At 46.4% G+C, this 133,623-nt stretch overlaps 4 protein-coding genes across 7 annotated transcripts; 1 reads left to right on the top strand and 3 right to left on the bottom strand.

Moving 5' to 3' along the window:
* Window positions 1-12,944: 12,944 nt before the first annotated feature.
* On the bottom strand, window positions 12,945-55,317 carry LOC129387729 (phospholipid scramblase 2-like). The gene is made up of 8 exons (XM_055077218.2): window positions 55,193-55,317; window positions 48,615-48,689; window positions 47,746-47,850; window positions 37,024-37,098; window positions 32,648-32,787; window positions 23,080-23,250; window positions 22,238-22,390; window positions 12,945-13,284 (listed from the first exon to the last, which is right to left on the bottom strand). The coding sequence occupies exons 1-8, from the start codon at window positions 55,206-55,208 to the stop codon at window positions 13,240-13,242; spliced, it is 780 nt and encodes a 259-aa protein (XP_054933193.1). The 5' UTR covers window positions 55,209-55,317; the 3' UTR covers window positions 12,945-13,239.
* Window positions 55,318-58,703: 3,386 nt separating this feature from the next.
* LOC126542392 (phospholipid scramblase 2-like) lies at window positions 58,704-91,136 on the bottom strand. The gene is made up of 8 exons (XM_055077367.1): window positions 91,014-91,136; window positions 81,985-82,029; window positions 76,390-76,494; window positions 70,542-70,619; window positions 67,660-67,799; window positions 64,154-64,324; window positions 63,174-63,332; window positions 58,704-59,266 (listed from the first exon to the last, which is right to left on the bottom strand). Exons 1-8 carry the CDS (start codon window positions 91,024-91,026, stop codon window positions 59,234-59,236), a joined length of 744 nt encoding a protein of 247 aa, XP_054933342.1. The 5' UTR covers window positions 91,027-91,136; the 3' UTR covers window positions 58,704-59,233.
* A 5,627-nt stretch (window positions 91,137-96,763) lies between these two features.
* On the top strand, window positions 96,764-116,153 carry LOC126542631 (phospholipid scramblase 2-like). 4 transcript variants are annotated; one of them, XM_055077368.2, is made up of 7 exons: window positions 96,764-97,440; window positions 99,681-99,791; window positions 100,025-100,102; window positions 103,400-103,539; window positions 106,532-106,702; window positions 109,928-110,086; window positions 116,064-116,153. In XM_055077368.2, the coding sequence occupies exons 2-7, from the start codon at window positions 99,785-99,787 to the stop codon at window positions 116,127-116,129; spliced, it is 621 nt and encodes a 206-aa protein (XP_054933343.1). In that variant the 5' UTR covers window positions 96,764-97,440; window positions 99,681-99,784; the 3' UTR covers window positions 116,130-116,153. The 4 variants fall into 4 exon arrangements, 3 of the variants coding, with proteins under 3 accessions (XP_054933343.1, XP_054933344.1, XP_054933345.1); XM_055077369.2 differs by lacking the exon at window positions 100,025-100,102; XM_055077370.2 differs by lacking the exon at window positions 106,532-106,702.
* A 6,806-nt stretch (window positions 116,154-122,959) lies between these two features.
* Window positions 122,960-130,261, bottom strand: LOC126542389 (phospholipid scramblase 1-like). Its single transcript, XM_050189441.2, has 7 exons — window positions 130,078-130,261; window positions 128,368-128,475; window positions 128,193-128,270; window positions 126,768-126,907; window positions 124,293-124,463; window positions 123,540-123,695; window positions 122,960-123,117 (listed from the first exon to the last, which is right to left on the bottom strand). The coding sequence occupies exons 1-7, from the start codon at window positions 130,091-130,093 to the stop codon at window positions 123,088-123,090; spliced, it is 699 nt and encodes a 232-aa protein (XP_050045398.2). The 5' UTR covers window positions 130,094-130,261; the 3' UTR covers window positions 122,960-123,087.
* Window positions 130,262-133,623: the final 3,362 nt, after the last annotated feature.

Genomic DNA, 133,623 nt, shown 5'->3' with positions numbered 1-133,623 from the left:
CAGTTAGAGTCATTCAACGAAAATAAAGTTTCTGGTCAATATTATATATTCGTGACGAGTTAAGAAAGCACAAGTTTATCTAATTTAATTATTATAATAAATACATTTCTTTTCAGCGCCCAACGTTACAGGGGGAGTTGACGCCGCTATCACTCGCAATGCAATGCAGCTCTTGAAAGGTGCAAGAAAGGGGCGCTCGTAAAGATCACTTGTTGAAATACGCCCTCCTCACATGTTGTGCTTTCTTGCTTGTCAACGTTTGTCTGAATTTGGTGACGCGGGTAGCTTCATCGCTTATTAACCTGTTCAGTCAAAAGCAGTGAGTTACGACCGCCAGATAATTGTTTAGTTGTTTTCGTGCGACTGCGCTGGCCCACGGGCTTGGCGTTCGACGAGAGGACCAGCACTCTACACCTAAAGCTTTCGTCGGCCTCCAAAGAAAGTATGTTCTGTGCAGGGATGCGATATCGACACCCATACGGCTGGCCTTTTCCTGCATCGCTTTCCACGTTGAAAGCTCGAAACGCCCATCAAGTCGGGGGCATTCGAATATATAGCTGTAAAGGGAAGCCAACAAAACAAATTTCGCGCCTTCGAAAACAAAATGACGTCACTTCTGTTTTTAACGGATAAGGCGTCATATTATTTTTTCTTCCGCCGGAAGTGTTCCCTCCACATACAGATGGCGCTAAGCCCCACGAACCGCCTGAGGCAAGGGACTGAGGCAAGGGTGCCCTTTATCCCCGCTGCTGTTTATGATGTACATGGTGAGGATGGAGAGGGCGCTGGAAGGAAGTAATATCGGGTTTAACCTCTCATACAAACAGGCAGGTACAGTAATAGAGCAGCAACTCCCAGGTTTATTTTATGCGGACGACATTGTGTTGCTCGCTAACAAGAAAAGCGATTTGCAACGTCTGGCTAATATCTGTGGACAGGAAGGCAACAATTTAGGTTTGAAATGTAGTGTTAGAAAATCAGGTGTTATGGTATTCAATGAAAACAGTGAACAGACAGTGGAGATACAGGGCCAAGAAATACCTCGGGTAACAGAATATAAATACCTTGGTATATGGATAAACGAAGGCAATGGATATATGGAAACACAGGAAAAAACCATAACAGTCAAGGGGAAGAGAAATGCAGCCATAATGAAGCACAGAGCGCTATGGGGATACAATAGGTACGAGGTCCTCCGAGGTATGTGGAAAGGGGTAATGGTTCCAGGACTTACTTTTGGAAATGCGGTTGTTTGCTTTAAATCAGGGGCACAATCAGGACTCGACGGGAACCAAAGGTCAGTGGGTCGCCTCGCATTGGGCGCTCACGGGAAGACTACAAATGAAGCTGTGCAGGGGGATATGGGCTGGACTAGTTTTGAAGTGAGGGAAGCTCGCAGTAAAATTGAGTATGAAGAACGGCTGAGGAATATGGAAGAAAGTATATGGGCCGGGAGAGTGTTCAGGTATCTGTACAGGCAAAACATTGATTCACAGTGGAGGCAAAAAACTACGAAGCTTACCAGCAAGTATGCGGCCTGTGGGGTGGGCAACACAGCAACAAGGAAGGTCAAGCGGAAAGTCAGAGAGGCTGAATTAATCTGATGGGTGGCGGCAATGGAAAAGAAACCTGCCATGAGTAACTACTTAAGAGGAAAAAACGAAATCAGGTAAGAAACCATTTATGATAACTCAAAGGGAAGCTCATTACTTTTCGAAGCGAGATCGGGATGCCTTAGAACACGCACCTATAAAGCGAGATATAAGAAGGAAGAAGAAGCATGTGCTTGCTGCGGCAAAGCTAGGGAAACGACGGAGCATATTTTATTAGAATGTGAAGACGTCTACCCAGCGGTCGATTTAGGCACCGCTGGCCTCCTTGAAGCCCTTGGGTTCAGCGGGAGCAGTGGTAAAGCAAACAGGTCCGTAATAGACATTAGTAAGAGGCGATTGGAGGATTGGTGGAAGAAAAGTAGGGAAACGACAAAAGACGGAGACGTACAAAAGCACAATTCGCAATAGGGGATCAGAAAGTTTGGACGTGGTAGTTCATAGTGTGTTTTTTTTTCTTTTTTCATTGGTTAACCTAGGTAGGATATTAGGCAGCATAGTAGCAAGAGCTTGGTGGCGCAACCCACCGCCCCGTTCCAAAGGGGACGCTCATACCATCCATCCATCCATCCATCCATCCGCCGATGAACCACCATGCTTAGAACGTGCGGACTCCTATGGAAGCTACGCTACCAGTTATCTTTACCTTGATGCCGCAACTTTACTTCACTGCTAATTGCATTAACCTCAACGTCCATCGGGAGACGGGTTCAGCCACAAACGTTTGACGCGATTAGCGCACATTTTATTGAGGCTCATATTTTCATATTTAATTTGCAATATAAGCGACCCTCACAGTCACAGAATGACAGTTTCTTTATTTTCTAAACAACTGCACCATTTCAACTTGGTTTTACCGCCTAAAACAAGACTCAGTCGGGGAAAAGTGTCGCCTGTTTGAACCTTGCAGGTGCAAGCCTGCACTCGCTCCGCCTGTGCTCCTCTTTTTAACGTGTATGGGGCTATAACGAGTGTAAAATTTTAAATGTGGGGTCAACCGTAAAGGATTATTAATGCCGTCAAGTTAGATAACCAAGGTGACTAGACCAAACAGGGGTAGGAGCCTCCGCTACACCCAAGTCCACCTCAACCTCACTGCGCAGCCCTACTGCAAAAAGTGATTAGCAACGTTAAGAAAGCAATGTGAAGCATAACGACTTGCTTAACAGTTAACCCGCCGTGGTTTCTCAGTGGCTGTGGTGTTAGGCTGCTGAGCACGAGGTCGCTGGATCGAATCCCGGCCACGGCGGCTGCATTTCGATGGGAGCGAAATGCGAAAACGCCCGTGTACTTAGCTTTAGGTGCACGTTAAAGAACCCCAGGTGGTCGAAATTTCCGGTGTCCTCCTCTACGGCGTACCTCATAATCAGAAAGTGGTTTTGGCACGTAAAACCCCATAATTTAATTAACAGTTCGAGGGTACTCTCATTGCCGTCCTGCCCAAGTACAACTGAGAGTCGAACGTGCACACTCTCTCACCAAAGCAATCGAGCACTCTAAATGTGATGGCTGGATTCTGCACAAACAGAGCATGCCATGCTATTTTCCTTCACCAATTTGCGCATAGTAAACCCGCATACCTCTTTGTTGAGCCATGGCGTTCACCTTGAGTCCCTGGTTCACGGCGCGACTGGTGAATTTGGTTTGCTTTTCCTCTGCTGGTAAATCCGTGACATAAGCGCGATGTTTTCAGCTGATCCCAGCGACGCCTGGATTCTAATGATAGCGCACGTATAAAAAAAAAAGTTAGCTTATTAATAAAAAATTCAATTTCGCTAATATTCATATTTTAAATTTAAGAGGAATAGTCGACCTTTGAATTGTTTATGTTTGCTAGAAAGTTTGAATTCAATCGAAAGCGCAATGAAGCTTGCAAAGCGCCAGTATAGCGGGTGGCGTTCCGCACGAGAGGGGTTCTTTGAAGCACATTACAGAAAAGCAATCAACATCAACATCAGTGACAACATCAATCACAGGGCGCGCCTTTTCCTCTTCCCTACACATCCCTTTTCTTTCTTCCGCGTTTCATTCACTGAGAAGGAGTTTACGTTTACTGTGTGACTCGGTTTTATGGGATCATTTAGCATGTGAAAATAAAGATAATACGGGCAATAGCAGACTACAAGAGCACACCTGAGATTACACGGGTTGTTTTATTTTTGTAGTCTCTACCATTCTTTCTTTAATTCGCTGCGCCAGATGGCATAATTCTAGTACTAGAGCTGGATTACCCGAGGAGGCGGGCATTGCCTGCACTAGAAATCCATATGCATAAGTGAGTAATAGCAAAAGCTACTGACTAAATTGTTAACTAATTTCTTTATGGCACGTACTGTAATTTACGCATTGTAGCTCGAGATTTTGCAGGGCATTTCCTCTTGGAACAAATTCTGAGCGTGGCACCCGGTTTCTAGATATGCGCCATCAAACTTGCCATGGTACATATGCCTTGTTATTCCATTAACTCTTTAATGCGGTTTGCATTCACAGGATACTTCGCGCACTTTCCGGCGTCTATCTGCCTGGCGGTCTGTCTGTCTAACCATTTTCCCGCCAAGTTGGGTCTCCGGGTAGCCCACGCTTTAATGAATGGACATTTGGCTGACGTGCTGAGAGATCCTAATTAGAAACCAACTGTGGGGCCAACTTGGGTAACTAGGCAAGTGAAATTGGGTATCTGCCGCTTTTCAATGAACCTATTTCACGACAACTTAGGCTTCTGTGTATGTGCCATTTGGTATGTGCCGCTCTTTAGTGAACCTCTTTGAAGCCAACTTGGGTCACTGGGTATGAGCGACTGGGTACGTGGCAATCTTCAATGAAACTATTTTGCGTTTACTCGGGTCATTGGTTATGTGCCACCGTCTGCGGGCCAATTTTTATTGAACCTCTTTGACGCCGTATTGACGCGCTGTGTATGTGGCACTGTGTATGAGCAGATCTTCCGTGAAGGAAAAAATTCAATGTCTCCGGTGCTGGGCGGAATCAAACCCGCGTCGTATATATTTAGACAATCTTGTCAGAGTATATATTCAGACGCCCGCCGAGCGCGCACTTCGGGGCGGCGCCAGTAGATGGCGCAGCGTGTCCAGAGAGAAACACGAGAGAGGAACCCGGCAGCATAGACGCCTCGTGCATGACGCGTCTCTTCGGCGTAATAACGGTGTGATGATACATAGCTTCAATACTAATCGCAATAACATCGACCTTCACAGTCAGATGAGTTCTGCCTAAATTTGCTTTTTTTTTCATTGCCGGGACAGATGGCGCCACTATTTCATTTCCGTGACATCTCGAACAGCGCATGTGTGTTACCATAACGCTAGACCTTCATTCATCAATGTCGAGTAACAATCTCAATACGATCACCATGACACCGCTCGAACTTTGCTCACGAGGTGAGGCAAACCACAACGAAATTCCATAACACCAATTCACTTACCGTGAAAGAAAGAAAACGGGTTAGGAACCGCTACCCGTACAGCCGAAACGGGCCAGGAGCTGTCTCATCAGGCGATGTCAGAATTTTGATTCCATCCAGAAGCTTGTGGCAAATAGCTAAGAAAACACTGCTGCTGGGATAAAGTGAGCTCATATGTCCCGAATAGCTTTTTTCTAGACATTGCAAGCCATCATCATCATCATCATCATCATCATCATCATGCATCATCATCATCATGCATGCTCTGTCATCCAAAGTCGTCGAACCAACGCGTCCATCATTCCGTGCCGTTCCAGCGGACAATAAGGACAAGCCGGAAGACCAGCAGGTGAACGTTCTTCTGAAACAACTTTTACATTCTATGCGCACGCTGCTTTCAGGGCTCAATACGCCAACAGCAAGGGTTGTTGTTCACTTTTTGGATGCAATAGCTAAGAAAACACTGCTGCTGGGATAAAGTGAGCTCATATGTCCCGAATACCTTTTTTCTAGACATTGCAAGCCATCATCATCATCAGATTCATCATCATCATCATCATCGTGCATGCTCTGTCATCCAAAGTCGTCGAACCAACGCGTCCATCATTCCGTGCCGTTCCAGCGGACAATAAGGACAAGCCGAAAGACCAGCAGGCGAACGTTCTTCTGAAACAACTTTTACATTCCATGCGCACGCTGCTTTCAGGGCTCAATACGCCAACAGCAAGGGTTGTTGTTCACTTTTTGGATGCAATAGCTAAGAAAACACTGCTGCTGGGATAAAGTGAGCTCATATGTCCCGAATAGCTTTTTTCTAGACATTGCAAGCCATCATCATCAGCATCATCAGCATCATCATCATGCATGCATGCTCTGTCATCCAAAGTCGTCGAACCAACGCGTCCATCATTCCGTGCCGTTCCAGCGGACAATAAGGACAAGCCGGAAGACCAGCAGGTGAACGTTCTTCTGAAACAACTTTTACATTCCATGCGCACGCTGCTTTCAGGGCTCAATACGCCAACAGCAAGGGTTGTTGTTCACTTTTTGGATGCAATTGAGCCGCTCTTGACGGCACTGCAGTAATTCATTATGGCGCTACCACACAACCCCTCCTCTGTGTCGATGCACATACGTCGCAGTGTAGTGATGCAGTGGAATGCCCGAGGCCTGCGTGGTCGCCTAAGTGACTTCCGGCAGCGCGTCCAGAAATACCGCTTCCCCGTGATTGTTATATGTGAGCCCAACATGCCTTCTGCTTTCCGCCTTTCTGGATATGTATTGCTGTGGTCTCGAGAAGCTGATGAAACCAGCAAGGTATTAGTGTGCATACGCCGAGATATTCAACACTACCGCTGTGCCCTCCAGCCCCATAACACGAACCACTACATTTGCTTGACGTTAACGCTTAAAGGACGGGTCTTCTCGATACTCGGCGGCTACATTCCACCCAGAGATCACATTGATTTCTCGTACCTGTCCTCAGCAATCCAGAATTGCACAGCTCCCCATATTATTGTGGGCGACTTCAATGCTCATCACCCCCAATGGGGAAGTACAGTAATGAACAACCGAGGCAAAGCATTGTCCGACTTTATGCACTCACAAGATTTCGTCAATATTAACGATGGCTCTCCTACGTTTCTGCGTGGCACGTCCTATAGTAGCTGCTTGGACCTGACGTTTGTTTCCTCACGACTACAGTCTTCTATTAGCTGGTTCAGTGATGTGGAAACACATGGTAGTGATCACATACCAACGTATATCTGCGCAAAGTGGTTCGCACCTACCACTTCGTCTCATGTACGGTGCACAGACTGGCCCACTTTTAAGACATTCGTGGAGAATTCCTGTGCGATTCTCGAGTCACCAACCCAAATAGAAGACTTGATCACGTCCGCCCTCGGTGAGGCCACGCGGAACATATGTACACCTACACCGGGGTCTCCTATCGACGTGGAATTCGAGAGGTTGCGCGCAGTCCGACGGTGCGCTGAAAGGAAATATAGAAGGACGAAATCCACGTACGATCTCGCCCTTTGTCGCCGATCTCAACGGCAAATAAAGCGCCATCTCGAGAAATTAGGAAGGAAGCGCTGGAGAAAGTTCTGCTCATCACTGGATCCTCGCAAGCCGCTGTCACGTATTTGGCATGTAGTCAGGAGCCCACGTTTTCCCCCACAAGAAAGGTACCCTTTCAGTGCTCTGGCCCTTTACCAACGCCGCAATGATGTAGAGTTAGCGGACGACTTCTGCAAAATGGTTGTGGGCACAACTCAACCAGCCTCAATCCAATTCGAAGTTTTTGCGCCACCTTCCTCAAGTGACGACTACGACTTGCTCTTTATGATGCCCGAATTAGAGGCTGCTCTCGCGTCGTGTCGGCATTCATCTGCTCCTGGCCCTGACGGGATCTCGTACTCGTCTCTATCTCACCTTCGCAGGGCTGGTCGCACTGCGCTGCTCAATTATTACAACGACACATGGGTCTCCGGTATTGTTCCGCAGCAGTGGAAGATCAGCCGCCTGGTTGCTCTCTTGAAGCCTGGAAAGACTCCTTATGAGCTTACCTCATACCGCCCAGTTGCATTAGCCAGCTGTGTTGGAAACGTTATGGAACGAATGGTCCTGGCGAGGCTCGAATGGTTTCTGGAAAGAAATGATCTTTATCCGAACATGATGACCGGTTTTCGGCGGAGTCGTTCTACAATTGACAGCGTCATTGACCTCGTTACGACAGTGCAACATGAAAAACGCCAACGCCGACTCGTCGCCGCTGTTTTCTTAGATATCAAAGGGGCCTACGACAACATCCTTCATGAAGCCATTCTCGATGCCCTAGATGACTTGGGTATTGGCGGCCGGCTCTACCTGTGGATTGTGAGCTACCTCAGCGGCCGTTTCGTTTACATGTCCACGCCTGACGGAGAGACTAACCGTCATCAGGTATGCCGTGGAGTTCCTCGGGGAGGAGTTCTCAACCCAACATTATTTAATGTGGCACTGATTGGCTTGGTGAGCGAACTTCCACCTCACATCCACATCAGTGCATATGCAGATGACATCTGCATCTGGGCTTCTGGTACAACACGCCCACAACTACGTGCGAAATTACAACGGGCTGTGTCATCTACTTCACGATATATACGGCGTCAGGGTTTGCGCTTAGCTGCCGAAAAATGTGCTGTGGTTGCCTTCACGCACAAATCCGTCTGCCGCTACCCGATCTCCATTAACGGTGTCATAATACCTTATGTCTCCCACCACAGATTCTTGGGCATTATCATCGACCGCGATTTGTCATGGACGAGGCATGTTAATATGTTGAAGCAAAAACTTAATCTGTTTTGCCATGTTCTTCGCTTCGTAACAGGCATGAAATGGGGCCCCACGGAAGGCTCATTACTAAGACTATCAGTCTCTTTTCGTAGGCTACATTCGATACAGCCTTCCGATACTCTCAAACTTGAGCATTTCCTGCTTACGGACATTAGAGAGCGTCCAAGCGCAGGCACTCAAAATATGCCTCGGGTTGCCACGGCGTGCCTCCAACAAACGCACAATTGAGGAAGCCCACGTATGCCCATTATCGATATACCTGTCCCACGAACCACTTCGGGTGTATTTACACTTACTGACACGACATCATTGCCATCCATTGACGTCGGTTCTACATGAGCGGCCGGACAGCAGTTTCACAAGTGCACTCCGCTGCCATCTACCCCACATAACATCAGGCTATGCCCTTCCATATCACCCCGTCAAACCACCATGGGTGATGGTTCAACCTTCCGTATGCGTACATGTTCCCGGCATACTAAAGAAATCAATAGTTCCCGTCATTGGACTACAACTTGCTCTCGCGTACATCTGGTCAGAATACCAGACATATGTTCATGTTTACACAGACGGCTCCGCGTCACCAAAGGCATCGACAGCAGCTGTGGTGATACCAGCCCAACAGATGACTCGAGGCTTCATACTAGACCATAATTCTACATCAACCGCTGAAGAGCTTGTGGCTATTCGGGAAGCGATTCGCCACATCTGCGGGGAAAGACCTCAAGAGTGGTGCATTTTCACGGACTCAAAACCCGCGCTGCAAATTTTGAGATGCTTCCTGCGCCACACCGCATATCAGGTTCTGGCACTGCAGATCACCGAGCTTCTTTCATGCGCTCAAGAAAAACACCACCGCATAGTGTTCCAATGGATCCCGGGACACTGTGGGCTCAACGGTAATGAGATGGCCGATGCTGCAGCTAGACGCACCCTCAGCAATGGCCTGCGAACTATAGTGCCATTCCCCAGACCGGACATCACATGCCTCCTGTAGGAATTAATGAGGAGTGCGACGAGAAGATACTGGGCCCAGCCAGACGCTCGACACGTCCGCTTTAAAAGGCTGGATCCCGATATGAAATTCCCTATTCTGCGTGGAATTCCACGCCCTCGTACATGCCTGATACACAGACTGCGATTAGGCGTCGCCTTCACGCGCAATTATTTGCACATTTATTGGACGGACAGACTCCCCGGACTGTTCAGTGTGTAGTGCTGCAGAGACTATAGATCATGTGCTCGTGGTGTGCCCTGAGTGTGCGCGCGAAAGATTGACAATGGCTGATACATTAAGACATTTACAAAATGGACCACTGTCGGAGGACCTCTTGCTAGGCGCATGGCCACAGAGTTGGCAGATGACAGAGACAATGCGTGCACTTTCACGTTTCCTAGGTGACACGGGCCTGGACTCACGCCTGTGATACCAGTTGTGTAATGTATCCTTCACTTCGTTCCTCCCATTATCATCCCCCATTGTGACCCTTTCTCTTCCCCTCTTCCCCTTCCCTTACGTAGAGTAGCAGGCCAGATGCTCCATTATCCGGCCGACCTCTCTACATTTTCCAATCATTAAAATACTTCTTCTTCTTCATTGCAAGCCATGCAAAGGTTCTGTAAATGAGCGCAACGTACTACGAGCCCGAAAACTGAACTTAATATAGATCTTACTTAGTAATTCCAGTTTCTTCGTGGTCCACACATTTATTTGTTTGTTTCTTTATTCATTTATTTATTTTTCGACAATAAAGGCTACACAAGCACGAGCGTGGCAGTTGAGCAATGCAGTAAACCAGTTCCTATGGTTTTTTCGACAACAAAATTGTTAATAAAATTGCCTGTGATAGATAGCATAATTCCTGTCCTTGAATTTTATTGCTCGAAGAGGCTGACAGTAATTGTACATTTGGAATGCCTAATTAATAGTAATCAAAACTTCACTAATTATGTCTTAAAGTAATGTCATGGCAAATATTCCAATTGAGTAATGGTCGCCGGTGAGTTGCCAAGGCATATCCTCCTGGAACAAATTTTTATAGCGATAGCAATTATATGGACACTCCAGGCGCATATCTGCTGTCGCCATCGCCGTGAGTTTCTGTATCAGCAAAAGCGTGTGAAGGTGAGCCGGCGAACGTGGTTCAATCTCCCGTGAACGAGCGAGGAACGCGGCTAGTGGTATTCGAGGCAGGGGGGTGAGGCGAGGGTAGAGGGGCGTTCTCCTCCAGCGGCTGCTACGGTGCCTCGATGTCCTCCTCGTCCGCCGCTCCGTACAGTGTGGAGACAACCGCGGCGTCTCCTGCGGCGTTGGCCACGGGAATCGCAGACGCCGTAGTAGACGCCTTTGGTGGACGCCGTAGGGACGCGTTGCCGGCGCTCGTGTGTCTTGGAAGCGGTCTGTGACGTGGCTGAAGTGCGCGCCCGCGCGGGCGTCATCTTCAAAGCGATCTACGATGTTTGCAGAGTGCGCGTAGCGCCAGTAGTTTCGTATGCGATTCGCTATCGACGTTTCGTTCACGCTGAAGCGTGACATGCATGAAGGTCAATTTGCTTGCTGCTGCCGTTGATTCCTCGCTCCAGAATTTTCTCAGCGAGTTTCCGCGTTCATCGAGCGGGATGAGTTCATGTTTACCCGTGCGCGCGTGACTCCATGCTGGTTGATTTAGTTAAAACATATTGACAGGCTAGTTTTTAGATGTCACCACTTGCGAAATATGCGCCATCAAACTTGCGGTGAAAAGGCAGTGTTTCACTTGCTTTAAAAGAACGCCGTTTCAAGCACTGAAGGGTAACGAGACCGTCAATGTAACTTACTTTGGGAAAATGCATACTTGTGGAAATATCTCTAAACTGCTGTCATCCTGAGAATTTGTTCTAAGTGTATACGCCTGGTGAATTCACCGGCTACAGTTCCTAAATTGCAGTATGTCTCGTACAGTCCTTATGAAAGAGCCCATTAGAATTTTGTTGTTTAGTCGAATATGCATTTCGCTTTCTGGTGCAAATATAATGTCGGCCTCTTCAATGCTATCAGCGAATTCCAAGTGCACAGTTCCAAGCCCCTCGAATCTCCTTACTCTTTTCTTCTATGGAGTAGTTGATGACTTAATATAGCCTTAGATATTTTTTTCTAATATTCTTTCCGCTTACGACTGTTCGTTGATCTGGCAAAACTTCCAGGCCAGTGCAGGCGGTCCAGAGTAACCGCGCTCCCTTCAATACGTCGAACGTAGAAGCTCTTGGTGGGTTTCACACGGTATTGATACTCACGCGAAACACACGCATAAACTAAAATAATACACAGGCTGTGACATATCTTCTTACTTCGGCACAGCGGTACAAATAAATTCATTTTAACTAGTTGCTATTGCTTTCTCCAAATGCGCGTTTTCCTGCCGTAACGCAGCGTTGATTCACGAAGCGTCTGGGACGTTCGCTTGTGTGCTGCTCTGTGTGCAAACTATTTGACCTGTTGCATTACTGCAACATTGCTGTAGTAAACCTCCGACCCCTTGCTACAATATCGTCATGTGATCATCGACAGAAAAAGATAACCGCAATGAGAAAGAAGAAAATAAAGGCTATGAGGGAGCGTGACCTCGGGCAGGTAGCCTCGGCAAGCCAGCGCAGTCTGACGCCGCCCGTCTTTCTCCACGAGGCCTGTCTGCGAATTGACTGTTGGGGAGTAGGCACTCCATGGTTGCTGGATATATTGAAGACATTGTTCGGTTTTGTGGTAGCCCTTAGCGGCGCATTCGTCGCGATCGACACCCGCCAGCCGTTCTACTCTCTCTCGCACTCTCCGCTCGCTCGGCAAATACTAATCACCGTTTGTCTAATGTGGTCAGTGCCTAGGTCCCAGGAGCCTTTTCTTTATACTTTATATGGCTAGGATTCGAAATTATTACGTGTCGCTCGCTCGCCTTCTCTCTTTTTCCTTCTACCGTGGACAACAGTCGCGTATACTGCAGAGCGATGTCCGCTTCATGCAATGGCTACACATGCCCAACTTGCTGTGTATATCACGCTTCTTTTTATGGCCATGGCCGCGTTTCTTTATCCCCGTCTAAAGTGTGATAAAAGTGGGAGAAGCTCAGAACCTATTCCTCATCTGTTAAATGACTTAACACATGACCATTTTAGACAATTTTCTCGATATCGAAGGAGAGGTCACAACCGCGGCTGCTAGCGCGTTGCTTTTGATTGTGTGTACCTACGAGCGAGGGCTTGAGCGTCCGCCTTCAGCTACAGAGTACACGACTCAACCTGCCCCATGCCAAAAACGAAGAATTCCAAGGCTTGACGAGCCGAAATCACGACCTCATTGTGAGCTACGCCCGTAGTGGGGGGCTCTGAAATAATTTTCACCCCCTGGAATTACTTAGCGCGCACCCGACTTTTGCATTCCACCCCCATTGGAATGCGACCACCGCCGTTAGTGTGGAACCCACGACTTTGAGCACAAGGGCGGGACCTGATAGAACATTTTGCGTGTCTTATGCGTGCTCGTCGCCGCTACCTGACTAAACGCGAGACTCATTGCAGTGAGTCGGAACCAACACAGTGACCTCTTCGAGGGGATTTAGAACTTTATGAACGTGACATAACCGCGCTCCTAGAAGCGCTCATTGTACTTTAAAGTGTTGTTGCGATATTCGCAATTTAAAACAACCAACGTTTCTCACGTTCTGCTGCTTTCCGAAAAAAGGCAGTAGCTTCACTCGTAAGCGAATGCAAAAGTAAAAAGTGCTACTCCGAATGCGTGTCGCCACTTGCTGCCTTAAACCAGCTTAACCAGCAAGTTAAGCCAGCCATTTTTGTTCAGGACACAGACTGCGGTGTCATCCCAGACTCGCAGGTACTGAGTCAACAACAGCATGCAGGCTTGCAGTCCTCGTAGTACATGTAATCCTGAAATAAAATCGAGCAACAATGAATCAACGCGCGCGAAAATGACGCAACATAGTACAGTACAAGATCTGCGGCTGCCACCACAACCGCACGTTCCACGTCTGCTGTTTTAAATCTAATCGCCCTGTTTTCTGTCAACAGCGTAGAGAGTTAGAAAATAATTTGAGCTAAATACTTCCAAGATGCGGCAGAATGCACCTTCCGTGAAGGTAGTGATAATGTGACAGACTTCGTGTTAGGTTTTCAGATAACAGCATCAACTAATGCCACACCACACCAAAAATACACGATAGCTTAGTTGTGTCGTCCATTTGTGGACCAAGATATAGCCATTGCAGTTTATCATGAACTCTGCGATCAGTTTTTCAAGTGAGGCATTTACGCGTCACATAAGAGAGGGCTGGCATTCACAAGAGGAAGCTCTGGGGATAAATTCTATCAAAGCTTTTCTTGAGTAAGGGTGCTTTATATTTGGCTAACGCGCTTCGCTAATGCTATGCATAGCATGAGGATTTGCTGAAATGTTATTTTACGAACAACTCTAGAGTAAGACGTTTCTGTGAATACGCCCTTAAGTTAGAACTGTTCGTGAGGGAAAATGCCAGCATATCGTGATGAAGGCGTAGCGATAACGAAGGTGGTCTGCCACTGTCAAACTGAACCTAGGAACGAAAGGTTTTGTGGATTGGGCATGACTTTAGTAGCAGAAGTAAGTCAGGAACTGGAAGCCATGAAATTATCTGCATTTAACACATCTTGATGTTCGATATTTCGCAAGCTTTTTTGTTATGCATAAATGCCGCTGAAGAAATATTTTGCCCAATTGGTAAAACGCCACGTCATACGTTTCAGTGAAAACCTCAAATGTTTCCTAATTATGAGTGCTGTCGATATAAAGGAGTTATTTTTTGCGTAACTCGTCATTCGGCCCGCCCTATATTCGAAAGTGAGCGGTAATCAGGGATTAACTCATTATCTAAGTGAATGTAACTTTTAAGTTATTATTTAAACTATCACGTTGAAATTACGACATTGAATTCAGAGCTCTCACTTCCGATATATGACTGCAGACTGGCTGTGAAATCTTGTTAGTTGTTGTATTGATAATTTCCCAAGGTAATTTTTTTTTCAAACATTGGGAGGCAAGATTACCAGTTACCAACGTATCTCGTGGCACACTTTGGAGAACGGCACACTCAACCGCAAGATGGTAGCCTCAGGTTAGGTACTCTAAATACTCGTACATTTACTCGCACTGGACAGCTTCAATTCCACAGCTGTACTTCAAGCTCATACCTAAAAATGTAGTCAGTGAACATGACTAAAAAGTTTATCTGTGATTAGTGAAGGACAGACGCCGATAAACCATGATCGCCAGCTTAGTATCTGTGAGTTCTGCTGACTCTTGACAGTCTCTTGTGACTCAGTTTTGACGAACCAATGCCTTTGTGAATTCGTCACCAGGGTCCGTATTCACAAAAAAGTTCCTACGCCAGAACGATTCGTAAGAATATATACTGGCCAGTTGTTATGTCGCACGTATTATTACCTAAGGCAAACTGCCGATTTCAAGCAGCTCTTACTAACGAAAAGTTTCGTGAACTAGGCCCCGTGGGTGTGTATGCACAAAACGTATCGTTAGCCCTTACGGGCCCTTACCAAAGAAAGTTTTGTGAATTAGGCATCAGGGGCAGAATTCATTAAGCTACGTTGCTCGAACGCAATTTCTTAGTTTAAAAAGTTCTTAGCCGAGATAAGGGTGCAGCCGAAGTGGCAGCGCATTTAACTTGCGGCGTCGTATGAGAGCCAGGAGGAAGCAAAGCTCGGATTAAACAAGAAGAAAAAATGAAAGGAGGGCGGTCAGCTGATAGCATGATTGCACACCACGCATATGTCGTTGAGTCTATATTCTTCGAGCAAATCAGTGCACACACCCATTGGACAGCTTCCTTTTCCGGGCGTCTGCTACAGCGCCGACAAGTTCAGCCACCCTCGCGTGCTCCCCGCACTGCCGTGAAAAGAATTGCAGTGGACGTGTTACGCATTCTTATCACACATCTGCGAGAGACAGGGCTGATGGTCACGTGATGACATATCTGGTGCATAAAAAGACGCTCAGTCGGGGCAATTGCCGGCCAGGTCTGCCAGGCTAACCCCGCCTGTATACATCACCACCACCATGTATCGTATTACAGAGCGACTAAATGTCAATATTTCGATACTAATTACGGAAATGAAAAAAAGCTCCATAATATACAGTTCTTCGACCTCAAAGAAGGGAACCCAGCACCCGTACGTTCGTCGGTATGGTATGTGATTGCGCTGCACGCGGTTTCAAGTGCGGTTCTGATGCCACGCCTAGGCTCAAAATAAGCTCGCGCGGCAGCCGGCACCGTCTAAGGTGCTGGTCCGCGATGTAATTTACCACCAATCGACGACGAAACGCGCGCTCCCTCCGCATAGGATCACTGTCGAGTGCACGAAGAACTACTAAAGCCGCCCTAAAAGAGAAACGCAGAAAGAAACCGTGGCTACCAACACCCCCAAATTATGACAGCAAACACCACTACATAATACCCACACCTGCAAGTTTCGCTACGTAGCACACTTTCACATCGTATTAGCGTTCATCGCTACTTCTTGGCTTCTCCTCAGCTGATGAACCACGATGATGTCTCGCACAAGGTCAAGAGTTTGTTTTGCAGTTTCTGGCGGCCGGCATTCCGACACAGGCGACATGCACAAAGGCACGACCACATCAATTTTGGAGACCGGTAATAAATAATAGGTTGGGGACTTCAGGGCCTGGAGCCTAGTGGCAGCCTAGTGGCACCTTGTAAAGTCAAGGCTAATCAGTGAACGTCATCCCAATGGTCAAGTACTCGTCAGAATACTAAACACGGTACACGAAGCAAATAGGGGTTCAAAATTCTAGCTAGTTTCGGATCAAATCGGTTCCAGTTGTCGATCGTTCGACACTGGCGCTCTTTGCTCAGAGCAGTCACCGCACATATAGTGCGGTGCCAAGGTGGGGGTGGCGGTATCCGAACGGCGCCCGACATCGTTCTGTAAACATGCGAATGTGGCGTCGCAGTACGAAGTAAACTGCGGCTCCAGAATGAAAGCCCGTTAATATTCCGGACGAGTTTTGGATGTTGTAAAACATTAATAACGTTCTTTTATTTTCACTACAGGACGAAGGCCTCGGCCAGTGATACCCCTGACATGCGTGATTCTAAGTTGTGCCCGCAGATTTCCTTATTTCATTACCCCACTTAATTTTCGGCCGTCCTCCACAGCGCTTTTTTCCCCTAGCGCCTACTCTGTATGTCTAACGGACCACTGATTATCCACCCTACGAATTACCTCGCCTGCCCAGCTCCAAGATTTCCTGTTAATTTCCACTACCACTACCCCAGCTTGCTCTCTGATCCACACCGCTCAATTCCTGTTTCTTAACGTTAGCCATAGCATTCTTGGTTTCATGGCTTGTCTGAGCGGTCCTCTATTCGTTTTCAAGTTTCAATGTTAATCTCCAAGTTCCTGCTCCATATGATGGTGCTGTAAGAATGGAACGATTGTAGACTCTTCTTCAGAGGTCGCAGTGAGCTCTCAGTATTGTTTGGGTAATGCCAGCCGTAGGCGCTCCGACCAATTTTTCTTATTATATAAATTTTCTTCTGATGATCAAGGCTCTCTGCGAGTAATTAACCTAGATAAACTTGCTCCAGCACACACTTGTTGACTGCCGATGAGTAATTCTTTTTCGCTGGACAGATTATTCAACATTAGCTTTGTATTCTGCATATTAATCTTTAACCTATTCTTACATTTTCTCGGTTAAGGCCCTCAATAAATTATTGCAGTGTGTCCCCAGCGTTTCTGAACAGGACAATGCCATCGGCAAGCTGAAGGTTATTGAGACATTCGCCGTTGATCGTCGCTCCTAATCCTTCCCAGTGTAACAGCTTGAATATTTCTTCTAAGCATACAATGAATATCATTGTACAGATTGTGTCTCCTTGCCTGACCACTTTCTCAATTAGTATTTTTCCGCTTTTCTTGCAGGTAATTGAAACATGTGAAGCCGGAACTATCACTGAGGAAGATTCAAAGCCTGAGGACTTGCGGATACATGAGCTGTGGCATTAGGTAATTACACGGCCTTTACACTTACACGGCAATTACCACGGCCTTGATGTAAAGTTTGTTCAGTCCTTCAGTGTGATCCACATGATATGCACCTGCACTGCTAGTTACACGCAACTGTCGTAGCTTCGTCCAAGAGCACTGAATAAAGACCTCAAACTGTGGGCCGCTGGGAGAGCAGACAAGGCAGTATAATTCGAGTGACGCAAAGGCTGATCTTGCTGATACGAAGTGTTTTAGGGCCCGCGCTTACTGTCGTGCATGATTCACATTGTTCATTTCACGATAACAGGCCACTGTGGCCGTCATTGTCATCCGTTATGTTGACCTGACTAATGCGCAGTAAGCGCGGAGCACCGTAAGACCGCCACCGGATGGACGAAAATGCTTGCGCTGAATTCACAAACGCTTATGAAAGCATTCTTAGGTGAGAAAAGCAAACGATAGAACATCGCACGAAGCGATTGAAAGAAGTGAGTGACCTCACTTCGCGCAAGACAGATCGTAGTCTGGGTTTTAGAATATAACCATTTCCGTTCAATCATAAGACGACGATGGCTATCGTCGGCTGTCACTTAAGCTTTGTCGTCTGCTTTTCCTATGCTCTGTTGTCTCTTAGTGGCTTTGCACATCCAAAACAAGAAGGTAGAGGCCTCTTTATGCGCGTTATTTATGCGTGCCTCTAATAACACGCGTCAGAGAGGTTATATATATAAATGTGTGGGCGCGTGTATTTATTTCACAGCATCACTCCTGTTCGAGCAGTCCAAATGATTTTCGCATCAATGGCGGTACGTGATTTTATTCGCTATGTAATTTTTTATATGTCTGCGCATTTGATGTTCCGCTTCACATCATGGAAAATTTCGCAGCTTCTTACATCACTAATTGCGATCAGCGCTGTGTTAAAGAAAACTTCTGCATTTTCAAAAATAAGTTATTGTCACTCATCGAACGTTTCGTACCGCAAAGAACGGTCGTTTGCAAACCACGATCCCCTTGGTTCAACCCCTTTTTGAAGCGGCTTCGTAACAAAAAAAAAAAAAGCGGTTGTGTCGTCACGCAAAAGCTTCACGCAGTCACGTTACTTGGTTCGCTTACTACCGCACTGAAAGTGACTACAACGGAGCCGCTGCAAGTGCGAAAAAGCATTTTTATTCTGTGAGCCTTCCGTCTATCTTGCAAACTAATCCTCGTAAATTCTGGGCCATAGTTAACAGTACTCCAAGCAAAATAATCCAATTAACATACCCCAATGATGTACCTGTTGCTCCTGATGAATGTTGTAATGCATTTAATGATGTGTTTTCTTCCCATGTTATCGCCATGCCACATCGATTACCGCTTGTATCCAATTCTGGTTCTTCGCCCATAGATTCAATTGCTGTTGTCTGGGTTGGTGTTTGCTGCCTAATTAACAATCCAAAATCTTCCTCCTCTGCCGGCCCAGACTGCCTGAATTAAAAAATTTTGAAGTGTACTAATGTATTTTCTGCTGTTATTTTCTCGCACATTTTCACTCAGTCACTGCAGCAGTCTGTTCTTCCACACGACTTGTGCGTGGGAAAGGCGATTCCAGTTCACAAATCAGGTAACACACACTTACCCAGGAATTACAGGCCTATCTCACTAACAACCATTTCATGTAAAATTCTCGAGCATATGGTATATTCAGGTTTGGCTGAGTTTTTAGAATCAAACTCTTTTTTTCAACCACTGTCAACATGGTTTCAGTAAGTTCCTTTCCTGTGAAACACAGCTCTTATCATTTACGAACGATCTTTTTGCAATTTCTGGTCTAGGTGCTGACATTTACTGCGTATTTCTTGATTTTGCCAAAGCCTTTGACTCTGTGACCCATGATTCACTTCTGCTTAAGCTGACTGAACTTAACTTGGACATAAGTGTACTCGAGTGGGATAAAAAATTATTTTTCTAACCGGACGTAGTTTGTAAACGCTAATACTATGATTCTCGGTTTTCTAATGTACCAGCAGGTGTTCCTCAAGGCACAGTCCTGGGTCCACTTCTCTTTCTAATCTATACTAATGATTTTCCGAACTGCGTTCTTTCTTCTTCCGTAAAGCTTTTCGCAGATGACTGTGTTTTTTACCGTAAAATTACTGATCCTTCCGATTCCCAACAGCTGCAGGACGACCTCAACCACGTAACTGAGTGGTACCTAATTGGTGCATGCAACTAAATTCAAATGAATGCAAGACCATGCGAATATCTCGTAACACTTCCACGCACACGAACTTAATAATGGTGCACCTGTGACGTCAGTTAACTCTCACAAGTATCTCGGCCTTCACATATCAAATAACCTTTCTTGGCACTGGCATATTGACTATGTTACTAATAACGCTAACCGCATGCTTGGTTACTTGCGCCATAATTTTAGCTCTGCCCCTTCTTCCCTGAAGCTAACTCTTTACAAATTTTAGTTCGCTCCAAATTGGAGTATGCTTCAGCCATTCAGGATCCGACTCAGTCTTCATTAATTTCTACTCTAGAAAGTATCCAAAACCGCGGTGCACGCTTTCTCATATCTAATTATTCTCCCTATGCAAGTATCTCTTCAATGAAACGACCTCTTAACCTACCTGATCTTTCGTCACGCTGCAAATGTTCCCGTCTCCCTTTTTCACAAAGTTTTTCATTTGAACCCCCTTTTAAAAGAAACCCTTCTTGCCCCTCCGTCTTATATTTTGGCCCGCATTGACCACAGCCTTAAAGTCGAGGTGCCATTGTGCCGTGCAAACCGGTACAGTGATTCATTCATCCCTAGGACAAGCACGAACTGGAATCGCCTTCACGCATCAATCGCACTCATCACCGACTTTACCATCTTCAAGACTGCTGTTCAGAATGCCTTTTGTTAATATTTTTGTTAATACCTTTTGTTTGTATTTTTACTGTATGACTTTTGTTTTGGGCTCCACTCTTTTCTATAGCGCCTTCGGGCCTTGAAAGTACGTGAAATAAATAAATAAATGAATAGACAGGACTGCCGTCCGTCGTACGCATACGTTCGCTTACGCCATAGGCCACAGGGTGAGCAAAACCGCGAGCATAGACACTACGTCGATTCGACTTAGTGCCGAATTGAAACTATGAGTAATATAATAGAAGACTGGAGGCTAGCAGCACAGAAGACGACAGCGAATTGCACAACAGCAACACGTTTCGATATTTAGAAACGTTTAGGCGTTTGTTTCGTTGTTTCATCTCTCATGCATATGTGTAGGCCGCAAAAGCGTCGGGAAATATAATCATCTGCAGCCCCATGAGTGGGCGAAAGCTCAAACTAGAACAAAAAGATAGAAGTACTCAAAAGTTATGAATGACAAACTTGATGGTTTTCAGGAGCGGACACCAAGCTTCTATTTACTACTATCCAATGGAGTGTCATGAAGATACGAAAAATCCGGCTTATGCGCGCATAAATATAAAGAAACGCAGCGCACAGAGATTCAGCAGAAGCTCGCAGCATGGCAGTAGTTTTACTGCCTACCACAGTAGCGCACGCCCAATACAATTATGCACTAAAGCTGGTCAATTTGTTTGAGATGACAAATCTGAGCGCGCCACAAAATTCTAAGCACGCGCCACCCTCGGCTATCAGTTGTGGCCTCTGGCCAATCGGCCGCTACAACATGCTCCTACGCTTACCCGCGTCAGCTCGAGCAGCGCAGACAGACATAATCAGGTTCGTAAGGCTGCTATCCGCCTGTCGTAGAAATTACTTCTTAAGTCGCCAGCTGCGACTGCTTTTTTTTAGGTTTTGTTAATGGACTTCCGCTTGCTACGGGCGCAAGTATTGAAGTTCGCACCTGTGCTACCATTACCTACGTACGTGCCTTTTTTCGACTACAGCATTCGTCGTTGCAGAGGCGGATATCGCAAGCGTGCTGCTCTTACGAACATATTTAGCTTTGTGAACAGGTTTCTTTCGTAACACATTTCTTACGCCAAAATTTGTTCGTAAACTTGTTCAGTGAATTCCACCTTAGGGTCCGTGCTCCCCAAATGCACTCAAGCTAGAATTGTTCCTAAGAGCAAATTCCTGCCTATCTGGGCACTGGGACATGTATATTAGCCTGGGCTGCCAGCCAATGGCAAAGAACACTTGCGAACAGAAAGCTTTGTTAAGTCGCCCTCCCGCTTTTGTAGTTATTGTTATTTTAAGTTATTCACGCTCATTCCCAAATATTCAAAACAGACTGGCTTGCGTTTACAGGAGCCACACAACCCTTTCCTTCAAGCTTTCCTTTCAAGAAAAAAAAAAGAAAAGGCGACGCAAGCTCTAAATTATGTCATCTTTCCTATGCCCGAGGGCTAACCTACCATAGCTGCATTCGTCTTTAGTTAAGGCGCAGTACGCTTCAGTGAATGCGAGAAACTTCATTATCGTCATCATCATTATCATCATACGTCTTTACGAACAAATCTGGCCCTCGGCAAGTAAAAAAAGAGCCTATCCTTTCAGAGAAGTCAAACTCTTATGGAATGTTAGCTTTGCTTACTGGTTTTATATGTCTGAACAAAAAAAATAACTTGTGATATTCAGCGCGCTGAAACTGCGCATTGGATTGTCGTGCCCGAATATTCGATGGAACTGCTTTAATTATGGTCACTTGAGGTTCTTTAACATGAGTTCGAATTTCAGTACAAAGGCGTATATGCATTTTGCCCCCATCGAAATGGGGTGGTCGTTTACAGGGAATGGAACCCACAACCTTGCTTTCTCGTGAAACTGCGGGAACGATTAGTACGGTGAACAGTGTAAGCCGGTGCTTACGATGAGCAACGTGACCGCCATGAGTGCACCCTTCGTGCGGACGTCCAAGTCCATCGGGAACTTGACGCCAAATGTGTCCGCGTCCGTGAAGGAAAACAGGCCGCCCCACTTCCTGGTGACCTTTCCTACGACGGCGCCGTTTGTCGATCGAACCTTGTAGAGAAACATGTGGCAGAATTACAGCAGCGGTCCGGGTGATCGTGAAAAGGCGTCATCAAGTTAAACAACACAAGTGTGATTGGCACCGCGAAAGCAAAGAAGCTGCAGAAAATTTGACCTTTTATTTATTTTTATTTTTTTGCTCTTTCCAGGTGATTCGTTCTCGAACACTTCGTAGTCACATAATCTTTACAGGCTGGTTGAGCCGTTGCATACGTAGTAGAATATTCCGCAAAAGTTTCCAAGCCATTGCCACGAGTGACGAGGATAGACAATATACGGCGCGACGCTTGTATAGAATAACCGGTACAGTATATAATAGGAGAATGAACGGTATTGTCTCTCTCAGTTTTTCAGGCTGCTTCGTAACAGTGAAGTTCTTACAGGGGCGCCAGAACGCTGAACAAAGATGCGTATTGTAACGTCGACAATGGCCAGAAAACTATTGACAAACCTTATCTCACCGTCTCGACTGATGTGTCCTAATGAACGCCCACGCTTCTAATATTATTATTATTATTATTATTATTATTATTATTATTATTATTATTATTATTATTATTATTATTATTATTATTATTATTATTGAAGGTTCGAGTTTTTTTATCGCAAGTCGTGTCACGCTTCGTGCGCTTGCGCTAAAGTCATGCTCGAAGGTAAAGGCAACGCCTATAGCTACTCACTTCGAAGTCGACGTCGCACTTGCAAGGCAAGCTGGAAGTGCAGAGACCGCCCACAACTTCCAGCTGCTTCGTCCCATCCGGGTCATAAACCGCAAACGTAGGATACCATATGGACCACCGCTGACGTACATCACCGATGACATTTCCTGGTGGAGCTTGAACTTGCATTACCTGGCGAAATGGCAAAGGCAAATAAAATTTCGAGGACGCTTAAGCTTCGCCTTTGAGAGTGGAACGCGATAGCATTCGAAGATCCCTGCCTGCTTTTCACGCTTTCCGGCAGCTGCAGGTTAAGTGGACCTAATGTTTACCGGGAAACGCTGACGGCGAACGCTATCTATGCACGTCCCACAATTCCGATGAATAACTTTGACACGAATTTAAGACGATGTATGAGCAAGCTTGGTGGCAGAAAGGAGTAGCAATATAGCCTGTGTATATCACATGTCATATAGCAAGGTGTGGCGCATATTTACACACACACATATATATATACCGAAATTATCACTCGCTGATAACGCCGGTGCCGCCACCGACACCTGATTTTTGCAACACGGGGCCCTTAACGCTATCGCGTTAATATCGTGTTAAAGGCTGTCGGAAACTGACCGACACCCACTTTTTTTTCTTTTGTTTAAAGACAAGTGAAAACAGTTATCTGGATCCAAGTCACTGTGGAAATCAGTGTAACTAAGCTTTCGGTGTTGTTTTCTTTGATTTACAATAATTAGCGGCGATGCTGACGGCAGATGTTTAACTTGTTCAACGTTTAGTCCAACACGACAGTGGTGAGTTAATGTTAAACGTTACCTTGCGTGCACCACTGCAGTTTGTCTGCCAAGTACACAGAACACACAAGGAGAGAGTGCTTGCTTGAGGCGTTGTGCGCCACACTTCATATAGCCGCTGAGAGGGTTGAGCATATTCATTGCCTCACAGGGCGCATCGCATCAAGGCAGAAGTATTAAATTTTAAGTTAATTATGGGACTGTACGTGCGATGACCACCATCAGGTTATGAGGCACGCCAACAGTGGTGTACTCCGGGTGAATTTTACACCCTGGTGTTCATTAAGGTGTCCCTAAGTGTAAGCGCAAGAGCGTTTTTCATTTCGCCACCATCGAAATGCGGCTTCCGCGATCGGGATCAAGCGTGCGACCTCGAGCAATGCCGTAACCGCAAAGCTGCCGCAGCGGACACAGAAGTGTTGACGTGGCCTGTGACCGCTTCCATAGCGTCACCTAAACCCTACGGCGCGCTTTAATGTGGCTCTGCTTCTGCACGCCTTTCGTAAGTTTTCCGCTTGACAAAATTGCATGGTGGTTATTTTTCAGCAATGGCCGAAACGTACCGTACCTTGAGCTTAAATTTATCCCGTTTGCCTGCCACCGCTGTTTTGTCTGTGGTCGCATATCATTGCTTTGTCACATCACCTTCTCCCTACCCACCCCCTCCCCCTTGTATGACAACTGCGAGCGATGAGTGGCAAGGCTGTGATTCACTTGTTTTGCGACTGCTCGTCGGATCTACCCATTCTCTTTCACCTCTCCACGCTCCTCTCAACTGTTCTGTCTAGCCTCCCTCTGGATTTGTATGTTAATAGAAAAGTAGGCGCTGCAATTTCTGTAATGCTTTTGCGGGCCGTTGCTATTGCGCGTGACCTTTGAAATGATGCGATAGTGGAGCGCTCGGCCAGGAAAACGTCCGTTCTTTAGTTCGCTCGCTCAGTCACTCGCTCGTTCGTTCGCTTGTTCCTTCGGGCTATATATTGATACGGAACAGCCGCCACAGTGTGGCTGCACTGAGGAGGAGAAAGACAGCGTGTGTGCCCGTTTGATATAGCGTCGCCATTCTGGCCTCCGTTAGCTCCCCTGTAAATGAATTGTAAATAGCATTGGGCATCAGCTACACGTAACAATATCGATGGTTTCTGCGCGATCTCTCGGCGGCTTACGGAAACTACGTAATCGCCCTGCATGGCTCAATACGTGACAGCACACATATATCGAGTATATATATCTGTACTGCCCCTGCCATTGTGTCTGTTTCAGACACTGTTCCCTACGAAACTGCAACTAAACAACAAGCAAGACCTAAATGTCCTCACTAGAACGGATAAACGCCTTCAAGTGTGTATATTTGTTCTGGTACTTTCAAGTGAATAGCTCTATTTGGTTCTTTCGCCTGTACTAGTACTGAAATGTGCGCGTTCTCGCCGCTGACCAACTGCCGTAGCTTCTTGAGACGCACGCGCTGTCATCCGAGAGCGTTATGGGGCATTATGGTTTAGTTCCTGTTTTCTCAGTGGGGGCGCTCTGTCGCGTTGCTTCGCCCCTCAATATTTTCGCCCCTTCTGGCCCACGCTCTCGAAGTGTACTCTTCTTGTATAGTTAACACATCTCAATGTCATATACTGACAAACATTTTAATGCGTTTGCAATCTTTGGACACTTCACGCACTTCCCAGGGGCCATCTATCTATCTATCTATCTATCTATCTATCTATCTATCTATCTATCTATCTATCTATCTATCTATCTATCTATCTATCTATCTATCTATCTATCTATCTATCTATCTATCTATCTATCTATCTATCTATCTATCTATCTATCTATCTATCTATCTATCTATCTATCTATCTATGTTTAATGTATGTATGTACGTTTCTATCTAACCATTTTCTGGCTACCTGGGTCACTGAGTAGTCAGTGGTCAAATGGGTAGCGCATCAGGCTGCTATGCTGATGTAACAAGGTTCGCAACCAACCATCGGACCAACTGTTCTCACTGAGCATGTGACAATGTCTACATGCGTCCCCCCGTGCGTTTTGCGCGACGGAAGACGGCGAGCTTTCTCCCGTCTTGGTGCATTTTAGTGTGTTTAATCAGTGTTCGAATTATAAGGCTTCAGTCGGGAAACGTGTACGATGTCAGTCACTGGTGGATCGGAGGATGACTTCGTTGTCAACGGTGAGATCTCGTATGTTAGTTCGATCACTTGATGCAGGACCCGGTAACGCCCGAAGTAGCGCGCAGCAGTTTCTGGCACAAACCAACGCGACGCGAAGGCCGCTAGAATAGGACAAGAACCAAAGGATAACGTAACAACCCGATGGAGACGGTCATAAAGGAGCTTTTGGGCCGTAGGATACGCCTCAAATTGATCATATGCAATGCGACGTTCCAGGGCCGCATGAACAATGGCATCGTGACTGTAGAAAGTCGTGGAGTTGGCATTGGTAGGGAGCAAAGAGTCGAGAGGCAGGAGTGGGTCGCGGGCATACAGCAGATAAAAGGGAGTGTAGCCAGTAACATCGTGGCGGGACGAATTGTAGGCAAATGTTACAAACGCCAAAGTGCAGCCCCGATCCCTGTAGTCGTCGGAGACGTAAATGGAGATCGTGTCTTTGAGTGTGCGGTTGAGGCGCTCAGGAAGTCCATTTTTCTGAGCATGGTAAACCGCGGTGAATTTGTGAAACGTAGAGCAAGAACGAAGAAGGTCGTCTACAAGTTTTGAAAGAAAGCAAGGGCCCCAATGAGTGAGTAGCTGACGAAGAGCGCCATGGTGCAGGATCACTTCATGGAGGAGGAAATCGGCGGCATCAGTTGCACAGCTAGTTGGAAGCGCCCGTGCAAAATCATAACGCGTGGCATAGTCCGACGCGACGGCCACCCACTTGTTGTCTGGGGATGACGTTGAAAAAGGGTCAAGGAGGTCCAAGCCGACGCGGAATAAAGCTTCGCTTGGGATGTCTATCGGCTGAAGGTACCCAGCGGGAAGCAAAGGACTCTTCTTGCGGCGTTTACAGAGCTCGCAAACCGCACGACGTATCGTTGAACTGAGCTTTATATCCCAGGCCAGAAGAAGCGTCTGTGAACGTGATCGTAAGTGCGGGAGACACCCAAATGGCGAGCGGTGGGTGCATCGTGCAACTGCGGGATAACAGTAGATCGTAGACGCTGGGAAACAACAAGGAGCAGTTCAGCACCATCGGGTTGCATGTGGCACCGGTATACTGTGTCATCTTGTAGTAGGAACAGGCGCAGGGAACGGCCGTGCTTTTCCGATGTGAGGCGCTCGATAAGAGATCGTAAAGACGGGTCACGACGCTGTTCAACGGCGACGTTGAGGAAGTCGGTAATCGACAAAACACACTCATCGGCTTCAAGGACTTTGGCGCCAGGTGAATCGGCTGGATAGCAGGAGAGGCACTCGGTTTCCAGATCCAGCTGTCCAGATTTATAAGACATGGAGAACGTGTATTCTTGTAAACGCAAAGCCGAGCGTTCGCAACGGCTTGTGGGGTAAGTGAGGACAGCCAACATAAAGTGTGGTGGTACGTGACGAGAGAATAAAGTATGCCGAAAAGGGAAGAGCGGAACTCAGCTGTGGCACTAACAAGAGCAAGGAACTCGCGTTCGGTTATTGAATAATTCCGTCCTAAAGCTGAGAGAAGGCGACTAGCGTAAGCAATTGCGTGATTTGCACCCCGTTCGTGTTGAGACAAGATATCGCCAGTGCCGTGGCCACTTGCGTCAGTGCAAACTTCAGTGTAGGCAGGTGGATGAAAATGACTCAGAATAGGTGGATTTATGAGGCGAGCAGTAAGCGCTGAAAATGCCTCAGCTTGTTCACTTCCCCAGCAGAAACTAATCTTCTTTTGAGAATATCAGTGACGGGATGAGCGATGTCATCAAAGTTCCTAATGAAGCGTCGAAAGTACGAAATTTTGGACATCAGCGAACGAGCCAGCAGTTGTAAATTTTCTGACAGCACGTATTTTCTCAAGCTGAGGCTGTGTACCGGTAGCGTCGACAAGTGTCCGAGTACTCGTATTTGACGACAGTGGGAATGGCATTTGGCGGAATTGAGCTGTAGGCCGGCCCATCGAAAGACGTCAAGAATAGCCGAGAGCCGATGGAGATGGGTCTCAGATGTTGAGGAAAAAGAATTACGTCATCTAGGTAACAGAGAAATGTGGACCGTTTAAAACCACGTCGAACCACGTAGAAACATAGCAGGGCATTATATGGTCCCAAAGGCATGATATTAAATTAGTAGAGGCCACCTGGGATGACAAATGCAGTCTTTTCTCGATCCTTTTCATCGACAGCGATTCGCCGGTAGCCTGAACGTAAATCGATCGAAGAGAAATAACTGACACCGTGTAAGCAATCCTGCAGCGCGTCATCGATACGTGGCAGAGAATACACATCCTTTTTCGTAATCCTGTTCAGATGGTGAAAATCGACGCAGAACCTCCACGTTTTTTTTTTTTCTTTTTGTCCAGGAAGACGGATGATGCCCATCGACTGCAGGAGGGCTCGGAGATGTCGTTGGAGAGCATTTTATCCACATCTGTTTGTGTAACCTGGCGTTCAGCTGTTGACATGCGGTAAAGCCGTCTGTGGAGAGGAGGAGCGTCGCCGGTGTGGATAGAATGGGTGACAACGTTGGTTCGACATAGCGGATGATTACCTAAATCAAACAGATCGTGGTAGGACATCAAGACGTGGTGGAGCGCGGCGGCGAAAGCAGGACGCAGGTAGGAAACTATCATTTTGGCGAACTGGTCTTGACCAGAACTTGGTGGCGCCAAAGATTCAGCAGAGTCAGATGGTAGATAAGGTGTTAATGCAGAGACCGCGAAATCATTCTGTGGTGACAGCACAGCGAATGTGGCACCTCGAGCAAGAACCTGCGGAGACGTTCCAAAGTTGAGGAGCAGGAGCCACGCACGATGGCAAGTAACTGTGACAACAGCGCTGGGAAGGACTATGTGTCGTGTCAGGAAAACGTTATGGAGCGGTAATACCACGTGTTGGCCATCGCGAAGAGGGGGAAAAGGAGACACGGGGAGGTAGGTCGCAGCATCGGGTTGTAGCCGGACAAATTAAATGCATCGAAGTCGGGACTGGTCTGCGGCCGTCTGCGGCCGCTCGAGCCGCAGAGCACCGTTTGAACAATCAATTAGTGCCGAACGAACTGTCAAGAAGTACATTACAAGAATAAGTTGTTAAGGCACACGGTGATCACAGTGAAGAGAACGGATGTTGAGCGGCCGGCAATTGTTACGCGTGCTGTACACATTCCCATCACGGCTGTGGCGCTGCCGTTGGCTACTCGAATGGCAGGCGACTCGACAGGTGCCAAACTTTCTGGAGACGACGACGAAGATCTGAGCGCATTACTGACACTTGAGCTCCCGTATTAATGAGAGCTCTAACAGGCACACCATCAACAAAGACTTTGATTAGGTTCGGTCTGGGAGAAACGGTAAACAGAGGTTTTGCAGTTCGGGTCGCCAATGCAGCCTCACCTCCGGTAGCTGCAATGTTTAGTTTCCGGAGAAGCGGCCAGAGTAAGGTGGGGATGGGGACCGTCGAGATGGAGGCGAACGGGACTGGCGGCATTGTGGTGAGGGCAAATGGCTGGTAGTGTTCCTCCATCTGGTAAGGCTGACATTGTAGGGCTCAGCGAGAGGGGACAGCGGACGAGGTTCACATTCGAAACGGTGGTCAGCCTATGGTCGAGGTGGTGAAGAGGACCAGCGGCTGCGGCAGAGGCTGAAGATGTGACCGACCCGAGAGCACACGAAACAAGTATGTATGTTGTCTGGTGTTCGCCTTTCCGCTGGGTTCCTGTAATGTTGGTTTGAATTTATACTGGGTGCAGCAGTATCAGCAATGACAGGAGTGGTATATCCGTAATCTCTTGCATGGTGGACAATGGCATGAATGAGCGAGATAAACCGTCGTGCGCCTGTGGGCGGTGAGTGCTTGGAGCCATGGCCTCTACCTCGCAACGGATGGCTTGCGTCAAACTCGGTGATCCTGGCTGTTGATGTAGCGTTGGTAGGTCGTAGCAGGAGGAGGTGGCAGCTGCATTAAAAAGCCGATCGAAGCGCTGTGCAATACGTTTGATCTTAGCTTCCTCGAAGTGCCTGCACTCCGTTGGGATGGACTCAACCGTTGCACAGCTACTGCAAAGAAGCAGGTTGAATGCATCAGTGCATCGTCTGCGATGCCCTTTAAAATGAGGCCGACTTCATGTGCCTGCGGCATGTCCTGATCTGCTGTTCGACAAAGAGCCAGAGCGTCATGAATGTACGAGAAGTACGATTCCGTGAACGTCTGGGCACGAGAGGCGAGCTCTTTCTTGGCTGCTAACTGAGGTCCAACAAGCTTTGCTAAAAGATCGCGCTCCTTCTTTTTGCATGTGTCCCAGGTCATAAGGTCGAATTCTTGCGTCCCAGACCATACCTTCGCGGTTCCACCAAGAAAAATATAGCATTAGCCAGCGTAAGTGGGGCATATCCCACCTGCTGTAGTTGCTGACGCGCTCGTACCACGCCGACCATTCTTTGACGTCGACGTCGTCGATGCCGGTCAAGGTACCCGGGTCAAGTGGGTATGAGACGACAACTTGCGATCCTGTCTGAGTGGGCGGGGCAGCGACGTTAGCCATGGGTGTCGTCCGATGCGGAGATCCAATCCGGATTGTGGCGAGTTTACCCCGTACCTCCACCAAATATTACGGGGAAGAATATTTACAAGGGATATATATACAGGGGGAATGCGCAGCTCGAAACCACAGGACAGCGCGATACCCCTAATCGATGTCAGTGTTATATCACGTTCCTCTTCTTCTCACAACATAGTTCGATAGAGGCGCAAACTACGAGGTAACAATATCATCCTGATAATTTAAGATTCATCATTTCTTAGAAGTCGTACCATCGTCATCATAACACCTTTGTCATTCCATCAGTGTCATCCCTCCTCACCGGGTCTGCGTCATACAGTCATCGTCAAGCCGCTATGCTGACTGATGACCTTGGCAAGCGAGAGCCATAGCAAAGTGCGACGAAGCCGGAGTATGTCGCATATAGTGAGGCAGCGGAAGTCTTAGAATGACCACTACAAATAAGTAAATGCGACTTCAGGAATACGGTCTGTCCCTACATTGCTCGAATGCTAATCACATTACCGTCGACAGTCATCGTGAAGCTGAGGTGAGTTCTGCCATAATTTTTTTAACCTTTAGACTTCGCTCACGCTCCTCTGCATACCGACTTAGACTCTTCCACCATTGGGTTAAAAGGGACATATGTTACACATCTAAGGAAAGCAACTGTTATCCTGTAGAAAGCGAGTTGCCTTGCAGAAATATTGGCTGTAGCCTGACACATCTATTGCCTGGTCATTGATGATTACATCAAGTCCTCATCTTCCTGAGAAAGGCTTGTCGTGTTCAGACGAGTAATTGATGCGTCCCGATTTTCTCTCAGCCTGATTCACTCAGCATCATACGTTACAAACAATCTTCGCTAGCTTTCCTAAGGCCCATAGGATGTTCTCATTTTATTTTCTTATTTGAATACCCCATTGAAGGGGTATTGCATAAAGGGTGGTACATACATGAAAAATTGAAAGACATATTGTTATTACAGTGCAAGGTAATTTGTCACGGCGTTCAAAAATGTTGAAGGACTGGTTATGGCTGATTTCGTTAGAAAGGCCATTTCAGTCTGTTGCTGCACGCAAAAAAGAATGAAGACGAAACAGTGACGGGTACGCGTACGCGGGCGCGCGACTTGTTGCGGGTGACCGGTGCAATTAGAGATTCGTGCAGGGGGGAGAATGTATGGTGGCTTGCTGAGTGAGCTGTAAAAGAATTTGTAAAGAGACAAAGACTAGCAATGCGGCGACCAGATGCAAGCAATGATAAGCCGGATTCTGTTTTCAGTGTGATATGCTGACGTCGTAAGAGTACTTAGAATGAATAAATCCACTTCGAGTTATTTTACGAGATATATACTTGATGCGGATTCCAAATGGGAGATGCGTATTCTAATTTCGTCCTGATGAGAGATCCATAGGCTAGTAATTCTACATTACTGGGGGCGCGGCGCAAATGGCGTTTTAAAAACCCGAGTGTTTTGTTCGCAGATGAAATGATGTTGTTAATGTGCGTTGCCCAGGTTAAGTCACTCCGAGATATGAGTGGGAACGGACTAGTTCAAGGTTGGCGTAAGCGATTTAGTTCAAGAAAACAAGCGGATTTCTACGGCGGTGAAAGGAGACAGTCTTACATCTGTTTGCATCGCGTTTGCGCTGTATCCTGAGGCTTATAGTGCATGAAAAGACAAGGACGAAAGGAAGACGTGACACATACAGGCGCGAACGATGTCGCTCCAACAAGCCCAAGTCACTGCGTTATTGTATCCTGCCCTTCCTGCTTTTGACGCTCACTCCGATGTACGCTATTAATTAATGCAATTGTACGTCCATATCGCATGGCAACTTCGTGTCCGCTCATGCAGTCTTCTAGATTCACTTCTCGGCGAATAAAGTCTGCCTTTACGACAAACGTTCCAGCCGCTATAAAAAAACGCTATCAGCATACATCACCGCCAGTGCTGGCATCGTTTGTTCACACTTTACATTCACTATAAAGCCGTGCCAATGCGCTAGAAGCGAAATGGAAAGGTTCTAACGCAATGTACTGGAGCCGTTTCTTTGCGCACGTGTGCTAATCCCAGTCAAGAAAGGTAAGCATCACCTGCCGGCAACAACAAATATAGCTGCACGGCAGTCTGAGGTACCGCACGAAGCGCATCACGACGTCGTTTTTCTGGTCCATAACGTTCATCACGAAACATCGAAATGGCCCGCAGGAGTTCCTCGTGCAACAGGTCGAATCTGTTATAAGTAAAAAAAAAAAGGAGTTATTACGAAAACAGCCACTGTCATCCTAGTGGATTTCTGCGGACTTGCTCTCTGCGGAGACCATTCTTTGACTGCACATATACCAGTTTGGAATTTCTACAACTTTTTCCTGCCAAATAACGTTTCATACTTCGATGTATAGTAAGCGCTTATATCCTGTACTTACAGCAAAACTGCCATTGCTCGAGAACGTCCACTCTAAAGATTTTAATATATTCAGGTACTATGGGCGCTCCCTCGAAAATTATGAAATTTGTACGAACTGCTGTCATTCTCGATGCTTGCCGGGGAACTTAAAAGCCATTGCCGTTTTCGAATCACTTGGTGTATCAAAATGAAACGTCGAAACAATAAAACGTTATTTGGCAGGAATAAGCTATAGAAATCCAAAACTCGTAAGGTGCTGTTAGAAATGGACTAAGCGCGGGACAGCACTGGAAACTGTAGAAGTCCAGTAAAAACTAGCATGATCAGCTGGCCGTTGCCGAGCAAAGACGTTGCCAAGCCACGAGCCCTCGTTTATTATAGGTGCACTGAGGGCGCCACAGCAAAGGTTTAAGTGCAGTTGGAAGCCTTTATGATGGCGCTCTATAGTAATCAATAAATTTTTAGAATTGTTGCTGTTAATTTTACTGAATGGTCAACAAGGCGGCATATATCTGCTTTTGTTAACATTTAGTGCTATAGTGTTCTGCAGTTTGGACATGTCGGTGAAAATCAGGTATACACTAAATTAAATATGTTCGTTCTGTACGCAATGTACTATCACGCGCGTGACCTTGCTTGCCACGAATGTGGATAAATCATTAAGCATATTGTCACGTAGTAGTGACGGTAAAAAAACACCAGCGAAACTGTGAATACTAATTTTTTCTTGGGAGAACCCGTGCCCACAAAAGCAAGTTTCACTCAACGCACAACGATAGCGGGGAATGCAGTCGGCGATCGTCGAAAACCTGATCAGCGAATCAAGCGCGTCGGCTTATATACGTGAGTCATCGAAGGTTCCAGAGTAATCGTTGGTGCCCGCGTACATTCCAGAAAGTAGCATACAATTCGCGTCGCACATACATACAATCATATTACCCAAGGTTCGGCGACAACATGCAGTGGATACCCTCACCCCGCCCCATCCCAGCTATCGATAACATTCAATTAACTTCCGATACATTCAGGCGCATCCTGCGCTGAGCGATAACATTTGTTAGACGGTGAAACTCGCTCACCCGATAACGATAAACAAGCGCTAACTATATTGTTTCGCTCTCTTTGCGCAGACGGCGTGCAATTTAGTGGTCCATCGCTGTGAACGCGCGAAATTAGTATACATGGAATGAAAGCGCATAAGACCGGACGAACGTAATGAACGGAAGAAGCACTGGCTTTCCGCGGTAGTACTGAATCCTTCAGTTCGTACGAGTGTGCAGGCGCATCTTTCATTACTCAGTCGCTAGAAGAGCGAAACAACCAAGCAAAGAAGGAAGCAGAGAGAGGTATAAAACGGTGGCCGATGTAACAGTAATGGACTGCAAAAGTGGGCTAATTTCAGCTGGCTGGTACGTTTGTCCTGTCTTATGCACCTTTACTCCGTTTAACTGTACCATGCAACAACCAATTGAAATTAGCAGTCCTGTACACAAATACAGACATGGTGAGTCAGTATAAGGACGTTTTTATAAAGAACAACATGAACAAAAAAGGTTCAAAGAAATTTTAGAAATAAGGTTCACGCGTGGCCAAAAAGGACTAGGAGTAAGGCGACTCCATAAAATATCGTGCTTCTCATAAAACAAAAAGAAGCTCGAACGCTTCCAAGGATCTGTGCGAAAATCAAGGTAAAGGCCTCAAATGAAGGCCCACAGTTATTTAGCAGGGCCACTGTAGCACGTCACGCGAACAAAATTTCGTTGAGTAAACAATTAAATTATGGGGCTTTACGTGCCAAAACCATGACCTTATTATGGGGCACGCCATAGTGGAGGACTCCGAAAATTTGGACCACCTGGGATTGTTTAACGTGCATCTAAATTTAAGTACATGGGTGTTCCTTTTCCTTTCTTTCTTTTAGCAAGAACATCCATGCAAAAAAGTTCACCGACAATTACGATACTCCCTAATGCGAAATATTGGCGCAGCTTTATGCATGTTTCCATTTCACGAGTCAATATATTGCATTGTGATTATGTAGGTACACGATCTAAATTTGGAAAAGAACGCTGTGAGTAGTGTAGTTGGCGCGGACAGTCTGTGTCGTGCGGCATATTGTAAACGGAGCAAAGTGTGGTGCGACTGCCGCCTCGCTAATCGGGAGAACGCGAGAGGCAGCGCGTGACGCGTGGGCGCGATCCAAAGCAGCCGCCGCAGACACACCTCCGCTCATGCAGCGCTTTGTTTCCATACAGACGACGCGCGCTACTCTGGCGTCACATCGTAGCCATCGTCGCCGCGCACTCCGCGGCTCGCGCGGCACTGCGCTTTTCCCCTCTCGCTTTCGTTCCACCAAGGACGAGACCGGCCCTTCGTCGCGGGGAAATCGTGCCGCCAATGTCAGCGGCGCTAACACCCAAAGGAGCGTCACATCGAGCCTTACTCGGAGTCGCTGGCCAGCACCCCTTGCAGTGATCCCCGCCGCATACTGCAAGATCGATCCAAATTGGTCGCGAAGCTTCGGGCGAAAAGCGGTTCAGTGCACATTGTCACCGACATCAGCAAGGGTGGTTATGGGAGCAGCGATTGAAGCGTGACCATATTTGGAGGGAACAAACACTGGGAAAGAAAAAAGTTTTTTTTTGTTTTAATTCAAGTGAGACACAGTTAGATCCATTCAACAAAAATAAAATTTCTGGTCAATGTTATATACTTGTGACTAGTTAAGGAAACACAAGTTTAATTTTATTATAATTAATAAATACACTTCATTTCAGCGCCCATCGTTACAGGGGGCGTTGACGCCGCTATCACTCGCAATGCAATGCAGCTCTTGAAATGTGCTGAGAGGCGCGCTCGTAAAGTTCACCTGTTGAGATACGCCCCCCTCACACGTTGTGCTATTTTGCTTGTCGAAGTTTGTCTGAATTTGGTGGCCCGGGTAACTTCATCGCTTCTTAACCTGCTCAGTCAAAAGTAGCGAGTTATGACCGCCAGATAATTGTTTAGTTGTTTTCGTGCGTCTGCGCTGGCCGACGGTCTTGGCATCCGACGGTAGGATCAGCACTCTATGCTTAAAGCTTTCATCGGCCTCCAAAGAAAGTATGTTTTGTGCAGGGGTGCGATTTCGACAACCGTATGGCTGGCCTTTTCCTGCATCGCTTTCCGCGCTCAAAAGCTCAAAACGCCCAGCAAGTTGAATAGCTGGACATCTGAATATATAGCTCTAAAGGCAGGCCAACAAAAATTTCGCACCTTCGAAAACAAAATGACATTACTTCTGTTTTCAACGAATATGTCGTCACATTATTTTTTCTTCCGCTGCAAGTGTTCCCTTCACATACAGATGGCGCTAAGCCCCACGAACCATCGATGAACCGCTATGTTTTGAACGTATGGGCTCCTATGGAAGCTTCGCTACCAGGTATATTTACCTTGCACATTGCATGGTACCGCGGACTGACCTCAACAGATGACGCCGCGGACGTGCGTAGCCCTCCCCACCTCACGCCACATTGCCCCCCCCCCCCCCCTAGGAAGCGCAGATAAGACCGTCCACGCCGCTCCGGATGTCGTAGCCGCCGGCAATTCAGCGCATGCGCAGGCCGTCTGCCTCCCGCTCCTCCTCCGCTTTCCGCTTCATTCTTTCACTCTAGCCTCCTACTCCAGTTTTCTCCTCGCGCTCTCTTCTTTCATCTCCCGCTGCGCTGCGCGTTCGCTTTCATCTTGCGCTGTGTTCGTTCACTCGCTTTCGATTACGCCGCCGACGCACGCCGACGCTCAACGCAGAAACGGGCACTTAAGAGCTGCGCTTTAAATGTGTGTCTACTGCGTTGAAGTTAGACAAAGCGTCACAAGAGGACGCTACCAGCGCTGTCGCGGTCCTCGGTAACCGGTAACGTCTCCAGTAACCTGCTGTTACGTGTAAGATAACACCTTTACAAGCAAGCTGAAACACACCAATTACATGTTTTGGGGCACGCACGGTCGTAGCTCTCTTTGCCCCATAGCACGTTCATGCGCTAGTTATTACACAGATGAAGTGTATGATGGTCCACTTACCTTCCTTTAAACAGTATATTAACTGGCCCGCTGAGTTCCTAACAACATATGAGTTGGCGATCTCGATACCAATAGCTGAAAAAGTAAGCACAAATGATGCTCGGATGATGACACTTTTAACTATTTTTCTTTTCATCACCTTTTCATCACCTTTGGGGTTAATTAAGTTGAAGTAAATAATCCACAGTTAACTAAGAAGTAAACATTAATTAAGAAGTAAACAATCAGAAATAAACAGGCCTGGAGTGCGTCCTGATCTCGGTGACCAGAACAGGTAATGCACTCCACCAGAGCTGGATTGGCCACCCTGGCGCAGTACTTCGGCACAACGTCCTATACGAATACGACAATCAAACCCCGGCCCTCACTCCCCAGCAGCTGCGAAGCAAATGACCAAGGCGGCGGTCAGACCTGTGACGCAGCAGAGGGTGCTGAGAATCCCTGGTACCGGACAGGCCGCCATTCTAATTTCAACCTGGCAACGTTTAACGCTACGACGTTATCTAGTGAGGCGAGCCTAGCAGTGCTATTGAAGGAATTAGCGGGCAGTAAATGGGATATAATAGGGCTCAGTGAGGGCAGGAGGACAAAAGAAGCATATACAGTGCTAAAAAGCCGGCACGTCCTCTGCTACCGGGGCTTAGCGGAGAGACGAGAACTAGGAGTCGGATTCCTGATTAATAAGGATATAGCTGGTAATTCTATAGCATTAACAAGAGGGTGGCAGGTCTTGTTGTGAAACTTAATAAAAGGTACAAAATGAAGGTTATATAGGTCTACGCCCCTACATCCAGTCATGATGAGCAGGAAGTCGAAAGCTTCTATGAAGACGTGGAATCGGCGATGGGTAAAGTCAAAACAAAATACAGCATACTGATGGGCGACTTCAATGCCAAGGTAGGCAAGAAGCAGGCTGGAGACAAGGCAGTGGGGGAATATGGCATAGACACTAGGAATAGCAGGGGAGAGTTATTAGTAGAGTTTGCAGAACAGAATAATATGCGGATAATGAATACCTTCTTCCGCAAGCGGGATAGCCGAAAGTAGACGTGGAGGAGCCCGAAAGGCGAGACAAGAAATGAAATAGACTTCATACTCTGCGCTAGCCCTGGCAACATAAAAGATGTGGACGTGCTCGGCAAGGTGCGCTGCAGTGACCATAGGATGGTAAGAACTCGAAGTAGCCTAGGCTTGAGGAGGGAACGGAAGAAACTCGTACATAAGAAGCCGGTTAATGAGTTAGCAGTAAGAGGGAAAATAGAGGAATTCCGGATCAAGCTACAGAACAGATATGCGGCTTTAATTCAGGAAGAGGACCTTAGTGTTGAAGCAATGAACGACAATCTTATGGGCATCATTAAGGAGTGTGCAATAGAAGTCGCTGGTAAATTCGTTAGACGGGATACCAGTAAGCTATCGCAGGAGACGAAAGATCTGATTAAGAAACGCCAATGTTCGAAAGCTTCTAACCCTACAGCTATATAGAATAGAACTGGCAAAACTTTCAAAGTTAATCAACAAACGTAAGACAGCTGACAAAAGGACGTATAATATGGATAGAATTGAACATGCAATCAGGAACGGAGGAAGCCTAAATACAGTCAAGAAGAAAATAGTAATAGGCAAAAATCAGATGTATGCGTTAAGAGACAAAGCCGGCAATATAATTACTAATATGCATGAGATAGTTCAAGTAGCTGAGGAGTTCTATAGAGATTTATACAGTACCAGTGGCACCCACGACGATAAGGGACGAAAGAATAGTCTAGAGGAATTTGACATCCCACAAGTAACGCCGGAAGAAGTAAAGAAAGCCTTGGGAGCTATGCAAAGGGCGAAAGCAGCTGGGGAGGATCAGGTTATAGCAGATTTGTTGAAGGATGGTGGGCAGATTGTTCTAGAAAAACTGGCCACCCTGTATACTCAATGCCTCATGACCTCGAGCGCACCGGAATCTTGGAAGAACGCCAACATCATCCTAATCCATAAGAAAGGGGACGCCAAAGACATGAAAAATTATAGACCGATCAGCCTACTGTCCGTTGCCTACAAAGTATTTACTAAGGTAATCGCAAATAGAATCAGGAACACCTTAGACTTCTGTCAACCAAAGGATCAGGCAGGATTCCGTAAAGGCTACTCAACAATACACCATATTCACACTATCAATCAGGTGATAGAGAAATGTGCGAAATATAACCAACCCTTATATATAGCTTTCATTGATTACGAGAAAGCCTTCGATTCAGTCGAAACATCAGCAGTCATGCAGGCATTGCGGAATCAGGGTGTAGACGAGCCGTATGTAAAAACACTGAAATATATCTATAGCGGCTGCACAGCCACCGTAGTCCTCCATAAAGAAAGCAACAAAACCACAATAAAAAAAGGTGTCAGGAAGGGAGATACGATCTCTCCGATGCTATTCACAGCGTGTTTACAGGAGGCCTTCAGAGCCCTGAATTGAGAACAATTGGGGATAAGAGTTAATGGTGAATACCTTTGTAACTTGCCATTCGCTGATGATATTGCCGTGCTTAGTAACTCAGGGGACCAATTGCAATGCATGCTCACTGACCTGGAGAGGCAAAACAGAAGGGTGGGTCTAAAAATTATTGTGCAGAAAACTGAAGTAATGTTTAACGGTCTCGGAAGAGAACAGCAGTTTACGATAGGTAGCGAGGCACTGGAAGTGATAAGGGAATACATCTACTTAGAGCAGGCAGTGACCGTGGATCCTGATCATGAGACTGAAATAATTAGAAGAATAAGAATGGGCTGGGGTGCGTTGGGCCGGCATTCTCAGATCTTGAACAGCAGGTTGCCATTATCCCTCAAGAGAAAAGTCTATAACAGCTGTGTCTTACCAGTACTCACGTACGGGGCAGAAATTTGGAGGCTTACGAAAAGGATTCTACTCAAATTGAGGACGACGCAACGAGCTATGGAAAGAAGAATAATGGGTGTAACGTTAAGGGGTAAGAAAAGAGCAGAGTCGGTGAGGGAACAAACGCGAGTTAATGACATCTTAGTTGAAATCAAGAAAAAGAAATGGGCATGGGCAGGACATGTAATGAGGAGGGAAGATAACCGATGGTCATTAAGGGTTACGGACTGGATTCCAAGGGAAGGGAAGCGTAGCAGGGGGCGGCAGAAAGTTAGGTGGGCGGATGAGGTTAGGAAGTTTGCAGGAACAAAATGGCCACCAATTAGCACATGAATTAGCACTACGTGAGGACACCACGAGCCACCTAGACAACGTCAGGAACGTGGCTGAAATTTTTCCCTGCCGAGACGGGCTTTAGAAAAGGATATCTGGCAGCGCCAGCTTTACTCGCCTTGTCGCTGCACCCCCTCATCAAAAAGGACCGATCGAGGTGCGCGTGCAGCCAACGCTAGATGACAGTGAAAAGTACGTAGCTTGGCCTCCTGCTTAAGAGGAAGCTTTAGCTCGGGTGCTCCTAACTAAATACAATGTAGAAGGTGAATTCGTTTTTCTCGGCAACCACTACACCAAATTTGATGAAATTTATTGAATTTAAAAAAAACTTGAATTCTACTGACTTCTGGTTTCGAATTTTTCATTTAGGTTGTCAATTCTTTATTAAAAGTTGGCAAAAATAGCACATTCTTAGAAAACGAAACTATCATGTTTAAAACTCTAACTCAACAATAAAAAATAATATCACAATGCTGTGAATCGCATATAATAGTACATCTACAGCGGACAAATTTGATATGTTACACATGAATCTGAAAAAAAATTGTATTATGGAAATACGGTTTTTTTCAGAACCCTTGTACACCACGAAACCAATTCACGTAAGATACAAATTGACATACCAAATTTGTCCGCTTCGACTCTTATAATAGATGCCGTTTACAGAACCATGATATCTGTTCTTGATGCAGAACTATTAGTTTGTAAACGTCGTGCTTCTATTTTTTTCACACTTCCGAATTTTTCAATATATTTTAAACAAAATTCAGGCCATAAATTGAAATTCCGCTTCCAACAGATGCTAGAATTTAACTTTCGCTCTCAAATGCAACACATTTCATTAAAAGTGATCCAGGGGTTATCTCAGAAAAGCGTTTCTGCGTTTTACATGTATTTGAATAGGTCGCGTCGGAGTTGTGCCCGAGCTAAAGCTTCCTCTTAAACAATTTGTCGAGGGATCAAATACATGAATAATAACAGCATTGCCATTGCCAAAGATGCTGAAAACGAATTCTTGAACGCTACGCACTGTCGAAACAAGTAAAATTTGTATTTTTCATAAAGAAATATACTGCTATGTGCCAACGTTGTGCCAAAAATAACTGATATCAATGCTTCCATGTTTTTGTCTATTTGATAAGTAAATAAAACATCAAACGAACTTTAGAACTACATCAGTTCGAAAACAGTAAAGCAATGCATGCCACTGATATGAAAAATGTAATGGCCATGAAATGAACAAGTTGAGAATAAATATGTTAATGAGACTTTGTCATTCAAGAACCTTGTTTACATTTTTGTACATATGCAACGGCCAGTGAAAAATCTCAATGAAGCTGTCATTTATTCCAATCTATTACGCATGAGCAGCTGTCACTGGTCGTGTATGATCTATCGCGCGCGGCGAAAGGCGGCGCCCTTTCTCCCCGCTCTTCTCCTTGGCGCACACAAGACTGAGCCACAATTGTCGGCTCAGAAATAACTGATATCAATGCTTCCATGTTTTTGTATATTTGATAAGTAAATAAAACATCACACGAACTTTAGAACTATATCAGTTCGAAAACAGTAAAGCAATGCATGCCACTGATATGAAAAATGTAAAGGCCATGAAATGAACAAGTTGAGAATAAATATGTTAATGAGACTTTGTCATTCAAGCACCTTGTTTACATTTTTGTACATATGCAACGGCCAGTGAAAAATCTCAATGAAGCTGTCATTTATTCCAATCTATTACGCATGAGACGCTGTCACCGGTCGTGTATGATGTATCGCGCGCGACGAAAGGTGGCGCGCTTTCTCCCCGCTCTTCTCCTTTGCGCACACAAGACTGAGCCACCATTGTCGGCTCACCCATTCCACCCCACACCCCCCTACGCTTTCACTCGCGCATACAGCATGCGGCGCGCGGTCACGATGTTATCGCCCTTGGACTTCATACGAAACATGAGGGCTACGGCGACAGCAGGAATGCGCCTGAAGTGTCCATATAATTGCTATCACAATAATGTAATAAGAGTATCCGGCAAATGAAGCGTCTCGTGGCCGATTACTTTTCGCAAAACGAAAGTCACAAAATAACGTTCACCATGTGACAAGTCGCTGCGCCGCAACAATGCTTCTTTTTTCCTTTTGTGGGGCGGGAGCACCGAAATGAAAAAAGAAACGCAAAGGAGAGTAAGTTGGCCACAAACCAATGCCTACTTTGGGCACCTAATGTGGCTACCGAATGAATATCGAAGAAAACGTGAGACGCTTGGTCCACCGAGAACCATACGCATAGTGCTCGGTATTCTACACCGGCGAGACAAGACTTTCCGGAGAGGTTGCGCTCAAGCGAACGCGCTGCAAATCCGTCGAGTCCTCACAGTAATGGTGGTGAGCAACCATTGTTTCTTTTACTCGTCTGCTAGCGAGAAGGCGTCCAAAACTCTGCCAGGCGAAAATCCACTCGGCCAGAGAAAACCAAACCCGAAGTGCGCCGCACGGTGGTCGGGGCAACACCAAAAAAACGCATGCCCTCTGGCTGGTTCTGGCAGCCCGCGGGTAGGGTAGCAAGAACAAAAAAATTGAAGAGGCTCAATGTGTCCTCGCGAATAAAAGTCAAAGTAGAAAAAACAAATAACAACGTAGTTACCCTGGTTAGCTTTAGTGTCTTGACACGGATGCTTTGGCGCAGGTGAAAAGAATGTTATTTTTTTCTGTGACATGACGGCACAAATGAACCATCACAAAGCTTCGTCTCATCAGACCAAGCTGCGTGCTTTGTCAACTTGTCTAATAGTGTGTTGATTTTGCTTGTCTCGTTGTGTGTTCCGATGTACGACTTTAGGAAAGTCAATGCATCTTTGGCGTCAAATGTTTCTAACAACATTAAACCCACAAAGTTGCTCAATTTAAAATCTAAAGCACAACTTTGATAATGTCAATGCACCTTTCACATCAAACTTTTATGAGAACTTTATAACCATAAAGTTTCGGAATTAATATCCATGCACTCCGTAGATTCCGCGGCCTCCGCGCGATTCCGTGGCGAGCCCGTTCGCCATCCAAAGGACCTTGAAACTTTTTGCTCGGATGAGGCTGCTTGCGTTATGTGACTCCAGGTACATGGGCGTTGCCGCGAAATCCAGCCCGAGTTAGCAATTTTCGCGGTGAAATGTCTTTACGAGCGTGAAGAAGATATTGTAGACATAATCTAGAATGATTTCTGGCGCCGGGGGTTGCTTTGGTCGACAGTGCATCGACAACGCGAAAAAATTTCGGGGGGGGGGGGGGCTGAAGCCCCATAAGCCCTCCCCCCCCCCCCCCCCCTGGCTACGCCACTACACGTAGGGATAACTAAATGCCCCTTTATATTTTTTTTTGCCTGGCATATTTTTTTATCAATATTGATATTATTTGCGCTTAGTATAATTCCCGGATTATTTATTTGCTGCTTTTTGCTAACACCTCGCGCTTGCCAAATACAGGACGGCAAACGCACTACTTACGATGCACACCCAGACGGCTGCTCACTACTTTTGTCACGCTGTAATTGTGTCTTCGTGTATACCCACGAATTGCCTAGCGGCAATTTTATCAAGCTTCTTCTTATTTATTTATGTTGGGAACGGAACGCAGAGCCCGTGTGTTGGTACTTTGAACCTAGCGGTGAGGCAACACTCGTATATTTTCACACCGCCCATTCTAATCTAGTAAATATAGAGATTTCTATGTTACGCATGTTTTACGATCTCAAGACGTCTTTCAATCATTGCAAGAGTGAGGGCTTTAAAGCTCAGGTCTCCACGTCGGTCAGCGCTGGATTTCCACGTCACGCAATTGCCTCAGTTACACAGGAGTTGAAGGGAAACAGAAGCAGAAAATCTACCGAGCCAGGATGCGGAAGAGTGCGTAGCAAGAAGCAAGGACATTAGGTAAAATTCAATAGCTTACTTTCACACATTCTCACACAATCTGAAGTGAGTAAGCCAGAGTTTCAATCTTTTCTAACCGCGCTGAACAAGTTGTCAAGATTAAGCAATAAAATTAACAACGTACCTAAATACATATTTACACGCACTAGGATACACCAGTCTCAGTTTGTTCCTTGTGTCGCGAATGTGGTGCATTCGATTTCACTGATACGTGCAAAAGCTTCTGTCGGAAAACAGGCCGATCTATAAATGAGAAGCTTCGTGAACACCGTTACAAAGGGAATTAAGCCGTGAGTGATGATCTGGGTGTGCATTGTAATCAGTGTGGTTGCCGGCCTCTTTTGGACAAGTGCGAAGAGTTACCAAAAACAAATAAGCAGGGAAGTAATCGTAGACCACAAAATATCAATACTGAAAGGGAAATGCCTCACTGTCCCACTTATTCTCTTATCTGATAATGATCTTGCATATTTGTATGCCAACCTATGACCAGTAGCATTTACCGGCCGCGTGCGCCATTTTGTATAAACGTATGACCGACCCATGTTTCTCCTTTTATGTTATTCATGTGGTTATGGCTTTGACGGTGCCTTCCAGCGCCTTTAAATGTTTGCCGCAATGCTAAAGTAGTCGGTCAGTGCAACGCGTCATCTTGTATGTGCCTTCAACTTCGACCATTTTCTTAGCGCTGTTCTCGCCTAAAAAGGAAATCGACAATGTCCACCGAACAGAGCACACAGTGCATTAACTAGGTCCTCTTGCGTTATAATTATATATAAGAACAGTGCTAACCAAAAGGCCACAAATACTTGGCAATAACTAGGAATTGAAAGCGACCACTACGTAAAAAGCCGGTCTGTAATAACAAGTACACGAATACGTGCTTCTATATTAACTTCTAGGAAAATAATTACGGTAGCAGGTTAAAAGAGGGAATGAAGCTCATCGGCATAACCCACTCCACGTACCGTCATTTAAAAATATGTATGCAACGGCACCTTGGTGTTTAATAAATAAGAGATGCCACATTTGTATAGAACTTGCAGCGAAGACGAACTAACAATATAGACTTGCGTGAATGGAAGCACAAAGAAAGTTGTTTCCCAAGATTTAACATGTCTAGCGATCGCATTTAGAACGGAGACTCGACATAACAATGTAATGCATTAGTACCCCGATCGATCACTCGCCGTGGTGTCTTAGCGGCTATGGTGTTGCGCTGCTAAGGACGGCTTCGCGGGATGAAATCCCGGCCGCGGCGGACGCATTTTGATTGAGTTGAAATACAAGAATGACCCATGTCCCGTGCATTGGGGGCACGTTAAAGATCCGCTGTTGGTCAAAATCATTCCAGAGTCCCTCACCACGGCGTGTATCATAAAAAAAAAATCGTAATTTTGGCACGTAAAACCCCAGAATTCAATTTGTTTCACATCAATGTCTTCTTATTCTTGCCACTTCAGGGATATTACGGCACCGGTACCTCAAACCCGCACGCAAAGACAAGTAGATGAGAAGTCGTCCACGTCCCTCGTTCACCCTACTATAGTCGTAGTTTCGCCCGGAAGGCGAAGTATCGATTGCGATAGCAAATTATTAGACAGCTGTACGAAGTAAGGATGGCGCAGCTTTATCGGTCATATAAACTCGTAAACATTGGCTTACTAACTAAATTAACAATCACGGTGGCCCGCGCGAACAGGCAAACAAACACATGTCGTTCGATAAACGCGGACGCTCGCTCTTAAAACGCTGGCGTGCAGAAGCGCGGCACCGAGCGAATCGGCCTTCGTGCTAAATCTCGCTTCAGAGTGAACTGAGCGGCGAGAACACAGCTCACAGGAAGCTATCAGCCCTGGACGTATCTAGACTCTGTACTAATTGCAGATCGCATTGAAGATGAAGCCGCGCCATGCACAGTCGCTGCCAGAGTAGAACCGGCGTCACCAGAGTCGATACCAGAGTAGATTCCCGCCCCCACCGTGTTTTGCATGCGATGGAAGACGGCACGCTTCCTTCCAGTTTTCCTCCCTTGCGCGCACGTGATCGAGCCACCATCCTATTTTGTACCACGGAGTGTTTTTACTTCAGTTACATTCGGTAATAATAAACTGAAATGAAAATGTGTAAACCTTTGCCTTATATGTCTGAGCATTCAAAGGTCACCGAGAGGAAATCTGATGTATTGACGCGCGTACTTGTTTATCTTTATCGGGTGACCGCTTTTCACCGTCTAACAAATGTTATCGCTCAGCGCGGGTCGCGCCCGTATTTATCGGAAGCTTCTCGCATGTTATCGATGGTTTTATGTGCTGTCTGTTGTCACCGAAGCTTGTGTAATCCGATTGTATGTGCGACGCGAATTGTCTGGAACTTTCTGGAAGACACGCGGGCACCAGCGATTACTCTGGAACCTCAGATGACTCATGTATAAAAGCCGACGCGCTTGGCCAACAGATGAGATTTTCGCCGATCGCTGACTGTGTTCGCCGCTACACATAGATGGCCGCTATCACCGTACTTTGAGTATCCCGTTTGTGTTCATGAACTGCAATTTAAGGTATTCTTCGGCCTTTGTCATGACATGCTTGATCCGGCATGCTGTACACTATGTGTTTAAAACCAACAAATAAATAAATTATGGCGTTTTACGCGCCAAAGCAGCGATCTGATTATGGGGCACGCCGTAGCGAGGGACTCTGGAATAATTTGGAACACCTGGGGTTATTTAAAGTGCACCTAAATTTAAGTACACGAATGTTTTCGCATTTCGTCCCCATCGAAATGCGGCCAGGATTTGACTCCACATCCTCGTGCTTGGCATCCCAACACCATAGCCACTAAGGAACCACGGCTTATCTCTTCTTATTGAGTAAGCAACCACGGCGGGTTAACATCTACAGCTGCAATAAAATCTTTCAGGTGCGTTCAACACGCGCGACACCGTGTGTGTGTGTTTTCACGCGCTTTAGAAAGGTCATCTTGTCACGGAGCAGTGAGCACCCCCTCAACTGCAATGATTTTCCAATTGACTTCCAGGTATCTTCTTTTTTCCGCCCGATGCATTAATTCTTTGCTTCATACGAGGTACTTTGAGGTAGATAGGTAGGTTCTCCTCTCGCCTCGTTCTGGGCCTCTTATCATCATCATTATCACCAGTAATGATGATAATAGCGATAACTTTATCATCAATAACGACGATGACAAAAAAATATTAAGATATTTCTCGAAGGGCTCTTATGTGGAATAGGAAGGGGAGGGGCGGAGGCATATTCAGAACCGCCCTAGGAGCTGTGCGTCCTTGGCAAAACCAAATATTTATGCATATTCCACGCTCTGATGCAATCAGTGTATGCGAAGCATCTTGCAGGTAGTCGGGTACCTCACGTCCTTTAGTGTTCTCCAAAACGCTACTAGATAAGCCAACGGATTTGCGTAAGGCGACAATTGTGTGTGACGCGAGCGTGCACGTCACGATAGCAGCACTGAAACAACGGGAAAAAGAAGCATCGTGTCTAAATATTGTAACAGTTTGCAAAATACTAGAAAGTATACACATAACCGCAACCTCCCTCTCACCTTCGACTAACTTGCCTTGCTGGTCTATTATAATTTGATCTAGCACTGTCAGGTACTCAAGGCCCGGAGGACAAACGACGGAGGTGGCTGGTTTCGGCATTTGTCCTATGGATGAAAACAGGGTCGAGCCAGAAGATTAACAAAGGTTGAGAGCACACTCGACTGCAACAGCTGCACATCTAGATGCATGTGTCCATCAAGCGTTTGTGCTGGTTCCAATTAAATCACATTAATTTGCGTATGTATCCCGCTTGACACAATTTGGGCAACTACGCGTCAGAGCAAGGGGCCATGCGAAGATGCTGACGGGCTCACAGAAAGATGAAACAAGCTGAAGCACTTCAGTCATGCTTTGTGTGCGACGAATAGTATATTGAGGGCAAATGCGTGAGGAATGTACGCTTTCTCCAATATCTCTGATCAAATGCTCTAAACAAGATGTGAATAGCATGCATGACCGAAGAATCAGAGGCACGCAAATTTTGAGATAACAGGGTATACCCTCTCGCGTCCATACTCACTGTCATTCGCATTTACCTGCACCCGCTCGCACTGATATACCCGTCCAATGACACTCACCGGCACGCACTAACGTTCATTTGCAATCGCCCACAGTCACACACGTTCCTACATGGGTCCACTGAAAATCACCGTCCCTGAATTTCGTTAATAGTCACGTTAACCGACCATCACTCATATTCATATTCACGTCCACTCAAGCTCGCGAGCACTCACTCTCGTTTATATTCACGTCCATTCACACCATTTTTGGGACACCAAGTTCGCAGAAAGAACAAGCACTTCTCTATTGGCATGTGCCACGAAAAAAAAAAAGGTATAACGTTCTTCGTAGCACATAGGTCACTGACCTAAAAGGAGAGGATGCTCAGAACCACCTGGCGGCGCTGACTGTGGGCTTTGTGGCGACCGGCTTGCGGATGCGGCTGCGAAGTGTCATTTATTTATTTATTTATTTATTTCAACATACTGTCAACCCTTTGACAGGGTTAATACAGGAGTGGGGTACAGAAAGAAACAGTAATAATAGTAATTGTCATCGTAGGTATGCTAAACAAGCACAGATAAGAAGGAGAAATATACATACAACAGTAATTGTGAATACGAGTATTGACAAACATGCTAATAGAAAAAACAACTTATCATATTGAGAGTAAAAATAAATGACATCAGGTTGATGAGTACGTATTAAGCGAGTTTTGTAACATCTCAAGGAAATCTTCAATTCTTTGTTGTTCGACTATAAGTCGGTCAATGGTATTCCATTCCCGAATGGATCTAGGGAGAAAAGAATAATAGAATGTATTGTTGTTGCACGCATATTCTTGTAGTGTGAGATCATGTGTGTGACGTAGTTGCCTTGTTTGTTTAGTTTCAATGTAAGTTGTGTGGTCTATCTTAAAATAGTTGTGCAGTAGCATATATAAGAACTTCAGGCGGTGGATTTTAGCACGACTTTGGAGTGAGGGCAAACCTGCGCTGCGTAGCAATTCGGTCGGGGAATCAAGGCGCCGATAGCAGTTAGAAATAAATCTAATCGCTTTGCGCTGCACATTTTCAAGCATGCCGATACCGCTACTTGTGAAAGGGAACCAGATTATATTGGCGTATTCTAGAATTGGGCGGACAAGTGTGGTGTATGCTAAAAGCTTAGTGTCACGGTCGGCGTGCCGCAGCGTCCGCTTAAGGAAAAACAATTTTTTCATTGCTTTCGCGGTTATAGCTTCCGTGTGAGCTGCCCAGCTGAGATCAGAAGTTATTATTACACCAAGATATTTGTACTGGGTTACATTTCGGAGTACGATATTATTAAAACTATAAGAGAATGCTAAGCTTGTTTTCTTTTTTGTTATTGTCATTGCAACTGTTTTGTCTGTATTAATCACCATTTGCCAGTTAGAGCACCATCTTACTACTTCATTCAGGGCAATGTTCAGCTCATTTTGGTCACTGTAGCTTTTGACCTCTTTATACAGTACGCAGTCGTCTGCGAATAGCCTAATATTTGCGTTAATGTTGGTTGCCAGGTCATTTATAAACAGCAAAAATAATAATGGTGCCAAGACAGATCCCTGGGGCACACCGGATGTGACAGCTAATGTGTCAGAAACGTGCTCATTGCATTGCACAAATTGTTGACGCCCTGACAAATAGCTTGACATCCATCGAGTCATTGGCCCATCCCCAAGTTTGCGGACCAGCTGGATAACTAGCTTTTCATGGGAAACCCGGTCAAACGCCTTTGAGAAATCCATAAAAATTATGTCTATTTGGGAGTGTTCGTTAATGCCTTGGGCCAAGTCGTGCATTATTTCGACGAGTTGAGTAACGGTCGATAGGCCTCTCTGGAATCCGTGCTGGTTGGGGTGTAGCAGATCATTGTCTTCGACAAATTTTGTGATGAACTTAAGGATAATATGCTCGAGTATTTTACAGCTGGTACACGTCAAGGAAATGGGCCTGTAGTTTGATGGGATCGTTTTGTCGCCGGATTTATGCACTGGGATTATTTTTGCGACTTTCCATTCAGAAGGAATCTGTGAATCCTGGATAGATTTTGTGAATATTAGGCGTAGATACTTACTAACTGGTTCTGCATACTGTTTGAGAAAAGCGTTCGGTATCCCGTCTGGGCCACAGCTCTTTTTGTCATCAAGGTTTAATAGCAGACATCCGTGCATAATAAACAAATTTAGTGGTTGTCTTAGGAAAGAGGATATCTCAGTAAAAATACCTGACGAATAAACGTTTTCAATGCTCACACGAAATAGCGCAGTTAGGAAATGGTCAGGCATAGGGAGGTTCGAGAAGCAGAACAGGAGCAAATGGAGATATCTTGACGAGGACAAATAGCGCTACAGGGCACTTAAAATTGTTTGACAATCATTACGGTTTTCAGTACTTCCATTCAAGTACAGAATATGCACTTTTCGTGATTAAAGCAAAATAAAATTGAATTGTGAGGTTTGCACACTCCTTTCTATGGTGGTTTATGGGGGCCCCGTATAGTCAAGATCTCGGGGTTAATTTTGTGCGCCTTGGGCTTTTTAACGTAGACCTAAATGTCAGTACTGAGCATTTTTTTTATTTCTACACCATACAGCGTTTTACTGCAACTGCAGTGAAAGCTAGGGCGTGTTCACGAAAACTAGCACGAAAACTACGCACTGGACGAATCCTGATAAGCATGGAAATTTGGCCTTCTTGGTGTGACACACTGCGAGTGAAGCGCAAAAGAACAGGAACAGACGGACGGTATAGAACACATCTGCTGCAAGATAGCGCATGTGTTGCGCCCTGCGTCTGTTCCTGTGTTTGCGTTTCACTTTAAGTATGGGCGCACCCTGTCACACTTGGGAGCTGACGAATATTTCTGAGCCGAGTTCTCAACAAACGCCCGCTAGGCCTACTTTATTTTTCATCAACAAGGGGGCAACACACTGACACACCACAAAACATGTTGGAAAATACTTTCGGACGCTCCTCCATGTCCCATTTGGCACATTTCCTATCATAAATTGTCACTGCTCTAGTTGAAAATTAGGCAATTATGGGGCAGTCACAAATATCTAGCGTCGGCACAGCAGGATTTCTGGACATATGCAAAGGGGTCGATTGCAGTGTGATTTGGCAGGTAACCATATTATAAGTAGCGTATGTTATTTCACACAGCACGTGGAAAGTAGCAAAGTGAAAAAACTTAAGGTTCTTGCCCCAAAAATCATGGCAAAGAAAACCAGCACTAAATAGTCTTAGTGATCGAGGCTTAATAGCGAGCACCGTTAGGTACGTGGCATATAGATACCCCAAGAAAGTAACTCGGCTGCACGTGTTTGCAAATGCTTTCGCTCGTTTTTGTTGCCAGGGCTGTCACACTCGGCAACAACGCTGCTGTTCACTAAACGCGGAACAAACGCAGGGTACAGCGTTACAGGATAGTTATCAAAGTAGATGTTCACAAGCCAATACGTTGGCCAACCACCAGAAGCGTGCTGGCTGGCTGCTGCGAAAGGAGGAGAAAAGGGATGAAGTGAAAGGTAGGGAGGTTTTTTTGTGTGTAGACTGGCTGGCTATTCAACTCCGGCTTAATGGGTTAAAGAAAATTAAAGGTTCTACAAGCAGATGTTTCGCAGCATCAATCGATACCTAAATCATTATGTACAAAGCCGGTTTCGGCTCCGTTGTGCGTCTTCCGGCTTCTGTCAGAGGATGCCGACTCTTAGCTGCTTTCTCTCTGAAAAATACCCTCTTAAGGAAACCTGTAAGCTCTATACCCAACAATCTGACATGAACATATATGGTAGTGCCATAAAAAATGTATCTTAATAACGTGAACATAAATAAAACGGTTGGGGCATGCCCATACGATGTATAGGAACATACGGGGATTTATGTGAGTCATTCAGATTCCCATATGGGTATCATAGGACATGTCCACAAAGTATAACTGGGGACATACGGATTTTACAGCGAAACTATTAACCTCTAGTTGGTCGGTATTTTCTGCGTCTGCATGCGCGGTGATCACACAAAAATAACTGGCAGCTGGAAAGCTTTGTGTTTGAGTCTCCGCCTAATACAAATATGTTTTCTCGTATATTCAAACTCCAATCCGATGCTATGATGTCTTCAGGTTGCGTGTAAGTTATAAATTACGAATTTTTTGACGCATTCTAGTTTCAGAAATTCAGTTCAATAACGCACTTGCGCTAGGTAGAGGGCCTACAAGAATGAGGATATATGTTGTTAAGAGGAAGCTTTAGGTCGGGTGCTCATATCTAAATGCATGTGAAAGGGGAATTCGTTTTTCTCGGCAACCACTGCGCCAAATGTCGCAAAGTTTGTTGCATTTAAAAGAAAAACTTGAAATCTAGTGACTGTTGCTTTCGAACTTTTTATATGTCGTCAATTTTTTATGAAGAAGGGGCAAAAATCGAACATTTTCAGAAAACGAGACTATCAAGTTTACAACTCTGTAACTCAGGAATGAAAAATAATATCACAATTATGGTAATGGCTTCTAATAGTACCTCTAAAGCGGAAAGAATTGATAAGTTATACATGAATCTCAAAAAATTTTGTAATTTCGCAGTTCAGGCTGTCCGCACGGCCGATGAGATGTACGTAGCGTAAAGTGAAGATGACGCCCACGCGAATCCTGTGAAAGATGCTTGCTTGGTATCGTTTGACTTTAGCCGGGAGGCGAAAAGTCCTGTCAGAGTCTAATAACAGCGGAGCTGCTCTAAGTGGAGCCTTTGCAGTCCGTCGTCCGGTGTAACGCAGAGGGGCAGGTTCCGGAGCTCACCGCCATGGAGCGGCCCGAAGGTCGGAGCGGAAGTCAGAGAGGCCGAAATAATCTCATGGGTGGCGGCAATGGAAAAGAAACCTGCCATGAGCAACTACTTAATAGGCAAAAACGAAATCAGGAAAGAAACAATTTATGATAATTCAAAGGGAAGCTCATTACTTTTCGAAGCGAGATCGGGTTGCCTTAGAACACGCACCTGTAAAGTGAGATATAAGAAGGAAGAAGAAGCATGTGCTTGCTGCGGTAACGCTATGGAAACTATGGAGCATGTTTTATTAGAATGTGAAGACGTCTACCCAGCGGTCGATTTAGGCACCAATGGCCTCCTTGAAGCCCTTCGGTTCAGCGAGAGCAGTGGAAAAGTAAACATGTGGCAATAGGGATTAGTAAGAGGTGATTGGAGGATTGGTGGAATAAAAGTAGGGAAACGACAAAAAACGGAGACGTGAAAAAGCAAAGTTCGCAATAGGGGATCAGAAAATTTGGCTGTGGGAGCTCATAGGGTTTTTCTTTCTTATTTTTATTGGTTAACCTAGGTAGGACATTAGGTAGTATATTAGCAAGAGCTTGGTGGCGCAACCCACCGCCCAGTTTCAAAGGGAACGCTCATAACATCCATCCATCCATCCGGGCATAATCCTAATTCGCAATAGAGAATAGTAAAAGGCGATTGGAAGATTGGTGGAAGTCGGGAAACGACAAACAATGGAGCCGTACAAAACCGATGTTCACAATAGGGGTCCAGAAAGTTTGGTTATGGGAATTCATCGCGGGTTTTATTTTCATTTTTCATTTTTTTTCTAACATATTTAGGATATTAAGCAATATAATAAGAAGGGCTTAGTGGCGCATCCCACCGCCCTGTTGCAAAGGGGGCGCTCATAGCACAAATCCATCCATCCAGCGGGGCCCCGCCCAGATGGGAGCGGACCAATCAGAGGCACCCTCTGATTGGTCCGCTCCTGGTGGTCCGCTGCGGCCGGCGGAGGGAGGGGAAGAAGCGGACCAATCAGAGCGCGCGTCGGGAGAGGGGTATGGAGGGTGAGAAGCAGGTGTTTAGCCGGCGCGCGCCTTTTCGCCCCACAGATTCCGCTCGGCACGAACGGCAGCGCCGACGTTGCGCAAATCCTGACCTTCGAGAGCGAGAAGCGCAAGCACAGCAACAACGGAGGGAAGCCGTTACCGCCGAGGATCGAGAACTGGAAGCGCAAGCCAAGCGCCGGTGGAGGCAAGCCAACCCCCACTTTCAAGAGCAGGCAACCCAAGCGAAGCGCCAGCAGAGGCAAGCTAACCCCCAACTTTGAGAGTAGGAGGCCGAGCAGATACGTCGACGCAGACAGATTCCTCCCACGGAGGGTGACGATGGAAGGTTTCACTAGAGAAGTTCTCGACAGTGAGTGCAGCCACAGCTGCAAGGTGTGTGATAGGCTGCGGTTCTATCATAACCTCACGCAACTGGAGAGTGTGCGTAATCCGGAACCGAAACTCAAATCTAACAAAACTACGACAACGAGACCAAGACTTTCGTAAAAATCGCGCTAAACACGAGTTCAAACTTGAGAAAACGACCCCGAGCTTCGCTGTTTTGACAGCTTTCAATGCGTGGAACTGGCGTTACCTTCTTTTTTTCCACGGGCAACTGTACCGATGGTCTAGTTGAGCCCAATAATGTGCTGTGCCTCGCATGAGCAGTCAACAAAGAATTTACATCGCTTCGCGAGTACGGGATCTTTACGTCGACGGCTTTAGAGATAGCGGTTCTTGCTTCCGCATCAGATAGCTCGCAGCCAGCCAAGCCACGATGACCACTTAAGTACCAATTGGAAGGTAAATGAGTGTTCGTTTCTCTGAGCTAGCTGAAATATCTGCAGGACGACTAAGTATTCCCAGCAGCGTATGCTATCCACCGGCTGTTTCTTTCACGCAGCCCGAGGTGCGGTTGAGAGCCCTTTCAACAGTTCGAGGGTACCGCCTTGGCAGCCAAGCACAACTGCGAGTCGAACGTACACATTCACTCGCCAAAGCGATTGAGGACTCTTGAATGCGGCCATTGGACTCCATGCAAACAGAGCACGCCATGCTATTTTGCTTCTCCAATTTGCGCACAGTAAGCCCGCATACCTCTTTGTTGAGCCATGGCGTTGACCTTGAGTCCCTGGTTCACGGCGCGACTGGTGAACTTGGATTGCTTTTCCTTTGCTGGTAAATCCGTGACATGGGGCTGATGTTCGCAGCCGACGCCAGAGACGTCTGGATTCTAATGATAGCTGCACGGGTAACAAAAGAAAAAGTTAGCTTACTAATAAAAAAAATCCGATTTTGCTACTATCCATATTTAAGAGGGATAGTCGACTTTTCAATCGTTTATGGCTGTTTAGAAAGGTTTAATTGAATGGAAACAACAATGAAGCTTGCAAAGCGCCAGTATAGCGGCTGACGTTCCGCACAGGAGGGATTCTTTAAAGCACATTACAGAAAAGGAATCAGCATCAACATCAGCGACATCAATACCAGGACGCGCCTTATTCTCGTCCCTACATATGCCTCTTCTTTCTTGCGCGTTTCATTCACTGAGAAGGAGTTTACGTTTACTGTGTGACTCGGTTCTATGAGATCATTTAGCATGTGAAAATAAAAATAATACTGGCGATAGCAGACTTCAAGAGCACGCCTGAGATCATACGGGTTGTTTTATGTTTGTAGTCTATACAACTTTTCTTTAATTCGCTGCGCCAGATGGCATAATTCTAGTACTATCTATAGAGCTAGATTAACCGAGAAGGCGGCCATTGCCTGCACGATAAATCGATATGCATAAGTGAGTAATAGCAAAAAAACTACTGACTGAATTGTTAACTAATTGCTTTATGGCACTTACTGTAATTTACGCATTGTAGCCCGAGATTTTGCAAGGCATTTCCTCTTGGAAGAAATTTTGTGCGTGGCACCGGTTTCTAGATATGCGCCATCAAACTTCGGGCGGTAAAAATGTCTTGGTCCATTGACTGTTTAATGCGGTTTGCATGCATAGGATGCTTCACGTACTTTCCGGTGCCTATCTGCCTGGCGGTCTGTCTATCCAACCATTTTCCCGCCAACTAGGATTTCTGGGACGCTCTACTGGATAGACCTTTGGCTGCTGTGCCGAGCGTTTCGAATTGGAAACCAACCGTGGGACTAAATTGGGTCACTAGGTATGAGACGTTCGGTACGTGCTGCTCTTCAGTGAACCTCTTTGCCGCCAACTTGGGCCACTGGGTACGCGCGTCTGGGTATGTGGCGATCTTCAATGGAACTATTTTGCGCCAACTTGGCCAACTGGTCACTGTGTACGTGCCATTCTTTATTAAAACTCTTGGACACCAAATTGAACCGCCGGGTGCGTGGCACTGAGTATGAGCAGTTCTTCCATGAAAAAAAAAATCAAATGTCCCCGGGGCAGGGTGGATTTGAACCCGACTCATATATGTTACAGCGAAGCTGTTAGCCTCTATAGTTGGTCGGGAATTCTCGGCCTTTACTCTTCGAAAATAACACGGCAACTGAAAAAACTTTTTTGAGTCCCCGCGTAACGGAGTTACGTTTTCTTGTACAGTGCTCAGGGAATGAAACGCGATAGCGAGCATTTGGTAGAACCCTACATATGTGCAGATAGATCGAGAGCAGCATGTCATGTCGCTAGGAATCTGGTCACCAAAGGTGGCTCGGACTCCGCTCTAAGTGTGCGCTCCAAAATTACGTCGATGTGACACGAACTGCAGCCGGTGGAAACGAAAGTATGGGCATTAGCCCTAAATTGACGCGTTTCATTCCGTGAGTACTGTACATGCAAATTGCAATCCGATGCTATCGTGCCTGCAGGTTGTGTGTAAGCAGTACTTTGCACTTTGCAAATTTTGTGACACATGTTACTTTCAGAAACAGAATTAGTTCAATAACGCAATTGCGCCAGGTGAGGGCCTGCTTGAATGAGGACGTATGGAGCACTTCTACCGACCTGCATGCGCGCCCGGCGAACGTGTCCGCACGAGACGTGTTGGCGCTCTGCCTGTTGCATCGGTCGCACAGCGTGTGCTGCCACCGCAATTGACATTAGGGCGAACACTGTTTGGAAAATTGCAGTGACGTTTCACTCCGTGAACGCGGGTTACGCGCCAGCACGCCGCAAACATGCGCAGTGACCACCGCCGCCCGCGGCGTCGAAGCGCAAACGGAAAGGGCGCGAACGCGGTCGCGGACGCTACACTGAACTCGATGGTGCGACGCCTTGTGGTGGTGGTGCTTGTGTAACGTCGGCAACAGCTTCAATGTTCACCCGCTTTCACAGTGTGGAAAAGAGGCGTATTTTTTTTTCTTTTTTTTAGACAATCCTGTCCGAATATACATGTTCACACACGCGCAGATCGCGCACTTCGGGGCGGCGCCGCTAGATGGCGCAGCATGTCCAGAAAGAAACTCGAGGGAGGAGCCCGGCAGCATATACGCCTCCTGCATGACGAGTCTCTTCGATGGCGTCACGCTGTGAAGATACATAGCTTCCATGCTAGTTGCAATAACGTCGACTTTCCTGGTCAGACGGGTTCTGCCTACATTTGTTTTTTCCGTTGCCGAGACAGATAGCGCCACTGTTTCATTCCAGTTAAATCCCCTTAAACTTCGTAAAGTAGCGACACTCTCCTCCTCCGCCTTTACTCCTCGTTTCTCCTCTGTTTCACGCTCCCTCCTCGACGTGGCGCCACCTACACTGCTCGAGCATAGCAACGGCACCAGCATGCGCTCTTCGCCACTCCGTAGACGCTTTTCGACCCAACTCTGGGCCGTCCAGCAGGTCCACGACGCCGCCAGGACACTCAACCTCCCGGTTCCGTCGTGGGAGACGCCCACTCCATGAGAGCCCAAAGCTCTCGTGGCCTGCAGGACCTGAATAAAGTTGATTTCCTTCCTTCCTTCGAGCAAAAATGGCGCTGAAGCAAGGCGCGAGGGTCCACGTGATGCTGCTAGGCTAATAGCGACGCCGCGTCGTCCTCGGCCAGAGCGCGCGAGGAGGCGGCGGCATTCTTCAAAGTGTCGCTACTTTACGAAGTTTAAGGGGCTTTAATTCCAGTGACATCCCGAACAGCGCCTGCGTGTTACCATAAGGCTAGGCCTTCGTTCGTCAATATCGAGTAATTATCTCAAGACGATCACCGTGACAACGCTCGAACTTTACTAACGCGGTGAGGTAAAACGCACCGAAATTCTACGACACCGATTCACTTACCATGAAAAAAAAAAAGAAAATGGTTTATAAATGGCTACCCGTGCAGCCGAAGCGGGCCAGGAGCTGCCTCATCAGGCGACGTCAGAATTTCTATTGCATCCGCAAGCTTGCGGCAAATTGCTAAGAAAACAATACTACTTCGATAAAGTGAGCTCATGTCTCCCGCACAGGTTTTGTCTAGACATTACAAGCCGTGGAAATCTTTCGTTAATGAGCGGAACGTACTACGAGCACGAAAATTAAACGCAAGTGTCTTCGTGGTCCACCTATACTTATGTTTATTTTAATTTATTTATTCGTTTATTTATTTGCCATACTGGATACACAAGCACAAGCGTGGCAGTTGATCAATGCAGTATACCAGTTTTTTATTCTTCGTTAGACAACATAATTGGTAATAATTGCCTGTGATCGATAGCACAATTCTTTTTGCATTCCACTACTATTGTAATGCGGCCGCCACTGCTGTGGTCCAAACCATGGCCTTGAACTCAGCGGCGCAACCTCATAGAACATTCTGTGTGTCTTATGCAAGCTATCGCGCGCTGCCTAACTCTATGCGAAACACGTGACTCATCGCTGGAAGTCGGAACCAACACAGTGACCTCTTCGGGGGGATTTATAACTTTATGAACGTTACATGACTGCGCTCCAAGAAGCGCTCATTGTGGTAAATTTCAAGCACCGTTGCGATTTTCTCAATTTAAAACAACCGACGTTTCTCTCATCGTGTTGCTTTCCGAAAAGAGGCAGTAGCTTCAGTCGTAATCGAATACAAAAGTAAAAAGTGCTAGTCCGCATGCATGTCCCCACTTGCTGTCTTAAAATTACAGCTGCCATTTTTGTTCAGAACATAGACTGGATCGTCCTCCCAGCCTCACAGGTGCTGAGTCGCTGGTCTTTCACCAGCAGGATGTCTCGAAGAACATGTAGTCCTGAAATAAAGTCGAGCAACAGTGAATCAACGCGCACGAACAGATTCAACGTAGTGCAGTACAAAAAGCTATGCGTGGCTCTGCTATCGCAAACACCAGAGACCAGTGGAGCTGAGGGAAGGCCAGTAAAGTAGAGCCAAACCGCACCCAAGGCACACGAGCGCCGGCAACACGTCCCTACGGCGTCCACCATAGGCGTCTACTGTGGCGTCCGCGATTCTCGAGGTGAACGCCGTAGAAGACGCCGCAGTTGTCGTTACTTTCTACGGAGCGGCGGGCGAGGAGGACATCGAGGCACCCTAGCCAACACCCTCTAGGCAGGGGGGGGGGGGGTGAGGCGAGGGACGAGGGGCGTTCTCCGGCGGCTGCTAGGGAATCTTTTCTAGAGGATGTTTTCCGGGCCGCGTATTTACAATTGCTAGTGGGTACAGCGGGGCGTTGCACTTGCGGAGACGTCAGACGTGTGCCCGTATGCGCGAGTAAGAGCGGGTGCGAGAGAGGAAATGTGGGGACTTTCGCTCCTTGAATATATGACTCTGCGCAAGCACTACGGAGGAGTTTCTTAGCGCGTGTTGTATGTGTTTGTCTCTAGGCGTGGCACCAGAAGTCCCGAGGCGCGGTAGTGCTGAACTTAGCGTGCCAAGTTGGCTACTGGATGCAATTTATTCAATCGTGTTCTTTTGGTAATTGAAACAACGTATCATTATTTCACATTATTGGCGGCGCCTCCAAGACACCGAAGGGGCACCCCGACTGTTCCGTGGGTTTGGGCTCACCGAGGCCTGCGCGTGCCAGGGCCCACGGGCCGCTCGGCTTCCACCTTTGATCCCCCCGCTACCCCTTGGGTGCCCCGGAGATCCTGTGCCACCTGCTTTATTATAACCTCGGGTACTCGCCTGAGGCCCCCGTTTGCCGGTTACATGTGCCCTCCTGGAGTAGTACTTGTAAAGAATCCAATCTATCGTCGCGGCGAAAAAAAGCGACCCGCTACTTACAACACCAGTCAGAAACCCCTTCAGACACAGCGGTCACCAACTGGGGCGTCCCTGCCCGCTGCCTCACCGCCGGGCAGCCAGCGGCGGAGAGTAAACAAACTCGACCGCACTCCGCAATGCCGGCATGTCTAGGGGACAAACGCATACAACACGCGCTAAGAAACCTCCTCTGTAGTGCATAGGCAGAGCCACATATCCAAGGAGCAAAGGCCCCACATTTTTCTCTCTCGCACTCGCTCTTACTCTCGCCTGCGCAGAAACGTCGAGTGCCGAGAGAAACGCAACGCTCCGCTGTACCTACCAGCAATTGTAAAAATGCATCCGGGCCGCGTTTCTCGCTCGCGTGCGCGCCGCTCTTTCTCCCCCCCTAGGCTCCGCCCTTCCTTGCCGCGTCGCTATGCAGCGCGATGCATAGCGACGAGAGAGTGAAAGCGCGATGCTGCTTTCACTCTCTCGCAGTTCTCTCTCCCCCAGGTCGGCGAAGCTGCGGACGCAATGAGAAACGCAGCAAGGTTGTAACAGCTACACTGTAAAAGTGCAGCTGCCACCACAAGCGCACGTAGCATATCTGATTTTTTTTTAATTTTATCGCGCTGTTTTCTATCAACAGCGCGATTTAGGAAATACTTTGAGCTAAATCCTACGAAGGTAGTGCAGAATGCATCTTCCGTGAAGAGCGATACTAAGAAGGCTAGGTGTTGAGTTTTCAGATAACAGTATCAACTAATGCCGACATGAGTCGTAAACCACACGATGGCTCATTTGTGTCGTTCATTTGTGGTGTAGGATGTCGCCATTGCAGTGTATCACGAACTCTGCCATAAGCTTTTCAAGTAAGGTAACGGCGCCTCACTCAAGAAGGATAGGGCTCGCATTCGCAATAAAAATCTCTGGGGCCGAATTCTCAGGAAAATTTTCGCACGTAAGGCTGCTTTGCCATTGGCTAGCCCGTTTCGCTAATGCTATGACGACCATCAGGATTTGCTGAAATTTTCTTTTACGGACACCTTTAGAGTAAAACATTTCTGTGAATACAGACCCTAAAGTTATAACTACTCGTAAGAGGAGATGCCAGCATATCGTGATGAAGGCATAGTATTAACGAAAAAGCCTTGTGGGTTTGGCATGGCTTGAGTAGCAGAAACAAGTCAGGAGCTGGAGGCATGAAGTACTGTGCATTTCAAACATCTTGATATTCAATATTCCGCAAGCTTTTCCGTTATGCACAAATGCCGCTTAAGAAACGGTTTGCCGAAATTACTAAGACGCCGCGTCATGTCTTTCAGCAAAGATCTCACATATTTCCTAATTATGAGTGCCATAGATATATGGGAGCTATATATTGCGTAACACGTCATTTGGCCCGGCCGCTATCAGAAAGTAAAATTTAAACAATGATTAAATCTTTGTCTAAGTAAAACTAACGTTTAAATTATTACTTAACCTATCATGTTGCACTGGCGAAATCGAAGTCAGAGCTCTTATTGCAGATATGTCACTGAAAACTGGCTGCGAAATCTCGTTGGTTGTCGTAGTGATTATTTTCAAGTTAAATTTTTTCAGACATTGGAAGGCAACGTTGCACGTACAACGTATTCCGTGGTATATTTCGGGGACGGCATTCTTGACTGCAAGATGATAGTCTCAGGTTAGGTACTCTAAAGTACTCGTACATTCATTAGTACTGGATAGCTTCAATTCTACAGCTGTACTCCAAGCTCATAACTAAAAAGGTAATTAGTGAACATTACTAAAACGTTTATCTGTGATTAGGGAAGCACAAACGCCGGTAAACCATGATAGCGAGCTTAGTATTTGCTGCTGACTTTTGCGAATCACTTTTTATGAACCAATATATCTTTGTGAATTCGTCACCAGGGTCAGTATTCACAAAAAAAGTTCTTACGCTAGAACAATTCGTAAGAGTATGCACCGGATTATGTTGTATGTATTATTAGCCGAGGCAAATAGCCAATAACAAGCAGCTCTTACTAAAGAAAACTTTCGTGAATTAAGTTCTTGCTATAGAATTGTTCTTAAGATAAAATTTCAGCGAATTCTGATGCTGGACATGTCGTTAGCGAAGGCGATCGGCCGATGGGAGTTTGGTGAATTAGATACCAGTGTCCGTACTCACCAAATGCTCTCGAGCTAAAATTGTTCCTAGAGCATGCAAAGTCCTGCTTATTTGGGCACTCAGCCTATTAGCCTAGGCTGCCAGCCAATGGCAAAGAACACTTACGAACAAACAGCTTTGTTAAATCGCCCTCCCTCATTTCTCATTATTGTTATTTTTAGTTATTCTTAGTTATTCACGCTCTTTCTTTACATATGCAAAACAGACTGGCTTTCATTTACAGAAGCCACAAAAACTTTTCCTTCAAGCTTTTCTTTCAAGAAAAAAAGGAAGGAAAAGGCGGTGGAATCCGTAAGATATGTCCTATTTCTTATGCACGGGGCGTAACCTACCGTCGTTGCATACGTCGTTAGTTAAAATGCTTCAGTGAATGCGAGAAACTTCATTATCGTCGTCATCCCCATGATCTTACGTCTTGACAAACAGATCTGGCCTTCTGCAGGAAAAAAAGAATCTCTCCTTTCAGAAATGCCAAACTCATATAGGATGTTAGCTTTACGTATTGCCTTTGCATATGTAAAAAGAAATATTAACATGGGGGGTTCAACGTCCCGAAACTACGCAGTGGATTGTCATGCGGGAATATTAGAAGGCTCTGCATTAATTTTAGCAACTTGTAGTTCCTTAACATGAGCTTGAATTTAAGTACGAGGGTGAATGTGCATTTCGCCTCCATCGAAATGGGGCGGTCTTAGGGAAATGTAACCCGCAACCTTGCTTCCTCGTGAAACCGCGCGAGCGAGTCGGATGGTCAACAATGCAATCTGGTGCTTACGATGAGCATAGTCATCGCCATGAGTGAGCCCTTGGTATGGACATCCAAGTCCATCGGAAACGTGATGCCAAATGTGTCGGCGTCCGTTAAGGCCTCCTTAAGCAGGCCGCCCCATTTCTTCGTGATCTTCCCTACGACGGCGCCGTTTGTTGATCGTACCTTGCAGAGAAACAAGATATATTATTACTAACAGCACGGAATAAAAACACGGACAAAGAAGAGAGACGAAACTCGAGTGCCGCGGCAGAATTACAGCACCGGCCCTGGTGATCATTAAAACGCAGCCTTAAATCAACTTCACAAATCTGATCGGCACCGAGAAAACAAAAGCTGCATTTTTTTTTGTCACGTGATTTATTCTCGGACACTTCTTAGTCACATAATGTTAACAGGCCGGTTAAGCAGTCACATACATAGTAAAATCAGTGTATAGGCTTCTCTAAACACATCTTATAAACTATAGAAGAGTTAATTGCTGGGCTATATACAAGAAATATACTTCAGAAGAGTTAACTGCTGAGTTGACGGCAGCAAGAGTTAACTGTAACATCAACAACGGCCGGTCGTCTCGTCGTCTCGACTCATGTGCCCCAATTAACGCCTAGGTCTTTGCAATTATTATTATTATTATTATTATTATTATTATTATTATTAATATTATTATTATTATTATTATTCAATGTATTCGTACGCCAGCACTCAAACATTGCGGTTCTTCCTGGGCACGTTAAATTGATTGATTGATTGATTGATTGATTGATTGAATTGATTGATTGATTGATTAATTGATTGATTGATTGATTGATTGATTGATTGATTGATTGATTGATTGATTGATTGATTGATTGATTGATTGATTGATTGATTGATTGATTGGATTGTAGAAACGTTCGCGTCTCTTTATCGCAAGTCGCGTCACGCTGCGTGCGCTGGCGCTTAAGCCATGCTCGAAGTTAAAGGCAACGCCTACAGCTACTCACTTCAAAGTCGACGCCGCACTTGCAAGGCAGGCTGGCAGTGCACAAGGGACCCACGACATCCAGCACCTTCAGCCCTTCCCGGTCATAAATTCCGTACGTAGGATAGCACAAGGACCACAGCTGACGTACATGACCGATGAGAGTCCCTGGTGGAGCTTGTACTTCTACTACCTGGCGAAATCACAAAGGCAACGAAAACCTCTTGATAAATGACCTATACGCACCTTTCTTTATCTTTTTTAAAGACCAGTAAAAAAATAGCTCATGTCCTTTAGTAGCTTAAGTGCACACGCATCGTTCAAACGCACTTTGCCCATTTTGTAAATTCATTCAACGAATTTTGCAAATAGGTAAATAATATACCAGACATCGAGTGTTAAATTTTCTAGCTTTCTCAAAGAAGCTTCTCTTTTAAAAATACGTAAACATTTGTACAAGCGTTGTATTCTGTGCGTTCAAAGTCTCCCTTGCGTTACAATACTTCCTTCCGCGTGATTGCCATCATTCTGACAGACGAGGGAACTCTCTACTGTCGTAAACTTGAGAGTCCGCTAGAATAAGCAAATCTGCTCTTTGTTTTCTACTAAGCAGCTGCTACGAAAAGCCTCAACACTAGCCAGAGGAGAAAGTAGTTAAAGAAGTTTTGGCGGGAGAGAAACTATTTTGTGAAGTACATACGTATATTGATACAAGGAACGTGCTTGTGTTCACCGTTCTAGATGACCGTTTTCCGTTTTTCTCACATCTACTTCTAGAGGTCGTGTGTTCTCGCGTAAACGAGTTGAGGGGCGTGTTCATCCCCGAACGCCGACTTTATAGGTCTTCGATACGCACGAGCTATTGCGCGTGAGCTTTGATTTGTCTGAAGGCTTAGATGCAGTGGTTAAGCGCTCGGCAAGGAAAACGTCCGTTCGTTCGTTCACTCCCTCGGTCGCTATTTTCTATGATGTATATTTCGCCATTGTGTTTGTTTCTTTTACCTAACTTGGTCATCTTTCATGCGTCTCTCCATTGTTACTATTATCCGAGGGTCCCGTTGCAGTTTATGATATTGGGAGCCTCGTCTGTGTACTGTCTCTGACCCATTGATTGTACTTAAATAATAGTAAACTCAAACTGAAACTGACTGGCTTCTCGAGGCACTTTGCGTGTATTCGCGGTCTTCTTTCATGCTCGGAAAAACACTTTTATGTAGCACGTATTCAGCAACAGAAAGCTGTATCGAGAGTTTTTTCATAATGTTCTACAATTTTCTCATTGACACTTTTAGTCTGATGTTATTAGTTGTGAAGTTGATTCATTAAGTAAGACTAGTTATGTAATTAGTCGCAATGCAAAAAAATAATCTCAGTAACTTCAAGCTGAGTAACTTCAATCTGAGTAACTTCAAGTAACTTCGGTCGGTCGGTCGGTCGGTCGGTCGGTCGGTCGGTCGGTCGGTCGGTCGGTCGGTCGGTCGGTCGGTCGGTCGGTCGGTCGGTCGGTCGGTCGGTCGGTCGGTCGGTCGGTCGGTCGGTCGGTCGGTCGGTCGGTCGGTCGGTCGGTCGGTCGGTCGGTCGGTCGGTCGGTCGGTCGGTCGGTCGGTCGGTCGGTCGGTCGGTCGGTCGGTCGGTCGGTCGGTCGGTCGGTCGGTCGGTCGGTCGGTCGGTCGGTCGGTCGGTCGGTCGGTCGGTCGGTCGGTCGGTCGGTCGGTCGGTCGGTCGGTCGGTCGGTCGGTCGGTCGGTCGGTCGGTCGGTCGGTCGGTCGGTCGGTCGGTCGGTCGGTCGGTCGGTCGGTCGGTCGGTCGGTCGGTCGGTCGGTCGGTCGGTCGGTCGGTCGGTCGGTCGGTCGGTCGGTCGGTCGGTCGGTCGGTCGGTCGGTCGGTCGGTCGGTCGGTCGGTCGGTCGGTCGGTCGGTCGGTCGGTCGGTCGGTCGGTCGGTCGGTCGGTCGGTCGGTCGGTCGGTCGGTCGGTCGGTCGGTCGGTCGGTCGGTCGGTCGGTCGGTCGGTCGGTCGGTCGGTCGGTCGGTCGGTCGGTCGGTCGGTCGGTCGGTCGGTCGGTCGGTCGGTCGGTCGGTCGGTCGGTCGGTCGGTCGGTCGGTCGGTCGGTCGGTCGGTCGGTCGGTCGGTCGGTCGGTCGGTCGGTCGGTCGGTCGGTCGGTCGGTCGGTCGGTCGGTCGGTCGGTCGGTCGGTCGGTCGGTCGGTCGGTCGGTCGGTCGGTCGGTCGGTCGGTCGGTCGGTCGGTCGGTCGGTCGGTCGGTCGGTCGGTCGGTCGGTCGGTCGGTCGGTCGGTCGGTCGGTCGGTCGGTCGGTCGGTCGGTCGGTCGGTCGGTCGGTCGGTCGGTCGGTCGGTCGGTCGGTCGGTCGGTCGGTCGGTCGGTCGGTCGGTCGGTCGGTCGGTCGGTCGGTCGGTCGGTCGGTCGGTCGGTCGGTCGGTCGGTCGGTCGGTCGGTCGGTCGGTCGGTCGGTCGGTCGGTCGGTCGGTCGGTCGGTCGGTCGGTCGGTCGGTCGGTCGGTCGGTCGGTCGGTCGGTCGGTCGGTCGGTCGGTCGGTCGGTCGGTCGGTCGGTCGGTCGGTCGGTCGGTCGGTCGGTCGGTCGGTCGGTCGGTCGGTCGGTCGGTCGGTCGGTCGGTCGGTCGGTCGGTCGGTCGGTCGGTCGGTCGGTCGGTCGGTCGGTCGGTCGGTCGGTCGGTCGGTCGGTCGGTCGGTCGGTCGGTCGGTCGGTCGGTCGGTCGGTCGGTCGGTCGGTCGGTCGGTCGGTCGGTCGGTCGGTCGGTCGGTCGGTCGGTCGGTCGGTCGGTCGGTCGGTCGGTCGGTCGGTCGGTCGGTCGGTCGGTCGGTCGGTCGGTCGGTCGGTCGGTCGGTCGGTCGGTCGGTCGGTCGGTCGGTCGGTCGGTCGGTCGGTCGGTCGGTCTTATGCCCGCCCGCCTGCCTGGTTAGCTAGCTAGAGCTAGCTATCTAGTTTGCTGTCGAGCTATCTTGTTAGCCAGCTAGCTAGCTAGCCTGACACATCCATTGTCCGATCATTCATGATTACATCGCCACCATCCTGCTAGGAAACACTTGTGTTCAGACGTTAACACCGCGCCTAGTAATTGGTGAATCCCGATTTTTCTCTCAGCCCAATTCGCTCAGCATTAAACGCTACAAACTTAGGTACCTTTCCTAATGCCAATACAATGTTTGCAGCATCGCGTTTCCACTGTCTGGTGCCCTTCCCGCTTTTAATGGTCAGTCCTATGTATGCTATTAATTAATGCTATTCTACGTTAATATCGCAAGACAACTTCGTGTTCACTCATGCAGTTTTCTAGATTCTCTTCGCGGAGAATAAAGTCTGCTTTCATGACAAATGTTCGAGCCGCTATAAAAAAATGATATCAGCATATATCACCGTCAGTGCTGGCATCGTGTGTTCACATTTTACATTCGCTATAACGCCCTGTCATAGCGCTGGAAGCAAAATGGTTCGGAGCCGCTTGTTGGCGCACGTCTGTTGGTCCCAGAGAAGAAAGTTAAGCCTCACCTGTAGACAACAACAAAACCAGCACAGCGTGCATCTCAGGTACCGCACGAAGCGCATCACGGCGTCATTTTTGTGGTCCACGACGTCCATCACGAAACATCGCCTTGGCCCACAGAAACACCTCGCGCAACAGTTCGAATCTGTTACAAATAAAAGAAAAAGAGCTATTACGAAAACAGCCACCGACATCCTACTGGTTTTCTACGGACTTACTCTCTGCTGAGTCCATTTTTGGCAGCACCTAAACGACGTTGGAATTTCTACAGCTTTTTCCAGCCAAATAACGTTTCATTCCTTAGATGTTCTATACTCCGATACTCCGTACAGTAAACGCTTAGATCCTGTATTTACAGCAACACTGTCATTGCTCCAATACGTCCGCTGCAAATGTATTTAAATATTTGGGTACCGTGGGCGTTCCGTGGGCGTTCAAACCGGTAGTAATGGCGTCCTTCTCGATGCTTGCCGGTGAACTCAAAGGCACTTGCCGTTTGCAAGCCGCTTAGTGCATCAAAATGAAACATCGGAGGAATGAAAGGTTATTTGGCTGGAACAAACTGTAGAAATTCCAAGCTGGTATAGCTGCTTTTAAAGATAGACTCAGCAAGGGACACCATATGTGCCTATAGGAGTAGAAGTCCAGTAAAAAGTTGGATGATGAGCGGGCCGTCACCGAGCAATGACGTTGCCAAGCTAATTATAGATGAACTGGGGCGCTGCAGGAAAGCTTTCAGTGTTGTTGAAAGGCCAACAACACTGAAATGGCACTCTAGCGCATAGTAATCGATAAAATATTTAGAATCGTTGCTGTCAATTTCATTGAATGGACAACGAAGCGGCATACATCTGCTTTCATTAACATTTAGTGCTATCATGATCTGTAGTTTAGACATGTCGGTGAAAATCAGGTACACTGAATTAAATATCTTCGTTCTGTGGCCAATGTGCTATCACGCGCGTGATCTTCTTTGCCACGGATGTGGAGAAAGAATTAAGCATATGCCATCGCTCTACTTGTGCAGACAGTGTGCAATGCAGTGGCATACCACCGTAAACACGCGAGTGTAGTACATGACATGAAAGCCCATAGACCCGACGAGCGGAATGAACGAAATAAGCACTGACTGACCGCGGTAGTAAAGATTTGTTCAGCGCGTACGAATGTACTGGCACATTTTTCGATACTCAATCTCTGGAAGGGTGACACTACCAAGCAACGAAGGACGGAGGAGCCCGTTCAAAACAGTCCCCGATGTATTAGTGATGATGTGCAAAAAAAGAGTTGATTTCTTTTAGCTGTACGATGCACCAACCAATCCAAGTTAGTAGTTATGTACAAAAGTACAGACATGGTGAGTCAGTGACTGGACGTTTCTGTTAAATACAATGTGAGCAAAAAAGTGCAAATATACTTAGGAAATCAGGTTCACGCGCGACCAAAGCTACTAGGAGTAAGGCGGTTTCATAAATTGGTGCTCCTCATAAAACAAAAGAGGCTCGAACGCTTCCAAGCCACTCTGCGAAAAACGAGGCCTAGGCCTTGTCAAAACAAGGCCCGAGGTTATGCTGCAGGGTTATTGTAGCCCATCTCACGGAACCAAATTTTGTAGAGTTGCACTGGATTTCTTAACTTTTATTGAACAGAACGGGGTAACACTTTTATCCGCCTTTCTTTCAGCTTCATTCATTTTCTCTTTGTCTCTCAGACTCTAAATAGTTGGCGCCAGATTCTACAGCGGCCCTGGTAGCTCTGCACTACTGGTCCAGTCACGTGCTCTCCGGCTTCGAAACTTTTGGCGAAGGCTGTGCATGGTGCGCATGTCAACTGCAGGATATGCATCTCAGATACAGGGATAATAGTGGATTTTAACTTGTCTGTATGCGCATTGCCCTTTGCGAAAGACGAAGTGCCGAAGACTCAAACGGGAAAAGCCGGGTTGGTGGCGCCACCTGTTGGCACAGAGGCTCACCAGGGAGAACGCAGTCCTATTGTTGCACTAACCTGACGTATTCTGCTTAGCAGCCATTGCAGGATACAACTTTAAAAAGCAGCAGTTGGCAGCCAAGGCCCTTGGACCGCGCGGGGTTGTGTTACTCCGCTAGCCAATTATAGAAGCAAACGAAGCTGTCGTCATGCGACGTTTTCGAAATGGCGTCGTACTTGATACCTCCGGAGCGTCTGCTGTTCTTCAAGTCTTTTCATCGGCGGAAGCGACGAGGTTAGCAACTGACATGGACAAAGTATATGGAGTCCGAGCATTTCATTCTTCAAAAGTCCACGGTACAGTTGCTTTCACTACCGAGTCCGTTTTACTCATAAAACTTAAATGCCAACTGAAGTGAAACTTGACAGTAAATAGTTGCAGGGAAGCGAACGTTTTATTTTAGTTCAATAAAGAATTAGGCTTCCACCGTTCCACTATAATAGACGAGTGAAAACGTATAAAATTTTGCGGTTATAATTTTATTTTTGTGGTTACCGCCTTATTTAGATAACAAGGAAAGTTTGAAGTACGAACTATTTGCAGCCTCGAGGAGGAACAATGGCTGGCTGTTATAAGAGCGTGGGCGGGGCTTCACTGCAGACTTCAGTTGCATTCGAACATAGTGTTAAGTTTCAAAAGCAACGTAACAGCTTTTCTTTTCTTTTTTTGTTTGTTAAACAAGAACATCTATGCAAAAAGTACGTCTAACGCTTTGTGGTTAGACAAACCGGTAATCTCTCTGGTAACCTGCTGTTACATGTAGGTTAACATCTTTATGGGCAAGCTAAAACACTCCAATTACATGTTTTGTCGCACTCACAGTTGTAACTCTCTTTGCTCCATAGAACATTCATGCGCAAGTTATAACACAGATGAAGCACACAGAGGTGTACTTACGTTCGTTTATATTGTAAATGAACTGGCCCGCTGAGTTCTTAGCAACATATGAGTTCGAGGTCTCGATACCAGTAACAGCTGAAAAAATAAACAAAAATGATGGACACTTTGGACCATTTTTCTTTTCATCACCTTGGGGTTAATTGAGGTGAAGGTATTTATTTCACAGTTAATTAAGATAGAGTTAATTAAGGCACTCAACCCCACGACATTTAGTGTTAAGACGAGGATATTTTGGGTAAAGTCAGTTAAGGTCAACTTAATTAAGAGACTCGAGCCTACGACCTTTGTTAGCAGTCGTGCACTCGACCTTTGGTGGGTGGAACCCACGACCTTGCGTTGTGGCATAATGTCTAAGCATCGCGCTGTGTTTCATCCACGTAGGGATAACTAAAAGCCCCTTGACTCTTTCTTTTTTCATTCTTTTTTTATTGTTTTTACCTGACACATTTCTCTTTCAATAGCGATATTATGGGAGCTTAGTATAATTTCCGGATCATTCACTTGCTGCTTTTTGCTAGCACCTCGCACTTGATAAATACAGGACGGCGAACGCAATGCTTACCAGACTTAGATGGGCTAGCTGGTTGCTGGCTTGATGGAACATGGTTATAACGGCGCGTTTTGAGTACAAAACACAGAAAGAATGCACACAGGACGTTCGCACAGAGTTGAGGTTCTGCTACTGTCCTGTGTGCATTCTTTCTGTGTCCTGTCCTCAAAACGCGCCGTTATTACCATGTTCCATCAAGCACTGCTTACGATGCACACCCAGATAGCCGCTCACTACTTTTGTCACGTTGTAATGATGTCTTCGTGTTTACCCACGAATTGCCTAGCGGCGTTATTACCATGTTCCATCAAGCACTGCTTACGATGCACACCCAGATAGCCGCTCACTACTTTTGTCACGTTGCAATGATGTCTTCGTGTTTACCCACGAATTGCCTAGCGGCGATATTATCCAGTTTCTTTTTAATAATTTGTGTTGGGAAAGGAACGCAGAGCCCCGGTGTTGGTACTTTGAACCCAGCAGTGAGACAACAGTCATGTATTTTCATAGCGCCCATTCTATGCTAATCAAAATGAAGATTTCTTTGTTATACATGTTCTACTCTCTCAAGAAGTCTTGCAATCATTGCAAGATTGAGAGCTTTAAAGCTGGGGTCTCCGCGTTAGTCAGCGCTGTATTTCCGCGTCACGCACTTGCCTCAGTTACACAGGAGTTGGTGAAGGGAAACAGAAGCCGAAAATCAGCCGACCCAGGGTGCGGAAGAGTGCGTAGCAAGAAGCAAGAACATTAGGTTAAATTGAATTCAATACCTTACTTTCACACCTTTTCACATAATCTGCAGTGAATAAGCCAGAGTTTCAATGTTCTAACCCCGCTGAACAAGTTGCCAAGCCTATGCAATAAAATTAACAATGCAACTAAATACATATTTACTCACACTAAGAAACATCAGCCTCAGTTTGTTCCTTGAGTCGCGAATGTGGTACATTCGATTCCATTGACACGTGGAAAAGCTTACGTCGAAAAAACAGGCCGATGTTTACGTGAGAAGCTTCACGAAGACCATTAGAAGGAGAATTAGGCCGTGAGTGATGATATGGGTGCACATTGCAAGCAGTGTGGTTGCCGACCTCTTTTGGACATGTGCGAAGTCGCCAAAAACAAATGACTAGGGAAGTAATCGTAGCCCACAGAATATAAATACTGAAAGTGAAATGCGTCACTGTGCCGCTTGTTCCGTTATCTCATAATTAGACTGCATATTTGTCTGCCAACCTATGACCAGTAGCACTTACCGCCCACGTGCGCCATTGTGTATAAACGTATGACTAACCACTGCTTCTCTTTTAATACGAAAGCATTATATCCCTCATTACGCGAAAATCCGGCGTCGTCGGCGTCGCCACAGAGCGATAGTACTAAAAATGGCCGATGGTGCAAAGAGCAAGAAAAGCTCGTCAAAAACGCTGGGACTGACGTCCAGTTTCTCAGGGACGTTCTTGTAAACAAAGTAAATCAATATCGTTGAAAAGGAAATTCGGTAAACTTCCCTCTGGCTGGGACCTCTGGGCGGCGAGACGAGCACGCTTGCCCGACGCCACGAAGGCTCCTCGGTTCTGGCAGACTAAGAGTGTGCCTAGTGCGTGCATCATTGCATGCGTCACGTCGAATGATGTGGCCTAGTGCATGCGTAATTATGCACGTGACGGCGCAGCCCGTGGGGAGGAGGTAGCGCCGCTGAGCGCTCCTTGGAGTTTTGATATCCTCGCGGGCAAGCGAGCGCGTTAAGCTTGGCGCGCTTTGATTTGGCGTTACCGAGGCTCAGTTAGAACGCAGGTGAGAACTTTCATGGGCAAAGGAACGCGCGAAGAGAAACGTTTCACCAAGGGGACTATAATGCTTTCGCATTCCCACACGTAAGTAGTCTTACGTGTCTATGTTATTCATGGTTTTTTATGCATATGACGGCGCGTTCCAGGGCCGTCAAATGCCACAATAACAAATCAGTTGTCAGTCATCGCAACTTTTTGTTTTGTGTGTGCCTTCATATTTGACCATGTCTTTAGTGCTGTTCGCGCTTGAAAAGGAAATATACAACGTCGACCAAGCAGAGCACATAGTGCATTTGTTCTTCTTACGTTATAATTATATGTATAAAGACCGTGCTAGCCAAAAGGTCACAAGTACCGGGAAAGAACTATAGATTGAATGCGCTTACAACGTAGAAAGCTGTTCTCGAATAACTAATACAGCAGTGAGGGCTGTCATATTAACTTCTAGGAAGACAAATACAATATCAGGTTTACAGAGGGAATGAAGCTGATCGGTGTAACCCACTCTACGCGCCGCCATTTAAAAGTATGTATGCAAAGACAACTTGGTGTTTAGTAAATGCGAGATGACACAATTGTAGAGATCCTGAAATGACAATGAAATGAAATGAAACGAAAGCTTATTTTCCATCTTGTAAGGTTCAGATCTTGTAAGGTACAGATGGTGGGGTGGCGGAAAAAAAGCTGTCCATTGGACAGCTTGACAAGTCCACCATCCCTCATTTGGGCAGAGACAGCATCACATTCATTCATTCAAAATATACACATGTATACCGTACATACATAATATTGCACATCATATACATTACTCAAAAAGTCACGAAGAGCATCAATGGGAAAATACACGTAGAATGGTCATACAAGTATTACAAAGCAATCACATACATCAGTCGGAGCTCTTTGAGAGACGAAGAGAAAAGATTGAAACGAACCGAATTATAATAATTTAGGAGTGTGGGTAATGTATACCTCAGACACTCTTTCCCATAGTTTGACCGTGATGTCGGTACTGCCCAGTATTCGAAGTGTCTTGTGATATAATTTGGTGCTCTAGTTTGCAATTGGGCGTGTTTATGCAGATTAAAAATATTCTTATAGACTTCTGCCTTATAGACATGACTTAAACGGTATTTGTAGAGAATAAACTAAGAAATAGGCGTCCAAATATACGAATGGACTCACAAAAAAGGTTTCTCAAGATTAACATGTCTAGTGACCGCATTTAGAGCGGAGACTCAGCAGTCTTCCGAACAATCCCTTCTTGTTCTCGCCACTGTAGGGATATTACGACACTGGCCCCTCAACCAGCACGCAAAGGCAAGCAGATTAGCGTTTCATTATTACTCGTTTGTACTACATCGGTCGCCCGCGTCCCTCGTTCACCCTACTGAAGAAGTCACAGGCTCGCCCGAAGGCAAAGCATCGATTGTGATAGCAAATAAGCAGACAGGTAAACTAAGTAAGGATAGTAGATTTATCGGCCCTATAAACTTGTAAACATTCGCTTACTAGCCAAATTAACCAACATGGCGTCACGCACCCACAGGTAAACATAAGCACATCTCACTCGATGAGCACGGGACCTCACTGTCAAAACGTTGGCGTGAAGGAGAGCGACAGCAAGAGCGAACGAATTGACCGTCGTGCTGCCTCTCGCTTCAATGCAAACAAAGCGGCGAGAACACAGCGCACGCAAAGCTCTCTGCCCTCGATGCACGTAGACTCTGTACTCATCGCAGATTGATTTCAAGATAGGAACCTCCGGTCGCGCTCAGCAGCGCCATACGCAACCGCCACCCGAGTAGAACTCCCCCCACTCCTCCGTGCCTTGCACGCTATGGAAGACGGCAGGCTTCCTTCCCGCCTTCCTCCCTAGCGCGCGCGAGATCGAGCCACTATCCTCGGCTCACCCTCGCAAGCTTTCACTCGCACCTACGGCACACGGCGCACGGCCACGGTGTTATCGCACTTGGACGTTATACGCAACGTCACGGCGATGCCGACGGCGGCTGCGACGGCGGAATTGCGCCTGGAGTGTTCATGCATTTCCATCTCAATAAAGCTCTTCCGCTATGTTGAGCTTACGACAGGTATTTGCAAATATATTTACGAAGATTATTTCCAGATACACGAAGCCTGTCAAATCCACGCACGAAACTATAGGTGCACCTTCATCGTCTTCTATTTGTCTATTCATTGCGGGCATAGCTATTTAACTGGCCCGTGACAATCATCCCACGGGGTAAGATAAACAGGTGTCCCGAATCGCCTGATAAGATTTGCAGCTTTCGTCCCGCCGAGTCAGCTACGTTGAGGATTAAACTATATATGGCGCAGAAACTTCTTAATAACACTCGTATTTGCGTCCCACTGCGTCGCCTGCAGCACCTCACGTGCAGTGACGCGTGTAAGGAGGGAGCATGCTATTTCTGTTTGTTTACAAATCATGCGTTGTACAATCATGCGCGTATTCCCATTGACGGTAACCTCGCGTTGCGTCATGTGTCCATTTCTCGCCTAATGAAGTTTGTGGAACATTTCGGTGTTCTTAAACGAATGAAAATTTCCTACAGTAAGCGTCAGTGTCATGGTAGTGGCTGTTAAATAATGCGATTTTTTTCAATGGTGTGTCTTTACTAAAATTGCGTTAGGTGGTAATAAACTGAAATGAAAAGCTGCAAACAAATGTCTCACATCTCTAAGCATTCATAGGCCACCTAGAGGAAATCATATGTTTATATAAACGCGCGCGCGCGCGTGTGTGTGTGTGTGTGTGTGTGTGGGGAGGGGGGGGGCTTTTTGCGTTAGTGTATATTCCAAAAAAAGATCATCCATTCAAGAGACAGTGAACACCCGCATCAGGTGTAGTGATTTTCCAACTGTCTCCCAGGACTCTCTTTTTTTTTTTTTTTTTTCACCGGAATCATTCTTTGCTTCGTACGAGATATTTTAGGTAGATAGGTGGGTCATTCTGTCGCCTCGTTCTGGGCCTCTTCAATAATGATCATGATAAAAAAAATTATTAAGGAATTGTTCAAAGGGGCTTTTTGTGAAATAGAAGGTGAGGGGCGGAGACGTATCCATGGAGGTGGGTGCGAGGGGAGCCGCCTTAGGTACTGCGCGTCCTTGGCGAAAAAAAAAAAAAATATGCAGATCGCAAGCACTGGGGCAATCAATGTATGCGAATCATCTTGCAGGTAGATGGATCCCCAGCCTCATTTAAGTTTCTGCGAAGCGCCACAAGATAAGCCAACATATATTTGTGTAAGGCGCCAATCGTGTGTGTGTGTGTGTGTGTGTGTGTGTGTGTGTGTGTGTGTGTGTGTGTGTGTGTGTGTGTGTGTATGTGTGTGTGTGTGTGTGTGTGTGTGTGTGTGTGTGTGCGCGCGTGCTTGCGGCGCCAGCATCACTCAGATAACGGCAAAAGAAGCATCGCGTCTAAATATCGTAACGTTGCCCACGACACTAGGAAGTACACACCCAACCGCTGCCTCCTTCTCACCTTCGAGGATTTCCTTTTGTTGCACTATTATAACTTGATCTATGGTTGTCAGGTACTCAAGGCCCGGAGGACAAACGACGGAGGTGGCTGGTTTCGGCATGTAGGCTATGGATGAAAACAGGGTCGGGAGCCAGAAGATTAACAAAGGTTGACAGCACACTCGATTGCAACAGCTGCACATCTAGATGCATGTGTCTATTAAGCGTTTGTGTCGGTTCCAAAAAAATTACATTACTTTGCGAATATCTCCCACTTCACGCAATCTGGGCAACTACGCGTCCGAGCAGGTGACCATGCAGGGATGCTGGTGTGCTCGCAGAAAGATGAACAAGCTGAAGCATTGCAGTCACGCTTTGCGTGCGACGAATAGCATTTTGAGGGCGGATGCATGAGGAATTTATGCTTTCTCCAATATCTCTGATCAAATGCTCTAAACAAGGTGTGAATAACATGCATGATGGAAGGGTAAGAGGCACAAAAATTTCGAGACAACAGGGTTTTATACGTAAATTTTGGATCTGTGCTTACTCCTTGTTAAGCAACACAAGCATAGGCCGGTCGATTAAGCGGATATTCACTCATACACTCACCAATATTGTCCCAGGCTATGTACGCACTCGAACTCATGCATACTCATACTGATCAACACATTCTCGCGTTCATAGACATTACCATTCGCATTCACCCGCACCAACTCGCACTGGTATACCTGTCCACTGACACTCACCGACACGCCCTGAAGTTTACTTGCAATCACCCACAGCCACACACGTTCTTACACAGGACCACTGAATATCACCGTCCCTTAATTTCGTTCATATTCACGTTACCCGAGCCTCATTTCTATTCATAGTCGCGTCCACTCAAGCTAGCCAGCACTCACTCTCATTTAAACTCACGTCCACTCACATCCATCGTAACTCCCTAAATCTGTATCCCTAATGAGCGCGAAGCGATTATGATTCAGTGCACTCATGAAACTGTATGCTGACCTATGAGCATAAGCCACATAATTAATAAAGATACTGTCGAGGAAGTAATGCTGGCAACAGTGCAATATAACAGCAGCTCCTCAATTGATGGTGCAGCTTGCCAGAATGGAGCAGAGGCGTCCAGCCTAAAAGCAAGTAAATCTCGAACATTTCAACACACGCCCACGTTGTGAAGATTCTACGCCTTCTGAAACGGCGCTAGGAATGAGTAGGAAGGCACGAAAGGCAAGCAACTTTACGCTTGTTTCATTTTTATTGAACGCATAATAGCGAGAAAACAGAACCTGGACATGCGCAGCGTCACCAATATCCATCACATTCATCAGGTAGGAGCACTGTAAGCCGCTATAATGTCACAATAAACCATTGTTGGTAGTCTGCAGTATCTGGAATATACACTAATGTTAAGGGTTGACGTTCTCTACCTTCCTTGTTTTTAGTGTCGTTTTACACGTTCAGCAGACCGACAGCTCCGGTTTCGTCTCCAAAATAGGGAAACTTCAAGTCGGAGCTTCGCCAGCTTTAGATCCCTTTTTGAATAAAGACTACAGCATTACACGAACAAAAAAATCACTCCAAATATAAAACCGACGCGACAGGCACTTTTTAATGTAGCAAGAAATATTCGTAAAACGAATACGCTGACAATATAAAACTACAGTGTTTCTTCTATTCTCCAGATTTACCAAGCAGTCAAAGCACACCACTCTGTCTGAACTCTGCATTGTTGCGTCCTCAAGAAAGTACCGTCTCGTTGTTGTAAGATGCCTTGTGAATACATTTCAAAACCCCTCTTTCGACCAAGTCGTGCGCTTCCAGTCAGAAGTGACAAACCGATCCACTCTGATCTATGTCAGATCCAACGCACACGTTAGAAGATATGTGAAGCGAAGTTTTCGTGAAGCAGATAATCAAATGTTATGGAACTCTATATTCTGCATTGTGCTTCCCAGCATACTGATTAAGTGCCTCTCCGGTAAGACTAGGACTCTCCGACCGGGCAATCCACGTGACCTACGTACGTGATCCCGGATTACACTGCATCCTGGAACGGTGCAGATTTCATTACACAATCTTCGGGGTCAGGCCAGTTACTACTGCACTGTCCACTGGATAGGCCCACTTCTCTATCCGAAAAATCAATCCAGCTCACGCGCCAGACCTCAGGGAAGAACGCATAAGAAGGCTTAGCTTTAATAGTGAAATTATGGGCTCGTAGCTGCATAGGGGTATAACAAAATAGCTAAACGTTCTCACTGCAGCAAATACGTATATTTGTTGCAGTAAACATATCTGGACACCATTTGTGCTTCGTCTCCTAATTTCGTAGAGAACGGAGCCGGTAACTGTCACCTCTCTATAAGAGTAAGAAGATGACTTTATGTAAGCTGAATAATTAAATGTGCGATTAGTCATAAGTGACTGTCTGGCTACGATGTAACAGTTATGAACTGGTGCGCGTGCCGCTCGCCTGCGCATGTCGAAAACAAAATGTAGATTTTTAAAGCCAATTTGAGCCTCATAAAGCTTTTCGTAATTTTTTCCTTTGTTTAAAGCGGACGGGACTTCATCCGCCCGGTGCGCCGTGACATTATACGAAGCACTCGGAACTGTGTGCTTCATTTTGCAGTGTATATCACCCCCCGTTTCCGAAGGAGTTGAAGATGTTTTTATTTTATTCCGGTTTGTTCCGGTATTCTAACAAAACAGAGAGCTGCGCGAGCTCTTTGGAGCCGTCAACCAGTCACAGCTGTTATTTACGCTGTTTTGACCACTCTAGCAACGTTGGTTTCGACGATGATGAATGACGACGACGATGACGACGCGTAGCACATCGACGCCGAGCGACGCTGAGTGGCGGCACGCCAGCCGTCGCATGACGTAACGCCGGCAGCGAAGCTTTGCGTGAGTGCAGAAAGGGTCGAAACAAGAGTACACGCATGCATACAGGCGCGCGCGCACACACACACGCACGCACGCACACACACACGCACACACACACACACACACACACACACACGCACACACACACGCACGCTCACACACACACACACACACGAACACACACGCACACACACACGCACACACACACGCACACACACACGCACACACACACGCACACACACACGCACGCACACACGCACACACGCGCGATGGCGCACAGAAGTTATACCGAGCCTTTTGTTAAGAGGAAGCTTTAGCTCAGGCCCAACTCCGACGCGGCCTATTCAAATACATGTAAAACACACAAACGTTTTTCTGAGATATCCCCTGGACCGACTTTGATGAAATTTGTTGCATTTGATAGAGAAATTTCAATTCTTGTGACTGTTGGAAGCAGAATTTCGATTTAGGGCCTGAATTTCGTTACCAGAATTTTGAAAAAGTAGAAGCACGAAGTTTACAACTTAAACGCTCTGCACCAAAAACAGATATCACGGTTTTGTAAAAGCCATCCATTAGATCATTGAAAGCGGACAAATTTGATATGTCATTTTATGTCTTACGTGAATTGTTTCGGCGTGAACAAGGCTTCTGCAAAAGCTGTATTTCCATACTACTCAATTTTTTTAGACTCATGTGTAACATATCAATTTTGTCCGCTTTAGATGTACTATTAGGTGCTGTTAACAGAATTGTGGTATCGTTTTTCATTGCTAAGTTACAGGGTTGTAAACTTGATAGCTTCGTTTTCTGAAAATGTTCGATTTTTGCCGATCTTTAATAAAAAATTGGCGACCGAAATCAAAAATTCAAAACCAACAGTCACTAGATTTCATGTTTTTCTTTTAAATGCAACAAACCTTGTCAAATTTGGCTCAGTCGCTGACGAGAAAAACGAATTCTCCTTTTACATGTATTTACATAGAGCACCCGAGCTAAAGCTTCCTCTTTAGCGGAATTGCTGACTACTAGCGAGTGAAACTAACCCCTTGAACGCGTCATGGTTTCAAAGGGAGCCAGCGCATACGTACGCAGCAGAATTCGAATCCATTCTATCCGCAAGAAGCATTTACTTCCTCATTACCGTGCTGCCGCGGATGCACGAAGGCGAGCTATCTGGTTCCTTTTTTTTCTTTCCCCCACAAGGCCGTCGACATCGCTGCCACGGATGCGTGGAGGCGAGCGCTATCTAGTGGTGTTGCAAGAAAGCCAGCGGCGCGCGTGCTCTGCTGTGATTGGTTGGCCTATTCAGCACTGGAACAGCCAGGTCGCGGCGCCCACGATCACGAAAACCGGTGAGATTCGATTATAAAATTGCTTTTAAAGATTCTGGAGTGGGAGCCCCCGCAGGTTCTCACCAGCAGAGGTGAAGCCGTTGACCCTAACATGTGTGCCGTATTACCTAAAGGCCAGTCTGAGTTCAATTGTTCTTGCTCAGTGAATGTAAATTCTAGGCTCATTGGCAAATAAAAGCTTCATCTTCCGGGCTAGAACATTACCATTGGCTGAGTACTGATATAATCTATCACATAAATTCCCAAGGCTTTCAAGTTTCCTCTCAAAATCAGTGACACAACTACACGCATCGAGCAGTATCTGTACGCCAAAACTGGCCCTGCTAAGTCCGCAAGAAGCGAGAAAAACAAAAGAAAACACTACCTGTTCTCCTATCATAAGGTAACGTTAATCGATTCCTCTAGTAACATGGCAACGGCCGGCTTGATTTTTAGAATATCATCGCCACCACAGAATTTTTTTAATATCTCCTTGGTCAAGACTCAGCTTTTGGTCTCGACTCCGTGCTCTGCGTCGACGCCGAGTTACGCTGACTGAGGTTACGCCGGACGCCGACAGCAGAAACACTAAATGCAGGTCGGCCGTAACGTTTACACAACTCAACGATGGACCACGACGATGTCGTTTCAAGTGTGCATCCCGTGACCATCGGCCATCGCATACGAATGGGTGGTTGCGCTGTCGGAAAATCCCTGAGATCGGGCATCTTTTAAGCTGAGTGACGTGCATTTGTCAGCATCAGTTTTTTTGCATTACGATTCGATGGTGACGTAAACGAAGTTAGCAGACTCCGGATGCGTTTCTACTACCCTCCTTACTTGGAGAGCTTGTGAAAGGTCACGTGCATCTAACACATCCCACTACGCAACACCTGTGCTTGCCCATTAGGCTGCCTGACTGAACGCACCAGCTTGCAGCGACGAATTCAGAAAGAAAATGTGCGCACTAGCGAGGCCCACATGATGAAATTAATTTTGTAATAACCAGACCACGCGAAACGGACGCGTGTGACGTCACGTAGTCAATGGCCAGCGCGTTCTGCTGTCAACGCGGAATTTTTATAAATTGCCGAGCATGATCCCACCTTCTGGACCTGAATGTATTTTTTTAATAAAAGTTTTATACTACTACCAAGCATGATGACTAATTGAGGAATAATTGCACTCTTGTCTTATTGCTGATACCTCCTAATGGGTAAATTTGGGCACCCGCATTCTTCCAATACGATTTGTTTTCGTTTGTAATATGTCCGGACAAGTCATTTAGGAAGGGAAAACAACAACGCAAACAGAGGTGCGAAAGCTTCTCCAGTGGCATGTGCTGCGAAAAAAAAAATGCGTTTTGTGGTAGCTGGGTCACTGACCTGGTGGGAGACCAGGCGGAGAGGCACGGCTTGACCCGGGTGCGGCTGCAGAACATCAACCACAGGCACAAACCGTTTTAGTAGTTGTCTACTAGAGAAGACCTCAGTGATAACGCCTGACGAATAAACGCTTTCAACCTTCACACGGAATGGCGTTTTTAGCGAATGGTCAGGCACAGTTTGGTTCGAATGACGCCGAACTGGAGCAAGTGTAGATAGCTTGATGAGGCCGAATCGCCCCGCAGGGGACTTATGATATTGTCACGTGGTGGTGACGTTAAGAACACAGTAGCAATACTGTGAAAGGCAAAACTAGATTTTATTGGGCGAACCTGTGCCCACAAAACAGGCTACGCTTATAGCACAATGAAAGCAGCGAACACAGTCGGCGATCGTCGGAAATCTGATCAGCGAGGCAGGCGCGTCGGCTTTTATACAGCAGGCGTCGAATGTTCCAGACTAATCGTTCGGACCCGCGCGCCTTCCACAATGTTCTACACCATTCGCGTCACACGATGAAATCAGATAACACAACGTTCGGCGACAACAGACAGCCGGGTAGAAGCATCGATAACTTTCCAGAAACTTCGAATACATGCAAGCGCGTCCCGCGCTGTGCGATTACATTTGTTAGGTGGCGAAACGTGGTCGCCAGATAAGTACACGTGTCAATACCCCCCTCTTAAAAAGCATCGACCCGATGCTGCAAACAAACGAAGTTAATAAACAAAAGCACTCGTAGCAAAGAAAAGAACAAAAATGACGAAGTTCGTCAGCGTCCGTAAAAGGGTTTAAGGCGCACCACGTGGACCACTTCAGATCGTGCGCGGCGCCGCTGTGAATGCGAAATGCCGTCTGGCACGACCTCATAATCCAGAGCGCCAATACGTCGGATGACCTTGTAGGGTCCGAAATAGCGTCGGAGTAGCTTCTCACTGAGTCCTCGTCGGCGTATCGGGGTCCAGACCCAAACACGGTCGCCAGGCTGGTACTCGACGAAGCGTCGTCGGAGGTTGTAGTGTCGGCTGTCGGTCCTCTGCTGGCTCTTGATTCGCAGGCGGGCGAGCTGTCGGGCTTCTTCGGCGCGCTGGAGATAGCTAGCGACGTCAACATTCTCTTCGTCAGTTACGTGCGGCAGCATGGCGTCAAGCGTCGTCGTCGGGTTCCTGCCGTAGACCAGCTTGAACGGCGTGATCTGTGTTGTTTCTTGCACCGCCGTGTTGTACGCAAAGGTTACGTACGGCAGGACCGCGTCCCACGTCTTGTGTTCGACGTCGACGTACATTGCTAGCATGTCGGCGAGGGTCTTGTTCAGGCGCTCCGTGAGACCATTCGTCTGCGGATGGTAGGCAGTTGTCCTCCTGTGGCTTGTCTGGCTGTACTGCAGAATGGCTTGGGTGAGCTCTGCTGTAAAAGCCGTTCCTCTGTCGGTGATGAGGACTTCTGGGGCACCATGTCGCAGCAGGATGTTTTCGACGAAAAATTTCGCCACTTCGGCTGCGCTGCCTTTTGGTAGAGCTTTAGTTTCAGCAAAGCGGGTGAGATAGTCCGTCGCCACGACGATCCACTTATTCCCGGATGTTGACATCGGAAACGGCCCCAACAAATCCATCCCAATCTGCTGGAATGGTCGGCGAGGAGGTTCGATCGGCTGTAGTAATCCAGCTGGCCTTGTCGGTGGTGTCTTGCGTCGTTGACAATCTCGGCATGTCTTGACGTAACGGGCGACGTCGGCGGTCAGACGCGGCCAGTAATACCTTTCCTGTATTCTCGACAGCGTACGGGAGAATCCGAGGTGCCCAGCGGTTGGATCGTCGTGTAGGGCGTGCAGTATCTCTGGACGCAGCGCTGACGGTACAACAAGGAGGTATAGCTGGCGCGGACTGGTGAGAAGTTCTTCTTCACGAGTAGGTTGTTTTGAAGCGTGAACGAAGATAATCCACGCTTAAATGCCCTAGGGACAACGTCGGTGTGCCCTTCCAAATACTCGACTAGGGCTTTTAGATCCGGGTCCCCTCGTTGTTGTTCGGCGAAGTCTTCCGCGCTTATTATGCCAAGGAAGGCGTCGTCATCCTCGTCATCTTGCGGCGGTGGGTCAATGGGGGCGCGGGATAGGCAATCGGCATCTGAGTGTTTTCTTCCGGACTTGTATGTTACAGTGATGTCGTATTCTTGTAGTCTGAGGCTCCACCGCGCCAGCCGTCCTGAAGGGTCCTTTAAGTTAGCTAGCCAACACAACGCGTGATGGTCGCTGACCACTTTGCATGGCCTGCCATAGAGGTAAGGGCGAAATTTCGCTGTAGCCCAAACGATGGCGAGGCATTCCTTTTCGGTTGTAGAATAATTGCCTTCCGCTTTTGACAACGACCGGCTAGCGTAAGCTATCACGTGTTCATGTCCATCTTTTCTCTGGACTAGGACGGCACCGAGGCCTAGGCTACTGGCGTCAGTGTGTATTTCGGTATCGGCGTGCTCGTCGAAGTGCGCAAGTACGGGCGGCGACTGCATGCGTCGTTTGAGTTCTTGAAATGCGCCGGCCTGCGGAGTTTCCCACTTGAACTCGACGTCACATTTAGTTAGCTTTGTCAGCGGCTCAGCGATGCGTGAAAAGTCCTTGACAAAGCGCCTATAGTAGGCACACATGCCAAGGAATCTGCGCACTGCCTTCTTGTCGGTTGGCTGCGGGAACTTTGCAATGGCAGCTGTCTTCTGTGGGTCGGGGCGTACTCCTGATTTGCTGATTACGTGGCCTAGGAACAAAAGCTCATCGTAAGCGAAACGGCACTTTTCCGGCTTCAGAGTGAGCCCTGATAACTTGATGGCTTCTAACACTGTCGAGAGCCGCCTAAGGTGATCGTCGAAATTTCCGGCGAAGACAACGACGTCATCCAGGTAAACAAGGCACGTCTGCCACTTCAGTCCGGCTAACACCGTGTCCATGACGCGCTGAAACGTTGCAGGCGCCGAGCACAGTCCGAATGGCATGACCTTGAACTCGTAGAGGCCGTCTGGCGTGATGAAGGCAGTCTTTTCGCGATCTCTCTCGTTGACTTCTATTTGCCAGTAGCCAGACTTGAGGTCCATCGACGAGAAGTATTTAGCGTTGCAGAGCCGATCCAATGCGTCGTCTATCCGTGGAAGGGGGTACACATCCTTCTTCGTGATCTTGTTCAGTCGACGATAATCGACGCAGAAGCGTAGGGTTCCGTCCTTTTTCTTTACCAGGACTACAGGAGAGGCCCACGGGCTTTTCGACGGCTGGATGATGTCGTCGCGCAGCATTTCGTCGACTTGTTGTCTTATAGCTTCGCGTTCTCGCGTCGAAACTCGGTAAGGGCTCTGGCGTAGTGGTCGAGCGCACTCTTCGGTTATTATGCGATGCTTTGCGACTGGTGTTTGTCGAATCCTCGATGACGTCGAAAAGCAGTCTTTGTATCGTCGAAGCAGACTTCTGAGCTGTTGCTGCTTAATCACAGGGAGACTTGGATTTATGTCGAAGTCTGGCTCGGGAACTACGGTCGTCGGGGTAGATGCAACAGAATCCGAGAGGACAAAGGCATCGCTGGTTTCCTGAATTTCCTCGATGTATGCGATCGTCGTGCCCTTGTTGATGTGCTTGAACTCCTTGCTGAAGCTTGTCAGCAACACTTTCGTGTTTCCTCCGTGGAGTCGAGCGATCCCTCTTGCGACGCAAATTTCACGGTCGAGCAGTAGATGTTGGTCGCCTTCGATGACGCCTTCTACGTCAGCGGGTGTTTCGGTGCCGACCGAAATAACGATGCTGCAGCGAGGCGGGATGCTCACTTGATCTTCGAGCACACTCAAGGCGTGGTGACTACGAGGGCTCTCCGACGGTATCGCTTGATCTTCCGACAGCGTTACTGACTGCGACTTCAGGTCGATGATTGCGCCGTGTTGGTTCAGGAAGTCCATGCCGAGAATGACGTCTCGTGAACACTGTTGCAGGATAACGAAGGTGGCAGGATAAGTCCGGTCATGAATGGTAATTCTTGCCGTGCAGATTCCAGTCGGCGTGATGAGGTGTCCTCCAGCGGTCCGAATTTGAGGGCCTTCCCATGCGGTCTTAACTTTCTTCAACTGGGCGACGATGTGTCCACTCATTACGGAGTAATCAGCCCCTGTGTCCACTAAGGCGGTAACTGCGTGGCCGTCCAGAAGCACCTCGAGGTCGGTGGTTCTTTGTCTGGCGTTGCAGTTAGGTCTTGGCGTCGGATCACGGCTGCGTCGCGTTGACCTGTGGCTGGTATGTAACGTCGTCAGGTCATCTTTCGTAGTCGCATTCTTTCTTTCCAGACTTCGTCGGGACGGCGGCGTGTCGTTATGTTGTCGAGGTAGTTTCTTCGGAGTCTTCGTCGGCGGCGGAGGGTCTTCGTCAGTTCAACGGACAGCAACCGCACCTCCATCGGTTGCTGCTTTTAGTTTTCCGGATATGGGCTTGCTGACCGGCCCCGGGCTGGGCCAGTGTATGGTCGGCGCTGCGGCGAGAGGTAGCGGCCTGGTGATGGCGAACGCGACGGTCGTCGAGAGCTCCACTGAGTAGCGGCGAGGTAGTCGGCGATATCGCGAGGGCGTTCACCTTGCTGTGGGCGCGGAGCGTTGACGGCGAAACCTCGCAGTCCCATCTCCCGGTATGGGCATCGGCGATAAACATGGCCGGCTTCTCCGCAGTGATAGCAGAGCGGGCGGTGGTCAGGAGCGCGCCATACGTCTGTCTTCCTCGGGTAGCTGCGCTGGGCGACGGGTGGGCGTGCTGGCGGCGGGGGTGGTCGACGGAATTGCGGCGTTACAGGGCGCTGTCGCGGTCGCGGAGGAGGACCTTGACGGCGTGCGACGGCGGCGTAGGTCATCGCTTCTGGCTAGGGTTGCGGTAATTGAGGTTGCACCTCCGGAACCCCAAGCGACCGCTGAACCTCATCTTTGACGATGTCAGCGATCGAGGCCACTTGAGGCTGCGACGACGGGAAGATCTTCTGGAGCTACTCTCGTACGACTGCCCTGATAGCCTCGCGCAGGTCGTCGGAGGCCAGCGATTGAACGCCGGCATAGTTCGTAGAGTTGGTGCGGCGGTCGAATTGCCGGTTGCGCATCTCGAGTGTCTTCTCGATGCTAGTGGCCTCGCGAAGAAACTCGTCGACGGTTTTCGGTGGGCTTCGTACCATACCGGCGAAAAGCTCCTCCTTTACACCACGCATCAGTAGCCGGACTTTCTTTTCCTCGGACATTTCCGGGTCGGCGTGGCGGAATAGGCGGCTCATTTCTTCCGTAAAGATGGTAACGTTCTCGTTTGGTAGCTGCACTCGGGCGTCCAGCATAGCTTCAGCCCTTTCCTTGCGCACGACGCTTGTAAAGGTGCGCAGGAAGCCGCTACGGAACAGGTCCCACGTTGTCAAGGTCGATTCCCTGTTCTCAAACCAAGTTCTGGCGGCGTCTTCTAAAGCGAAGTAGACATGCCGCAGCTTATCGTCGGAGTCCCAGTTGTTGAACGTCGCGATGCGTTCGTAGGTCTCCAGCCATGATTCCGGGTCTTCAGTCGCTGCTCCATGGAAGGTTGGTGGGTCCCGAGGTTGTTGTAGGATAACGGGGGACGCTGGGGCAGCCATTGGGGTTGTTTTGACCACGATCTTCTTTGTCGACTCAGGTAGAAGTCCGTGCTCTGGGGGCAGTCCTTGAAGTCTGCGGCTAGCACGCTGGTCTTGGGCGATGTTGGTTTTGTCCTCTGGCTTCGGGCTTGGATCGCGGCTTTGCGGGGGCGTTCGGTACATGAACGCACTAGCACCTCCACCAGATGTCACGTGGTGGTGACGTTAAGAACACAGCAGCAATACTGTGAAAGGCAAAACTAGATTTTATTGGGCGAACCTGTGCCCACAAAACAGGCTACGCTTATAGCACAATGAAAGCAGCGAACACAGTCGGCGATCGTCGGAAATCTGATCAGCGAGGCAGGCGCGTCGGCTTTTATACAGCAGGCGTCGAATGTTCCAGACTAATCGTTCGGACCCGCGCGCCTTCCACAATGTTCTACACCATTCGCGTCACACGATGAAATCAGATAACACAACGTTCGGCGACAACAGACAGCCGGGTAGAAGCATCGATAACTTTCCAGAAACTTCGAATACATGCAAGCGCGTCCCGCGCTGTGCGATTACATTTGTTAGGTGGCGAAACGTGGTCGCCAGATAAGTACACGTGTCAATATGTTTACAATGATTACGGTTTACGGTGACTTCATATGCGTATAGAATGTATATTTTTCGCGTTTAAAAACATCAAGTTAAATTATAGGGTTTAACGTCTCAAGATTGCAAAATGTGTCAAGAGGCTGTCTGTTGCGAGAATATGAAGAGGAGGAGTACAGGGAGAGACGGAAAAGTTATCCCGTGTATAGATCGACTAGCTGCTCTGTGCTGGAATAATGGGCTGGAGAGAATTGAACCTGACAGAAGGAAATGTTTCGCAGTATCAATAGGGCCCCAAATCCTCGTCCACGGAACCGTTTTCTGCTTCATCCTGCACGTCGACGGCTTCCGTGAGAAGAACATTCCTGGCTAGTTCCCCTCTGAAAACGCCCTATCGAAAGAAACCTATTAGCTCCATATCCAATAATTCCGTATGAGCATATTAGATTCCCACATAGTGAACCGTATGCTTTCGTATATCATATGGAACAAGTTCCATGTGATTATATGAGCGTATGTGGATCCGATATAAAAACCCGGACGTTCCCATATATAACTTGGGGGCATTCCTTGAAATCATATGTGGGAGAATGCTGGATTTTGTATGGGATCTGCATACGTTCATCTAACAATATCGGAGTTGTCCCATACGATAGGAAGGAATATGCGGACTCTTATAGTACCCCTATGTTTTCTTATCGGCATTGTATAGGACATGCGCATACAATATGTGGGGAAATGCCAGTTTTTATATGGAACTCCCACATATTCGTATGGAATCATTGGTCGTGAGGCCTATGGGTTTCTTCGGTAGGACGGGCAGAATAAGCCACTGTTATGCTTTCCCGTGGCCGAACCGATGAGAGAGCTCCACCCTGTTGCAAACCGCGACCAATAGGTTAAACGCCCGAGCGGCGCCTATTCCCACAGGGAGCTATTCCGTATATTGTCCTCGCTGTCTTCCACAAGCTCCAGCACGAATATTTTGCAGTCTCCCTGGCAACTGCTTATGTTTTCGATGCGATAAATGCCCGTTTAACAGGGGCGCATATTCGCAAATATTAATATTGTGATATAGCCAACCCTCGCTTTATATGAACGATTATTTACACTCATTGCTAAATAACTGCATCAAAACGACCTGGTTTCGTCCGCTAAAACAAGGTTGACCAGGCCAAAAAAGTAGTACCGCATACGCTGCCCATCATTGTCGTCGCCTGCTTTAAATGATGACCGTGCTACGCACAGAAAGAAGAAGGACAGGACAGAGTGCAGGCTTGCGCTTTGTCCTATTCTCTTTTCTTTTTTGCCTTGCGCAGCACGTTTTTAATTCAAGCATGGACCAACTAGTCCGTTTTAACTACGTTTTAAAACTAGCCTGTTTTAACGTTGCAAAGTCACGCCGGTAATCCCTCCGCATGAACGCCTCCATTTAACGTCCGTGGGGCTATAACCGGCGTAATCATTTAATTTAAATGTGGGGCCAGGACATAAAGCTTTATTCACACCGCCAATGTAGATAACTAGGCGCGCGCGAATAGTGATTATGAGGCCGAATCCAATACGAATCAAATAGTGCCAAAAGCGAACCGAATCGCCTAGAATAGTTTACAAATAGCTTTCTAATATTGTACAGCCGTTGTCGCAACTATTACAAAACGATGTTCACATCCTAGTATTCGTAAAGTTAGCAAGTTTCAAGTTTCTGCCATTACAAAGTACGTTATGAAGCGTTGTTTATTAGAACTACAAATGGAGCATTAGGAGCAAACAAGTAGTAACTCCGCATGCACCGGACTCTTCAGGCAGCACGAATGATCACTGGATAGCCTGTAAAGTACGGCTACCTAAGTGACATAGCATGTTATACTACGCACGTTCTCATGTTCTAACTCGAGAACGTTAAATGGCTCATGAGGCGGAAAATCCGGCGCTGGCGGCGTGACCGCACGATGCCACAAAAAGGTCACGAACCCTCGACTTTTGGTGGAAGTCGAACTCGCGACGTTCGGTGTTAATTGAGCAGAAGGTAATTGAGGTACGGCTAATTAAGTTATAATTAATTAAGACCCTTGAGCCAGTAATCTTTGGTTGGAGTGAACCCACGACCTTTGGTGTTAGTAAAGGCGAACTTCGTTAAGGCACAGTTAACTAAGGTAAAATTCATTAGGCACTCGAACCCACGACGATTGGTAGGAATCAAACCCACGACCTTTGTTGTTAATTAATGCATAGTTAAATAGGCACTCTAACACACGACCTTGCGCTGTGGCATGTCTAAGCATCGCGCGGTAGTCGCAGTGCTTTAGCATTCATCCGTGTGGGAATAACTAAGCGTCCCTTGAATTTTTATGTCTATACTATGCCCGCGAGGGTCAAAATTTACCTTAATTTTGCTACAATCTTACGTTTAATTGGGTTCAGTTGACGTTCCTAAATATTCAAGAAATATTCTAAAGATATTCGCATTTGCGAATACAGACGATCCGATTGGTTATTCGAAAGTCAGAAATATTCGCACACCCCTAAAGGCAAGCAAGGTGACTAAACCAAGCAGCTTCCCCTAAACCCAGTCCACCTCCACGCTCACTGAGCTAATTACTGTATTGAGTGATTGATAATGTTAACCCAGCAGGGCTACATGTCGCCACTCACTTAAAAGTTTGAAGGTGCCCGTTCCTATCGTCCCACCCAAGTACAACGGTCAGTCGAACGAGCCCACTCGATTGCCAGAACGACCTACTGCTACGGAACGAGGTGGTCGGGCTCTGCTCGAACAAAGCATGCCATGCCGTTTTCCTTCAATTTGCATATATGGTACCGTACCTCCTTGTGCCATGGCGTTTATCTTTACTCCCTTGTTCACGGCACGACTGGCGAATTAGGTTTGGTTTTCCTTTGCCGGTGAATCCGTGACATGGGGCAGATGTCCGCGCAGCCGACGCTAGCGACCCCTGGATTCTTGCTTGCTTGCTTGCTTCCTCTGTTATGGAGCGTACCCACTATGGGGATTGGCCATGAAGCCGGCGGTTAAACGGGTGGGACCCGGGAAGAAAACATGACGGAAAAAGTGCATGTGAAGGAACAATGGCAGTTCTGCGGATAACAAAAGAAGTTAGCTTACTAATAACAAATGAAGTTTTGACTACTGTTCACTCATATTTTAAATGTAAGAAGTATATGCGACATCTGAATAATTTACGGTTGCTTAGACGGTTATGTGCGAACCGAAAGCGCTATGATGGTTGAGAAGCGTCAGTTTGATGGCTCACGCTCCACGCGCGAGTGGTTCTTTGAAATACTTTACCGAAGAGGAATCAACGTCAACGACAAAAGGGCACAAACTACACAGAATATTAAGGGCCTTAGATCTCTCTGTTTCGAGGTCGCGTTGTGAGGTATAGAAATTCGGAGCGCTCGTGCCACTGCTCGCGCGTTCGCCATTTTCTTTTGTATCGCTTCTTCCACTTCAATGCCACATTGATGCCGCTGATCATGCCAAAAAAGGGCACAGTAAATTAATATAGAGTTAATTATGGCACTCGAACCCACGGCCTTTGGTGTTATTTAGGGCGAAGTTGATTAAGATACAGGTACTTAAGGTAGGTTTAATTAGGGCATTCGAACCCAAGACCGTTAGTGGGAGAAAACAAGAGGGAGTGAGTAAAAAATTTATTGAATAGGCATAAAATAAAGTAACAATGCTTCCGAATGAGAATGTCAAGTAATTTATTGGAAGTCTCTTCAGTGAGCAGGCTTTCGCCTTCACCCTCTTTGGCGTATGCTAAAGTGACTGTCAATTTTTTTTTTAAACGCGCCTCTGGCAGTTAATTCTAGCCCTTGAGCTGGATTAATGAACGAAGGCAGACGTTACTTGCCCGAGAAATCAAGATGCATAATCGACTAATCGGAAAAATTTACTGATTCAATTTCATTAAACTGTCTTACGGCACATACTGCAATTTTTTTTTTTTTTTTTTTTTTTTTTTAGCTGGTGAGCTTGCAAGGCATGTCCCTTCGTAATGAATTCTTAGGGTTGCACTGGTGCTCTATATTGTAAAACTGTCGTCGTCGTCGTCGTCGTCGTCGGTTGCGTAACGGTTGCTGCTGTTGTTGCTGAACTCACTTCTCCACCACTAAACCATTGTAAGGGGAAGACGACGACGAAGAAAAGATAAGCCGCGGCCATGGATCGCACTGGAGCACCGTGGTCTTCTGGTAAGGAACGATTCTTACTGTCACAGTCACATCAAGATCGATGGATAAAACCAGAGTAGAAACCGAGTCGCAGTTCTGCATACAACATCCCATGTTATTCCGCAGTGTTACTGCGCATGTCTCTCTCTAACGTATGGCTAACTGACAATGTGTCCGAGGCCTTCCAGTAGACAATTATTGCTTAAGCCTCTAAGAGATCGGATAACGCTGCCTAGCTGCAACGAAAGACAGAAAACAGAAAGAGACGTGCGCACACGCGATGAATGCCAGACAGCTCAGGTATCTTGATGGATATAAAAAACACCATAGCAGGCATTCACGTGATACAGTACCAAGAAAAGCGAGAGACAAGCGAAGTGCGTGAAGCAAAAAATTAAATTATGGGGTTTTACGTGCCAAAACCACTTTCTGATTATGAGGCACGCCGTAGTGGAGGACTCCGGAAATTTTGACCACCTGGGGTTCTTTAACGTGCACCTAAATCTAAGCACACGGGTGTTTTCGCATTTCGCCCCCATCGAAATGCGGGCCGCCGTGGCCGGGATGTGCGTGAAGCAAGTACGCCATACAGTCGCTCATACACAGTAGCTTATCCTTCCGTGTCTTGTCTTTTCTATAAAGCCCCCAGTGAAACACGCTGTCCACCCCTCTCCGCCTAATATGAAGGACTTTCAAAGTCTGCACCCCGCCACTATCTACCGTTATCCCCTGAGGAAGGTGTCGAGTCGTCTCTTAAACGTGGAAACATCCACTTTTTGGTTTTAGCCACTCCTGGATTCTTAGTTTAGGCGAAGGAATGCAATGCTATATACGCTCCTATATCAGAAAGGCTATGCTATAAGAAGGATGGGAGAGGTTACTGTAACCTCAGCGTTAAAGACCGGTCTGTACGCATTCACTACTGGTTACTTTGGTAAAACGAAAGGATAGAAAGTTGGGCGAGTTGGTACGGGAACATGATCTTGAATTGTATCGCGAAGTCACACAGACAGAGACTAGAAGCAGATCTTGAATAGCGCTCGTCCTCTCTGCTTCTAGTCTCTGTCTATGTCACTTCGCGCTACAATTCAAGATCATGTTACTTTGGTAAAGGTTACCTTATAGTTTGTAAATTATAGTTGCGCAAAAATTTGAAAAATATGCGTCTTAAGTGAATGTTACCATGATAACAGCACTGATAGCCTTTCTTTGAAGAGAAAATTAAAATAAATTATGGGGTTTTGCTTGCCAAAACCCCTTTCTGATTATGAGGCACGTCGTAGTGGAGGACTACGGAAATTTTGACCACCTGGGGTTCTTTAACGTGCACCTAAATGTAAGTACACGGGTGTTTTCGCATTTCGCCCCCATCGAAATGCGGCCGCCGTGGCCGGGATTCGATCCCGCGACCTCGTGCTCAGCAGCCAAACACCATAGTTCCTTGAAGAGAGGCGCGTGGACTAGGATGTGGTGGCGTTGACGTTTTTCGGCGACAATTGTCTGAAATTGTGAAAAAAGTGGGATTAAACACAGCTTCATAGCACCGGCGTACGTCTGGGTTCTCACGATAATCGCCTATATGACTATACAGAAAATCTTGCTAGTTAACTTCCTTAATTATTCATTTAGGTGCTATGTTGTAATTGCCATAGATCGAAAGTGCATAGCTTCAGTACAATAAATCAAAATACATAATTGACAACTATTCACATTTTTGCTAGGTGAGTTTCTAACTACTTTACGGCACATGTAGCAATTTACGAAGTGTAGCCGGTAAGCTTGCAAGGCGTATTCACTCATAACGGATGACATCAGTTATTCCAACTAATTTTCTTTTTTTTTTTTTTACAAACCACCTTTATATTCATTGAAACACAAAAATAATTGGAAGGCCAGTGTATTTCAGCCAACGTCATGCAATCTTGGCAAATGGCCTCACTGGTACGTGCTCACCAGAGCTGCAACAAGTAGGTGCGATGCATCTACGCATGCGTCGCAACACAATAGGTGCGTGCGCACTCTTTTAACGACCTACAAACAGCTATCGTCACTCGCTTCGCACCCACGCCAAGGCAGCGCTGGTAGGACGCGACAGATAAAGCGGGGGCTTATCCACTAATTTCTTATTTTCTCTTTTAATTACTGTTCCCCAGAGAGTAAGTTTGGTGCCACTGCTTTCTGGCGTGGGTATGTGCGTAGTCACGTGGTCACGTGATAGATCTAATATTACGCTTTTCTTTTTTCCGAAAATATGAACACGCATTTAACACCCAGTTGAAGGCACCCCAGGCCGATGTTCTTTTTTTTTTTTTTTTTACAGCGAAGCTGTTTATATGCGTGCCCTGTGCCATTGTCGGACTTCGCTGAAAAGGGGCCACGTGGCCTAGCGGGAGAGGAAAAGAAGAGCTCAACAGGGGAAAGGCTGTGGAGTGAACCCTTTCTCCCTGTGAGGAGTGCTTTACGCGAATCTGATATGGTTGTCACACTTTGCATTTTCGGCGATCGAGCCAGATCGGCATCGAATTCATCGACGAGTCATTCCACCCTGCCGCGAAAGAAAGGAATGTTATGCAGACGGATTGCGGCCTACGAACAGCGCCCAGCGATTGAAACGCGATACTAGGAGTGCGCGGCCGCCGGCACTTCTCGCGCCACTGAGATGTGCCGGCAGCACGTCAGTCGTCAAACCAATGCAACCAATCAACCAACCAACCAACCAAAACGATATCTTCATTTGCTGACCTTTTCTATGTGTTCTAAACATGGAGTGGTATGATACGATTTTCAAGTTCACGCGACATCTACAAGTCACCCAAACGACCGTTTCTTCATGAAGTAGGGACAAGATAGCCAGATGCCAGATACGTCAAGCCCACTTAAAGTCAGCAAATAAGAAGTTGTCTTGAAAAAACTAGGATGGAGCAGGGCGCTAGGCTGCTACCCTCAGCGAGCAAACCTCTTCTGATGCTACCCATTACCAGCTCTTCGGGGCCTATCCGCATGATGGCTTGTGGGAAGTAGACCCGCTAAGCTGTCCACATTGTTTGGTACGCATTAGCTGTTAGTGGCGCCCTCGTCACAATCGATCCTCACAACGAGCTCTCCGGTCTAGTATTCTCTTGCGTGTGCTCCGCAGGCTCAGCGGCTAAAAATAGCCGCTTGCGCATCGCGTGGTGAGAACCTGTTTTCCACGAGCCTTTCCATTAAATTTGATGACTAAGCTTCATTATGGTCATGTGACACTCCCTCCTACGCTTTTTCCCTTCGTCTGTGTTTGGTGCTCGCGTTCTGTGTGATTGACAGCAGACATGGATGTCGTTAGTGTCGCCATTTGAACCGCGCTTCTGCACTTATGACAAGTAGTGTCATAGAGAAAGCTACCGTTGGTTCTGCGGACAACACAAGGACTTAGGAACTTCTCAGAGCCTAGCGTGTGGTCTGACAATTCAAGAGCCCTAAGTAAGAAATATAATCTGTGAACGAGTCTCCGTGAGTTCTGTTCATTTTGCCGACCTATGCCTGCTAGTAAGTCAGGTTGCGTGGAAAATAGGCGCTACATTTTTCTTTCGATATCCAGAATGCTGTCAACCTTCATTATTTTGGCGTTCGCAATTTATGACGGGTGGCTTACGAAAATCACACTATCCTAGAAATTACGATGCACAATAGTGAACATAAACATGCATACTATTCCGCACATTCACGTTGTGGCCGAAAGCTGACAGCATTCCGTGGCTAGAGCTTTAGAATCCATGACATAAAATACGTTTATATACAAAACACATATTCAACTAACATTCTGTGAAGCCACTGCAAGGTTCGCGAGAGTGCCTTGACTGAAACGTGAGATGACATCGATGCTGCGAAAGTATACCAGGACTGTTCTGTCACCTTATAAATCATGTTAACTTATAAACATAAATCATGGTCTTATAAATCTCATAAATGTGTTAGATATATCATGTTTCAGGATCATTTTTGCTTAAACCACCTTGTACCATGCTGAAACGCAATGTAAAGCGACACAACTAGAAAAAAGGTCCAAGCAACTAACTAAAACTGCACCGCCGATAGAAAGTGGTTTAGAAGCATCAAGTTTCGACTGGAAGTAACACTCATAGAAAGTGGTTTAAGAGGACTAAGTTTCGGCAGAAGCAACACCATAAAACTCTATCGCGAGCACCATACTTCCTTATTATTGTCTACTTGCTCTGCTTAAGTTTTTATACCCGAAACAATGAGCTTCAATATCAGTTCACCGAACTTGGGAACGTGTCGAAGCTTTTAGAGAGCAAAAACATTTGTTGCCGGCGGCTCGTTGTTTAATTAATTGTCCTGTCTGGGTATCGCCAAACAGCGCAACCACGTGCTTCGGCACCTGCACCCAGCACAGGTTCGCAACCGACGTCGGCGCCCACACTAACAACTCCAAGTAGCGTCGCGGCTGACCCCTCTGTTGCCGGCAGCTCCGCGGTCGCTACCTCCGTACCTGACCAGAGGGCGCCCGTTTCACCAGCACCAGCTACGCCGCCCTCCGGTTACAGCACGCCTCTTGCCTCCATGAATGACCCAAGCAGGCCTGTTCCCACAACGTACGGTTATGCGAGGTCTCCGGCATCAAGCTCTTTCGGGCCTGGTACTTACGCCGTGACTGCAGGGGCACCACTTCCTCACGCTCCTGCTGCTGATTCCCACGTCCCCGCTTCCTCGGCGCCTACTGTTTTCTCCGCAAGTCGTACCACTTCACTTGACTATGGAGCTACTCGAGCCCCAGGGTACCCTCCAAGCGTTCATGCACCCAGGGCGGATGGTGGCTCCACGTCCTATCGGCCTGGTTAACAGGCGTATGGTTCCTACGCGCTTGGGTCTGCCGCGCCTGGTACATCTGCGCCTGATGTCGCCGTACCTGAAGGCTTCATTCCCGACTCCTACGTACCTGCTCCCTCGGTGCCTAAAGACCCTCCACCTGATTCGGCTGTGCCTAGTTCGACCGTTCCTGACTCTGCTGTGCCTGGCTCTGCAGCGCCCGTCATCGGCGCGCCACTTTCTGAACAAGGTCAGTATCTTCCTGATAACATATGACGTATGGACGCAACTTCACTTACCTGGCAGTCACTGTGTCCGTGCTCGATTTCAGCGTCTGTTCTCTCACGTTAAAAATACCGAACATCACGAAAAGAGGGGGCTTGAAGTTATAAGGAGTGGTAGAACAATTACTGTTCCTGGAGCTAATGTTTCGCCAAAGGGCCCTATGAGGACAAGTCCCCTTGTCGAAACGTTGGCTCCTATACGACATTTTTTTTGTTCGAGCACTGTTCTTCATGCTCTGTTATGCTAGTTACTTGCAGTAAATAATTCCAATAGGACGAGTGGAATGGACATCCGGTGAAAAAGAGGAGCCTCAATCTGGAACCAGTGTGTTCGACAAGGGCAGTGTAACATCCCTTGTCAAAGTCCTGGCTCATTTCTCTCGTCCGAACATTCACGCGAGGCTCAGGCTTCATCCTGTTCACCCAATGTTCCTCAATTATCCCAGCACGTTTCAGTAGACCAACCGCGTATATTACAGCTGAGAAAAATTCTGGTATTGCAATGTAAATGAAGTCTTGCATTTAATATACAAGTAGCTAAATTAGGAAGGAAGTCACCATTGAACAAGACTACCTCGATACTGTAGCATGTGCTTTGAAATGCACAAAAAGGTTTCTTGTAGTAACCTGTAATTTGGCCGCGCGATATGGCGGTCCAGAGATCGCACGCTTGAGCTGGTCCTTACTGCTGCACTTGCCCTATGTGTAAACACTAACTAATCAGCATATTGTAGCATTTCGCGTTCCGCTATTCTCCTTCTACAAGGACCTACTGAGCATGATCCTCAATGATGGCCCAGGCATGGTAGTCTTCTGCCGTAAACAAATACTACCCGCTTCCGGAGGAAGGCTCAGTGTTAAGCTATAGTTGTTGACTCTCCCATCGTCCTTAGTTCATTTTACTTTGATGTCATTGTACCGTTGATTAAACATGGAATCAAGGTGCCATGTTACAACAATAGAATAATTGAGTAAAGTCAGTCCATTGTGTTCTTGTTAATTATGCTATCTTGTTAAATTTTCTCTAAAAAATTGAGTTCTTTGATGTTTAGAGTAAATATTAATACCTTGATGACAAAATAAACACATGCGCACCAGAAGCAATCGCCTAATCAGCGCCGAGGCCTAGCTTCTTTTGGTGGATCGCACATGACGTTGAGAGCAGCTGTTCATTTCTTTTTCACCGGGCTCCACCGTCAATTCTTAGAATTTCGGCTGCACCACCCTGAAAAGGACATGAACGAATTGGCAGCGGTATTTGTCCTCCTTCCAGTTCACAAGATCGGGTAAACAAAGTGTAAAAGCCAACTCTTGCGCCACGTGAACAGCGGCACACGGACGCATTTACCGCCCTCTTTTAATGAAGCCCTTCGCGCGGTGTCGCATATGTAGTCTCCAAAAGGCCACGCTCCGCAAAAGACTCGGTTATCCGCCTAACAACTTAGCAAACATAGCAACATGATGGCACTCTGCAATTAATTCCAGGTTTGAGGTTCTGGTTCTAGATATTTTTTGGGGAGTGAATCGCGAAACAACGTTCCGTATCGGGCCCTCCTTGTAGGTACGCGGACTTTACAGCAGACCTAACACTAATATACTGCCTATTTTGAGTCACATACTTTTTTGGCTGCAGTGGACACCGCGCAACCAACCACGCAAGACAAAAAGCTTTTCTGTAAAGCACGTGGGCTAATAAAAGTGTTTTGTTTCTGAGCAGTGGTAACTACAGCTACGTGAGCATTTGAACTTAAGACGTAAGTAGCCACAACCGAGTGCTAACATGAACCGATTAGTAGTACAACTTGTGCGAGTAAACAGCACTTTTGAACGGAAGAAGGAAGACGGTGCTCGTGTCAATCGTCTCTTTGTCCCGTTAAAAAGCACTGTTCATCTGCATTAATATTCATCTGCATTAATCTCATCTGCATTCATCTGCATATCTCATCTGCATATTCATCTGCATTCGTTAATATTCATCTGCAGTTCAACGTGTAGTCTAGTGGAACATGAAATGTTGAAATTGCATGGTCTTCTGAGTGCGAAATTTGGTTTCCATTTTATATTACCAACTTGTGCGAGCTTCTCATGAACCTGAGCGCGAACTAAATGAATAAGAAAAGAATTGCATCGCAAATTGAAAACGAGCAAATTTCAGCGTGCGCAAGAAAACGTCCACATTGTGACGCACTAACGTTCTCTTTTGCAGGAGCAGCACAGATACCACCGGCTCCAGGCAGGCCCAACTGTACTCCTGGTCTTGAATACTTGGCACTCATCGAACATATTGTCATACAGCAAAAAGTTGAACTTATGGAAGGTATATAGAACTAGCGTTTACTGCATTGCGGCCAGTATCCGTCGACCTGTGTTTAGGAAGCGGCGAAAAAACTAATAGCATCCTTCAATTCCATTACGTCGTTTATCACATTTGTGGACAAGCGTTCGCTATGCACACTGATGATATTTAAATTCAAAAAGAAGAAACATTTAGAATGTTTCTGTATTATTTATTTAGTTTATTTATGCACGTTTCTTTATTCTTTTTTTCAGTTTATTGTGGTATTGAAACTTGCAACTGCTACGAAGCGAAGAATTCAGTGGGTCAGCTCATATATAACATTAAGGAAAGTGAGTAGGTTTCGGCTATACCTATATATGTGTGGCGCCTGTGTTGTGACGTTAAGGAAGCTTTCATTCTACAAACTTTTGTGCTTTAGTATTCCCTTCTGCCTAGTAATAAATGCTTTGTAAACGTTAATCCTACCGCACAACATTACCCAGAAGAGCTGTACTAATCACCTGAAATGTTCCGAACCACGTCAGACCTTGTGCCATAATCCGGTACACTCTCGTGAATTGCGAGACCATATAATGTGTGTTTTTGTTGTAAAGCACTGGAAAATGTACGGGAAAATACAAGTACGTCAAGAAAGCGCTTATAGTGATCTTGAGTCTCCCTGTCCCAGCTACCACTAAATCTAACACAGTCGTTACACCTATATCTTTGCTCGTCTTTGCATAGGTCTTGCGTGAGACTTCTATACTCGCAAGACAAAAATAAAGAACAAAGTGTGTATTCATTTCATCAGCGAAGTATCAACATGTTACAGTATTTCATACTAACTTATTTATGCTCCCAACGGCAAAATCCTCTCGCCACAGCATTTAGCATTATAACAGAACGAGTGTATCGTGCAGTTTCTGCCTCCTCCTCGCATGTGTAAGCAAAGTGATTAAATCCTGAATTCGATTGATCACTGACGCTGCAACCGGCAAAGCGAAATATAAGCCATCATTTTGATAGCTCGCGCCTTCGCTGGATGGTCCCACGTACCGTGTTACTGGGCCAGAGAAATATCGGAACATTTCGGCATATAGTATAGACAAATGCACACGTCCGTGAACACAATGCATGCATTCACCTTTCCTGGGATTTCTTAGGGGCCTCGGACAGAAATGCGGACGTAATCCGAGCCGCGAATGTCCCGATTTTATACTCGCGTTAAGAATGAAAGACGAACGTAAACAAGCGCCGACGTGTCAACAGGCGAAGGAAGAAAGCACGCCACATCACGCTTCTAAGAGGGGAGGCGGGATTTTCATGCTGTCACGTGACTGCCGCCAGTTGGTGTGTCCGTTCTACCACGGCTGCGTTTCAAAGGGGCCCTGAACCACTTTATATCGAAGTGTAAAAAGGCATTTCAAGTGAAAATAGGCTATTTCAGAAATACTTTGCGGCAGAAAGTACTTCAGTGCGTTCAGCAGAAGCGGAGTTATTGGCAACCATATACGGCCTCCGCTGAGCTCCCGTTCCTACTTTAGTGCATTGCACTGCGAAGGCTATGGCGCAGTGGGGCGTGCCCACAACGCTCCGCCTCCTAAATGTCACCGTGGCGCGCAGTTCAAATTTCGTATTGGATACGTTGGCGCCACGACTTCTACCGTTGGTTGTCCTCAGCGAGCCGCAGTGCGTTTAGCCAGTGGACTCTTGGCGGCACCCCGCAGCGGCCACGCTATCTACGCCATGTAGCAGACCGGAGCTTTACGTCAGCTATTGGCCAATATTAGCCGTCTAAGTGAATGACGAAATAATACGTCCGACGACGAAATAGAGCGTCCAGAGGAGAGTGAGAACGGGGTCTTTTGTTGAAAAGAAAGCGTTTGAGAGAGAGTGAGTTTGCGATCCGCTTGCGAGCTCCACTCACCGAGTAGGACAGGAAAACTTGCCGAGATGTTCACAGCAACGTATGCTACCCGCGGACTAGGTTATTTCACCAAGCCCAAGGGGTGATTCAGGGCTCCTTTACGCCGGCGGCGCGCCGCGCGCCTTTTACTGCTAGTGTGTATGCGGCTTTTAACGCGACAGCGTTAAGGAGCTCGTGTCGCAGAAAAGCCGGTGTCGTCGGCGTCGGCGGCGTTGGCCGTCAGCGAAAAATGGCGGAAGGCAATTCATAAATAAAGACAACTTGCAAGATGGGCTGAGTGGGAATCGAACCAGGGTCTCCGGAGTGTGAGCCGGAGACACTACCACTCAGCGATGAGTTCGATGGTTCAAAGCGGGACAAAAGTGCCTCTAGTGAATGCGGTGTTGCCTTAAAAACGTGCCGTAGAAAGTTGTACGGCGGTGTATGTCGGTAATAATGAGCCTGTAAATTACAGAAGTCGCAGTTAAACGCGTAGCGAAGTACGTTTCCGCTACATTTCTTCTGCGCTTGGCGCACACGCAGAGCCATCTTGCGACAAACACAGAAGACCCCCTCCTCACGATGTACGGCGCTGCCCCTACAGGGCGCGCCACTCGCCCGCTTCTCCCCTTCGTCTCGTTTGAGTGCAATGGGGCCGTGCGAGGACCGGTGCGAGGATGCCCCAATACCCTTGCTTTTAATAAGTTTTCTCGCTCTCTCCCCTTCCAACTTCCAGCGTGCGTCACGCGAACCCTCGTGTTTAGGCGACGCGGCTCCTCTTTCCGCTCACAGCGCTATTCCTAGGTGTAGCGTCCGATGCGGGACGCCTCTGACGTGATCGCTGCGCCGTAGCGCGTCTGGTGGAAAAGCGTCCCCAGCGATGTGTGCCGTGCTGCTGGGAGGAGTCATGCGTCTGCGTAGTGCTCCCAAGCCAGATAGAGGATGATCCCATCGAGGCGTCAGCCCCGTGATCGCGTCCGCCTTCATGGCGCGTCGCGGCCCAGCTGTCCGTGCCGATCACGACGTTGGGCTCGCGTAGATCGTTTCTCCCTCCGAGACACCGAGTTCTTTGGTTCGTTCCGCTTGCTCAGGCGCACGTTTCGTCTTTGTGTGACTCAAGAGCATGCCGAGGGAATGAGTGGGCGGTGCGAACGGGGTGCGATAACGCTATCACTTTCCACTCTTGAAGCCGAAGCTTAAGTGTCCTCCAAGTATTTTGAGCCGACGATCGCTCCGAGATAGCACCAGGGTAGCGCAAGTTGACACTACACCGATGACGCCATGGATAAGGCATGCGGCTAGTGCATCAAAACAAAGTGCTGCATAAGCAGACGTCTGTATGCGGCGTCTGCTCGGAATCGCGCCCACACGTCCCCCGCGCGCTGCCTCTCGCGTTCTCCAGATTAGCGAGGCAGTCGCGCCACACTTCACTTGTTTGCAACGTGCCGCACGAGACAGATTGTCCACGGCAGCCAATATGCCGGGAAATGAAAACACGTATACAGCTGCACTCACATTTCGCGTTAGGGAGTATTAAAATTTTATTGCAAATTTTATTTACTGTGTTTGTTGTTGTTCTTGACATCTTCTTCTGTAAAAACTTAATTCACTTAACTTTCTACGGTATCATGTTTTCTTCGGTGTCTCTTAATTGGGGCAAGACTGAAAAGAACCGAGCAGTCCCTTCTTCTTTTCTTGTGTCTCCCTTTTCACTGCTGCGTGCTTTCCCGCCTTATCACAGATTCGGGATTCTGCACCAGGTGCTGCTGCGGCCCCCGGCGGTGCCTCGAGATCGACGTGCTGGACTTCACGAACACCGCTGTGATTCACATTGTGCGACCCCTTCGATGCGTGCACTGCTGCTGGTTCTGCTGCCTGCAGGTAAAAAGAAAAAAGAAGCCGTTATAAATGAGCTTAATGCTTACGCTATTCCAGATAATTCTTCTTCCTCGCTTCGCGGTAATAGCGACGTATTTACATAATACTTTTGACAGTGATTGAGGTGGTATCAACCTCAATGCTCTAGTTTCCCATTAGCAAAGCGTTGTAAGTGACCCGTTGCGGCAGGTGCTGCCACTGTTCTTCAAGTTGATCCGCATAACTTCTTAGTCAAGTTCAAACCACTTTCAGATTTCTTAAAAAGAACCTCACTAACCTCACTAGTACTTTTTTATTTCTATCGAATATTTCTTCTGCATCTGTAGGTGCTATGACTACCAGCGCATTCTACTCCACACCAAGCAAAAGTTTGTTTAAATTTATTTATACCGTGCACAAAGTACGCTGCTGAAGGCCATCTTGGCAAGAAAGCTGAAAGAATAAGCTTGACGAGGCCAGGTGGCCAATTCCAGCAAACAACAACAGTGCAGTACAGCATATCCTATTGAACAGTAAGTGCAGTGAAGCACTAAATTCGTTTAGTATATTAAACAAATTAGGGGTCGCATTCACAAAGCTTTTCTTTCATAAGTGTTATCCTAGCGAGCCTGGGCGACCTAACTGCGGCAGGAGGGTTTTCGGCTACGTCAAAGCTTTCCTCTCCAACAGAACAGCTACAATACGGCTAGGAGAACTCCACTCGGAGAAGTTCCATACCCCCAACAAAGGAACCCACCACGGATCGGTCATTTCACCAACGCTATTTAACATAGCAATGATCAGCCTAACGAAACAACTCAAAGAGGTCGAGGACATACACCATGCCATGTACGCCGACGACATAACCATTTGGACCAACACGGGATCAGCTGCGCAGACTACAACAGACTCCGTCTGGCAGGGGGCTTCTGCAGAAGTTCGGATGCAGCGAACAGATGCAAGAAACCCAAAGAACCACGACTATCCCGGACAAAATACGAAACGCAATCAAGGTGGCTCCCATTCCCAAGAACATGGACCCCAACCTACACGAAGAACGCAGAAAAGCGAGAGCCGAATACATCCAAAAGTCACTAGCTTCACAGGAAACAAAGGTATACGTGGACGCAGCCACATACACCAGAAGGGCGAGACAGACCAACCCCAACGCAGTAGCGGCGGTGATAAACTCGGACATGCGAGAAATCGTCCGCGCATCTCTACGGGACTGCACGGTAGTCGAGGCTGAAGAAGCAGCCGTCGCTCTAGCGGCAGCGGAGGGCTATCGGACTAGGCGGTCCTTAACAATACTAACCGACTCCCAAACAGCATGCCCAAACTACATGTTAGGCAAAATAGGTCACAGAGCGCTCCGCATACTCCGCTCTGAAGATCACCGCACACAAGACCCAGAAAAAGAACAACCAATAAGACACACGATAGTGTGGACTCCGGGTCACACGGACGTGGAAGGCAACCGTGAGGTCGACAGGGTAGCTCGAGGATACACTGCATACCGAGCACCCTCCGCCAATGACCTCGAGGAAACCGAGCCAGTCCCCAGAGAATACTCGGCTATCCTAAACCACTATAAGGGCAGCAGGAAGCGGTACCCCCCGCCGCATAGCTCTCTCACCAGAGAGGACTGCGTAGCTTGGAGGCCACTACAGACGGGTGCATATTCGAACTTAAACACACTCAATAAAATACAACCCACACAGTACACTGGCAAATGCCCATGCTGCCAGGAAACACCCACGCTCTACCATATAGCGTGGGCCTGTCAGAAAACAAATGCGGCACCAATAATACCAAACCCGAGTACGGAGCAATGGGAAGGAATGCTCTCCAGCGACCGTCAGGACGTTTAACTAGGGCTGATCCGACGGGCCCAGCTGGCAGCGGCATCCAGCGGAGCCCTAGACTAGGGACAGACGGCCATTGTTAAGAAGATGGAAGACACCATCTGACTCCTCGAAATTCATCAAATTTTTCTAGAGCTCAATAAAAGTTTTTCCTCCTCCACCTTCTCATCTAGCTCAAGAGGTCTTTGTGAATGCGAACACAGGGCCTGTTTTCACCAACATGTTGCTACGCTAAAGTTGTTCGTATAAAAGCAGCTGCTAGCCGTTCAAGATGTCGGACATATTATTAGCAATGGCAGAGGACACTTACGAACGAAAAGTTTTGTGAATTCGGACCTAAATATTCCTGGCATTACATGCACTTTCCCTGCGCATGAATACACCCACACCTATGTACATACTACACGCACATTCAAACGCGTGAGTATTCACGAAGGTTTTACGCAATTCACGACATCGCAAGTAACGCCAGATACACGCACGTTGACAAAACCTAATAGCAGCTAAGATAGCAATACAGCGTGGAGATGAACCGGACGAATCCGCCCAGACAGCTGCCCGTGCGAAAACCGCGATGCCGGCAATAATGTACGCGCATTAAAGTACTTTGGAGGAAGCATTCGCGCTGCCTACCCACTCTCTCCCGCATGGGAAGGACACGAATGCTACAGCTTTAACATATCACAGTGTGGGTTCAGCGCCGTGCGCACGCAGGGAACTCTTGCATCTCCGGAAAAAAAAGCGCGTAGAAAAATAAAGTTTACTAATTGGTTTAGTGTACACATATCAAACTTAATTATTAGTTGAATATTTCATTGGTTGAATAGTTGAAACCACTGTATAACACATGAACTCGAGGTCATTCACGGTGGAGAAAAGTACTCGGACCTTTGCCGCATATTTCACAAGCCTATGAAAGCGGTACATCCATTACTGTATCTCTCGAAGTCGACAGACCTCAATAAATTACTTCATAGTTGTGATGTGCGCCTCCGTGCTCGGCGACACCCTCAGTGCTTTCTCTCCTTTCTTTCTTTTACTTTCTTAACCCTCTCCCTCCCAGCGTAGTGTAGTGAACGCGACGTGCGTGTTTTCGGCCTATAGCTCCCAACATTTCCTTCCCTCTGCTCTCTCTCTCTCTCTCTGTCTAGGAAATGGAAGTTCAAGCTCCACCAGGAACTCCCGTCGCTCAAATTCGCCAGCGATGGTCTATATGCCACCCGTACTTTACGATTTACACCCCGGAGGATGAGCCGGCGTTAAATTTGGTGGGGCCCATCTGCACCGAGAGTGTGCCGTGTAAATGCGATGTCAAGTTCGAAGTGAGCATGCGTTTGTCGTCGCTACACTGTGGCGCCGACATATTGCGACGCAGTGCAGCAGTGATTAATTTGTCATAATCGTACCTCAAGTATTCCTTATACGTTTATTTTCTTTTACTTCACAATAACCCTAAAGGCCCTCTAGGGAGGGTATTACATAGGGTAAAGGTTACATTGGTGAGGTGAACAGTGCGTAAATGTAAATACAAAGGAAAAACAAAACTGGGACAAAATTTATTACAGTGGATCAACGTACAAACACAAAAAAAATTAAATAAAAAATAAAGATAGTTATCAGTACAGCAACTCTAAATGATTTGTACAAACTATGACACTGTCGTGGAGGCTTTGGTTATCGGCGCATTTTAAAAAATCTGTTTACAAATCAGAGAGTGAAACGTGATATATTAGGTATGCATGGTACTGCGTAGAGCGTCTGTAAATTTTGAGGCATTTGTTTCGGTGACAATGTGCAACGGCAGATTATTCCATTCTTTCGCGGTGCGAGGTATAAATGACTGACCAAATGCGAGGGAATGACACATTATGCATTTGACTTTGCAAGAATGATCCTGACGCGGAAAAATGGCTGAGGGTTCATGCATGAACGCGTTATGAAGAGATACGTGATAGTAGAGCTTATGGAATAGTGTTAAACGAGATATATTACGGCGAAGTGACAAGGCTTCAAGCTCGGCGCGATTTTTTAATGCTGTTACACTGGTTTCTCGTGAATAATCTGAAAAGATGAAGCGTACAGCACGGTTCTGCAGGGCTTCTAATTCAGTTATTAGGTATGTCTGATGGGGATCCCATATGGCTGACGCATACTCTATTTTAGGGCGTATTAGTGTTGTGTATGCCAATTTGCGTAAGTGTACGGGACCATGTTTGAGGTTATGTTTAAGGAAACCAAGCGAACGGTTTGCAGAAGCTAGGGTATGGTTAATGTGATTATTCCACATCAAGTCAGGGGTTAAGTGTACGCCAAGATATCTGTAGCTGCAAACTTGTTCAACAAGGCTGTCGTTTAAGATGTAAGATGTTGATGTTCGGGGCGCCTGATTAGTAAAAGACATGAATTTAGTTTTAGTAAGATTTAGAGGCATTAGCCAAGTTGAACACCATACCTTTATTAGGTCAGATTGAAGAATGTCATGATCACAGTTAGAGTGAATATTACGATATATGACGCAATCATCAGCAAATAGTCTGATACTGGATTTGATGCCGTCTGGTAGATCATTAATATAAATTAGAAAAAGTTGGGGCCCAAGCACACTTCCCTGTGGTACACCAGATGTTACGGGGACTAGAGATGAGTTGTGATTGTTAAGCGATGTAAATTGCATCCTATTAGAAAAAACATATTTTATCCATGTGACAACAGTAGAGTCAATGTTCAGCTGTGTAAGTTTGTGAATAAGTCGACGATGAGGGACACGGTCGAATGCTTTTGAATAATCTTTTGAATAACGTTCGGTGCTGAAATAAGGTCGCCGCAGCTGCTGTCTGCGTCAGGCATGCTCAGGAGCGACTTTGGCCGGTATTTACAAGAAACGTTATTACGCTAGAACTGTTCGTATGTAAGAGCAGTCGACAGCCAGTCGTGATATTGGACATGCTATTCGCAAAGGTGGCCGGCCGTCGACCAAGAGCACTTACGAACAAAGAGCTTTGTGAATTCGGTCCGTGGGGCAAAATTCGCAATCCACCCTTGAACTCACAATCGGCACCAATCAGCCGCAATCATAATTCGGTCGCTGAAACTACTCACAAAAGAGCCCTTACGAACATTTTTTTTTTTTTTTGTCAGTCCGGCCAAAGATAATGCGTCTCTGTTCTTGGCATGCCCAACAGGGCATCCCAAGAAACCGACGCCCTGGAGCCAAATGAAGAAATCTTTTTGTTCGCAAGTTCTCCTTGCAATCGGACGGCTGCGTTCTCTAGCAGTAAATCAGACATCGCAATCATCGGTCATCTGCTCTTATGAACAGTTCCAATTATTTATTTATTTTTATTTATACACTATCGTTTAATAAAATTTCGCATCTCAATATAGCGCAACGAATTAAATTTATATAGTGTTTCGTGTCAGTACCGTGCCTGCAGGCCGCACTGCGCATGTTCTAATGTACAGCGCGAAATTTAAGTTAAATTTTTAAATTATAGGATTTTACGCGCCAAAACCACTTTCTGATTATGAGGCACACCGTAGTGGAGGACTGCGGAAATTTCAACCACCTGGGGTTCTTGAACGTGCACTTAAATCTAAGTACACGGGTGTATTCGCATTTCGCCCCCATCGAAATGCGGCCGCCGTGGCCGGGATTCGATCCCGCGACCTCGTGCACAGCAGCCCAACAATATAGCCACTGAGCAACCACGGCGGGTGTATAGCGCGAAATGAAAGATACCAAAAATGAGGGAAGGACCTCTACAATAAGCGTTGTTGGCTTGCGATGGAAGGGAACCACTTACTTCTGGACTAAGACCATTTGCGTCTATGCCAAGCGATAAATATTTGCAATAAGAACGCAAGTGTACATGACGAGAAGTTGCGTGTAACTTAAAGAAAGCCGGTGTGCCTAAGAATTGGGCACACAGATTTGAAGTGTCTGTCAAAATGTAGCGCAGTGTCTTGTTAAGACTTCCAGTTACGCCTCGCTGTGATTCCCGCCAGATGAATCTACATACTTGCACAGGCGTTCACATAAACTCTACTTGACGCTCGTCGAAAAATTCACATTCATACTTTATTTCTTAGCTAAGCTATTGAAAAAATAACGCCTTGCAGAGCAAAAAAATAATAATAATAAAGATATGAACGCTGTCACTTTTTTAAAGTTTCTGGGAGGAATTTACTAAGACTTTAGTCGGTAAGAAGTGTTTGCTACTGGTCGCCTGCCACATCCATATCTTCCAAATCAGCATTGAATGGCACTTGCTCTTAAAGGAGACCTAGAAAAAGAACTCGTTTGTGAACAGGTGTCCGATACTCCTAAACGTCCTCAGCTTTCCCACCTTTCTTCCTTGCATGGCACTATGAAATTCATCGGTTAACGTAGTTGCTCTTCTCAGAAAATCATCTAATTTTGAGTGAGTAAGCTGGAAGTGAGCTTCTTCCCCTCGTTTCTGGTTTAACCATGATATACAGAATCTTTATATTCACAAAACTATCAATGTCACAGCCATTTGTCGACGCCTTTCTTTTCGCCATTCAAGGTGCGCACTACGAACGGTGTCGCCATAGGCGCAGTCACTAAGGAGTGGGGTGGACTCGTCAAGGAGTACTTTACAGACACCGACACCTTCAATGTGAGCTTTCCCCTCGACCTGGATGTTAACATGAAGGCTGCACTCATGGCTGCAGCCCTGCTCATAGTAAGATATTATATTTTTTATTGGTTGCTTACGTGAGTGAGCCTGTACGTACTACTTTAGTGATGAACTCTCCTTTCTTTCTTTTTTTTGTCCATTGCTGTTTTCTTCTCTTACTTTTTTTTTTACGCAGTGGGCAAATTAAACACTACTGGGGATATAAAAATATCAAGAGCAAAAAAAAAAAAAAAGACAGTCGTACATCGGTTAGGAGACGTACTATGGTGTGCTTCATTTGTTTTTCTCCACATCGTTGTTGATCTATGTCTTTTACCTCCTGAAAGGGCCTCTGTAGGGCTTGCAGTACCCTCTAAATAAATAAGTAACTTCCAGATCGCGACATGCTGTTTCTTTTTCTGGAGGAAAACAATCCGACGCCTTGCATTAAATTCTATCGACAAACATTTTGCATTTCTCGAGTTTGTGTACGGATTTGCGTCGTCCTGATATGTTGCTCCGAAACGATAGGTCGAGCTTTTAAAGCTGAAAAGAAGCTCCCTAAAGGAGATTCCAAACCCAATTTGCAATCATTTGAAGAAATAATCGAGTTTCGTTTCAACCACACAAAATGTGCATCAGGTGACACGCATAAAGTACCTGGAATCACAATTAATTAAACAGTGCGCATTCGTACAATCACTAGTGACCTTTCGTTGCTCCTGTTGCGCAGCTGATGGCAAAATTCACCATTGATCACTTGTGCATTTTTCATGTGTAGTGACGGAGCTTATAGTCTGTGCATACAGTGGCAATTGAGAAAGAAAATCCTGAGATTAATAAAAAAAAGAAAAGTCGCAGTTTCGCCTGGAAGGCGAAGCATCGATTGCGATAGCAAATTAGTGGACAGCTATACGAAGTAAGGATAGTAGTTTTATCGGCTGTGTCAACTTGTAAACATTCACTTGCTAACTAAATGAACAGTACGGTGTCAGCGCGCACAGAAAACATGAACATATCATACGCGATGACCGCGAAAAATCGCTGGCAGAATACTGGAGTGAGGAACCATGGCAGCAGCAGCGAGTGAATGGACCTTCGTGCTGCCCCTCGCATCAACGCGAACTAAGCCGCAAAAACACAGCGCACAGCGGACTATGTCCTCGTCGCAGATGGCTTTCAAGATACAGCGGCCCGGCGGGGCGCGTGCGGCCGCCCGGAGAAGAACGCGTCCCCCCCCTTCCTACCCTCTCCGCGAAGCCTGACGCGCGACGGAAGACCGTGCGCTTCGTCCCCGCTTTCCTCCCTTGCGTGCGCGAGATTGAGCCGCGATCGCTGGCTCACCCACACACGCTTTCACTAGCACATACAGCATACGGCCCGCAGCGACGGCAGATATACGTCTGGACTGTCCGTAACTGTCGTAGCAATAAAATGATAACTCTGTATTCGGCGAAAACTGTTTCCGGCAGGGATGCCCTTAATCAGCGTAGAAACACCTTTATACGAGGGCATGAAAGCTGCCTGTATGAGGACAATGTTTCTTTTATTTTTTCGACAAGTTTAGAAGAACTCCCAAGATATTATTCTTTGCATAATACTGCAGCAGATTATTGTGTGAGTGTATTACATCTTGTTTGTGCTTATCAGAAACCACTTTGCACTACTGCACGTGAGACCATCTCGTACCTAGAGATATTTCTATGGGACCGCCGAAACCGACGGCAAATATCTACAGGCGCAGCGAAGACGATCAGAAACCAAACCACAAGCTACGCTTTATCATATAGTTTTATAAATGTATTTCCTTAAGTCTACTTCGCAAGGTGTTTCCTTCCACGTATCAATATTATGTGGAATGGTCATTGTTAAGTTTCCGAGAATATTTACAGATTGCCTGTTGCAGATAACACAATTCTAGTCCTTGAGCCGGATTATTCAGAGGGGCGTACATTACTGGCGCGAAAAATCGAAACACATATTCAACTAAATAAAAATTCGCTAGTTACTTTATTAATTGTATTACAGCACATATTGCAATTTACGATTTGTAGCCGGTGAATTTGGAAGGTGCAGTTACTTGCAATGAATTTCCATAATGGCAACAGTTTGGAAAGCATCATTATCATCAGCCTATTTGTATGCCCACTGCAAGACGAAGGCCTCTTTCAGTGATCTCCAACTGGATCATTCCAACTTGCGCCTGCAAATTTCCTAATTCTATCACCCAACATAATTGTCTGCCATCCTCGATTGCACTTGTCTTCCCTTGGCACCCATTCTGTAACTCTAATGGTCCACCGGTTAACTACCCTACGCCTTACATGGCCTTCCCAGCTCCCCCCCCCCCCCATCTTTTCTCTAAATCTCAACTGCCCTATCGGCTATCCCCGTTTGCTTTCTGGTCCACACCGTTCTCTGTCTCCCTTTTAACGTTACGCCTTAACTTGTTCTCGAGCTTCTTTGTTTACCTCCAAGGTTCTGCCTCATATGTTAACAGCGGCGATGATTGTACACCTTTCTTTTCAATGATAGTGGTAAGCTGCCAGCCAGGATTTCGCAATACCTGCCATATTCACTCCAACCCATTTTTATCCCTTTGTAAATTTCCTTCTCATGATTAGGGTCTACGAGTAATTGATCTAGACAAACGTACTCCTGCACAGAGCTAGAGGCTGGCTGGCCATCATGAATTCTTGTTCTTTTGCCAGACTATTGAACATTATATTTCTCTTCCGCGTGTTAATCGTCAATCCTACTCTTACACTTTCTCGGTTAAGGTCTTCAATTATTTGTTGCAATTCATCCTCACTGTTGCATAACAGGACAATGTCATCTGCAAACCTAAGTTTGTTGAGATATTCACCGTTGACCTCACTCCTAAGCCTTGCCAGTCTAACAGCTTGAATACTCCTTCTAAGCATGAAGTGAATTGCATTGGAGAGATTGTCTCTCCTTGCCTGACCCCTTTCTTGATAGGTAATGTTCTACTTTTGTTTCGCAAAAGGAAGGTAGCTGTGGAATCTTTGTAGATATTTCCGAAGATACTAAGGTATGCCTCCTGTACTCCTTGATTACGCAATTCCTCCATGACCGCTGGTATCTCTACAGAATCAAATGCATTTTCATAATCTATGAAAGCTATTAAAGAGGTTGATTTCGCTCCCCAGATTCCTCAATTAGATGATTGATGACGTGGATGTAATGCACTGAAGCCAGCTGATCCCAGCATAGTGCAAAATGTAGAAGTGTTAGGTAAAGTAAAGGGCAGTGATAATAAGTTAGTGATGTCTAGGATTGCTCTCAATTCGAACAGAAAAAGAGCAATAGTAATCAAGAAGAAACCGGCTAACCTAGACGCAGTAAGAGTAAAAGCAAAAGAATTCAGGCTGTTGCTCTCAAACAAATATGCAGCTTTAGAACAAGAAGATGAAGATAACATAGAGGTAAATTAATGAACCCGTAACTAGGTTGATTTCAGAAGCAGCAATCGAAGCGAGAGGTAAGGCACCAAGGCAACTTGTATAGGTAGGCTCTTCCAAGCAACAATATACCTAATAGAGAAACGACAAACCATAATATTGCCTAACTCAAGATATCAAATAGAATTCGCTGAGCTGTCAAAGTTGATAAACAAGACTAAAGTAGTCTATATTCAAAATGATGACGTCGGAAAGATTGAGGAAGCAATAAAAAATGGCTGCATAATGAATTCAGTGAGAAGAAAATTTGGCATAGGACAAGGCAATATGTATGCACTGGAAGATAAACAGGGTAATATATCCACCAATTGAGATGATATGGTAAAAGCAGCAGAAGAATTCTATACTGACCTGTACAGTACCAAGTGCTAATACGCAACCTTCATTGGAAGTAGTGATGAACAGGATACAGAGAATCCTTTTACAAGTAGTGATGAACCTTTAATGGCCTTTCAAAACATGTCCTGGTGAAAGCGGTAGGATAATATGGAACAAGGGTCGATTTAATAAAATATGGAGGAGATATTATGCTTCAAAAGCTTGCAGCCCTTTATACGCAATGCCTCACGACTACGAAGTGTACGAGAGAGCTGGAAAATGTCAACATTATTGTAATTCATAAAAAGTGAGACGTTAAGAAACTAAATAACTATAGGAACATTAGCTTGTTGCAGTATTGTATATATATATTCACCAAGAAAATCCTCTATAGCATCAGTGCAACACTTGACTTCAGTCTACCAAGAAAACAGTTTGGAGATGCGCCATCAAATTTGTCCTAAAAAGGCACTGCTGTTCCACTTACTTTTTTAATAGAATGCTCTTTTATGCATTGAAGCTCATGTGGAACGCCCACGTATTTCATCCCACACGTTGGAAAATAATATCTGGAAACTGGTTTCACCCTGGAGATCCATTTCAAATGAGTACGCTTTGCAAACTCACTGGCTGTCACTCGTGAATAGCAATATGCGCCATTAATTATTCATGAAGTTAATTAGTGTTTGTTAATTACTTTAATTTGTGTTTCCATATTTCGCGCTTGTAATGCCCGCCTAATCGAATAATCTAGCTCAAGGACAAGAATTATGCTGTCTGCCACAGGCGATCTTTGAAAATTCCGGAAAACTTAAAAATCATCACCACGTCATTGTGTGTAGCTAAGAATTGTGCATTACAAAGGATCAGAAACTGCCACATGCCAGCCATATCGTCAGGCACTTTCCCTCCTTTCACGCTATTAACTTCAGGCATGCGCCGGTGCACCTATCCGCATGTATTCTTCACAACAGAAGAACCGCCGCTTTTGCCACTTCTCTCTAATTCCCTCATTCATACTGCACTTCCCAGTTACGTTTAACTTCCTTGAACTCAGTGCCGGTACACGTCCACATCTTGAGGCATCGCCGTTGGTATCGATGGCATCTTGGAGCCGGTGCCCCGGCTGGTTCAATTGATGAAAAAGTCAGTCTCAGAGCAGAACAACACTCACTTTTGCTTTGAACCCTCATTTAAATCGGAAGGGCGCAGACATCAATCTGGGTGTTCAAAAGCAGCTCAGAAGTATTCTTTTTATCAAATTCGTAATTGTGTTTTATCGATATGATGTCGACATGATGACTGCATTATGGTGATCATTACCGGTACATTACTGTAGCTACGACGATGGCTGCAGTGACAGCGACGGCACCATCACAAAAAGCAGCTGCCTGGAAAGCGCCTATTACAGATAGCGCTGTAAAAAAAAGTAAAAAACGTGCACTATGGTTTCACTTAATAGGCCATGTACAGCCTTCGTCCCAAGTGCACCGTACCGGCGCCAAGAGAGGAGGGATAGCTATAATGAAAAAAATTATTGCTTCAGCGATACCGCCTGCGTGTGCACACGTGTTTCAGTTATGGTGAACGAAAACAATGCTTTCTCCTCGATGCACGAGTTGTTTTTCCTGAGGCAGCGGCTAACAGCTTGAAACTGGGTTTGGTGTGTGCGTCCGTTCTGTAAGGCCGTTGTCGTCAAGCCGCCGCCTCATCATCAGTCACACCATACGACCACAAAAGCAAACTTTGCCCGCTGTCACCACTGGGAATTCAAACTCATGCCACCCTGCATGAGTTTGGCTTACCATTGCTACTGTCGCAGTAGAACGAATTCAGGTCTGCAGGAACCGCCGAAGTACGTTGATTTTTCGTGTCGTTCCACTGTCTCTATAATCATGTGAAGCGACATTTATTGCTTCACGCGATGTGCGAAGGTTGTGATACGTACTTCTAGTACTCGACTCGGCTAGCTGTTAATTAATGTATTATGGGGTCTTACGTGACGAAACCATGATTTAGGCACGCCGCAGTGGGAAACACCGAAAATTTGGACCAGCTGAGCTTCTTTAACGTGCACTTAAATCTGTGTACATGGGTGTTTTCGCACTTCGCCCCCCTCGAAATGCGGCCGCCGTTGCCGGGATTCGATCCCGCGACGTCGTGCTTAGCAGCCCAACGCCATAGCCACTAATCAACAACGGCTGGTTCTAGGTGTTAATTGTATCAACATTGCTTTGTTACAGGACTACATGTTTTTCGAACGAGCGTACGCGGGGAAAGAAGACCGGGTACCTGGCATGGCAGGGTAATTCATACGATCGCAATAAAAATGCTCAAGACACTTCCCAGCTATGCTTATGACTGTCTGGGACGCGCACTTTACGGTTGCGTCACGTGTGCGCATAAGTGTATTTCCTTTACTTATATACCTGTATATTCGTATATTTGCAAACACATGGACATCCTGGATCACCCGCTCTGTTTTTTATAACTACTTAAGGACTAAAGTATAAAATATATTCCATAACAAACTAGAACTTTTTTAAAGATCTCCTGTCGAGATTCCAGCAATAACAGGCAAAAAAAAACAATGCCAGTACGTTGTTTTTTTTTTACTTCATCGAGCAGGCCTGCGAATGTAAGAGTAGATCATGCCATTGTTATGTCGGCAAAGTACTAATATTTAATTTTATACTGAGCTTATTCCGCGTGGCAATCCAAGCGAATAAAAGAAACTATCTTGCTGAAAATTTAGTTTCACTAAAACGAATAGAGTTTGTGCGGAGACAATATATTCTTTTAACATACTTTTCGCGTTTGTTCATTTCATTCTAGTACAGGCACTGTCGATATATAAAGACAAAGTGTCGGCGTGCTTCCTTTTTTTTTTTAATGTGTGGTGGTCAACAAAATCTTCCCAGGTATAAATTGAGATAACCACAGTTGTGAAAGCAATATATACTGCAATTAATTTGCCATCATGGTCAATTCGCTACACAAAAAGCAGTGCACTTGATTTAGAAAGGTTGTGGTAGAGGAATTAGAAACAATGGTAGCGCAGTCTAGACTTGCATACAGATATGCGTTGTCCATAAAGTGCGAAATGGAAACAGTACGAATATGTCGCGGAGAACACGGCTGGAAGGAACGATAATTACAAAAATGGAGCACAAAATGCGCCACATTTAAAGCGCTATTTCATCACACATCTTAAATGCTCGCACTTCTTTTGTGCTGTTCATGAACAAAACCATTCAAGCACAAATGCGTTCTTTGATGCTCAGTGGGTCTCTTCTGCAGTGAAATACGTTATTATAAGGTGGATTGGATATAAATTTTTCTTTCGTGGCCCTGCGTTTAGCTTTCCGATTTCCAGAGAACTAATTTCGTTACCCTTTTTCAAGTCGAAGCGCAAGACTAGTTGTTGTACTGTACCTATCACTACTGCTGCTGCTGCTTGTCTTGTGAGATTCGACCTCGTAAAAAACGCGAAAGCAAGGTAAGAAATAAAGGTATGTTAACATCTCGAAAGCGATTTACTTTCCTTTGTTCGAGAGGAAAATAGGCGACTTCCCTGAGTGCTGCGTCATTTACCACGTGAGTAGTGTAACGTCGACTCAAGGAATTTATGAGGCGATTTCTGCCGTAGGAATTGTGAGCTAGTGCAACGTTCACGTATGGGACGTAAGGCTTTTGAACAGCCTTTCCCATGAATCATTGTCGGGTCGGACCTAGTTCAAACATATCGTTAGCGCTATTACTGCTACGCTGTATGTAGCTGTCACATGGCCATGTCATATAACTTCGACTGTGCGTCACGCTTTAACCAACTGTCCATCGTATCCTTTATTTAGTTTGAACCTCTGAAAGCTTTTTCGATAGCAAGCTCAAAGAAACGATCACAACAGACTCTGTCGGCAACTAGCGCGCATATATAGGTAGCTCGATGATGCAACTGTGGAGCCTTGCAGTTAGTGGCACATATGTCACCGAAGCACTTCTGTCCAATTAAGCATTAATGTCAATCTAAGCATTAATGTCCAATTGAACGCCGCTCGCAGAATAGCGAATGCGTTGAGACGCTTGGCGCGTTTCGATTTGGTCTTGACGAGGCGCAGTTATAACGCAGGCGTGAGCTTGTGCGGACAAGCAACACGCGGATAGCACAGTCTTCCGAGAGCGAGGATGACGTGGAGTCGCGGCGATGCCCTCTCCACTCGCGCAACATCTGGCGCGCTAACGTCGCAGCAGCTGTTCCTTCTCGCCCGATCTGGTCCGTCAAGGCGTGCTCGTGACGTGGCGTCGCAGCTAATGTAACTTTAGGTGTCGTTTCACTGCTACGGACTACAGACGCCAGCCTTTTTCGCTTAGCGGATCATTTGACGCTTTCGCATCAGTAATGTGAGAATCAGTACATTATAATTAGGACAGATAGACTAGACATATTCATTTTACAAAATTGAAGCCTATGGTTTTTCACAGATGCTTCGAAGTGGAAGAATGCTCCAAGAGGACGAAGTAAAAGAAAGGCTAAAAAATTTTGTTTGTACTGGTTGCAAATATTCCAATTACAGAAGGATCGCGATAAGAGAAGCAATAAGGGACCAAAGAATATTCGTTCAGCTAGAAAGATCTGCAGGGTTGCAGAGCTATATGTCATACGTCCTCCTAATACTGTTGTCAGAAATGTTGAGTATTAGGAAGTGAATGCGGCTGCTAGTTAAAAAAGAAGAGCAGAAATAGACAAGCTGCTTAGCGCATAAAACTCTATTCCGGAAGCATTACAGTCGCCGATCGAAAATTCAGGCTCGGCAGGTGTCACCTAAAAGTCAAAATAAACGGAAATCCATGATAATGGATTTGTCATAAATTAAGTGACCCAATTATTCTTCAAGTGACAATAAGGACAATGAAAAAAGAAAAAGAAAAGAAGGTTGCAAACGAGTTGCTACACGCACATATTCTTGCATGGGACCTGATCAGTTTATACTTCGACCACCGTCGTACTGCAACTACAGATAGGTGAACGTACGGTTAATTCATGCAGCAAATTTCCATCCTCTGTCAACTTGAACAGAAGCCACCCACCACCAGCCATATAATAGCGGGTTTCTTCGCAACAGTCATATTACTGCACTTCCCTCGCTTCACTGCAGCCAGTGTTGGCGCAAACATCGAGGGTAGAATTGGCGCTGTTTGAAGCTGCTTGATTCTGAGCGACAAAATTCGTAACAGCCGCAAAAGAAGTCGTCCACGACTGCTTCACTATTGAACACGTAAAGGAATAAGATGGACGCTCGGCACATGTTCAGCAAGCTTTACTTTCTTCACAAGTATGCGTTGCAAAAAAAATCAGATTCTGCTTTTCTTCGAAAAAAAAAGTGATTTATAGGTTGAATCTGTAGTTCCGTGTATATGGAGATGCGAAGATTTAGATTCCTACAAACGAAAGGTTTTTATCTTGTTCAAATTCAAAACCAACCAACTGAGAGCCTGCTGGTCCGTTAAATCAGCACTTCCGTTCAATCGATTTCCGTTTATCGAGAGCCTACTGCATTATCATATGTATTTCATAACTGCTATTAATGAGGGCAGTCGTGCCCATTTTCCGGCGTTTTGTACCCGTCGCAAGATTACAAACACCACTGCCAGCGCTTCGAAGGGGTAGCTTCTCCTATAGCAGGCTAATATTGAGGACAGAGCACGCTTTACAGGAAAATATCGCGACTTGGCTTCTTTTTAATGTCATATTAATATTTCTCATCCTTCATTCAACAGTTGTCCTGCAGTACCACTTGCATCTTTAAAACTACTTCGCCCATAACCATTCTTAGTGCAACTTATACACGATACCACGTCGTGTCATATTTGCAGTCACCGTGGTACACCGGCACTGTGTCTGTGTCGCTAGAGGAGTATCCACTCACAATAAAAAATTGCAACGCGAAACCACTCATGGCGGATCGCAGCACTCGAGAACACCATAACAAGAGCCCCCATACGCCTTCCTCCTTTCACTCGCCCTCCTATTTTACACCCATCTCATTAACGTACGCCAACGCCGAGAGCACGGGATCAGTTCACTAGACCACCTGCAAAAACGCCTGCTTAACTGTCACGTTGCCCTTCATTTCATATCTTCACTTACCTTCATCATTCACTCCATTCGCTTACGCTGTGCACCAACATGCACACCGAAGGTACATGGACATCTCTTTATTATTCACAGCTCGTTCCGGTAAAGTTAGAAGGCTGTCTGGCTCACGGTTCTTCATTGCAATAGCTGTAAATATCAGGCTGCACTGGTGCAGTGAGAACGACCATACTGCGTTCTATAGTAAGGTCGAGATATAGGCAAGTTGGTACGGTTCCGTGATAAAGTGAGGCGTAGCGCGTAACAGCAAGAGCAAAGAAGTACAATGGGCTACACAAGCACTTTCCGTTTCATACATAGCGTGCAGCACTGTGGAAGCTACGCAAGAAGTTTGGTGATCAAAATGTATCACTTTGCACCTTTCGTGGTCAAGTCTCGTGGTCACACCTGCGCACCCGAGCCGCGCAGGCTCACGCGCGAGCTTGCGCGTGAACCTGCCGCGACCTGGCTGCTAATGAGAAACCTGAACACAAAAACAACGAAATGCAAAATGATCTAAAACAACGTATTAACAGCCGTATAACACAGTTTGCTCGTTTTTAAGGATTGAAACTTTTGTTTTTCATATATTACTGGGACTAAATAAAGAGCAGTCTCACATAATTACTGGGAGGGGAGAGGGTGAATAGCGGTGCATCCATCCTTTAGAGATGGAGACATTAATGTAATTTACAATCTATATTAGTTCGTAGATAAGTGTTAATGTTTTTAGAATGCTCATTATGAAAGACGACAAATACCTAGTGATCTAAGCTGGCATCAAGGAGCTTCACTGATGATCACATGCCTAGTGTTACATACCCAGTGGCCCAAGTTGGTCCAACGGCTGGTTTTGAACCCGGTTTCCTCAGCACTGCAGCCCTGTGTTCTACTCAATTAAAGATGGACTACCTAGTCACTCAAGTTGGCGGGAAAGAGGTTAGGCGCGGACATAGATACATATATATATACATACCGTAAAGTGGGTGAAATTCTCATAGAATCCCAACAGCATTAAAAACTCCAAGCTATCTTTTGTTGCAAACGCAGCTATACTGCAAAAAGTCTCGCTAACATACTAACATATCGCTAAGTGTTAAGCGAAATATAGGGTCCCATCCCTTCTTGAGAGTTCTCGTGGCTCTTTCGCAGTGATATCGCAGATATTTTACAAACATATAGTAGATATCTTGCATAATATCACCGAAACCTTACAGCCTGAAGACTAATGCAATGACCGCGAGAAACGTCATCGCATTTAAAGCCCTGATGTCGCGTGGAACGGCTGCAAGACAAACCTAAAGCTTCTAATGGTGTGCTCATAAACGGCTAGACAGCCTTGCGTGAGGCTAACTTTAACAGTACCGCCTAACTGATGGGTGGCACATTGAGTACTGCAGCATTTTGCTTTTCACGGAAAAAATTCTTGTTTCTGCGAAAACGCATCACGTCAATAGTGCATGGTCACGGGAGAGCAACTCATCAATGGTTGCAAAGATGACGTTGGACTCGTGCTTGAGACTGTAGGATAAAGCGTTCGCCAACTCGCACAATCGGCTAGACATTTTAACTGCCGTTGTCCAGCAATCCTCTGTCGGCAAGTCCAGAATCAATTACTTGTGCTGGGAACACTCCAAATAATCAAAGGTGGTTACATCCTCTAGGTTCGCGGCGGTTCTTTTGCTTGGCGCTGTGGTCAAATTTCTCGTTTGTGGCGTGGAATCGAGGTGTTTCGTCGAAGCCGACGTGGTCCTTGCTGCCCATTGCCTTATTTTGAGCGGTCTCAAGGATTTCAGCGACGAAACCACGGAAATCATTGCGCTGCGCGTGCGAACGTGTGGCACGCCTAGCGAGCCGCATCAGCCTTTTCTGAAGAAAAAGAGCCTTTCAAGCAAGCCAGAGGTTAAAAAGGGAAGTGTTTGTGCGTAGCGGGCATCTGGAAGGTGCAAGCACTCGTTCACAGCGTTGCTTCACTGCTACACGTACGGTACTTGACTGTTTGCGACCTTCATAGGCAACTCCGCAGTGTGACTCGTATCACATAAAATAAAATGATAGTAAGGTTCTACTTGCTGAGAATAAAGAGCAAAGTGTTTCGAACAAACCACCATACCGTCAGTCACCTTTTTCCCAATGCGCAAGTTTCTTATCCCCGTCGCTGTCCGTTGCGCGTCGTCTACTACTTTCGGGGAACGATGAAATGATGAATTTGTCTTTCCACCGCGATGACACGCCGTAGTGGTACACAGCAAAATTATTTCGGCATACTTTGTTTTATTTTTTGGTCTTGTGCGCGGCGGCATCACGACGATTAAATAACTACGAGGCAACGTTGCAGTGCACGCTGTAATGTGAGAACCCGAGGCTGAACCTAGATCGGCTGGTTGTCGGCGCGGCCGCTAGGGGGCGAACATTTAGTTGGAGTCGCGAATAGATAGCTACGCACACACACGCGCATATTCATTTGCTTTATTCTCATTACGTGCCGTCGCAGTTATCGCAGTTTTTGCATGGTGTTTCGAGTACAAGAAATTTTAACGATAACGAATTTTAACTCTAAAGAATGGGTGAGGCTCGCTGAGCTCGCATACGCGTCTTCTGAAATACTACATATTTTTATTACGAATGTCGTGGTAATGCTTTCAGCAGCCTGAACGCTCGCACAGAGCGGAAATGATCATACTCGCTTATTTGCCCTGTCTGGGACACTCCGCCCAAACTGATTGTGGCATTCTTGAATATCTTGCTGACGGTAATAAATACACAAAACGTAATGTTAGCAATGCCAAGGTTGGCGTAGAATGTTCGCTGTGAGCACAAACAGAAATGTAAGACAGACATCGCAGCGCGCCAAGTATCCTTTGCAGAGAGTAACGATGATATTTGTGCGTGTAATTCGCAGTGCTTTAATGACGCCACCTACTGGAAACATTTACTGTCTCAGGGGACTAAGCAGGATATTACGATAAATGAGCGGAGGCGAAGTTTTTGAAAAGACAAATCACACAGATGTCGAAAAGTCTATTCATTTCTCTCGGCCTAAGTCGGAAATCAATAAAATAACGTGCTGAGTCGTGAATTCGGCGTCCGACACGAAGGGCGAATGCTCCAACTCGAGAACCTTCCTTTCCCCGCTAACATGTCGTCTCGAAGAACATGAAGTCCTGAAACAAATTATACATCATAAGTTGTAATATTTGTATTCTACGAGTGAACGAAACGTCAAGCAACAAAAAGGCGTATAATGGACATTATACGAGAAAATCAAGATTGGAAATTCGAAATTATATTTCGCTGAAAGCATGCCAAGTCCAATGCAAATCACTATTAATGCACGACACAGGGCTCTTACTCTTTAGCTCAGGTCTGGGCGATGCAGAATTGTAAGAGATGACCGGAACATTGGTGGTGCAAAAAATAATGATAATAATAATAAAATATAAGGAACAGAAAACATGAAATGAAGCGAACTTTTTATTACGAGATCCAACCCGGAAACACAAAAATCCTCTCATTCACCACCCATCTCCGAATCGCATCCCACCCTACCGTCCACCTCACTTATTCTTATCACGTTTATACATACTATGAGCATGGTGCATGCCAGTAGCGCTGCCTTCACGTGCACGTCCAAGTCGAGAGGAAAGGTGAGGTTGAAGCGGTCCGCATCTAAGTAGAAATTTCTCGATAATCCCGTCTCTCTCGTGATCATGCCGATCAGGATGCCACCTAGCGTCCGCACCTGGTTAGAGAAAGACAAATCGCGTTTGCATCTTAAACAATGCTACACTATCCTCAGTAGAAATACTGCCCATATCATGCCGAGCGGTGTGCAATACTTCTGCACGCGTGCGCCTTCTAAAGAATGCTGCGGCGCAGCCTGTTTCTTTCCGGGTACTCGCACGAACTCGAAGACATTTCGTCCGCCATTCGGAGCCAGCACTTCGCTGCGAAAAGGTTGTGGGCTTCGCGCAGTGTTTATCACATGTGACTAACGGTTAGCAGTATGTCATGCTAGATAAGCGCGAACAATGTAGGGTGTCGTATGGACACGCATGCGCAATAACTGTCAAGAATTTTCGGGGCGACATTAGCGGCTGTAGTCTGCCTGAAAAAAAAAAAAAGATCTCGAGTACGAGTGAGGAGCCACAAAGGAAGCCTTAGAGGCCAAGGCGCGCCAAGACGACCCCATAAGGAAGTAACCCTGCATCCAAATAGCGTTTTCTCTCCTCTGATGTTTTCGCAAAGTTTCGTAGCCACATTAACGCCTTACAGCTGATAAAACGACCCCGCTGTTGATTGCGCCATGCACTACGCTTGCCACAAGCAGAGTGCTTGCCTCGAACTTGGCATCCAAGCAGTAGAAGAACGTCTGTGTGCAGAACGGGCCTGAGACGGAGATCATGGGATTGCACTGGCGATCGTAGACCGTGTACGAGGGGAAAAAGGGCGACCAGTCCTGGTAGAGGTACGCTATGGTGACCGTGGGCGGTGCCTGCACCTCGATGTACTGCGAAGCACCACGAGAACAGCGAGTCACTTTCTTTTTGCAATTCATTTTTATTGCACGGCATTTTATATACAAGTACGTCCACGACACACTTGCTGAGTCACATTAAAAGAACTGCTTCTCGGCCTTGTTGGCATTTGCTGAAAGACATATTTGCCACTTAAACGACACACACAAGACGGAAGAGACACTGACAACACAAAGGAAGCACATGCTGGCTGTCTGTGGCGTCATCAATGTGCGTTTCCTTTTTGACGACAAACGTGTCTAACTTGTTTCAGTTCAGTATTTCTCCCGGATTGTTTCGCTCACGTGCCACGTATAGCACTTCTCGCACTAAACGAGAATGCATTTGAGTGTGTACGGAGCAATCTACAATGTTACAGAGGGCCCAGCAAAACTAGAACCACGATTCCCTTATGAGCACGCCAGGCGTCAGGAGACGACGCCAGAGGCGCAGAGATGCCTTAAGGGCGGCGTTTCCTGGCGTCTTCTAATGCGTCTGTCGTTTTTCAGCTTAAGCAGCAACAATGATATTGCAAACTATGACATACCAAGCTGAAAAGCTGAATTTGTAACTTCATAAAAGAATTTGAGATTCTGCAGCAGCTCGAAAGGAAGAGGATCGGATGAGAAAGATAGCTGCGAGAAAACACAAGTCATAAGATGGCGGGGCAGCTAGTAAATAAGCCGAATCAGAGGCTCACACGTATTGCTCCCTGTAACTGGGTTAAGGGAATCAAGGAGTTACTGGAATGTGCTTTTCAGCATTTTTGTTGTTATAGTTTGTTTGTTGTTGTTGTTGTTTTGATAGAAGCTTTCTTTCTTCAACTATTCTTCCCAGTTTCCCAGGTTCAAATGCAGTCATTCTTTTGCGGAGTAAATTGGGAAATTCCAGCGACAATGAATTAGTAATTAGGCTCATTCCGGAGATAGCGTAGTCAAAACTGACCCCCTTACATGATATACGCTCTCACAAGGGTTTTAATGTGGCTTGATCAAAAGCCGGGCCGATCCTTCAGGTAGTGTATCCCTGATCATTGTGGTAATGCTACCGCATTACAGACCCTCAAATATAGATTGAGAGCCTATAGTGTCTTTGTTTCCTCCTCCGGGTTTTGCGTCAACGTCTCACCGAGTAGGCGCGGCGAGTGGAAAAAAATTTTAGGCGGGGGGCTGGCTCTCCCACACAGCTGGGGCCCGGGAATAGAGAACACGAAGAAAATTTACATGGCAAAGGACATTTGCACAGGACTAAGACGATCTCGCCCGATAGATTCAACGTGAGGTCTCCCCGTTCACGCGTGTTGTATAGGCTGTGTGGTGGAATTGATTGATTCATCACGCTTTCGCCGGAGTTATTGAACCGTCCAACGTGCATCGCTGTGTCCCACTTTTTTTTTTGTGCATACAATTCTGCTCACAATGCTTCCCCTACAGCACTCGCAAAACGTCGGACTAGCCTCCAAGTCATTGCTGCATCCACGTCGCATGCCACGAGGGCAATTGAACGTGTGTTGAAGGTGTCGAAATAAAATACAATTGCACACATCGCGTGCGTCCCTTTGCTGACCATTCAATTAAAACGTTTTGAGAAAGTTTCACTGAGCGTAGATTTCAACAAGTGCACTAAATCTGCTGCAGTTTTTTTTTATTTATTTATTTAATTTTTTTTCAAGGTTGCACCTTAGCCATAAGCGATTTTTGAAAGCATGAAATCCGCGCAATCTCCTCGGGTTATGCGCCTCAACTCTAAGTGAAGCCTCCCGTAAAACGTTACGGCCTAAAAACCTTATAACTCGTCCAATGTTTTCGTGCGCTAGCCATTCCAAGAACATTTGTTCAATTTTATTGTTATCCAGCAAAAACTTTCTTACAGTTCACCTCACGGTGTCTACAGCACGTCATAAGCTTCTCTGTCTCTTTAAGCTTAGGTTTACTACGCAGCCACTTTCTATACACAGCTGAGGTTCATTTGCCGCATCCGATCATTTTTGCACAGTATTTCCAAGAACACAGCCTTGTAACCATGGTCAGCGCGACATCGTGTGCTGTTGGTATGCTGAACTGTGCACGAGCTTCTTGAAAGCGTTCGAATAAACTTAACTGAATTTGTTCACTGCACGCAGCATGTATGCATTACAACAGTCTACCGCCACATTCATTGCCTGTCATTGCGTCTCTAAGCTTCTGCTTAAACTATAGGCCGAGTTTCGTTGGCCTATTCTAACAGAATACACGAGGGAATCGGCGTCAGACGCTCCTGGTCCCCAGCGTATAGATCACTCTGCGCAGATTACTCGCCTGTAGGCAGCAGAAGCAGCAGCAGAAGTCGCTCCTCAGCGGTCGAACGAAACGCATGACCTCAACGTTGCGGTAGTCCATCACTCTCATCTCAAAGCAGCGCCGCGTGCAACACAACCATCGCTTGCAGCAACCGCTGTCTGTAATTAAAACAAGTTAAAACCAGGTTGCGACGTGATTTGTGACGCTCAGGCTTTGCGGAAGCAATATAATATAAAGTAACAGGGTATAGTCCCCGTAGCGTTACGTGGAGTGTTGAATAGCTGGTTTGATCTGTGCTAAATCAAAAGGAAACAAACCTGATCGTCCAACTGCATTGTAATGGTTCGTACTTTTCGAAAACGATCATGATTTTGAATGAACCCAAGGGCCGGCATTTATTTGCGAACCAGGTGGTTCTGTGGCGACTCTATACTGTTCGCGTTGAAAGACGTAATGCTGAAGTCGACTTCATCAACTCAAGGAAAACCAACGTGCGCCGGTTCATTCTGGCATTCGCAGAAAAAAAAACGACCAGCAGTGCAATAATTCGTGAAGCTCTCAGTATTTTTCTTTGACGCTGCTTCTATTTTCATAACAGAGCGCTCGTGTGTCCCCCTTCACTGTGTCCTTGTCAATTGTGCGCGCTAAATATTATGCTATGAGAGTTTTCAACTTTCTTTTCTCATAACATTTTCATTTCACTCGCCTTCGAACCATCTTAATCACCAACGCCAACAAAGCACTGAACGTTTCTAAGCAGTTCAAATAAAATAATGATTATCACGATTGTTATGTTCATTATTATGAGATACAACCCATTTTTCAAAATATATAAAATGCACGTCGTTTTGTAACACCATAGTGAAGATGCGGATCAAGAAAACCTTTCGTGAATGTTATATATATACTTTTTTTCATTATTTCTAAACGAACATAATTCCTCAAATATTATCCTTTAAAATGTTCTCAACCGTATTGGTATTATTTCAATGCTTTTTCGTGAATTGGTAAATGTCAGAGCCGGAGGAAAACCACGCATTTCATCTAACTTATTTATTTATTTATTTATTTATTTATTTATTTATTTATTTATTTATTTATTTATTTTACATTCCTGAGCTTACTTTCTTTTTGCTTTACTTTTACTGGGTTCCGCTACATCAAACTTCTCGATATACCGAATTTGGTTTCGAGGTGTGGTCGGTCTTTGTCCGCAGGTGAAGGTGCCGAACACATGGATTTTAAACCTCTATCTTCCTTCAGCCAGAATATAAGCAAACGTTTTTTTTTTTTAAATCTGTAGTTAGATCTGGCGTTGCCTTCAAACACTTTTTAAGCTCGGTTCAGGCTGATTTGACACAAATAAACAATAATAATAATGCCACTCCTGCAAAAATTATTACTTTGCCTTATATAAGAATGCAGCGATGTTTTTTTGCTCACCTTCGGTAAACAGGTACACGAATTGTCCCAGCACATTCTTAGCAACGTACTTGTTGCATTTCTCGTAGCCGGTGAAATCTAGATAAATAGGAGACATCGCAGCGAATAAAGGGGTTATGTGTTTCCGTACGACGAAGCGAAACAGTCAGAATAGAAGGTTAAAAATTTTACTAACTTTGGAAGACGTCGCTTTGTTGTTGAATTACTAGCTGGTCGACGGTTGTTAAGTATTCAAGACCAGGTGGACATATTGAAGGAGCCGAGGGAGTTAGGGGTTGTTCAGCTGGAAAAACATATGTGAACGTGGGTTTAGTTTTGGAGCTACAGCATTGCTCGAAGTCTCTCCGTGCCACAGGTCTGCTCGATGAATGAGCCGTGTCGTATACGAGGTCTGTCCCAAAAGTTCAAGCCGCGAGCCATCAAAAAAAAAAAAGTGGGAGAAGGTGAAGCGGCGCCACTGTCTCTCTCACTTCACTCGAGGTTGACCTCGAGTACGAACCGGACTGCTGTATGACAAGGCATAAATTTATGCCTGCACTTTTCGTGCAACCCATTTTAAGTCTTTGTCGAAATGAAGATCGACGAACAGGGACGGAACAACGGTTGACTATCATATTTCTTGTGAAAATTAGCGAGAATGGTGCAGAAATCAATCAAATATTGCAAATAACGTATCAGAAGAATTACTAAAGAAAAGAACAGCGTTCAAGTGGGTCCAGCGTTTTCGGGAAGGCCGTGAAGACCACAAAAGGGATGCAAGGTCGGAACGCCCTTCCAACATGATGAAAACATTGATCGTGCTCCGTGATCGTCGAATGACTCTTAGAATGATAGGGGAAGCGCATGGTTAGAGAAAGTCTCCGTTCCCCAGATTTCGACGGAAAATCTTGGAAATGCAAGAGGTTCGCGCCAAGATGCTGCCGAAACTGCTGACTCCCGAGCAAATGTGGCGACGAAAAGAATGTTGCATTGATTGTAAAACTTCAAATACAGTGATGAATTCTCGCATAGGGTCGTCAAACTTGAATTTACGAACACTACATCGATCTGAAGTCGCAGAGCAAGGAGTGGGAAAAGAAAAATAAGTCAAGGCGAAGAAAGCGAAGAAGAACACAGCAAAAAAAGAAACAGTGATGTCGATCGTGTTTTTTTACTGTCATGAAATTATGTACCACGAATTCGGAGCTGAAGGCAAAACTGTCAGTGCAGCTGTCTACATGGAGGTGCTGAAGCGTCTGAAAGATTGTATGTGCTGCGTGGGACCACATTTGTCGAAATAGCGGCGCTGGATTCGTCAAAACGATAATACCTGTGCACGCTGCATTGATAGTGCGTGAGTTTTGGCACGCAACTCCATCACCGTACTGGAACACTTTCCCTACTCTCCAGATTTAGCCCCCCGTGACGTTTTTGTATGAGCTCCAGGGGCGGCATTTCGGAGATGTCACGACAATTAAAAAGAAGAAAAAAACGACATCGCTGCTGGAGCGCTTAACAGAAGCACTTCCGAGGCTGCTTACAGTAACACACACAGAGGTGGGGGGTCCAGTGCATTGCGTCCAGTAGGGCGTACTTTGATATATCTGAAAGTTTGTGAAATGAATTTCTTTAACATCAAGCACGAATTTCTGGGACAGCCCTCGTATGTCGGATGCGAAGTCGTCCGGATTCAGTGCGTTTATCTGCAAGCCTGCTCAATTCCGCGAACTCTTGGTAGAGATTCTGGCCAGGATTACAGCGCGGTTATTGTAGTCTACAGTGGACGCACTCACGCCGAGCGACGTTACGTATCAAATGTGTCGGTAATGCGTTCCACGTGGTTAGAGAGCTATGCAGGACAAACACAACTGTCCTTGATCCAACGAATGTTATCTCGCATACTCACTGATGACTACCGACATGGTGGCGTCAAGACTGTCGGCTTGGCCTTGCCGCTCCCAGTTTCTCTGGCGTGGTTCGGTATCCTCTCAACCAACTCAGGTCCGGCGGCCAGTGCAAAATCATGCTCTTGCTTGCGACCAACGGCACCTTGTCGTCTTCGTCGTCTCAAGGCACAGCCGTGTCCTAATTGGTCGGTCACGCGCTTTCCTAGCTGACGATGATGATAAGTACTTTATCGAATAATTTTGAACCATGGTCGCTCGGCGACTCCCTCACAGGTCAGGCCCTCGACGGCGGCGTTCTTCAGTGCAGCATTTACAGTCGGCTACAAAAGTTTACAGAACAGGGCATCTGCGAGAAAGCTGAATTCCCGCGAAGCGTGTGAATCGAGCTTCGAAGATTATCGAATAGGGTAGCATAAAATTCAAAGTTTCAATGCGTAACAGCCTTTGCGACTTATACAGCGACACGGTAAATTAGAAGCGCCATGACTTGACACAACAGAAATTTGCATTTGCCCCGAAATCAGTGTCCCGTAAACATTTGTGGCCGACTGCACCTTTGTCGCCGTAGGTTGCTGCTCAAGTCAGCCGCTCGGCAATCGGTGTGGTAAGTGTAGGTGCAGTCTGCAGGGAGCACGGAAAAGAGGGTATTTGTGGGGTGTTGGGGTAGACGTCTAGCCATGGTTGTTTCTGACTCTCAGTGAAATGGCGCAACCCACTCTGATTGTTGTTATTCAAGAGTATTTATTGGCGCAGTTTGGCGCCCCTTTTATATGTTGTTAACAGGCGATGAAGCGGATGAAATGTTTTGTCAACAGGTAAAAAAAAGTGTCTTTGTTATGTAAGCATCTTAAGATCACCTTCTTCTCGGCCAATCGCCCCACCCCCCAACCCCGTAGTGGATAAGCGTCATTAATTGAAGAGCAAGGGTTGGGTCATTGGACATCGTCATGGAGACGCTGGTCATTTAAATACTTCTGCAGACACTTTTCTAGCTAAATTTTTGTATATTGCGTTATTTTCACATTTCTTGATTCATCTCCAAATCTATTCTTGCCTTCTAGTCAAAACTAGCTGCATCAGACTCTTGGTCAATCCGTCAGACCCGTATGCGTCATTAGCAGAGAAACTAAAAACTAATTATGAGACCCGTTTCCCCAAGGTAGGAGAATCGTCGACGCGCAAAATATTCGTTTTAATGCATTTAGCATTCTTTCAGAACGTCACCCAGTTTGCGATACGTATGCTTGATTCTACCTAACCTCTTTCACCACAACCAGGGTCACCGGGTATGTGCCGCTCTTCAATGGACCACTTTCGCACCAATTTCGGTCACTTACGGTTTGTCGCTGAACCTCTTTAAGGCCAACCTGGCTCACTTGGTATCCCCTCCTCCTCTTTTTTTTTCTCTTCTTTTTTTCAAATTGCCCAGATGTTATATGAATAGTACCTTCTTCCTTGGCAAACCATGCGCGCGTACCTACTTATTCTAATGCAGTGCCTACTTATTGTACAGACTCGTGTAAGTGCCGCACTTTTTTTCCACAATGTTGACGAGGCGCGGCCTTTACAGGCTGAACCGTTTGGTCAAAATAGTGCCGGCTCAGCCTTCACTTGTGCGCATCCCGGTTCCCCGCATGTATGTACTATTGCATCAAAGGTCAACACGCAGCTCTCGCCATCTAGTAGCAGCACGCGGAAGTACGCAGGGTGAGAGAATTCGCCGATGCACGCGCGCGGCATCGGGACGCAGAACGTGATTGCTTCTCCGATGGATGAATGGATGGATGGATGGATGCAAAACTTTAATGAAGGTCCTGAGGTACGCGACTCAGCGCGCTGCGGGCCGCTCCCACGTTGGGACAGTCAGGCCATGGCCGACCGCCGCATCGTGGGCCCTCTGGACAGCCCATAGTTGCGCCCCGGCATCGGGGCTCTTGACAGCGGAGAGCCACTGGTCCTCATTGATTTATTCTGATATGCTTCTCCGATGAATTTTTTTTTTCCAATTTTGGGCTGCAAATTGAGGGTGCGGCCCTTACACGAGTCTATACGGCATGAGCGTAAATTCTTTCGTTTCTAGTTTTTATCCTCACTTTTTGAAAGGACCCAACACGAGTGCCCCAATTGTTCCCCTTTTTCTATCATAATTCCAAACTTCCCTCTTTCATTTTCGACCCCTCCACCCTTTTTTTTGACCGCGTGACACCATGCAATTTATACTACCCACAAACTACATGAGACGCGTTACTGGTCTATTTAATATATAGCTATCAGTGAATGTTTTACTGCCTTTTGTGTGAAACTGCGGCTTTCTAACACTTCATACTCATTAGGCCGTAGGTCATTTAATCCATCGTTCCATGTCGTTTACGAATGCAATGCTAGTTTTGGAAACTAATCGCCCACTAATAACGTTCTTTGATAACGCTCGTTACTATTTGGTTGAACTAGTGCTCCTAGCATACCCAGTAATTCTCGATATTTTGTTCAGTTTCCTTCCTTTCGCCGCCACGTGGCGTATCGACCTTAATTCGCGCTATGACGTATTCCATTACGCACAACTAAAGAAAACAAAATAAAAAGAAGCGCACCCCGAGATTGTTGCTTCCCCTCGGTAATTGAAAACCAGTGCGCTTATGTATCATCCTTATCTAGAAGACGACCAGCTATTTGCTCGATTGGCTATGAATCGACAATTCTGCTAGACACCTGACCAGACAGCTCGTCGGCATTCCGGATGAGCTGTCTGGCCGAGACAACTTCTCCCGTGACGCGTCCGTTATTTTTTTTTTTTTTCTTTTCTTGGTTGCTCTCTTTTCTTTATTTTTGTTTCTTGGGTTTCCTATAGAACAGGCTTTATGCATAAAGAGGAAGCTTTAACTCGGGCCTATCTCCGATGCCGGCTGCTCAATTACATGTAAAACGCAAGAATGCTTTTATGAGAAAACCTCTCAACCGATTGTCTCATTTAAGAGTGAAAGTTAAAACACAGTGATCGCAGCAAGCATTATTTTGATTTAGGTCATTGCATTTTTCACAAGACTTGCCGGGAATCGGTAAATCTGAAGAAAAAAAATAGAAGTACTAAGTTTACAAATCCGTAACTCAACATCAAAAACAAATATCGCATTTCTATAAACTGCATCCGTTGGAGCATCTAAATTTGACAAATTTGATTTAATAATTTACGACTTATGTGAATTTGTTACAATTCTTTAAAAAGTGTTGCAAATGTCATATTCAGAAGTTAGTGGTATATTTCAGGGTGGCGTATATAATTTTTGTTCCTTTTAGATGAAATATTAGGTGCAGCTTACAGAATTGCGATATCGTTTTTAGTTGCTGAGCTACAGAGTTGTATTCTTCAACTCCTGTTTCTTCAAGTTTCGCAATTTTTAAGAATTTATGTAAAAAAGGTACGAGTCTAAATAAAAAATTTCCTTTCTGAAATCACTGCATTTTAACTGTTTCCTTTAACTTCAACATAACTCATCAATTTCGGTGCAGTGGTTGCTCAGGAGAAAGGATTGTCGATTTCCCATGCA

Source organism: Dermacentor andersoni, chromosome 2 (genome assembly GCF_023375885.2).
Source record: "Dermacentor andersoni chromosome 2, qqDerAnde1_hic_scaffold, whole genome shotgun sequence".
NCBI lineage: Eukaryota > Metazoa > Arthropoda > Arachnida > Ixodida > Ixodidae > Dermacentor > Dermacentor andersoni.
Note: the sequence above shows the minus strand (reverse complement) of the source record. Positions and strands in the feature narration are given on the sequence as shown.

Bases quoted from the DNA above. Each gene is read 5' to 3' on its own strand.
- LOC129387729 (XM_055077218.2), bottom strand. The intron at 37,099-47,745 runs GTGAGAGGGAGG...TTACTTTTTCAG, and splicing joins GCAAGGCAAGTTAGTCGAAG to CTATTGGTATCGAGATCGCC. The intron at 22,391-23,079 runs GTGAGTAGCTAT...TTTCTCTACAAG, and splicing joins AGTGCGACGTCGACTTCGAA to GTTCGATCGACAAACGGCGC.
- LOC126542392 (XM_055077367.1), bottom strand. The intron at 76,495-81,984 runs GTCAGTGACCCA...TTTCATCCATAG, and splicing joins TCCGCCTGGTCTCCCACCAG to CCTACATGCCGAAACCAGCC. The intron at 67,800-70,541 runs GTAAGTACACCT...TATTTGTAACAG, and splicing joins CATTTACAATATAAACGAAC to ATTCGAACTGTTGCGCGAGG.
- LOC126542631 (XM_055077368.2), top strand. The intron at 103,540-106,531 runs GTAAAAAGAAAA...CTCTCTGTCTAG, and splicing joins GCTGGTTCTGCTGCCTGCAG to GAAATGGAAGTTCAAGCTCC. The intron at 110,087-116,063 runs GTAAGATATTAT...GCTTTGTTACAG, and splicing joins TGGCTGCAGCCCTGCTCATA to GACTACATGTTTTTCGAACG.
- LOC126542389 (XM_050189441.2), bottom strand. The intron at 123,696-124,292 runs GCAAGCACTCTG...TTCTCTAACCAG, and splicing joins GCTTGGATGCCAAGTTCGAG to GTGCGGACGCTAGGTGGCAT. The intron at 123,118-123,539 runs GTATGTATAAAC...AATTTGTTTCAG, and splicing joins TGGCATGCACCATGCTCATA to GACTTCATGTTCTTCGAGAC.